Genomic DNA, 111284 nt, shown 5'->3' with positions numbered 1-111284 from the left:
AGACACTCAACAAAAGTAAATTGCAGACTAAGGAGCAGAAAACACTGTCAAGAAGAAGATCCTTTAGAACTCATAAAGAAAGATGAGAAAATGTTGGCTCTTCTTGCACAAAATCTTTCAAATTCCCACAAATGTACATCACGAGGCCTGTGCGAGGGGCAGGGGCATTTAAATCCGTCAACACGCTGTCATGACGTCCTCTTCCATGCACATGCATGTGAGGTCACGGATCTGTTGCATACTCAGCAGAAGCCAAGTTTGGTTTTGGAACGTGGATGACTACATAAAAAGATCAGCTTTAACAGAAAATCCAAATTGGGCATCTTGTCGTGTAGTTTAAACGTAGCCAAAGTGTAGTACTAGTACCACTAGTATTACGTGGGCTCCCTCTAGTGATCACTGAATTAAATGTTGCATAATGTTGCAGCTGTTTTTGTTGTTGTTTTTTATTCCAATACAGTTTATTAGGGTTACTTTAGCTTTACACGTCATACTCGTATCTAAAGTATATCGTAAATTCCAGTGAAATGATCAGGTCAATGTTTGACTGGTGTGCTTGGTTGCAAATTTTTTTACTTTTGAAAAAAATAAAGGTAATTTCACACTGAAGCAAAGAGCTCTCTCCTCATCAAAGCACAAGTATAAAATACCATCTCAAAGCATTGTATTCATTTTATTTGGCACTTGTGATTAATCTCAATTAATCAGAATTCAAAAGTGTGATTATCTGATTAAAAAGTAATTAATTGATAGCCATAGTTTAAATTTATTTACTATAACTCTGTGTACATAAATGTTTAAAGGTACAGGTTTTATTTAATGTTTGTTGCAGTACATTTTAATTAAAGCATTATTTAAATGCAGTTGTTTTTTTATTTTGTATATGTGAGGACAGCGTTAATGTTCAAATTGTGAATAGTGTGCCAATGGCTTACAATAATATTAAATGTAGGAATCAAACCACTAACGACTATGCCATTTTATTTTAAACTTAGCCATGGGGGCGATAACTGAAGAGTTATGAGCTTTTGTAGGTGGTACTTGTTGCAAAAAGTTTGAGAACCACTCGCCTATTCCCTCAGAATATCACGAATAAAGAATTTTAAAAAACTACAAAGGAAACACACTTCAAGTGAAATTAAGTGGTCAGTGCAATGTTGAACATGTGGCAAAACATCAAATGTCAATGAATTTCCATCCATTCATCATATGAACCACTTATCCTCACAAGGGTCACGGAAGTGCTGGAGCCAGCTATCTTTGGGCAGGAAGAGGGGTACACCCTAAACTGGTTGCCAGCCAATCATGGGGCACATAGAAACAAACGAGCATTTGAACTCACAATCACACCAAAGGGAAATTTAGAGCCTCCAATTATTAATTAATTTCCTCGTGGCTTTAAATACTTTTCAAAATGTCCGTCAGTACATTTTACATACAGTGCCACTACAGTGGAATTTCCATCAGCGATTTTCTCTTGCTGGATAATTTCCAACCACTGTGCCAACATTTATTTATTTATTTATTTATTTATTTATTTATTTGTTTGTTTGTTTGTTTGTCTGTTAAAAGGCTGGGAAACTGTGCCAAGCTCACGAAAGTAGCAAATACTGTCACGACCAAAAAAAAACTCATTTAGACTTCTGTCAATTAAGAAATGTTTCTGGTTGGGTGATGTGTCTGCCGTATGCACCACATACACTGATCAGTCGGGGCTCAGGCAGAACATTTTTCATGGAATGGCCAAAAACCAATTGAGAAACACTACATTGGTGGCACATGCGTAGTGGCCAAGCCGACAGGTGGAGTGGCCACGACCGGAGCTGAGGGTGGCTAGCTTTTTGTCTGGGGGGGCCACATCCACGCCTGACCACCTTGTTAGTGCCGCCGCTGCTTAATCAGCCACAGAAATTGAAAGTATCATTTGATGCCTTGGTAATGAATGTGTCCTACAGGAGTGACAGTAAAGGGTGGGGCAGAAATGACAATGTTTTTTTTTTTTAAACTTGCAAAATCATAATTGGTAGCTGAAAAGAAATCGTATTGATATTATTGCACCCAAGTACAAGCACTTCCTGGACAAGACACTTAACCTTGTCAAGGAATTAATGTGGTAAGATGTTTAGTGGTAGTCGGAGGGGGTCATAGGTACAGAATGGCAACCACGCTACTCTCAGACTGCTCTAGGGCAGCTGCGGTTACACAAGTAGCATCCCACCATCACTGGTGAATGAAAGCAGGGTAATGCATTTTTTATTATTAAATGGTATTTGACATTCGGTGGAGCAGCTGTAAAGCATTGGCCTCACAGTTCTGAGGTTGTGGGTTCAATCCTCACAGTTCCGGGGTTCCGTCTGTGTGGAGTTTACATGTTCTCCCCGTACCTGTGTGGGTTTTCTCCGGGCACACTAGGTTCCTCCAACATCCCAAAAAGCATGCAACATTAATTGGACACTTTAAATTACCCCTAGGTGTGATTGCGAGTGCGACTGTTGTCTGTCTCCATGTGCCCTGCAGTTGGATTGCAATCAGTCCAGGTTGTACCCTGCCTCCTTCCGGTTGACAGCTGGGATAGGTTCCAGGACCCCCATAACCCTTCTGAGGATAAACGACTAAGAAAATGGGTGGATGAATGGCTAGCCTTTGACATACTCATGTCCACGTCCATTGTCCAAGACACTTATCCTCACAAGGGCACATATCTAGAACATCACTGAGTAGCAATTGATCACCCGTGTGTACCAATACACCGTCAATGACTGCATTTGACATAATCATGTCTGGAAAACAACTTCCTTCATGTGGTGTTTTTCTTTCTGCATTTCTGAAAGCAAAATTGCCTTCCACTTTCTCAAATATTGCTCTCTTGATTTGGTCTTGTCTAATCTGCTCCAATGACCTCTGACTGTTACATTGAAATGATTACTTCTTTGTGCCTGAATTGTTACAAGTAGCATTATATATTGGCAGGAGTATTTGTTCACCTGCCTTGATTCAGATGTGAAATTAAGTGACATCCCATTCTCTTGAGGATTGATGAGGTTTACAAGACAGTGATGAGGCCAGCCATGATGTGTGGCTTGAAGACAATGACACTGAAGAGACAACAAGAGGCAGAGCTGGAGCTGGTGGGGATGAAGACGTTGAGGTCTGCTCTAGGAGTGAGCAGATTGGAAAAGATTAGGCCAGCAAAGGGACAGCTGAGGTTAGATGCTTTGGACACAAAATTAGTGATTAGACTTTTAAATGGGTAGAATGAGGATGGCGCTTCCAGGCAAAAAAAAAAAAAAAAGTAAGAGATCTACTGAGGAAGATAGGTGTTTGAGATGAGGATACAGCCGGATGGAAAACTGGTTACATCTAAGGAAAAGAAGATTCTTTCAGCTTGTCCCTTTCAGGATGGCCACAGCGCATATATAAGTCAGGTTTCTCAGGCTCCTCTTATAAAAACAAATATAAAATAAAAAATATTTTGTCGCCCTCTACTGTTCATATTGTAGACAAACACGCGAGTGAACAGCTGAACGTGTTTGAAATCGACATTATCAGCTGTTTTAATTCAGATGGGTAAAATAAAAAACGTTTTGTATGCTCGTCTGAAAATTGCCCTCCTCAACGTGTGGTTCTTTGGCGTTTCTACCGTTCGCTGCTGCTTTAACTTGTGTCACCCGTAAAATTTTGCCTGTAAAAAAAAAAGAAAATGATTATCGACTAAATATATACACAAATAAATAAATAAATAAATAGATACATTAATTAATATGAATAAAGTTTGCACTAAATCCACCCAGCAACCTCTCAAGTGTCGCCAGAGTGTGGCGCTCCTGTTTCCATGCAGGCGGTGCTCAACTGCTCACTTTGCACCTTGCCTCCCTCCAGCTTGGCTAGCCAAAGTCTCCACGCCCTCATGTAGTCACTAGCACCTGCTTCTCCTTTTTATATAGCCGCTTGGCACACGAGCGCACACATTTCTTTTTTCGTTCCCGAAATAACATCGGAAGCATTATTATTTGGGCGATTTCGGCTGCAACCAGTCGACCAGGACGCCCCCATCCCCGGTCACGCTTGTCCTCCCTCGGCCACTCGTCGGTTGAAGTCTCGACGGTTTCCGTTCCACGCTGTAAGTCCACCTGACTTGGTTGAGCTTATGTGGCTTTCTACACTCAAGCGCTGGTTGCGTGACGCGTTTTGAAGACGTCGCTTAGCTCCTTTGTTACCTCGTGAGCGAGCCTGAAGCAGTAGGCTTGACTTTACACTTGCAATAAAATGTTAATTTCGCCGATTTAAGCTCGGAAATGTAATAAGACGCCGCTCTCCCCTTAAAGAGCATCCGTGACTTAAACTAACAGCGAACGACAGTCATTGTGTCACGCCATTGTCACATGGAATAACCCTTGTAATCCACTTTGTTGCCTTCAGCTAGGTCCCACGGTTTAGAAAGCTTGTTAAAGTCTTCTCGGGCTTGTCAAACGTAGCCATATAGTGTATGCTCAGGTGAATTCTCAATGTTGGGTTCTATTACCCGGTCCTGTTCAGAAGAACACCAGTGATGCATACAGATATTTTCTTGTATGTAATTAACCTGCTTTTTTTTCTATTCATTTTGCTCCCCAGAATCTTAACATTGACGTGAATTATGTTGGAATGCTGCAGGATCTGACCTTTTATCACAAGAGGCAAGGCAGGCAAACCCCTGAACCTTACACTCTCTGATAGCCTGCTACTGTACGATGCCTTTGAGGCTAAAATGTCTCAAATGAAGCATGTTGTCATGAAAGACAAAGGCCAGGATGTTGGAACGAAGTTGGAGTGGAGTTACATTGAATGGGTGAGAAATGAAGTTGTCACTTCAGGTGTGGCGAATGCAGAGACACAAACAGATCGAGGCCCTTTTGAGCACAAGGGGTGCCAAACCAGCAACCCGGTGATAATGCACATCGATCTCACACGGACACACTCCAGACTAAGGCATTCAACCTTGCTAGATCGTGATGGCATGGTAGCACCTTTCTTCCAGTTCGACCGACAGGCTCCCGGCCGCATCTCAACCTCTCCCACCTTGAGGAGGATGAGGAGCACCAGGCGTCCAGCTTCGGTCTCCCAGGATTCCGCAAGGATGGGTATTACCAAGGAGGAGCCCTCCCCTGCAATTTTGTCATCGCCTTTACACAGAATAAAGTCTCCCCTCGCTACAAGCCCCCTCCTGTCTAGTGGCGAGGTCTGTCACGAGCAGCCACCAAGTTCATCCTGTGGCCGACAGAGAACCAGATCACATAGATCAAAGACCTTTGACAATGGTATTGCTTCCATGAAGCCAGAGTGTCGAAGTGCGCATCCTACTATTGTTAAAGATTTTGGCTTTCCTGATAGTGAATTACAGGTGAGCAGTGGTTTTTTTTTTGTATGTTTAAAAAATGGTGCAGCACCAGCCACTTTGTTAGGGTACTACATACCAGTACGCACTCTAGCCGTATGGTGCCAAATTTTATAGACAAATAAATGTTTTTTTTTTTTTTTTTTTTGGGGGAGGGGGGTATGTCTGGACAAAATCTGCATTCTTTCCTAAAAAGAAGAAATTATGAAATGTATAGTTATGCCCCTCGACACATAGTTGCCAGAAACTGTATATACAAATTTCACAATTGAGTCATTGTTCTGTAATAAGTAATGAACTTCAAATTGCTGATTCTGGTGGAGCCACTGCAGGTGAAATAATAATTTGGTGAAATGCAAGATGTACTTGGTTACATGGATTGCACAAATTTTGACAACTCAATTTAACCCATCACAGTAGTGACACTGGAGAAATGGGCATCGTTCCAGCACCTGTAGTTAAGTTGGGGTATTGCTTTGCCTTGCTGACAGAGGACATATTTTGTATAATTTCCTTTAATTGCTTGTGTAAATTTGTCTACCCACCCATCAAGTAAGCAAACTTTTTTTGAGCTAGCCATTTCTGTAAATGTCTGTGATTAGGATATTCTACATTTTGCATGGATACCTCCCCATGTGTTGTAGCTTTTCTGCTGCACCTAAACAAAAGCCATACTTGGCATTGGTATGCCCCCAGTTGAGGGGGCCTGGGTGTGCCGTGGTTTGTATGTGTGAGACAAGACCTCCCCTTAAAAATGCGGATTTTATTTCATATTACTGGTATTTCTTAAAAGTGGTTTAAAATGTGTTGTAATTCTTACTCCGTGAAGGTTATGATGAAATGTCACAGACATTTGCGAATTGGGTCAAAATTCTAAGAGGAAAAAATGCAGTTGGAGGGGGAGCACTACTCATTTACAATTCCTGCACATATCCGTATACCACAGGAGGGAATTGAACTCAAGGCCCTTAAATGTGAGGGCGCATTACACTGTGCGGTGCAGTCTGTTGTGGATTTTAATCCACAGCCAGTAAATTAAATTGTTAGACATTCCTTCCTTGTGGAAGTCCGATCAGGCTCATTCTTTGTTGCCCCCCTGGGGTGGTCATCCACAATGCAAGCTTTTGACAGCCAATGAATCAGCAGTTACATGGACTGACAGCTCAGAGCGAGCCCACTGCCCGGAGATGCCTGGGAAGTGCTCTGAGCCCTGGGCCGCCGTTCACGGCAGTCAGCAGTCACCCAATAATGGAGGGGTCACTGAGTGATAGGAGAAGATAATAGAAGATCTTTTCATCAGCTCCTGCTATTTAACAGAGCACATTCTCAATAGAGTACTGGCATTCTCCTCAGATATCGTGGGGCTTTTGAATCTGAGCGACCACTTAAAACACTGTTTCAAAGTTGAATGTCTTTGAAAGTGATATAATGGCAGCATTTGCTAGAAGAGCCCTCTGCATTGCCCATGGAATGCTGAGTGTACTCTAAAACAAAACTGTAGCATGGTTTTTACCTCTAGACTTTTTGTAGCTGTTAATTATTTAGGATTATGCTGGGAAAAAATTGACCTCAATAGATTTCTACAAAACCTTGTTTTGGCACATGAGCTAAGGAATACAAATAAATCATCAGATTTTTTTATTTACTTTTTAAGCCTCCCACAATTTTTTTAATGGCATATTAATGCCAATGACAACATTTAGGAATGTTAAGGATGTATAAAATGTTTATATACACATAGTTGGTGCTGATCCAATTTGGAGTTTGAAATTGGGCACTGACTGCATTTTGCTCTTTTTGCAGGAGAAGGACCATTGTCCTAATAGGTGAGTATTTTGTATGCTGAGTCAGCATCATCCCATACTCGATTTGACCTTTTGGGGGGAACATGTTAGAATATCAGGAATGTTTGAAGCTACCCTTCCTCTGTCCTATTGAATAGTCTCTAATTGTCACGATGAGCTGGTTCTGTTATGACTGGATGTCGGCACAAAAACATTATCCGCCCCACCTTGTTCTGGCACTTTGAGGGGGTTGCCTTATGTCACTGGGTCCCCGTGAACAAGGATGATGAGACCTGTTGTTTAAGGAACCCCATTGAGCAGTCTTTGTTGCTTGTGTCTTTTGTTAGTGGAGCACAGTTAAGTTTTGAGAGTCCCATGGTTATGTGTGGACTAGACAAAACCTCATTAATACTGTTTTCTGTTACTGCCACCCACACCCCACCTAATGGGCAACTGAGCTGTTCGCTGGCTGTATAATTAGGCAGCTATTGTCTCTTTAATTACACGCTGGCACCGCACTGCTTACAGTGGCCCAGCCTTGCAAAGGCATTGGCGGAGGTTGTTATGTTTCCGTGCATCATTATTTCCCTTGTTTGGCAAGGAACAAAGCACCCATTTTTCCAAGTACCCTCAGTGGACACAGTGGCGGCTTTCTGAGTGGCCACAAAGCAACAGCATGTCATTGTGAGGATGCTGCGGAATGAAGCGCACGCACACGCTCTGACCTGGTTTGCAGTGAGGGTTCGTGCCTCTTCTAATCTCGTTAGCCCTGTATCCTCCTCAGGTCCTGCCGCCCACTCGCTATTATCTCATTTAATGTTGACTCTGTATAACTTTACCTGAAAGATCAGTTTGCACTGTCATAGTTCAACAAGAGTGAATGCCACTAACTTATCCGACTGCATTGATTCCTGCCTGCAGGTGTCTGTGCTTGCTTGTCAAATGAGCTAGCTCAACTGTAGAAATGTAAATTCAGCTTATTGTGTGCTGTCAGGAAGAAAAGACCATTACTCCTTTGCATGTTGTATGTGACGTTCCTCTTTCTCTTGCTTCCTCTTATCGTTGATTATTTTACATTAAATTTGATTATTATCACTATCTTGAACTTGTAAGAGGAGCTCCTCTAGGAGTTTTACTTTCGTTAAGTGCATGATGGCTGAATAAGCTTGTTTACAGCACATTAAAAACTGTGATCTGCTTTCCCAAGTTCTTTTGCTCTGAACCTTTTGTCTATTAAGAAGTGAAACCTCAGAGTTGTCACTGGCCAACTGTCATGACATGTCAGGATGCAGCAAGTGAACCTTGAGGTATCCTAACAGCCCTCCCACCAGCAAGAAAACAAAAAACACGTTCTGCTATGCTTTGCAAATATAACTGTGTAAATGTAAAAATAGAGTCCATACTGAACCAACAGTATCCATCTTGGAACTTTGGCTTTCTATATGTGTGAAATTGAACATTAACTTTACAGCATGACTGAATGACAATTATATGTTTATGTTTACACTCTCCCTTAATTGCCACAGAGAATACATCAAAACACTTGAACAGTAGATGCATGAACTTTGCCTTGGGCTAAACGGAATACCTGTTACTCCGCAGCCACAACATGCCTCAGTAACTAACAGTGGAAGGCCACCAAGAGTATTAGAAGTGCCACAGAGCCGTGGCGTGGCTCTTTTAGCTCATATGGGGTGATACCTTTGACACTAAGCATTTCCGTCAAAAAGCCAGAAACATAGTACTTTGTTTTGCTAATTTTTCTCTACTCCACACATGTTGTAAATAGCCAATTTGCTGCACAGTGCAGATGGTATTTCACTGGCATTTCAAAAAGAGTGATTTCTGGAATTTATTTATTTCCTCCTGACGTACAGGAAATATCTCTATCAATGCTGTACTGCTTGGATAAATGTGACAAGACTAATCGAAAGGCATGAGCTAAGAAGCATTTTTGTGTTATGTAATTAGGTAAACGAGGACCTCATTTATTTTTTTCTGTCTACTTCAGTCTACAGGAAAGGAGGCGGAGCTCTGTAGTGGTCTGCTTACCTGGCTTGGATGTTTCACCTGGAGACCTGTTTGTATCTAATGGAGCAGCTGACATACTAAACAACATTTCTGGTAAATTTTCATCTTGTGCACTGTATATTGGCTCACCATCTGGGCAGAATGCCAGTGATAACTTTCACTTGACTGCTTTTGCACGAGATGGCATCCAAATATCTCTAGTCTTTATCTGCCAGGTTAGTGCATCAGTCTTTTGAAAATACTTGCTCCCTTTGTAATGATCGCTCTTTGATGCATTTTTGCAGACACAAAGAAGTCAAAATGGCCTTTTTCAAGGCGTAGCACAGTGAGTCATATTTATGTTATAAAGGCTGTTATTTACTGTATGCTTGTGTTAATGGTTTTTGATATTTTGTGTGTTGAGGTTTCAACATTGTTCTCAGACCCATTTCACTAAGCGGATTAATATGATTCCTCATCCCTTTTTTCAATTAGTTTGCCATTGGTGTACATGCCACTGTAAGACCTGAGCCAAATTGGTTAGTTAACATTTTGAGTATGAAAGACTGGGCTTGAATGCGCATGGGCGCATGCTAACACATTTTTTTGTTTGCGTAACACACACACACACACACACCCAATGATACCTTTTTAACTTTCAGACTAAAGGGAAGTCTCAAACAGGAACATCCGTATCTGCTATTGAAAGGTATCTCTCAACAGCAGAAATTCAGGACTGGAGGAACTCTGACCTTCAGAAATATAAGGTGAGAAACAGCCTCTGTCAGCAGCAACAGAAGCACCGTGATATTTGTTGTGTAAATACAGCTCCCTGTACTGCGAGCAATTTTGAAGTTCCTGTGTTATACAAGTTAAGATACGAAGACACCCAGATTTCTAATTTAATTTTCTAATTTCTAATCTCTTCAACGTGCCACTCTCAAATAACAAATTGTGCAAGAACCTGATTTTCTACACTGTAGCCATCCAACATATAAAAATAAATACACACTGCACATGCTTGAGTAGATCACCATGGTTGGAGGAACATCACGGAATCTCCCCCCCCCCCCCCCACACACACACACAAACAAAGGACAGAAAAGAAAATATGATTGACATCTCACTTTCATTTGTGGCTTTGTATTAATTTCTTGGTATGTGCTATATACACTTTGGTCGTTTTTGTGCAGGACTACACAATGGCAGAGTTCGTGCAGGACCAGTCCTCCCAGTGGAGCGCCACCTCTGAGCCTGTTGGCTTTAAAAGACAAGAGGCCATCTGGGAACTCTTCACGAGCGAGTGTGTTTACTTCCTGGATCAGCTCATGGTTCTCAAAGAGGTGATTTTCTCCCCTCAATGCCTTCTAATGTGTGTGCACACAGAAATATACACACAGCGCTACAAACAAACACACTAAACCCAAGCAAAACTCAACACCTGCTGCTTTGTTCCTTGCATATTCCTGATGAATGCCTGACTCAAAAGTCTTTTGGTTGTCTGTGCTTTAGAGTTTCAGATTACAAATAAGCACAACACTAGTATGTCTAAGCCGATTGTCTGACTCCTTTGTTGCATTCAGGTGTTTTTGGCTACACTCACAAACCTGCAGATGAGATCCTGTCTGGCTGATATTGACACCTGGAGGCTGTTTGCAAACCTCAGTGAGCTTTGCCTGGTGAGATTGAATGCAAACGCAGCAAGCGTTGAATAAATCATCCCAAATGTTGCATTATCCAACTGTAATGTGCAGTATAAATGGCAATGCTTTTATCTCAGCAACTATGCAAAACTAAATAAAAAAATAAACACAATACTCTTCTTGCTCACCTTAAAAACAACAAAAGATATGTCTAGAAGTGCTACAAAAACTAAAAGACGCAATACCCTGGTTTGTGTAAAAAAAAAAAAAAAAAAAAACACCCAAGGAATTTTTCTGGTAGACTGTGCTGCCCTGGTACGACATACAGATATTCCAATTGCATTCCAATCAGAATCTGGGTTAGAAAGCCAAATCGAAAAAGTATACTCCGTGTGAACACATCAATTGGAATAAATCTGAATTGAGTTTCATAGGGGTCGAAAAGTCTTGCAGCGGGTGAACTATGTATTTAACATGTCACCAATTTATTAAGTATATAAATTTAGTATTAAGTGAAAATTTCCCCAGACACCCCAAGTTATTCACACATGAGAAACATGAGTACAGAAAATAAACTCACAATTTAAGATGTGCAATAATGTGAAATGACACAGGGAAAAAGTATTGAAAATATTAAAATTAACTTTGTACAAAACCCTTTGTTTGCAATGGCCGTGTCAAGACTTTCTGTATGGAGAAAGTCTCATGCACTACTCTGATGTGATTTTGGCCCATTCTACACAAGCGTGCTTCAAATTTTGAAGGTTCCCTGAGCTTTTATGAATCTTGAGCTGCAGTTTTCTTTCCATAGATTTTCAATTGGGTTCAAGTCAGGTGATTGGCTGGGCCATTCAAGCATCTTTATTTTTTTGGAGGGAAAACCAATTGAGAATATCCTTGGCAGTATGTTTTGGATCATTATCCTGCTGAAATGTCCACCCTCATTTCATTTTCACCACTCTCTTAGATGCCAGCAGATTATTGTCAAGAACGTCTCCGTACATTTGCCCATTCATCCTTCCTTCAGTAATGTAAAGTTTACCAGTATCATTTACTGAAAAGCAGCCCCACAACGCCTAACTTAACTGTTGGTATGGTGTTTTTCGGGTGATGTGCAGTGCTATTTCTCCTAACCTGGCATGCATTATGGCATCCAAAGAGTTCATTTTTGCTCTTATCTGGCAGGCAGACGATATTCTGCCACTGTTTAACTTGCTTGTCCAAATGTTGTGTTCAGCAAACTTTAAATGAGCATTAACATTTTTTTTCCAGCGATGGGTTCTTGAGTGGTGAATGTTTGTACAGGACATGGCGGAAGAGTGCATTACTCACTCTTTTCCTTGAGACATGACCTGCTAATTCCAGGAGCTCATGTACAATAGATGCGCATACACAAAAATGTGGTGTACGATATTTTTCACGGCAAAGTTCAGATGTATCAAAAGTGGAATGTGTGGTGGGTCAAGCCAACTTCAGAACTGGCGTATGGACGTTTTTGCACCTGTTAATGCTTTAGCGACAGGTGATGCTTGGAACTTATCATACATCTGCACGTCAGGGAAACAAACAGGGGTGATGAACAATTAATGACCGGCAACATTTAATTTCAGTCATTTAATAGAGGCAAGCACTCAGAATTAATGTTAACGGGATAAGCCGAAAGAAACTTTATTTAATGAATCACCTATTTGTAAGGACACATGAATTGATCAAGGTTCAGTACATTCCAAGGACTTTTTGTCTCCATGCATGCAGCTGCAGCCTGGAGTTGCAGAGTAATTGCGTCAGAGACGCCAGGAATGGTGGATGAATCCTACGAGTCTGTGGCGCCACTGACGCCAGAGATGGTGAAGGAATCCCCTGAACATGTAGCGTGTGGCTAAAACGCCACTGATTTAAAAAGTCCTTTGAATTTACTTAATTTGAACTTGTACATCGGTAATGCATGATTACAATTTGTCATGAGGACTTTTACAGCTCTTTTTAAAAAGTAATTTCAACACATTTTAAATTACGTGCAACTAATGTGCATGTTCAAATTAAGTAAATTCAAAGGACTTTTTTTCAAGTGTGCATGTCCTATCCTGTGTATTAAAGTAATACATTGAGTAATCAAACAGAATCAAAGTTTTTCTATTTCAATTCAAAACATTTATGCAAGTACTTGAGATAATAAGGCTGAGTAGTATAGACTACTGGATGGACGCATTTGTCATGTTATAACAATACATTGTGTTTACCTTCGGATTAATCATTTAGCTCCATGTGAGCACAGCCACCCATGATTGCAGTGGCTCTCCTCGAATGGGGTTAGGCCCTCCTCGACGGTTCTTCCACCTTTTTTGGCCATGCTTTGCCGGTGGCCAGCTGTCCTCTGCTCGACATTCACCTTAATGTCTGACCACTTATTTATTTATTTTTTTGGGTCAGTGTGTGCGCTGTTCTGGCTCTATTGCGTTGACAGCCGCACACACGCCGTCTCATCCATTCCACTTGTGCCTGTTGTTAATGCTGGAGGAGAGCGAGCCAAAGAGGATTTTCTTTCGTACCTCCACCTCATTGAGCAACTTCACATTCAGAAAAAATCTTTCTTGGTTGACTTGCTCATTTCCCTTTTTTATCTTTCTTGGTTGCCTTGCTTATTTTCCTTTTTTTTTTTTCCCCTGATCATGTTGTGATTGGGATCTCAGTTGCAGGATTCATTTAAATATCACTTGGATATTTAAATGACAGCGTGGACAGGGACTGGTTAGCTATCGCCAGTGCTATCGTCATAGTCTGTTTCATAGTTTTTGATGATTGTTGGCTAGCTGCAACTACTTTTTCTCCATTATAATGATCTAAATGTTGCTCTCTACATTTCATCAGAACCAGCTTTAATGGCCAAGTGTGTAAAAAACACACAAGGAGCTATTTCATTAACTATTTCGTGTGCAAGACTCTCTCTGTACTTTACTCATTTTTTGAGGAGTACTTTTTACTTTTACTTGTAATATTGTCACAGTACTACTGCTTGAGTACAATATTTGGCTACTTCCCCCACCTCTGGAACGGACATCCTCTATTGCTCTTACGTTTTAAGCAACATTGTTGCTCCTCAGATAAGCCCGTTGGATTTGTTGCACCAGTCTATTGTATTTTTGCATTGAGTGATGCAGGTCGTGGCCCTGGTTGTGGTCTCAGGGGAACAGCAAAGCACACGTGACATCTGCAACAAAAGTTGATCCGCTAGTGCATCTTGTATTAATTAGGAAATATGTTGTACAATTATCCAATTTGTTTATAGTTATTAAATGTATTAAAGTGACAGAGTGATCTTAGAGATCATATCACAAAACAGACTGAACTAATTTCAAATTTAAAAATGACCAATAAAAACTGAAATATTGTACTTAATATTTTCCAGAAGGATGCGTTTGGGATTAGCCCATCAAATTAGGAATATGAAAAACAAAGTAAAACAGATGATGGTTTTAATCAGTTCTTTTCCAGAATGAGAGTGCTTAAAGAGGAGGATCCGATTCATGTGGCGCAGGTTGAAGCACGAATCAAGTGCAGTTGTAGATGGGCCTAAAGTTGGAGGCCAGAACAAAAAAAGGCAAAGAAATGAGGCAAATTTAATTTTAAATTTTGATATCAACATGTACTTGAGTGGTGTGAAGGTTTTCTGCATGACGAAAATTGTATTTTTGCCTTATTTTACTCTTCAGATTACTTTATAATAAAATCATTCTCGCTCGGGGCCTGGTGGATAACTCTTTTTTTGGGAGGGTGGGGTGAGGTGTCACCTGTCTGTTGTACCAAATTTTTATTTCTTGATTTTGGAGGGTGGGGTGAGGAGGATGTCACCTGTCTGTTCTATAAAATTTAATTTCTTGTCTTGTTCTTTATTTTAATGTATGGATTACTTGGGTTGCTCCCAACATCTGGTGAAATTTTCAGGTCGGTACCACCTTTGGAAGTATATTTCCAGAAATGATGACTGGTTAGTGCAAACCGAATTCCAATTAAGTTGGGATGTTGTGTTAAGCAAATAAACAAAATAGATTGATTTACAAACCGTGTTCAACCTATATTTAATTTAATACACTGCAAAGACAAGATATTTAATGTTTAAACTGATAAAGTTTCTTAGCAAATAATGATTAGCTTGTAATTCGATGGCTGCAACGCTTTATAAAAAAGCTGGGACTAGTTCATGTTTACGATTGTGTTATAATCACCTTTCAACAACATTTGATAAACATTTGGGAACTGAAGACACTAATATTTGAAGATTTGTAGGTAGAATTTTTTTTTTTCCCCATTCTCGCTTGATGTACAGCTTCAGCTGTTCAACAGTTTGGTGTTTCTGTTGTCATAATGTCATAATCACTTCATAATGCTTCCCACACATTTTCAGATGGGAGACAGGTCTGGACTGCAGGCAGGCCAGTCTTGTAACCGCACTCTTTTATGCTGTTGTAAAGTGTAGAATGTGGCTTGCCATTGTCTTGCTCAAATAAGCAGGGTTCTCCATGAAAAAGATGTTGCTTGGATGGCAGCATATGTTTCTCCAAAACAATTCGGGTACCTTTCTGCATTAATTGCTCCTTCAGAGATGTTAGTTATTCATGCCATTGGCACTAAAACAGCCCCATACCACAGAAGCTGGTTTTTGAACTTTGTGTCCATAACAATCCGTATGGGTCTTTGGCACGAAGGACACAAATTCGACAATTTCCAAAAACAATTTAAAGTGTGGGCTCGTTGGACCACATAGCAATTTTCCACTTTTCATCAGTCCTTCTTAGATGACCTTGGGATCAGAGAAGGTGGTGGTGTTTCTGGGTGTTGTTGCTAAATGGCTTTGGCTTTGCATAGGAGAGTTTTAAAGCAAAGGAAATTTATTTGTATAGCGCATTTCGTACACAAGGTAACTCTGTGCTTTACATAATTAAAAACATTAAAATACAGAACAAAATAAACATTTTGAAAAAGTACAATTAAAACAGCTTTTAGTGCAAGAAATATCACAGAAAAGTGGAAATAGTCTAAAATGCATGAGAAAAAATTGGATTTGAAAACACTCACACTTGGGGATGACGTGTTGGCAACCTATTCCATTTTTTTTTTTTCGGCAGCATAATAGGCAAATATTGCTTCACCATGTTTGCTTTGACCTCTGCACTCCATTATTACACTAGAGTGAGTCGATCTCAGAGCCCTACTGATTTATAGACCAGTAACAGAACTTTAAAATCTATTCTAAAACTGAGTAAGTACAGTGTAAAGACTTTAGAATTGGTGTTATATGCTCTGACCGCTTTGTTCTGGTCACAACCTGACCTGCAGCTGTTTTATGCTCTTTTTGGGGAGCCCAGTCAGATAACCATTACAATAGTCAAGTCTATTTGAGTTAAAAACATGGATGAGCTTCTACTGGTTTGCTTGACACATGCAAGCCTTCACTCTAGATAGTGTCTTGTGAAAGTATTCAGCTCCCTTGAACTTTTCAACCTTTCGCCACATTTCAGGCTTCAAACATAAAGGTATTAAATTAAATTTTTTTTTTGTCAAAGATCAACAACAAGTGGGACACAATCGTGAAGTGGAATGAAACTTTTACTTTTAACAAATAAGAACCTGAAAAGTGTGGTGTACAGTATTATTCGGCCCCCTTGCATTAATACATTGTAGCGCCACCTTTTGCTGCAAGTATAGCTCCAAGTCGCTTGGGGTTTGTCTCTACCAGTTTTGAACATCGAGAGACTGAAATTCTGGCCCATTCTTCCTTGCAAAACAGCTCGAGCTCAGTGAGGTTGGATTGAGTGCGCTTGTGAACAGCAGTCTTCAGCTCTGCTCACAGATTCTCGATTGGATTCGGGTCTAAACTTTGATATGGCCATTCTAACACCTGGATATGTTTGTGACCTATTCCTTTGTAGATTTGGCTTTATGTTTTGGATCATTGACCTGTTGGAAGATACATCTTCATCCCAGTCTCAGGTCTTTTGCAGTCTCTAGCGACTTTTCTTCCAGAATGGTCCTGTATTTGGCTCCATTCATCTTACCATCAATTTTAACCATCTTTCCCTCCTGAAGAAAAGCAAGCCCAAACCTTGAGGCTGGCACCACCATGTTTGACAGTGGGGATGGTGTGTTCACGGTGATAGCTGTGTTGGTTTTACGCCAAACATACCGTTTTGCATTGTGGCCATAAAAGTTAAATTTGGGTTTCATCTGATCAGAGCGCCTTCTTTCACATGTTTGGTGTGTCTCCCAGGTCAGGTCAAACTTTAAACAAGACTTTTTATGGATATCTTTGAGAAATGTCATTCTTTTTGCCAGTCTTCCATAAAGGCCAGATTTGTGCAGCATACGGCTGATTGTTGTCCTATGGACAGACTCTCCCACCTCAGCTGTAGATTTCTGCAGTTCATTCAGTGATCATGGGCCTCTTGGCTGCATCTCTGATCAGTCTTCTCCTTGTTTGAGGTGAAAGTTTAGCGTGACAGCCGGGTCTTGGTAGATTTGCAGTGGTCTTATACTCGTACTATTTCAATATGATTGCTTGCACAGTGCTCCTTGAGGTGTTAAAAGCTTGGAAAATCTTTTGTATCAAAATCCGGCTTTAAATTTCTCCACATTATCTCGGACCTGCCTGGCGTGTTCCTTGGTCTTCATGATGCTCTCTGCACTTTAAAGAGAACGCTGAGACACAGGTGGATTCTATTTATCATCATCAGTCAACATTGGATCATTCTGAGATCCTCACTGAACTTCTGCAGTGATTTTGCCCCACTGAAAGTAAAGGGGCCGAATAATATTGTACACCCCACTTTTCAGTTTTTTATTCGTTAAAAAATGATGAAATATCCAATAAATTTCGTTCCACTTCATAATTGTGTCCAACTTGTTGTTGATTCTTGACAAAAAATGAAAATTTCATGTCTGTGTTTAAAGCCTGAAATATAGCAAAAGTTTAAAGTTCAAAGGCCCCGAATACTTTCATAAGGCACTGTACATTCTTGAGATGGTAAAGGCAGTTTTAGTAATTGAAATGCTGTAACTGACAGTCAGGTCGGAACCTATTAGAACACCAAAGTTTCAGACTTGGTCTTGCCTTTTTAAAATGAGTCCAGGTATTTACGATTAATACTTTTTTTCCTTTATTGCCAAAAACAATGATCTGTTTTGTTGAGGTTTAGTTGAAGGAAATTTTGGCTCATCCAGTTATCTGCCTTAGACAGTGGCACAACACCTCAATTGAACTGTGGTCATCTGGAGACACTGCTACATCTTCATCTGTCATCTGCATAGCTATGATAGTCAAAACTAAAGTTCTGGAAAATTTGAGCGAAGGCTGGTACAGGCTGAACAGGAGGGGTCCAAGAATTAACCCTTGAAGGACCCCATATGTTCTAAGATGCACGTACGGATGTAGTTCCAAACTGTATTTACTGACATTGTTTTCCTGATGTGTTCCTGAGCCCATGTGCTGATGTCCTTTATACACTGTCAGTTTTTGATGCAGTACGGCCCGAGGGCTCGAAGGTCACAGGCATCCAGTGTTGGTTTTTGGCCTTGCTGTTTACATTCATTGAGTTCTCCAGATTCTTTTAAAGTTTTGGTGATGAGTTGGACAGTAAAAGATGAAATTCCTAAATTCCTTCCAATTGTCAGTGATGAAAGTCCTACGGATTTTCCCAGAATTCCGGATTTTCAAGTTTTTATGAAAATTCCTCTGGAAAATTGAGGAAAAATTGCCTAAAATTAATCTAGATATTAGTTGACGACATTGAACGAACGTGTTTGAGTTCGTTGTCTTGCTCTCGCGAGCGTAGCCATGTTGAGGCACTAACACGAGTAACAGTAACACCCCTCCCCTCGCATTCTCTCAAGACGCCACTTATTTTTTGTAGTCTTGACATTAATTTGTGTTTATTTCATGAACATTAACTAAACAAGCCTGCTCCAAAACAACCGGTATTCACCTGGAAACAGGACATGCAAGTTTACCATACTGAGCATGTACGGAAATTAGGCCGACAGCGCATGTTCAGAGCTGCTTCACGGACTGCGAGCGCATTTACATCGAAAGTCATCAACATCATGAGCCATGTCAAAAAACTGGGGTTCTCATTGGGTCAATCGTGAGCCAGTGTGATGGCGTCCACCCCACCCAAAAAAAAAGAAAAAAAAAAACAGACTATCATCCACCTCATCGCTTGATTCAGGTGTGGCCAATACGTCGAGTGCACGCACATAAAGGCGCGTTCTAGAGAGCCGGCCTATTTACGGTCAATGCGTGCTCCTAAACTTTCAGCATTTTCAAAACATTGCGTGTATAGATCGTTCATGTTTATTCCTTTACAGACCATTGCATTTGACTGTTCTTCAAATAAAGTTTGTCAGATGAAGAATTTTTATTGATGAAAAATTTTAAATACCGTTTTATATCATGTTCTACTAATATCAATTGAAATTGGAAATGATCATTTCTGAGTTTTACATTTTAGTTTTCTATTTTAGTTATGTATTTATTTTATTTTTAATCTACAGTTGTTATATTAATCCAGTAAATTATTTTAAGGCTATCACTAATCACACCCGCAACTTTATCAGCGAGCATGACTGACCACACCCATACGTTTTTTAAATGTGCGTGCGCGTGTGTGTGTGTGTGTGTGTGGTGTGTGTGTGTGTGTTGTGTGTGTGTGTGTGTGTGTGTGTGTGTGTGTGTGTGTTAAAGGCAACTCATTATACTATTAGTATTACTAGATCTATATTTTCGTGTATTTTCTACATCTAGACTATAATGTGGGGAAAAGGACAATTTTAGATGTCTTTTTACTGAATAGTTCACTGAATTAATTTGTCTTGAGATAAGATGGCATATTTTACTGACAAATGTGATTCTGTATTATCCAGTGGTAGGGGCATGGGGGACAAAAAAATCTGGGCTTGGCCCTTGGGGAATCTCTGACTATTTTTTTTTTTGGTCAGGACTTGGAAATTTTACTTTCAATTTTTGTCTGAATGTTGTTCACAGATATCGCCAGAATGCACCACAGCCATCCATTTTCTTCACACCTTCAGTGCTCACATTTGGATTTTCAGGAATTTTCACAAAAGTCCACTTTCATCTCTAAATTGTATGTTGAGAAACATTAATTGCTTAGGCAAAAACCCAGGCGTGGGGCGAGTTTGGTGAGGCCATGGAGCAGAACTTCAGGACGGCTTCGAGGAGATTCTGGTCCACCGTTCGGCATCTCAGGAGGGGGAAGCAGTGCACCGTCGACACTGTGTATAATGGGGACGGGGCACTGCTGACCTCAACTCGAGATGTTATGAGTGGGTGGGGAGAATACTTCGAAGACCTCCTCAATTACACCAAGACGCCTTCCCACTAGGAAGCTGAGTCTGGGTGTTCTGTTGCGGGCTACCCTATCTCTGGGGTTGAGGTCACCGAGGTGGTTAAAAAGCTCCTTGGTGGCAGCGCCCCAGTGGTGAATGAGATTCGCCCGGAGTTCCTAAAGACTCTGGATGTTGTGGGCCTGTCCTGGTTTATATGCCTCTGCAACATCGTGTGGACATTGGGGACAGTGCCTCTGAATTGGCAGACTGGCTTGTTAAAGAAGGCTGTTAAAGAAGGGTGACCGGAAGGTGTGTTCCAACTATATAGAGCGATCACACTCCTCAGCCTCGCCGGTAAGGTCTACTCAAGGGTACTGGAGAGGAGGGTCCGTCGCGAAGTCGAATCTCAGATTCAGGAGGAGCAATGTGGTTTTCCTCCTGGCTGTCGAACAGTGGACCAGCTCTACACCCTCGGCAGGGTCCTCGAGGGTGCATGGGAGTTCGCCCAACCAGTCTACATGTGTTTTGTGGACTTGGAGAAGGCATTCGACCGTGTCCCTTGGTGAGTCCTGTGGGGCGTTCTTTGGGAGTACGGAGTGCCAAACCCCATGATACGACCTGTTCTGTCCATGTACGACCACTGTCAAGAGTTTGGTCCACATTGGCGGCAATAAGTCGGACTCGTTTCCGATGAGAGTTGGACTCAGCCAAGGCCGCCCTTTGTCACCAATTTTGTTCATAACTTTTATGGACAGAATTTCTCGGCGCAGCTAAGGTGTAGAGGATGTCCGGTTTGGTGGCCTCAGCATCGCGTCTCTGCTCTTTGCAGATGATGTGGTTCTGTTGGCTTCATCAAGCCGTGATTTCCAGCTCTCACTGGAACGATTCGCAGCAGAGTGTGAAGCGGCTGGGATGAGAATCGGCACCTCCAAATCCAAGACTATGGTCCTCAGTCGGAAAAGGGTGGCGTGCCTTCTCGAGGTCGGGGATGAGATCCTGCCCCAAGTGGAGGAGTTCAAGAGACAAGAGACCCCGAGGATGACCTAGGACACACTGGAGAGACTATGTCTCTCGGCTGGCTTGGGAACGCCTCTGGATCCCTCCGGAATATCTGGAAGAAGTGGCTGGGGAAAGGGAAGTCTGGGTAGATACTGGATGGATGAATGGATGGATGTTCCACTATTTTCTCATGCTCTTGTTCACAAAGAGGTGAACCTCACACCACCTTTCCTTGTGAATGACAGCAATTCAGAGAAGCTCCTTTAATACCCAATCATGGCACCCACCCAGCATATGTTCACCTGTTGATGTTCCAAACACGCGTTTGATGAGCATTCTTCAACTTTGTCAGTCTTTCTTGGCACCTGTCCCAGCGTTTTGTCATGTCTTGCAGCCACAAAATTCCAATTTGATTATTTGCTGAAGATAATAATAATAATTTAGTTTGAACATAAAATATAATTTCTTCGTAGTGTATTCAATTAAATATAGGTTGAGCTTGATTTGCAAATCATTGTAATTTGCTTTCATTTAACACAATGTCCTAACTTCTTTCGAAATGCATTTGTACTTCAGCTGCTGAATATATATCATGCTACGTTGTACTATAGTATATCTGTAATACAGTAAGCAGTTGGATCTGAATAGTCGGGCTTCGTTCCATCAGCGCACATTCTGCCTCGACCAAAACTCGCAGTGACGTCGTTTACAGTTAAATATGGCAGCTTCCTACCAGTGCTGTTCTTTGATAGCGAGGTTGTTTTTAACCACTTGTAAGTTTTTATAAAGCTTTTGCTTTATAAAAATGGAATCACAAGCATGTGGGACAACTGACCTCCATCTTGATTAATCACTCACGTGATTTTCACATTGACCTCTGTATGTTGTCTGTAACATTGGTGTTCCATTTAAATGTACTACGTATGTATACACCAGATTGGAATAGATCTCAGATGAACACTTGACAAGAGATCTTCAATCAGAAATAATTTCAGTCAGAATAACAAAAAGTCTACATTTAAACCTGCTTATTGTCATGCAGGAGACACCTCTAGGTGGATGCCCGAGCACTTTGGCTTGGTCATTTATTAACCACTCATTTGCTGATTACGAAAGATTTTATTAGGTGTCTTGTGTGTGTGTGATGTGTTATATAGTGCGTAGTGACTGGACATGATTTTTTTCATTGCAGGTAAGCTTTGGTTTCCTTAACAACCTGCTGCACGTCATCAAGGACTCGTTGGATGTCACTGATAGTAACAGAGCCACTCTGCTGGAGCTGTTGAACAAAGTAAGACTCCAGTCCTCTTCACTTATTTCTAGAATTCTTACACATTAGGAAAACAAATCATTTCACGTGAATATTTGGATTTGATTCCTGGATGTACCGACCCTTTTTTTTTTTTTTTTTTTTTTTTTTAGGGAGGGAGCAAATAATTTTGATTTGGGCAGGCAGTCGAAGCAGCTAGACATGAATTAAAATGCCAACCTTGAGTCACAAATCAAAGAGGCTTGCAGTGTGAGTCATTGCTTCCCACAGGCCTCTTCCCAAACAATTTGATGTCATTCAAAACCATTAAATGCATTAGCCAAATGCATTATTTTACTTTGGATTAGTTGAGAACTTGACAGTGTGCTAGATAGTGACAGGCAGACAATGTTGAAGCATCCGATGGTGCGACAAAAATGTGGGCCAGCAGTTTATATGCAAATGCTCAGCTGGCATGAACAACAAAACATTACATGACTGATCAAAGAGTTGATTGGTAAAAAGCTTCACTCGCAAAGCAAAGGATAACAAATGTTTATACGGCACATTTCATACACAATTACATAATTAAAAGCATTTTTAAAAGAAAAAAAAAACAGCTTATGTTGACTCAAAACAAAGAGTGGAATAAATTTAAAACTGTATACAGTGCAAGAAATGTTAAACTGGAAGTGCTTTAAAAAGCATGAGATGTTTTTAACTTGGACTTAAAAACAATCACATTTGGGGGCTGACATCACTTATGTAGGCAGCTTATTCCATTTGTATGCACCATGATAGCTAAGTGCTCCTTCACCATGTTTTTTTGGACTCTGTGCTTTACTATTTGAGGTGGGTCTGTCGATCTCAGAGCCCTACTGGGTTTCTATTCATCATAATCATCACCAATTGCCAAGATATTGAGATTTTCCTCTGAAGTTGCCGTTTATCCTCATTTAATAAGGTTCTATGAAAGGCACGTTGAACAAGTAACCAAGTTTAGTTACAATGAGTACAGGTAGTTTTCAGCCCCCCCTTAAACTTTTTATATTGTTATTGTGCACATTATATATTGTTAAAATCATTTGTTCATCATTTTCCTCAATGTACACACACACAGCACTCCATATTTACGGAAAAACACTTTAATCTTATGATAAATTAATCTGCCTTGTATCTGGCTGATATGGTCTTGTCATCTGTTGTCAGACTTTCCAGGAGAGCATATGCCATTGCTTACAGAAGTACTGCCTCAATTACGCCACAGCTTTGCTTTATCTGGACAGCCTGAAGCCCAGAGAGGACTTTGGGTCTTATGTCAAGGTAGATAAGACCACTTTTTGTGTGTGTGTGTGTGTGTGTGTGTGTGTGTGTGTGTGTGTGTGTGTGTGTGTGGTGTGTGTGTGTGTGTGTGTGTGTGTGTGTGTGTGTGGTGTGTGTGTGTGTGAGTGAGTGTGTGTGTGTGTGTGTGAGACCATCAGAGCTAACAAATTTGCCCCTGGTATTAATTATTGTAATTGAAAAAGCTGGGGCACGGGAATGCACCTTGAAAAAGAAGGCTGAATGTGTACTTATTATATTACTAACTTTTGTCATCCATCGCCTCTTTGAACTGTTCTTAAAATATTTCTCCCCATCGCTGTAATCTGTAACAGTGGTGCGAGAGCAACAAGCAGTGCCGCAGGCTGCAACTGCGTGACCTGCTGGTGGCGCCATTGCAGAGGCTGACTCGCTACCCGCTGCTCCTACGGAACATCGCAAGGCGGTTCGACTCGGAGGAGGAAAGCAGGGATGCGCAGGCTGTAGCGGAGCAAGTGGACATGTCGATATGTGAGCACCCCCTCTTCCTCCACCTGGAACAAAAGACAAATGGGCTTGTCATTCGACAACGTGCACATTCTTGTCTTGCTCTATCTAGAAGGTGTTCACTGATCACCTCACGTGTCATGTCAGCATGCATTGACTCAACTGATTGTGACTCGAGGCCTGTAGGACCAAGTTCTTATATATCTGTGTGTGTGTGTTGAGACAAATTCCCTCACGCGTCAGAGGCTTCCCATAACTGTAAAGACATGCTAAATTGCTGGGGTGTGGCACTGACGATTTGTAAACCGGATTGGCTCTAATCTATCGGCAGGCTATTACACCTATGTGTGACAGACAAGTAAACATCCCAATCTGACATGTTGGAACATGCTGACATTTTGAAATGCTTCTAAATGGGACCAAAGTACAGTACAGTAGAACCTCTTAAAGTGAAATGAGTTTTATCTCTTCTGACTTGAGTAACAACAATAAGACAAATTTTAAGAATCACTTTGCTGATTCTTATATTTTGTAAGTGTAACTTCAACAAGTCACCATTGTTTTTGGTCTCAGTGCATTCTGGGTAGTGACATCAAGTGGGTAGGTGCCCGACGTCCGCAGTAGTTTTTAGCAGTAGCCGCACTAGCAACGCCTGACAGCGAGGTGTTGAATGCTCTTCAGCCATAAGTCTGAACGTGATCAGCAAAATGAGAAGAGAGAGGAAGAAAAAAGACATGAGGATGAAGTTGACGGCTGGGAAGAAACTCGAGTTGGGGATTTTCCGTAGTGTATTTGTAGCTGCGGCTTGCTGATGCTTACTGAGAGTATCACTTCTGTTTCATTTCTCCCGCTGCCAACGGTACTCTTATGTTTTGCCTGATGTTATGAATGAATTCAAGTAATAGAGTAAAGTTGTATGGATACCTTTTTTTTTTTTTTTACCTATTTTTCACTACTATCTCAGTGTCCGGTAGCGATGGTTTGTTTACAAACAGCTGCTGGTGCTAATGTTCGCTGATCATTGTACACTGTAAACACCTCCTGCCTTTTGCGTCATTTTGCATGACTTTCGCATGGCACGTGGCCATTTAGGCTCCTTGTGAGGAAAGATAGTTGGCACTGCATTGGATTTAAGCTGTCGTTTATAAGCAGACACACTTGTGAACTGAGGCCAATCAAAGGCTGTAGCTCTTTCACTGTGGATCTTTTAGCAGCTCTTCAGGCCACATCCTCCCACCATTTCCTCAACTTGTTTTGGGGAAAGTTCTGAATACTTTTTTTGTATTCCATCCTGATTGGAAATTCCATCCCAAACCGGCACAGTATAGCATTTTTAAGTTTTCCTGACGATAACCTGTACGCAAGTGGCGAGCTTAGCGCCACAGAGGGCAGCAACGTAACAATTTTACAACAGCCATTCTACTCATCATTCCCAGAATTGTTTGCGCACGCTAAACATGGCTTAAAGCAGTAATTTATAAACCTATACTATTGTATTTCAGGTGTAGTTGTAAAATTTAATGTATGTCATTTGTTTAAGAAGGAATGGGCTCTAACACATTTGGCAACAAGTGGCAAATGGGGCAGGGAATTGTATAAATTAAAAAGTCCAGTTTATGTAAAGTAGTTAATTTGGATGATAATGATCATTTCAAATTATCTATAAATGTTCATTGGTAACTTGAGATAGGAATCACTTGACTTTTACAAGTGCTTTGTGGTGGCAAAAAAGTCAAAGCAACTCACATCATACTTCATACACTTCATCAAAAGAAATATTTAATCAAAAAGGAGGTTTCAAGTTGTTTTTTAGAGTCAAACTTGGCATAAAATAGAAAATTATTCGTGCATGTTAAACAACGAAAGAATTTTGTGTTAAGGTCTGCTGTCTTAATGCTAACAAACAAACAACCAAACAAATGGGGGTCATTCTAATGGTAACACTTATCATCAACAGTCATTTTTTTGAGAACCCTTTAAGAAATGGACATTAGAACGCATATCAGAATCAGATTTAATGGCCAAGTGTGTAAAAAAACACAAGGAATTTTTCTCCAGCAGTCGGTGCTGCCATGGTACCACATGCAGAACAAAGAACAACATAGCAACATGAACAAAGAACAAGAGACATTTCTGTTTATAGGAGCTATTCCTTATAAGACATGCAAGATGTAAAGTGTGTTAATGTCAATTGTGCAACAGGAGCAGTTTAAAGTGATGAATTGTGCGGTCTACAAAATATAAAAAAATGTATCTATTAAAATAATAATAATGAGAAAAATATATATTACTAATACTGATTAGACTACATGGTGGATTAAAACGCATTAAGAGATAATTTAACATTACCCAACATTTGGACAAAAAATGACTATTAAAGCAACTTAATTGAGTGTTAGAATAGCAGAAGATGGAAGACTATTCTTTTTCGTTAGTGTGCAATACTGTGTTAGTCAACAGGGCCTCCCGATGGCCAAGGTGGGCGTTGACCACTGGGCACCCTGGATGGAACATTTTATCATGCGGCACCAACTGTTTAATGCTGTACATAGGGTTAGAATAGAATTCTTCTTTACACCAAACTGATAGGCTGGATCAGTATTGACTGATAATTACCGTTTTATACTAACCCGCTCAATGTCATTGATCGCCTCTGCAAACATTTAGTCTGCGTCACCACTGTATACAGTATATTTGGATCCAAAATCTAGTTTATTTTTAGCCAGGTCCTGTGTCTCTTGACACATTACTGTAAATATCTAACCTCCAATAGTATATATATATATATATATATATATATATATATATATATATATAAAGTTGGTCGTGTGGGACGGATAACACATCCCATACAACTGACAAATAATGCCGGGATCAGACTACGAGACAAATTTGGTCTTTCATGATTGCACTACGCCGGACAGCTGGAATCAAATCTTGTATTCCCATACTACCACATCCCATCTTTTACGATCCCTGGGCTTTATCTTGTCAACTCAGACGCAGTTGGCTACACTCGTTACCATGGTGATGACAACAATGGCTCAGGTCGTGTGGATTATAAGAACAAAATGGGGGGGGGGGGGGTTTGGATGTGTGCTGGTGGTCTCCGGTACTTAGGAGGGGACTTTAATTCAAGGATGGCTTGAGATAATGTTCATGTACTTTTACAGGCAGCAAAAGGTTATGTAGCATAGCAAGTTGTTCTAGCACTAATTTTGGATGTAAACATGCCAGCATTATGTCCTCTAAAGTTTTGGCACGTGTGTCAAGTAATTTAAGTAAGTACAGGAAGTTAGCAGCAATTATTTGTCATGTCTAATGCTGGTTTGAGATGACTGATTCGAATACATGACCAGAGTAGAGAATACTTTAAAGTGGGACTGTCATCCCTATAAACATTCTAAAATAGATATTGTAATAAAAAAACACATATAACAGTGTTCACTTCAATGTCTATACGGAAAAAAAAAGTGAGCAGAGAACGCGTCATACATACACAAGGTTGCGCAATTGAGTGTCCCTCGACATCCAAGTGGTCGCCATATTAGTCGCGTCCTCTGTCCTTGACGTCAGCGTCACTTCCGCCGTTGAAAACGCGCAGTGCCCGCTACTATGGAAGCCGAACAAGAGATATTCGGATTTTTCCGACACCCCATCTGACACCGAAGCTCTTTTCGAAAAGGACAACACCACACAACCGAGTGAAGTTACCGGGGCAACATTACACTATTGTTTGTATTCCTCAGGGCAATATTACACGATTGTTTCGAGTCATATTCAGATGATATCAGATCACGGCCAAACCGCATCCCGTCCGATCCACTTCCGGGGCGGAGATGAGCCATCGTGGCTCATCACAGCCGGCTGGTGTGGCTTATGACAGACCCGAGCGGTGCTGCTTTAGGGGGGTGTTCACAGTCCAGCGCTTTATGTGCGCACGCGACTGAGTAACGCATTCTCGGCTGGGTTCTTCAGAGCCGCCCCTGTCGCAAAGCCCGATGCGCAGCCTTCGCCGAATGCAGCACCTCAGCCAGTGTGGCTGAGTTTCGGCAGCCGTGGTGGCATATAAGGAGGAGGTGGAGCCGAGCTATGCTGCTTTTAGGGGTATGTTCAAAGTCCCCGCAGTACGCGATGAACACTATCGAGACGAGGCTGAGTGAGACATTGTTGGCAGGGCGACGCACACAACACATTTCATATGCGGATCTTTTGCTACATTATGAGAGAGACAGATTTCGTGGTCCGCCCCAAACTATTATTTATTTTTAGTAGCTGTATACACACCTACCTGTTATTTGGAACCCACGAAGCTCTCGTCCTCTGCACCTGTGCAATCCCTTTTTCACAACGAACAGGGTCCCTTTCAAACTTATGAAGGGTAATTCCATTCTCCTGCTTGTTCAAGCAATGTCCAGCAATGCATTGAGCTGGCATTTTGGCTAACACGAAGGAACAACGAGCTACCTTCCCGGAGGTAAAACTAATGGAAACAAACGAATCCACGAGGGGGCACTGCTGTCTTTTACGTCACTTCCTGCTTCTTCTCGAAAACAATCCCTGAGAGGATTTTCATGGCGGGAGTTACAAAAAGCTGTATACGTCAAAATCATGTTTTGTGGTGGAAAAAACACATGGGACCATATAGGCTATGGGGTTTTCATTAATAATATACCGAAAATCATCCGTTTGACGACACTTGACCTTTAAGGATACTCATTATACATTACACATGTATATACAGCATAATAGCAGTGAATGGGGAAAACCGGGAAAGCTTATTTGAGATGTTTTGGGTTAAGAACTTACACACGGAACAAATGAAACAATCTCAAAGCACTGCATTCTCAAACTTTCAGCGGTCTTAAAGCTTATAGTTTATTTTTCAAGTGAGTAAAAGTATTGGAACAGATGATGGACTTAGTGAATCGCATTTAATATTTGGTGGCATAACCCTTACTTCCAATAACTGTTGACTTCACCAGCCTGCTGCATTTTTAAATGCTTCCCAGGCCTTTACTGGAGCCTCTTTCAGGTTTTTTTTTGTTTCTCAGTGTGTCTTCCTTCAGTCTCCTCATTTGGAGGTTGAGGCATGCTCTCTTGGGTTAAGGTCAGGTGACTTGGCTGGTCTAATCACCCCATGAAGCCCTTTGTTGTGGTGGCAGTGTGATTTGAGTCAGTGTCTTGTTGCATGATGAAGGTTCTCCCAATTTAGTTTGGATCTGTTTTTCTCTAAAGTCCCAGACAAAATAGTTTTGTAGACTTCAGAATTTGTTCTGCTGCTACCACGAGTTACATCATCAGTAAAGATTAGATAGGCCGTTCCAGAAGCAGTCATGCGAGCCGAAGCCATGGTATTACCTCACCATGCTTCACAGATGATCTTGTGTGTGTTGGATCATAAGAATATGCTTTCTTTCTCCACACATTCTCCTTTCCATCACTTTGGTAGAGGTTAATCTTTCCCAAAAGTCTTTTTCGAACAATTGACTTTGACACCTTTACCCCTGCCCTGTGGAGTTTGGCAGTGTTGTCACGGACTATTGCCTTTGGGTGTTTCTTCACAGTACACACAATACTTCATCAACTGCTATTGCACATCCAATGTCTGTGCAATAGTTCTGATCAGTTTTTCCTCTTCTCTCAGCTTCAAAATTGTTTGCTTTTCTCCCATTTTGTGATTTAGATTTTCTCTGGTCTTCGTTTGCTTAACAGTTAAAACCCAAAGCCAAAAACAAGCACTATCCATTGTTTAAGCAAATGATCTAAAAGGCAACACCTGAGCACCCATCAGTCACATGTTCCAATACTTTTGCTCACTTCAAAAGTGGGTGGTTTCAAACAAAAGGTGCTGTCATGAGTTGAAAGAAATAGACTTGTCATACACAAGCTAAAATAGTGTTTTAATAGAAGGAAAGTGAGGAAAATAAGTTGACCTGATGATTAGTTTTTACATGGCAAACCGAACTAAAAAGGCCTCCAAAGACTGCTTTTGTGGAAACTCAGGGAAGCTTTGTTGGAACCAGACAGCCCTGTGGAATTTGAAAGGTTATTGTTGTGAAGAGTAACACTGTCCTTCTTTCAAGGTGACTTGGAGGGCAAGGTGAAATGGTTGGACAACTACCAGAAGGTCAAACAGCTGAGAGACACCCTGGTGTGGCTGCCAGTTTGGGAGCGCGACAAGCGGACCTTCATCCCCGAGGTCAGTGATGCACAGTTGGGTTTGTCTTATCGCATAATACATTTCCTCTGAAGTTTCCAAAAAAAAAAAAAAAAAAGTTAACTGGAAAAGCAGCCTTCTTGAGTCCGTCATAGTTCTTGGAAAGCTTAGACAGTATTAACCAAGTGGGACTTATTATGCAGGTAAGATGATCGAATCATGTTCTTATCAGGCTGTGGCAGCAGATGTTGCATCCCAGCTGTTAGAACTTCCTACAAAGAACTGAGATGTGAGTTTGTCAGGAAGTACCCTCCTCCAGCTGATTCTCTCCCTCCTCTTTCTTCAGACCGTCAAACATCTACTAAAAGCCGTGACCCTGGAGAATCTTATTTCTCACAGAAGCCTGCTGCATGAAGGCAAACTGATTCTCACAGGTCTGCCCGTTTATCGTTTACCACGTTTACTGTCAGTTTTCCAGCCGCTCTCACGCCACCTTCCATGGGTTGTCTCCCAGAGAACACCAAGCTCATAGACGTCTACCTGTTCCTTTTTGACGAGTTCCTGCTCATCACAAAGATAAAGAGAAGCAAGAAGGTGTGGAACCGCATATTCACAATAATAGATGTTTGCTTTGAAAAGGTATCATAGCTCCAAATGCTTATAATGGCTTAGTTTTATTGAGAATACTGGTCTATTTCATATCAACACAGGAGGGCAAATGGGTTCTTTTCCAGAAAGTGTTTATAGATGGGCATTTTTATTTTAGAAAATGTAATTTACTCTACTGCATTTACTGTACAAACTGGAAAAAGCTTTGAAAACCTTTTTTGTGAATCACTGATCTCATTTGAGGGAGTAAAGTGGGACCTTGATTCAAGTCGCCCATTTAGAACTTTTCACAGTTACCAGCCAGGGCTTGGTTGATTATTTGTTTTTTGCTTTATGCAGCGAGAAAAATTTTTTGTTTGACCCGCGAGCCACTGATACGCCGCCATTCAAGTGAAGTAAAAGTAAAATGGAGCAATGAAACTACTGTAAATCCCTTTTTCACGTGGCCAAGGAAAGCCACAGTCGCAGATTCCCTTTCAATCAAACCTTTATTTCATTCTTTAAAACACAAAGTGCAAAGGCTAATGATAATAGACTCAAAAACCAAATATCAGTGAGTTGGTACTTATAATACAAGTTTTAATACATAACATAGCTATTGGTTATTGGGTGCAAAGAAGTAGCATCATCAAGAACTGTTACCAACCCCCCCATGCCCCCTTTAGGAGACACTGGAACATTAAAACAAAAGAAAGGAACTAAAATATAAGTAAAATGAACTGACTACACCAGAAGACAGAAATGCAAAAATAAATACATAGAAAAAGATTTGTAGCATATGATAACCGTTAGTGTAAATAAAATGAAGGGTACTGAGAGACAAGAAGTGACCAATAAAACTTTGACATGTCCAGAAAGAAGTGCAGATGACTATTAAATACAAAACAACCGATGCGTAATCAATTCAAAGCAAGACTAAAAAGCCAAATGTTGAACCAGACATTTTGTCAAACATAAACAAAAAGAATTTATTTGAAAATGCTTAACGGGAAAAACCAAAAAGATTTTTGGGTGGCTGAAACTTAACTAATTGCAAGTCATTTCAATGAGCTCAGTCAGAGAACAAATTCTGCTTCACATCTGTGTTGCATGGACTCAACCAACATGCGTGTGAGCAGAGGTCAATTGGCCCGGAAGTGAACTCCTTGCGCATGGTGCAGAACCTGGAGCTGGATCAGCTGCTGAAGGAAGGATGCACCTTCACCGTTCTCGACCAGCCCGTCTCTCTGGACCGACTCCAACTCAGGAACATTGATCAGCTCAATGCATCAAGTAATTTACAAGATAGGCACCTGAAAGTGACGTGGACTTATAGAATGTTAATCCTTTTTTTCTTCTTTTTTTTCCGTAGCTTCAGGGCTGCCACATTCTTTTATAATTACCCACCAGAACCGCTACCAGCAGTGTATCGGTGCGTTTGTCCTGCAGGCTGCATCAGAGTCTTCCAAGGTAAATCGTTTCCATGAATTTGCGTTTTTCCACTGTGTCCATTTGGATGTACCAACGTGCACAAGTTTTGATGATGTGGTTTTGATCGACCTTTCCAGCTTAGCTTCACTTGTGCATGCACAGTAAATCTCTCGCGATATCAGGGTTCACGTAATCCCCAGATATTTTTGTCCAGTTAGTGGACTGATATTTCTCGTTTGGACATCTCTCGTAGTTGTATGATTTTAATGTGGCAGCAGTGAATCACGTCAGTTTTTGCTCGTTTTCTTTGCATACCTCAGAATAATCTAAAATCAGATATTTTGGTTCAGTCACCAAATTACTTGAGGAAACAAAGAAAACCACTGTTGAAAACACAAGCCACACTTTTTTAAGGAGTCACAGATGGCAACCTTAGTCTGACAGCTAGTTAATGCACACTCATAAAATTGACGGGAACAAATGCATGGAAAGAGCAACGTTTGGCTTGATATTCTACAACTACAGCACTGTCATTAAACATATCACTGCAATGAATTCTGGGTTTCTGCAATGCTTTGAGATCTCTCCGTTGCCAGGACCGTTAGTGTGGAGAAAAAAAACAGGCCAAATGTTGAAGGCAGGAAATCATCTGTCAACACCATGTTATGGTGGAATTTGGGGGCTGCGAATCCAGCACCCATTTCTTTCCTTTCATATCCTGAATTTTCCTTCGTAACTAGAAAGAAAATTTTTCCGAGGAGGTGTTTCGTAACCTAAATTTTTCATTACTAGAGACTTTCTTAAGTCGAGGCACCACTGTATTTCATGTATGAAACTAATACATATATACAGTGAAGAAAATAAGTATTTGAACACTCTGCTATATTGCAAGATCTCCCACTTAGAAATCATGGAGGGGTCTGACATTTTTCACCATAGGTGCATCTGCACTGTGAGTTGTTTAATTTTTTTTATTTTATTCTATTTATTTATTTAGACCCTAGTATGAAGAACAATAGACAGTCAATTGACAGGAACTTTTTTTTTTTTCTTAAGAACTCAGTTGTGCTAGAATGCAGTCTTCTACTATTTAAAGCAGCTGGAGTGCTCCTTAGAGTGATAGTCCATTGCAGTGACAATTGTGCAAATTGTGCAAGGTGTGTTCAAGGAGTCTATGCAGTTGAAAGTGACGAGTCGTGCGATACTCCATCATTTATGTAATGCTAACGCTGGTTTATATGTGTGTAAATGTTTATTTATATACATACACACATTCACCACTCACAGCTACATATGATAATATAGTTAACCCCCATAGTTAAACTCATTGTATATCCATATTTTTTTGTATCGTTATTCTGATGCTCTAAAACTTGACTGTCATTTGTTTCATTCCCTCTTTTGTGCCATCATACAAAAAGAAAAAGTACAATCACTATTTAGGCCCAATCTGATATGACTATACTTGCATGCAATTTTTGTTTTCGCAGAGAGCGTGGCTGTCTCAGATAGAGGCGGCTGTGTCAGTCCTCCTGAAGCGAGACTCTCAGCAGGCGCGAGTGACCAACACCTCACTGTGGTTGGAGTCGTCCCAGATCTGACCATTTTGCTTGCGCGAGACCGTCGGCATACACTTCTGTCCCCATGTCGTCCATAATGACACTAGCACTAACGTATACAGTACTGCACGGTGAACTGCTGCTGGAGTAGTTTATTTGTAGCTTTGCTCAGGTAGTACCTTGTTTCTCTTCTCACGCTGCCTGTGTATGTGAGCATCACACCAGAATGAATTTGCTTGATTTTATTAGGATTCATAACAGTGACAAGAATGATTACAAAATGTGTCAACATCAATGTGAACCTGCTGATATAAATCTTGTCACTGGAGCAACAGATCCGAAAATAAAATCGAACTTGACTGGAGAGCCTGGTCTGACTTTTAGTGTGGATGATTCTCTCCCCCTTTGTAATGTTTTATGTAGAACGTAATCAGATGTATATATATAACCATTTTTTTTCTCAATTAAAACAAAAATCCATTGGTCCAGGTTCATTGTTAGTGGTTAAAAAAAGTTTTTAAATTACTCATCTGGGCCTCAAATTTTTAATATTACAATCTTGCATACATATATTCACTACATGTGCATCTTGCTCACACAATGTATGATGGAGTCTGCTAGGATGAAGAGCAGATTTTGTAAGACAGTGGTGAGGCCGGCCATTACGTACGGATTAGAGACGGCGGCACTGAAGAAACGACAGGAAGCAGAAGTGGAGGTGGCAGAAATGAAGATGCTGAGATTCTCCCTTGGTATGAACAGGTTTGATAGGATTAGTAATGAGCTCATTAGAGGGGACAGTCAAAGTTGGATGTTTTGGAGACAAGGTTTGAGCGAGTAGACTTCGATGGTTTGGACATGGCGAGAGAGTGAGGATATTGGTAGAAGGGTGCTAAGGATGGAGCTGACGGGCAAAAGAGCGAGGTTGATGGATGTTGTGAGGGAAGACATGAGGGCAGTTGGTTTTAGAGACGAAAATGTAGGATATAGGCTTGGATGGAAAAAGATGACATGCTGTGGCGACCCCAAACGAGACAAGCCGAAAGGAAAAGAAGGGCAGTCTAAGCTTATGCTGCAAGATGGACTCTATTCATTTAGATTTAGATATTTATGTCTCACAAGAAGGGTTCTAGATACAATGCTAGTTCAAAGACTGTGGACACATTCGCAAATGATGAATACTTGGTCATTGCAATGAATTAGAAAATTATCAAGTCCACTAGGATGACAAATTTTTATCTTGCCACTGTTCCTCACCTTTACCAAATAAACCAGTCCGACCACCCTGCGACTGACTAGCCACCAGTTCGGGGTGTCGTCTGACTTTCACCAAACTTAGCTGGGATAGGCTCCGGGACTCCTGTGACGCTTGGAAAATGGCATCCAGTTGAAGCCATGAGTTTACATATACATTTGCAAAAACACCTTTTTTTTTTGTCTGTCTGAAGTCAGATCAGACTCCTTTTTAAGATCAGTCAGGATAACTAAACTGATATAATTTTGCTGAATGCCACAATGAGAGAGAATTTCTCGAGGATTTTATATTATTTGCATTAAGGTAAAAAAAAAATTACATTTCCTTTGTGGGTTCCTATCCCACTGGGGCCTCCACTCCCTGAGAAGGGTTGCGTCAGGAAGGGCATCCGGCGTAAAAATTGTGCTAAACATATGTGCGTTCATCTGAGATGACACGCTGTGGCGACCCCGAAAGGGACAAGCCGAAAGAAAGTATCAAGTAGCATTTTCTTAGAACTGCATTATTTGGGTCAAACATTTTGAGTAACTTTCCACAAGCTTGGTGGAATCCTGCCCCATTCTTTATTTTTGTGTCCGTGTTCTGTTCAACCGTGAGATCAAGCAGAATGGAGAATCTGCATCCCTTTTATACCGGAACTGTTTTACTGAGTTACAGCGGAGTTTCTGCGCTTCCTCTGTGAATCTTCATATTTCATCTGAAGATTTATTGACTGTCAATGTCGGATCAGTTGAACAGACATGAATTTCTAGAGGCGCGAGAGAGACAAAAAACACAGCACTAACTGTAAACAGAATGACAAAAGTAAATCATTCCATATCTCCAACAAAGAAACATTAAATATGGATGTTGCAAAAGACTGTAGCGCTACACCCTGTGAAGGAAGGACAGGACAAGGACAGGAGCGCAACCATGCTGACAAGGATCCTGAACCCATTTGTACAACTGGAATGTGCTGGGAATGACTGATTGAGAATACAAGTAGGGGGATACATAACCACGTTGTGTGTACATATGAGGTACAGTATTTGTTGCAATAAATGAATACTCCCAGACCCAGTGAAAGAATCCCAGGGGTGTGTGCCTACGGACACATGCAAGTAAATACACAATATTGTGCATGCAAAACAACTGACATAAAAGTCCAATAATTGCTGTGTTCACAACACTGAAGTGAATGACCTCACCCAACTTATCAAGGACGGAAATCGGGACCAGGGGTCCACCTGAGAGCAACTCTGGAGACAGGGTAGTCTGCGGTCCCCCCCAAGGCATCCTGACAATTGGCCACCAGGCAGTGGCCCCAGGGACCCAATATTACCCCCCCTCCAGCGAGCCCACCACCTCCACCATCCACTGACCTGACAAGAGAATGATGACAGGAACGCAGGGAGCAGCCAAAGGGCCATGAGAATGGAGTCCCGATGCCAAGCAAAGCCAGCATCGGGAGCACCGTCATGCCCAAAATACTCCTGACAGAACTGGCGTAACTGAGTCAGGATTGTCAGTTGCCTTGCTCTCACACACCTTTTCAGATCTGCCCCCAAATTTTCCATGGGACTCAGATACGTGATTTGTGATTGCCACTCCAAGACATTAGCTTTGTTATCTACAAGCTATTTTTTAACCATTTTAGCAGTATCCTTAGGGTCACTGTCCATTTGGAAGTCCCGTTTATGCCCACGTTTTAGCTTCCTGGCTGACGTCTTGACATATCGCCTTAATATCTCCATGTAACATTTTCTTCACGACGGCGTCTATTTTATGAACAGCTTCAGTTCCTGCTGCAGCAAAACAGGCCCACAACATGATGCTGCCATCTCCATGCTTCACAGTTGGTATGGTGTTCTCAGGTCCTTCCCCCTTTTTCCTCCAGATGCAACGTTGGTCATTATGGCCAAACAGCTCTACTTTAGTTTCATCAGACCAATTGACATGTCTCCCGAATTCAAGATCGTTGTCTTGGTGTCTTTTTTTAATGTGCTTCATTCTGGGTGAATGGCCTTTCATCCCATGTTAGTAGAGGACTTGTTTCACTGTACGTTAATGACACATTAAGCTAACTTTCACTTGCGGGTGCGCGAGGGCCTATCCCAGTCATCTTTGGCTGAGTGGTGGGGTACACCCGGAACCAATTGCAGGACATATACAAACAACCATTTGTACTCAACATTAAAACCTACGGGCAATTTAGAGTCTTCAATAAACCTATCATGCATGTTTTTTTCCCCACAATATTTGAAATCATTTAGAGACAGCAATTTTCATTCGATAGGGTTATATTTGTCTGATATTTACATTTGTTTGATGACCTTAAAGTGGTGAACCTATGTAAAAATATCATTTGAGAAGGGGGGCCAATACTTTTTCTAAGCACCGTCGTTACAGCCCTCTTCAGTACTTAGACACTTTGAAGAACTTACTTGTGACAACTGGTCTCATAAATTATATGAACAAGGATTTGAATTCTTACAGGCATGTGAGACAAGACAAACAAAAATAAAGGCAGGTCATTTCTTCCCAACTTAAGACAACAGAGCAACAACGTGCAAAAAGGGACACACACAACCCCGCCAATAGTTTGTTGAGAAACTCATAAAAAAAAAAAAAAATCATCATCATGCAGGCACATTTAATGACTGCATAACCATTTGGGGGGAGCACCACCTTTTAAAAGATAACAACAACAAAGCGAAATGTGGCACAATAAACAATTGTCATCCATTTCATGCAGTGCTGCCTAAAGGATAAACTTATGAATGAAAATACTGAAATGGACCCCCCCCCCACATTCTTTGGTCATGAGATACAATAATGTCAAAAAATACACACAACTGACAAACACACACACAGGCTGCCACACAAAGGCAACAGTTTGGAGTAACTGATCTGTTGTCAACTTCAAGAGATGCGCAAAAATGAACTGATTCGTGGTGAATGTCTTCCAAGTGAATGTTCTTGAACGGGTGTGTACTTTAACCTTTGACTTTCAAAGAGCTAAATCAACATACATCAAAAATGACCTAAACGCTATATGCTAGGCAGATGTAGGCAATATGTTGAAATAAAAATATATATTTGTTGATTGTTTTTTTTGTCCTCATTTTTAAAACAAAATGTTTACTTGCATTTACATTTTCTGGGGCAGCTGTGCTTTTCAACATATTGACTATTACAAAAACAACTTGCCCAGCAACACCTTTGAGGTCCCGTCGACTTTTTTATCAGCGTTTTTATAAAAGCACAACACTGCAGATGATGAGAACTTCAAGCCACGGGAGGCATTTACTTGCTTGCATCACCACCTCGCGATCGTTCACAGAATGAGCAAAGGCACAAAAACAAGTACACACAATTCCAATTGCTCCCACGCCACCACGTGACCGCGAAGCCTCTAGTTGAAAAGTCCCCGTTTCTTTCGCCACACGCCCGCAATGGGGGTCTCTCCTTTTTACTGCACGTCTTACATGAAAAAGACATTTGATTTTCCCTTGACAGCCAACTCAGCCTTGGAGCTCCTCAAAGCACGTCTCACACACCCGCACAGGTTTTTTGGACGATGGCGTCAGGGCGTTCCTCGACGAACACTCGGCGCAGAAAATGTTGCCGCAGTGTCTGCAGTGGTGCTGCAGAAACAGGAACATGACATAAACAAATGAGTTGAGAAAAGGCCTTTACAGGCTCATGGATTCATTCAGCTTGATGTTTATCGTTGAAGTTGAAGTCTGAGCTGGTGTACAACCAGCATTGTGATAAGCGATCACATATTTTGGCCAATTAGTAAAATGAGAGTTGAAAATATTGGAAAAAGCTCTCACTTGGGATGCAGTACACTACAAACTGAAACTACACCAAAAAAACATGTTTAAATATTTCTCTGACAGTCAATCAAATTGAATATATTCGTTCAGGATGTGGCGATAGCCTAGCACTTCCTTTCAGACAGAGTACACAAAGTCACACTTAAGTACTCGCTGTTACTAAGTACGAATACATCTTGTAATTTGGATTAAAATGTGCTTCATTGTATTTGAAAAAAATATTGTTCAAATACACAACATTTCTTGACAAAAGTGTCACTCCGATATGAGTGAGTAACAATTTGACATCAGTGACATTTTAACATCCACCTTCATGTTTTTCCCGACAGTGTGGACACATTTCACTCAAATGTAGCCTGTAGCATGAGGCAGTACAGTGGTGTGAAAAATTTTATGACCCCTTCCTGATTACTTTTTTTTTTTTTCTTTTTCTCTTTTTTTTTGCATGTTAGTCACTAAAGTTTTCATTTTGTTTTTCTTAAGCCATTCAGAGGTGGATTTCCTGCTGTCTTTTGGATCATTGTCATGCTACAGGACCAAAGTTTGTTTCAAAATTGATGTCACACAGAGATAGCCGAGGTTCTCTGGGATTTTTTTTTTTTTTTTTTTTTTGGACTTGGAGGGGGCAGAATTCATGGTTTCAGTTATCCAGGTCTATAAGCAGATAAACATCCCCAGACCGTCACATGAGCACCACCATGTTTTACTGTTGGTATGATGTTCATTTTCTGGAACCTAGACCTTCCAAAATGTTTCACCTTTGTCTTGTCAGACCACAGAGTATTTTGCCAAGTCATGGGGGATCAAGACGTGTTCTGCTCTGGTGTTCTTTTTGCTCAGCAGTGGTTTTCATCTTTGGAAATACAGGCCATTTTTGCCCAGTCTCTTTTGTCATGGACACTGACCTTAAAGCCCAAGGGTCTTCACTATAAACATTCTAAAATAGATATTGTAAAAAAAATACATAACATGATTCATTTCAGTGTCTATACGAAAAAATAAATATGAGCGAGGAGCGTGTCATCCATCCGCTAAATTGCGGAAGTGTCATTTGACATCCAAGTGGTCGCCATATTGGCTACTATTATCTACTGCCCGTGATGTCACCCCGGACATTTGCCATTGAAAACTTGCGGAGGAGCCTACTCTGGGAGACGAACACACCCCTTCAGACACAGAAGCTCTTTTCGAAGATGAGAACATCTCACAACCGAATGAAGTGACAGGGGCAATATTAACCTATTGTTTCGTGCCATATTTAGATGGTATGCAATCACGGCCAAGCCATCTCCCCGTCTGAGCCACCTCCGCACGGCAGTGATAAAAAAAACGCTGCCCGCGAGCAACGACGACACTGCGGCCAAACTGGCTCCCCGTCCGCGAGCGATGACGATGCCACGACCAAACCGCCTCCCCGTCTGATCAACTTCGCTCGGCCTTGTCGACAAGACTGGTGGCGATCCACAAGGCCTGCGGAGGCCGTCCTTCAGCGGCTGCTGCACAGAAGCCTTCTGATGCACACATCGACACATTTAGCACCCCTGACTTACGGATTACGCCCCCCTCTCTAACTATTGTTTTTTTTAGTAGCTGTATACACACCTACCTGTCCTTTGGAACCCACAAAGCTCTCCTCCTTTGCACCTGTGCCCCCCCCCACGGCCACCGGTGTCTAGGCACCCCTGAAGTAGTTACATAACTTGGCAACGGTCCTCCTGAGTACGCTACATAATGTCATACATGCTGTCAGGGAATCTGTTGTTAGTTAGAAGTGATCCGCATATCATCTAAATATGGATCAAAACGATAGGGTAATATTGCCCCGGTCACATCACCTGATTGTGAGATGTTGTCTTTGAAAAGAGCTTCCGTTCTACAAGGGACGTCAGAAAATCCGAAAATCTCTGTTGTTTGTCTCCCATAGCAGGTGGAACAGCGCGTTCTGAATGGCGACTGTCCCGGTGTGACATCTGTAAATGACGTTGCAGGCAATATGGCTGCCACTGGGATGTCGAGTGAGACTTCCACAACTTTGTGCATGAACGACACGTTCTCTCCTCATTTTTTTTCGTATAGACATTGAAGTGAATAGTATTATATGTAATTTTCAGAACAATATTAATTTTAAAATGTATATAGGGATGTCGGAAGACTTAACTGTGTCAAGGGAGGCCTGCATTTGTTTGGATGTTACCTCTTTGATGAGTTACCACTGCGGTCTTTGAGTAATTTTGGCCGACCAGCAACTCCTGGAAACTTTCACCACTGTTCAATGTTTTTGCCATTTGTGGATAACGGCTCTCACTATGGTTTGCTGGAGTCCCAAAGCTTTAGAAGTGGCTTTCTAACCTTATCCATCCTGAGCGATGCCAACTACTTTATTTCTAATTTGTTCCTGAATTGCTTTGGATCTCAGTAAGTCTAGCTTTTGAGGATCTTTTTTTTTACTTGACTTTGTCAGACACGTCCTATTTAAGTAATTTCTCGATTGAAAACCTATGTGGCAGTAGGTGTGGCTGGAGAAATTGAACTCATTTATGCTTTAACAGGGGACCAATCATTATTTCACAAAGTGCCATGCTGGTTTAGATTTTTTTCTCCCTTAAACTGCATTTTGTGTTTACTTGTGTTGTCTTGACTAATATTGTTTGATGATGGGAAATTGAAGTGTGACAGCCCAAAAAATAAGAAAACCGGAAAGGTGCAAACATTTTTCTGTACCACGCAGGTGTTGTGGTATCACTGTCTCAGTGGAGGATTATTAATATAAAGTATTTTCACTAGAATTTATGCCGGTTTAATCGGTGAATCAGCCAATGATTGGCTGATCGCCTGATCAGTTTTAATGTCCTAATTTGCAGGGCCGATCAACGACCGCAAAAGACATTTACTCCGCGTCACTGTCATGCACACTATTGAATCCAAAAGCTAGTTTATTTTTATATAGTAGTATTTATATAGTTTTTCCTCCATGTCTTTTTAGGCAGTACTGTAAATATCTGGCAGCCAATAAAGTTATTTTGAAAAAAACGTCGGCGGCATGGAAGAGACAAGACAACGGTGACCGATGACACAATGCGCTGTCAGACTACTGCAATAAAATTTATATTCTAATAGTACCACAACCCGTTTTTTTACGATCATTGGGCTTTATCTTGTCAACTCAAATGCCACAGGATACAATCGTTACCTAGGGGATGACAACATGAGTGGATTGCGCCGACTGTATTATAAGAAGAAAAAAGATGCTGGTGGTCACCGGTGCTCGGGACAGGAGAGGACGTTCGTGTAGGGTTTGTTTGAGGTACCTTCACATAGTTTTAATGTGATACGGCACGCAAGCCATCGACAATACGTTACGTAGCCCAGAAAGCCAGTGCTACCTTCTGCTCGTAGTTGTGTGTAAACATGCTGCCGTCCCGTTGAATACATGATGTGACCAGAGCTGCGAATTTCAACAATTATGGAGCCAAGGCACATACTTTAAAAGAGAAAAATCCCACAGTGCACCATCAAACAAAATGTTTCAAAAAGAGGATACATTAATTGCTGTATGTACTTACTCCCATGTAATAAAAGACCATCAATTTGTTCTGTCAATATGCCTCACTAGCATAAATAGATGAACAATGACTTGTTTTTTTTTTTTTTTTTAAACATTGATCGGCCCCAAAAATCCTGATCATGTAAAGCCGAATTTCCAGCCGTACAGTGGTTAGGTTAGGTTATGGTTAGGTTAGGCTGGCTGAGATATGCAGACTATTGCATTGCTAAAAGAAATATAATGAAGGCCTTCAGGGTTTCCTGAACCTCCTCCTTACCTTCCTGACAGTGACAGAAAAGCCTTTCCCACACGCCATGCAGTTCTGCACCTCATGATCCTCGGCCCACTTCCTGGTGAGACTCTGGGACTGCTTAATCTTCATAACCAAACACAGAAGATATAAAGACGGGCAATATTTTTTCTGTTCCATTTTCTATTAAATGTGCCACATGATTAGAGATCTGGGGCCTGCCACTGACTTGGAGGGACTGGTTCTCTCGGCCCAGTTCTTGCATGGCTGCCGTCGTGTCATCAACTTTCCGCCTCAGCTCCACAACTTTGGCCTGGAGCTTCTCAATTTCTCCTTCGCCTTTCACACACCTTCATTTAGACACACAAAAATAAGGATTGAAACAGCTGACTGCCAAGCGTTTTACAAGTCTCGGTTTCCGAGACATGAGAAATGTCAACCATTGAAATTATTTGCATGTAAGTGTGAGAATATGACAAATGACACAAGAAGGCTGCAGTACTTTGTGTTTTTCATTAAATTGTTGAAAAATTTATGGTCCATGAGTGTTTCATATGAAGAAAATTTTCTGCATCTCTGACTCTAGTACCACATTAGTTTTGCGTTCCATCCAAAGTGAAGAACCTAAGTAGTGAGTTTGATATGAACTTTTGGTTGGCACACCAAACTCAAAAGTCTGGTAGTCCAAAAAAAAAAAAAAGCAGCTGATGACCTCAATCAGACATTCATATTTTTAATTTGTTAGTTACGCAAGACAGAAAACGAATGGGTTTCTGACTGATTTGAATAAGTTTGTACCAGATAAACAAATGTGAATTCAAGTGGACACCACATGACCACACCTTTCCAAAAGCGCACGTCTCTCATCCTGGTTGTGTTGTACGGTGGCCTCCAGCACAGCGACCTCGCCCCTCAACTCGTCCGTCTGCTTGTCGAGCTCAGAGACCCGTCGCTGGCTGCCCTGCCACTCTCTTTTCAGCGTGGCTACGTTTTCATTTAGCGCCGTCACCTGGACGCTTAGTCTTGCCTCCGCTTCCTCGCCACGCTTCACCTGCTCTTCTTTGGCTCGCCTTTCGGACGTCTACAAAAAAAAAGAATAAAAAACAACTTCCACTCCTCCCGTAAGTCTACTACAGAGTTATCCCACTGTGTTGTAGTTAATAGTTCCTACCCCCGGCAGTATCACAGATTCTATTGTATGCAGTGCAGTATATGCAGATTTTATTATATGCAGTGTTACAAACAAGAAGAGTGGCCACTTTATGTTTGATAAAGTAAAGTGTAACCTCGATTTAACAGATATGGGAAGCAGCAGTGTGGAGTGTTAACCTAGCAAAGTATTACTATTATGCTGTCTCTTCCTACTCTAAATTATCTTCTAATTCTTAATGCTGAACACTTGGGCCCCTAACCAGGCTACAATTAAGAAGTTCCCACGGTACAATGTCTTGTTGACTTCTGTGGGCATTCTAAAATGACCACAAAAAGTGCAAGCCGAAAGTAGAAGACAAGATGCCAATTAGTCTCATTTAAGATGGTTACATGTGTTATGATGGCCCAATTTGGTACAATCTTGATGACAAGTATGTTTTAAGATGGTATCCTCCAGCAAAGACTCGATATACAGTGAAGAAAATAAGTATTTGAACACCCTGCTATATTGCAAGTTCTCCCACTTAGAAATCATGGAGGGGTCTGAAATTGTCATCGTAGGTGCATGTCTAACTGGGAGAGAGATAATCTAAAAAGCAAAATCCAGAAATCACAATGTATTATTCTTTTTAATGATTTATTTTTGTGATACAACTGGAAATAAGTATTTGAACACCTGTCTATCAGCAAGAATTGTGATCCTCAAAGACCTGTTAGTCCCCCTTTAAAAGTCCACCTCCACTCCATGTATTATCCTGAATCAGATGCACCTGTGTGAGGTCGTTAGCTGCATAAAGACACGAGTCCACCCCATACAATCAGTAAGACTCAAACTTGCAACATGGCCAAGACCAAAGAGCTGTCCAAAGACATTAGAGACAAAATTGTACAACTCCACACGGCTGGAAAGAGCTACGAAGTAATTGCCAAGCAGCTTGGTGAAAAAAGGTCCACTGTTGGAGCAATCATTAGTAAATGGAAGAAGCTAAACATGACGGTCAATCTCAATCGGAGTGGAGCCCCATGCAGGATATCACCTCGTGGGGTGTCAATGATGCTTAGGATCATTGACACCCCACGAGGTGATATCAGGTGATCCTTAGGATCATTGACACCCGACGAGGAGATATCAGGTGAGGAGTCAGCCCCAAGATCTACTTCTCAAGCATCTTGCCTCTCGCTATCGACGGGGGTGGTGCGGGGTGGGTTGGGGGGTATACGTTTACGAATAACCAATGATGAAATAGAATGACACAAAGATCTACCCACTACAAAAATACAAAACACATTTATTTTAAAGTATATTGAGGATTCTTTATGTGTAAATGTATTTGTGTGCCTTGCATAACCGCATGAGCCAATATTACACAACATAATTAACTAAACATTTTTTGGAACTATCTGAGTTCACGTTGATGATCACTAAAGGCCATACGAATGAAAATGCACATTTGGGCACACACTCACGTAAGTACATTCATCCAACTGCAGTGAGAAACAGTTCCGATGTCCTTCCACACGTCAGCCATGGCTTCGCAGAGCCTTGTAACTGTACTCCTTTACAGCTGCGGAGCTTTTTTGAAGATAATATTTCCGCCTTATTTTTAAAAGATCGGAACAATGAGTCAGCTATGCATCATTTACCATCTCTCAGTCTTGGAAGGACTTCTTGTTATTAACGATGTTATGAACACAGAACGATCCTTCGGTGGCGGCTTTTACTGTTGAACTATATTGTGTGAAAAGTAACTTCTGTGCGCCCAATTGGGATTTTAGTACGTTCACTTTTCTCATTCTCAGCTTGCTTTTCAGCGGAATGTCGGTGTTGTATCTTCCATAAACGTTTCTAAAATCCCACTCCACATTTCACTACACCGGCATATGAGGCAAACGCACTTCGAGAATGGCATCGTTAAAAAGTTGGTCGCCTCCCATTCCTTATGAAAGTGATACGTTTTTGTCTTTTTTACTGCAGCATCCATATTCATGTTTGTTGAGATTTCTTAAACGAGAGCTTAAAATAGGGGGGACCTCACTGACAGTGTGTTTTCCTGTACTGTCGTTGTTTGCACATGCACGGTGAGCTAAAGTTTAAAAAAAAAAAAAACTGCTGATGTCTTATTTTCCCCCCTTTCTTTTTTTTTTTCTCGGCAAGCCGTTGCGATCGATCGACGCATTGAGCACCCCCGGGGAGACAAAACTATATAAGTGCATTTACCACTTCCCAAAACATTTGGGAATCATGAAGAATTTGTTTTTTTATGTAGTTGTTTTTTGGGGCAAAAGTAAGACTAGCCTTTGTTATTTTTTGTCAGCCGTGGTTTTCGCCTCAGAACTCTGCCTTGGATGCTATTTTTGCCCTGTCTCTTCCTTGCAGTTGTGCCATGAACACTGACATTAACTGAAGGAAGGGAGGTCTACAGTTCTTTATAAGCGGTCCTGAGTTCCTTTGTGGCCTCTTGCATGAGTCATATCTGTTCTCTTGGGGTCATCTTTGTTGGCTGGCCACTCCTGGGAAGGTTCGCCACTGGCCTGTTTTCTCCATGTGAGGATAATGGCTCTTCCTATGGTTCACTGCTCTCCTAATACTTTGGAAATGGCTTTTGTAACCAACTCTTTCCAGACTGATAAATACCAAATGCTTTAGGTATTGAATGTTTTGGAATTTCTTTAGATCATGTCATTTTGTTGCAGCTTTTTTAAAAGATCTTTTTAATGACTTGATTTTGTTGTGAGAGATTCTGTTTAAGTGATTTCTTGACTGAACAGGTCTGGAGATAATCAGGCTTGGGATTGATCAACAACTAGTTGGGTCTGCACAACAATTCATGATTTAAGAAGGGGTGGCAGTTTTTCCTTTCAGAGGAGCAGGTAACTGAATATTTTTAAAAACAAGTAAGTTAAGTTGACTTGGGTTATATTTGTCTGTAATTTCCAATACTCCACTACTCTTTCATTGCACTGTAAACAGTCTCTATAACGGATTTACATGTATTGCCAGTGGATTTGGGAGACATCCCCTCTGATAAAACGGGGATCACAATATTAAAAAATGTGCTGGGAATTATTTATTCGCTGGGCCTACCAACTGATTTTCGAGAGCCTTGGTTTTGGTGAGAAGCTGCTCCTCTCTTTGGCTCTTGCTGTTCCTGGTGGTCTGGTGCTCTTTCTGTTCCCGATCAAAGGCCTCTTGTGCAACCTCCACCTGGCCCTGCAGCTCCAGTTTCTGCTGGATCAACAGCTGCTTGGCTTCCTGCAGCTCTCGTAGCTCCTGCAAGCAACACATGCAACAACAATATGAGGGATTTGCACATGTTCATAGCTGTTGATGGGGTCACTCGCTACTCTCTGATCCAGCAGCTTGAGGCTGGCTTTATACTACAGGTTTAAGTAGCCAATTCCAGTGCTGTCATTTGAACTATGTAATGCAATTCCAACCTTAGATATATTTCATGACATCTTGTGCAGCCGAAAAAAAAACCCACAAGACTGTTGTTTTACCCATATATTGAAAGAGTGATGCTTCAAATATTTCTACGGTTTTCCTAAATGATGAGATGATTGTAAGAATGTAACATAAGGCCTTGTCAGAAGAAGCCCTTGCAAGGAAATGACCTTGTTAGTTGTCTCTGCTAGTGTTTTCATCTCTGCAGTCAGTCTGGCGTTGGTCTTTTCCAGGATACTGTTGGTTTTCTTTAGGTCCTCTATTTTGGTCCTCTCTTTCTCCAGGTCCATCTTAACGATACCCTGAATGAGCAAAATCAAGTAGAGGTAATACAATGCTTTTGAGCATAAAATTCTGGTCTTTGATGTTTCTGTATTACAGTCACAGCAAACATATATTAACATATGTATCACATTAAAAATTAATTAATGAAAACTAAATATGTTTGTTAAAGTTGGGAAGTCAGGATTCGGGTGGTTCAGGTGAATGGGATACATATTAACGCCGCCATATAAAATCAAATGCTACTTTTCTGTCTGGAAGCAGAAGGGCGTGCTTTACTGGGATTCAGCAGTCCATCATAGTGTAATGGCACGTACATTGGAGCCATTAATATTAGAGCAGGGCATGTCCAGCCTAGAAACTATGTGGAACTTCTTCTTCTTTTCCTTTCGGCATGTCCCGTTAGGGGTCGCCACGGCGTGTCATCTTTTTCCATCTAAGCCTATCTCATGCATCTTCGTCTCTATCTCATAACTAGAAACTATGTGTAACTCCAAATAATGTGTGTGACGTTAAAAAACGGTTTGCTCTTGATTTAAAAAAATGCTACATCACTGCCCTCTGCTGACTTTGCTTAATAAGGCACATTTGATACCGTAATAACAATATAGTACTGTATAAGTCTCCAGTAGCACGAAAATATTTATAAAACATGAAAACAGATTTTTTAGAATTATTACACTTTTGGCAGTGAAGGAACAACATTTCTCAATGTACAATTACAAGGAATTTAGTGATTTTATCATTTACTATCCATTATATTATATACAGTTTCAGATAATCTGGAGGACACTGCACATAAGATGCAAAGAAGAAGGCCAATATTAAACATGCAAAGAAGTAGCTCAACATTAAATGTCGGGAACACTTTCGAAAACAATTGTCAGTTAACAAAGCTCGTTGTTACATCTTACAAACACAAGTTAAAATTCTACCATACAAAGTGAAAGCCATTTATCTACAACAGACAATTTGGATTGCCGGAAAAATCATCAGTAGTCCTCTACCCACCCTTAAGGAATTTCACGCTCCCCGATGAAGAGAGTTAAGAGTATGGAAAATCTTGTTGGACCCTTCACATCCTTGTCATCAGTCTTTCAGCTCCACCCCTCAGATAGGCGGTAGTGAACAATGTAAACACAACCCAGCAGACATTCCAACAGCTTCTAACATAACTCTTTCCATTAAATTGCTAGAGGCAAATTGACTCTGTAGTGTGTTTTTATGTCTTATTATTTCCTGTCAAAATGGCTGTCTATCGTAATATTACAGTGGCTCCAACTACTGGAGACAAATTCTTTGTGTTTCTTTTCATACTTGGCAATAAAGAGGACTCTGATTATGATATATCAACAACACCCAGAAAGGCCACCAGCTATCTGGGCACAAGCTCATCTGAGAAGGACTGCCGCAAAGTGGGAAAGTGTGTTGTGGTGTAAGGAATCCCCATTCCTAATTGTTTTTGGAAATCATGGACCAACCAAATTGTTATCAGGGTTAAGTTCAAAAGTCAGCATCAGCAGTCATGGCACGGGGGTGTGTTAGTACTCATGTCATGGATGACTAACACATCAGAGTGAAGGGATCATTTATGCTAAAATGTACAGGTTTGGTAGCAAAATGTGCGACATATCCATCCAAGCAACCTCTTTTTCAGAGATGTATCTGCTTTTTTCAGCAAGACAATGCCAAGCCATATTCTGAATGCGTTACAAAAGTATAGCTTCATAATAAGAGTCTTAGTACTAGACTGGCCTGCCAGCAGTTCAGAGCTTTCTCAAGAATGGGAAAGAATGGCACCAACAAAGCTTCAACAATCAAAGTTCTCAGTTCCCAAATGCTTTATGAAGGTTGTTAAAATATGATGTGATGTAACCCATGGGTTAAAAAAAAAGAAAAAAAAATGCCCGCCTGACATCAAGAAAGCAAATTTAAAATGAGGGAATATTTGCCCACCCCCACCCCTGCCCCCCCCCCAAAAAAAAACCATAATATATATATATATAAATAAAACATTCTGTTTACATTTTACACAATATACCAACAATGCCGTTCGAATTTGGGTTCATATTTGTTTGTAGAGCAACTTTCATTTGTCGAATGTCTCACCTGTTGCTTCTTGAGATCTTTCAATGAATTCTCCTGCTGCTGGAGTCTCTGATCTCGACTACCTAACTCCTGTTCCAGAGAACTCCGGCTCTTTTTTAGCTCTTGGATCTGATTCTCTGAGACAGTCCGATAGGTCTGGTTAGCTGCCAGCTCCTCCTGGTTCAAATGTAGCTTGTCCTCTGATACCTACAAGTCAGTAAATACCACATTATTTACTTGGTTGAAAGTAATGTATGATATTATTTTACGTGATTACACCATTTGTGCATAGAATTTTTATTTTTGGTGTCCAACAAAAAGCTTCTGGATTTTTAAAATTAGTTAAGTCCTTCCTTCATTCATGGTCTTATTTTTTCCATGTTTTCGGTCAAAGTCTACAGTACATAATAATTAATGATTTGTAGTGATGTCACTCAATGTGATTACATGTCATTTGTTAACACGGCAACTCTACAAGATGTAACCTCTTCAGCTGGAGAAAAATTATGAAATGTTTGATTTCATGCCTGATATACAAAACTCACTGTAGCGTGGCCTTGAGTTTTTGTTTTGGCATGCAAAACATCCTAGTTAACTATCCCCTAATGTCATCACATTCTTTTTTTAAATTCATGCTTTGCTTGTTCTCAAAAATGCTAGCGAATACTTCAAGATACTCATACAAGAACATAGAATAAATGAACAGTCATTTAAATTGAGGGATCGGATTTGTGATTGGTTATGTTGTTTTTTTTTTAAGTCCCCAGATCAGTCCCAAAACTCCTGATCCTATAAAGGCTAATTCTAATGACTGTTAGTAGTATATTTATTAAAATGTGTTGTTAGTGTTTGTGAGGCCCTTTTATATAATAAAGGTGGAATCATGAAGAAAACCACAATCACAGTTTCTCACTCTTGCAGTGGAGAAAAAAAACGTAATGAGCCCTGAAATGCTGCTATCCTGAATTCAGCGCTTCAGTACTAGAAAGCGATTGGACTGGAGCCATCAGAGCTAGCATCCTATTGAAATTCATTGATAGAACAATTTTGTCAAAAACAAGCCTACAAATATTCTGATTAATCTAGGTCATTTCATTCTGAGGACATTGAATCAATTGGAACTAGAAGATGCTTTCCTTATCATCCAAGCAGGCTTCATGAGTTCATGCAACAAGCCAAAGTTAGCAGTCACTGCTATTTGACGGGTAAGCATGCGCCTGTGCGCCATTGCACTCGCAAATCTGCAGTCGAGCACCAAAAATCGTGCATAAACTTAGTTCCACATAGAAATACATTGATATTGAAAGACGTCACTAATTTTGTGTAGTCTTGACCAATGTTCCCTCTAAGCTGCGCCATTGCACAATTACGCACTTGTCACACACTCTCAGCGCACATGAAAACCGATCCAGCGCAGTGACGTCTTTGTTTCTTTTTTTTTTAAACAGCTCATGGTCTCTAACAACGAGCTGCTGCTCAGCCTACTTCTACTTCCTAGTTTTTCGGACACTCATAATTACAAACAGAACACACATCCGCAACTTTATATCTACGAGCAAGACTGGTGGACCAAACCAGTAACTTTATATCTGTGGGCATGAGTGACCACACCACTACATTTTTCAAATGTGAGTGACTGATCCACACCACGTAATGTAGGTCAGGAACATTGCGGGACAATTACTGTAATATGTAATACGTATAACATAACACGTTAAAAAATAATTCTACACACTGTTCAATTGCCAAAAATCATCAGTACTTAATAAACCCAACCATTAACAAATATTGATTTTTTTTCCTTTTGTAAATCAACCTTGAATTGTGAACACAGCTGCAGCCTGAAGCTGCAACTAGTGACTTAGAATGTGTTGACACCGGACGCACGGAGAACTTTCGCCACTGCAGCTTGGCATCCAAGGGGCGTAATAAAATAGCATGCCCCAAAGCATCACCCCCCCCCCACCTCCTTATTTTAAACTATATAGTGTTTATTTCATCAAATTTATGAACATTTTGTCTTGGTGGCCAGGCACCATGCTCTTTGCTGACCGGTAATGTATGACACTGGATTTTTTACATCCCAATATCCAGAATAATCAGTGTTACGGCCATAAGGAGTCAGCGTTCGAAATATGGATGTTCCGCAAAGATTGGCAGCTCTGTTGTGTTCAAAACTAAACTTGTGGCAATGTTTTCAGAGCTGTGATTTTTGTTTTTGTAATGTAGAGATAAAACCGACAACTAATAATGCTGGTCATAATGACTTCAACTGGTAATGTAGATTCTGTTTCACCTTTAGTTTGAGATGGGCAGAACAGTTGAGTGCATGTGTTAATGTATCTAAACCTACTTTGAGGTCTTGACGGAGTGCTGAAAGCTCAGACTCTTTGCCATACAAGTCAGATTGGAGCTTTGTGAGGCTTTCGTGACTTTGCTCCAAGGCCTTCTGTAGCTCCGCTGTCTGGGTCTTCTCAGAAGCCAGCTGCTGGCTAACTTCTATTACCTGCTCTTTTAGCTGACGCTCTTCCTCCAGCTGCAGGAGACAACCAATAGTTCATTAAGACTCAGATGATTACTCCTGCAACCTGGTGACGTTGATGGCTCTCATACTGAAGGTATCATACTTACTTTCCTCACACTGACTTTCTGTAACTCTGCAACTTGTCCATTCAGCTTCTTTATCTCTTCCTCATAGCGTCCACTGGCATTCTTAGATTGCATCTCCAGCTTCCCCATCTTTTGATCCTTCTCCCTCAGCAAATCCTGAGTCTTTGAGTTCTGCTGTTCCAATGATGCCAACTGCACTTTCAGCTTCTTCTCTACCTGAAATTTGGGAAAAGACAAAAAGTTCTTCCACTACTGTATTAAAAAAATATTCTTTGACCACACGTACCCGGATATTTTTGTCCATGCGTATTTTGCCGTGCTAAACAGCGCTTTTGAAAAAAATTTAACCGCAGTGGAAACTTTCGAACTGTCTCTGCAGTTTGCATGTAGACTCAGGCTTCCACAAACAATTTTGATAGTTGATTGTTTCACCAATTAGTTGACTAAAGTTAAAAAAAAAAAAAAAAAAAAAACTCTTAAATTCACTTTGCTTACACGTATTGGGAAACTGCATTTTCTTGCTTTCAAATATTTTTAGTGAGGCAAATTCATACAAAAATATTTTTCTTGTTTAAAGTTGGCATTTATCTATCTATATGTATAGATGGATTGATAAACAGCTACAATGCCGCAAAAAAGTACCCCCCCCCCTATTGTTCTTAGAATTGCACACTAAATACTTTGGTAAAAGTAGTAAGCGTTTTCAGGAAAATGGGTTTGAGTTAGATTGAAGTCACAATTATTGCTGTTCAAGTCCATTTCGAGGTGCACGTCTTACAAAATTTCATTATGTCGACTTTTAAGTCATCACATTAATGACTCGAGTCCAAGTCGTGTGACTACATACAAAATTCAATGCCGAAGTTTACATATATTGTAAAAAAATTTGAAAAAAAAATAATAATTTTTTGTTTCCGTTTGAAGTCAAATCAGACTAACCCTCTCCTGTTTCAGGTCAATGAGGAGCACCAAAATAATTTAATTTTAATAAATGCTACAATATTGAAAGAATTTCTCAGAGAATTTCATATTGTTTTCTTCAGGGTCTAAAGTTTACATACATTTCTTTATTTTTTCCTTTGAACAGCATGACTAGGGTCAAATAATTTGGGGTAACCATCTACAGGTTTCTATCAGTACTCCGATGAAATCTGGACCTATTCTTCCTGACCGAACTGGGGTAACAGAGTCAGGATTATCGGTTGCCTTGGTCGCACACGCAGATCTGCCCACAAATTTTTCATGGGATTCAGATCAGGACTTGATGGCCACTCCAGGACATTGACTTTGTTATCCATGAGCCACTTTTTTTTTGCAACCATTTTTCAGGGTCAATGTCCATTTGGGAAGACAAATTTGCACCAAAGTTTTAGCTTCCTGGCTGATGTTGCCTTAATATCTCCATATAATGTTCTTCATGATGTCTAGTTTAAATTCGTAATTGCTGATAAAAATCTTCTCAAAACACCAATAAATGAGAGAGGATTAACATCACATTTTCAAGCTATAGTACATATGACATGACCTATTAATTACATTGTTAATCCAAACCACTGGAATTCCCCTTTAACCGGATGACCACTACAAATACCTGGATAGGATAACACTTTTTGTGCATGTGCATCACAACTACCAGCCATTAGAAATAAGAAGTACAAGCAGGAGGAATGGAGAGAAACAGTTAAAAATAAAAATAATATTTCCGGCTGGCGGTAGCCTGGAGCAGCTGTAGAACGTTGGCCTGAGTTCTGAAGATTGGGATTCAAATCCCGGCCCCGCCTGAGTGCAGTTTGCATGTTCTCCCCGTGCCTGTATGGGTTTCCTCTATTTACCTCAACAGATCGCAAAAACATGCATTAATTGGAGACTCTAAATTGCCCCTAGGTGTGATTGTGAGTGTGACTGTTGTCTATTTCCATGTGCCCTGCGAGTGGTTGGCAACAAGATCAGGGTGTACCCTGCCTCCTGCCCATTGACAGCTGGGATAGGCTATATCACTCCCGCGACCCTCGTGAGAAAAAGGTGCTCAGAAAATTGATGGATGGAGAACCTTCTCAGCTATTAGATTGTCAACGTTTCTGATCATTTACATTGGTGTGATTAGTTGACTAATCGTGATAGCCCTAGCATAGATTGAGAAAATAAAGCTTTCAGACTCGGGTCATCATGCAAACACGTCAGAAAATGCACAAAAATTCACCTTGTTTCCCCTAGCATTTTCATTCACCAAAATGCACTTACCAACAAATTTGTTTTCATGTGGACATCGTCTTTTTAAGCCCTACTGTGCATGGACATAGTGTGAACCACTGCTTAATGCAGTGGATACATACCAACAGGCAATAAAGGTAAAATCTGCAAGACTCTAAACTTTGACAGTTTCACCTGTCCCACAAACACATAAACTTATTTAAAATACATTTTAAACATGGTCAAAATGCCTGAATTGCTGCAACCCTCATTCAGCACGTAGAAGGAAATTACAGTTAATGAGTAAGCCATAAAAATTAATTAAACATAATTGCTTGAATAATCTGCTATATAGCGGGCCGCAAACAATACAACTGTAATATAAGGTATGAAACACTGCAGAACTGTTTTACCCTGCAGAAAGAAAGATATGTATTTTTTGTTTTCAGCACTTACGTCTCTCATCTGCTCCAATTGTTGTTTTGATTCCATGATTGCCTTGCTGAAGCTCTCATTATTGGTCTGAAGCTCCCCTCTTGCTTTTTCATAAGACTGTTCCTACAAATTGAAGACACACATATGTCACTTGTAGGAAGGAATAAGCTAGAGATTTTCTTAAAATGGTGACTGATTGGAACCATCCTAAACTCCTTATGTGGCTGTTATTGTTGTTATTCCTGCCATCTCACCTATATTAAAGGTCCCTTTCTATCATTATCTTTCTATTCAATTGTGATAATCTTTTATATTTTTATCTGGTTCGCACAATGATTTTAGTTGGAAATGGCAAAAATGTCCGGTATCAATCCATTCAAGTTGGTCTTTCCAGCCTGGCATTACAGTGTTGTGTGTGTGTGTATTTTTATTCTTTATTTTCCTTTCATACTTTTATATTACTATGATACGGAATTCTGGAATGTTCCGAGGAGTGCCTAAATAAGAAGACCGAGAAGGGCCCTCAACAGAGCTTCTTACCACCATTCTTTGGACAAGTAGACAAGTACGCACACAGCATTCTGCCTTTCATTCCTGGACATTTCTTGACTTGGAATGTTCGCTGAAAAGAACATTTGCCTGGTTGTTCAACTCTGGTGACTATTCATGGCTTGGCTCAACTACTCGGTCTTTGAATTTCTATTCTGCGTTAGTTTTACTATTTTAGTGTTGTGTTGTTGTGTGTGTGATTAAATTATCTTGAACGCAATACAACTGCTTTGTCACATTTTGATGGTTAGAGCAAAGGGATTTTAGTCTAAATTCACACGTAACAAAATTGCGGGCTCGTCCGGGATCGAATTCATTTGACTTTTGAGACATCCGTTTAAAAGGGTAATTTTTTTTTTTTGCATATTTGCAACTTAAACTGTGAAGCCAGCAAAATGGAGTTTACACTTGAGCACTTTATTAGGTCCCCTACGCCTGAATCAGTCTGTGATTTACGCAAGTCTGAGCTTATGCATGTTGCTAGTCATTTCCGACTTGATGCGAAGCCTGCTATGAGAAAATTAAAATTTTGAAAATTGTTCTGAGTCATTACATTGATGAGAAGATTTTTGTTTCTGATGTTTTGGCATTGGTAAAAGAGGAACCTTCAGACGTTTTTTGAATTAAAGAAAGTGGAATTACAACTTCAGATTCAAAGAGAGATGAAAGAAAGACAGAAATTAAAAAATGGAATTTGATAAAGAGATTGAACTTAAGAAATCAGTTAGTTCTTCATCTTTTAATATTACACGGTATGCCACAATGGTCCCTCCTTTCAATGAGAAAGAAGTTGATAAATACTTCCTCTGCTTTGAGAAATTTGCTGAAAATCTCAAGTGGCCTAAAGAGTCATGGACTATGGTCTTGCAAATAGTCTTAAAGGGAAAAGCTCAGGATGCATATTCGGCCTTTTCTGTCAAGCAAAGTTCTGATTATCATTTTGTCAAAAAGACCCTACTGGAAGCTTATGAGTTAGTGCCAAGTTCTTTTCATTTTCCCAGCAATTCCAAGTTGTTTTTGCCTAAAGGACTTTTTGTCGGGAAAGATTGCTTATCATACAGGGTCAAGTGGTGATAAGGCAGGTTCAAGTTCTACTGACAAGCAGTAACATTCTTCTTCCAAACCCAAGTCTTCTAGTGACTCTGGTCCTGTCTGTGCTTATTGTAAGACGCCTGGTTGCTTGATTTCTGCTTGCAAGAAGCTCAAGTACAAAAATCAGTCCACTAGTTCCCCAAATGTGTACGCACCTCAGCCTTCCTTGCCAGGTGGTTCTGAGGAGGGTGTTGTTTCTGACAATAAACTTTCAGATTCTGAAGTTCCGTAGAAGTTTTTGCCTTTTATTCACACTGGTTCAGTTTCACTTATGGGAAATAATTCTACCCCAAGGCCCGTTACTATTCTGAGGGACACTGGAGCTATTCAATCTCTGGTTTTGAGGGATGTTTTGCCTTATTCTGCAGTCTTCAGCTAACTCAGATGTTTTTCTTGAGGGTATAAGTGGCAGTTCTCTGGCTACTTTACATTTCATGAATTTGACCTCAGATCTGGTTTCTGACACCATCGAGGTTGGTGTTATTGACTCTCTTGTAGTTCTGGGTGTTGATTTGTTGATCGGCATCGATCTTATGGGGGCACAAGTTGGCGCTAATCCTATTGTCACTGTTTCTCGGGAGTGTTCGCCCAATACAGAGCAATTAGAGTATGACGTTCCGGGTATTTTTACGTCTTATGCAGTGACTCCTTCGATGTCAAAAGACATTTTTTTCCAAGACTTCTTTGCTGAATGATTCCATTAGTGATTTATCAGATACATTCATGGTTCATTCTGTAACCTCAGAGATTGATGACTTATCTACAAAATCCTCAGGTCCTACTGATGAGTCAGAAAATTTGTTAAAGAACAAACAACTCAGATGTATTGCAACAACACTTTCCTCCCCAGTTACTGATTGTGCAGTTGATGATGATGCAAGCATCAAAGACAATGTTGATGTTGTTAGCGATGTCAAGTTGGATGATATGATTGATAATGCTTCACCAAGATTGTGCAATTCTGATGTGTTAGCTCACCTTGATGAGAAATTGACAATTGTCAGCTGGCCAGAAACCTAAAATGTCTCAATTGCTTTTTGAGTTTTCTCACCTGTTTCCAGATATGCCTGATCGGACATGGCTAGGTAGTCAAGAGATAGATGTGAGTGATGCGTGCCTGTGAAACAACACCCATATCGAATGAATCCTGCTAAAAGCGAGATTCTGCAGAAGGAGGTGCAGTACATGCTGGACAATGACATTATTGAAACCAGTGACAGTCCATGGAGTTTACCTAATGTACTTGTGCCCAAGAGTGGTGGTGGTTGGCGCTGCTGCGCTAACATGAAAACTGTCAATGCACTGTCACGAACTGACTTCTACCCTCTGCCGAGAGTGGATGATTGCATTGATCATGTCAGTCAAGCTACATACGTGAGTAAGTTTGACCTTCTGAAGGGCTTCTGGGAGGTACCGCTCAGGGATCGTGGAAAGATTGCAGTATTTGCTACACCTGATGGACTGTATCAATACAAGGTGATGCCGTTCATCTTAAAGAATGCCCCAGCAATGTTCCAAAGGCTTGTCAACAGCATGACATCGGGTCTGGAAGGTGTCAAAGCCTACATGGATGATGTCATTGTTTACGCCACGGAATGGGATGTTCACCTGAAGAGGATTCGGGAGTTCTTTGACAGACTGTCGATAGGGAAACTGAAACTGTTTGGAAAGGCCAAGTTGAATTCTTGGGGCATCTTGAAGGGCACAGCCTGGTACAACCAGTTGGTGCTAAGGTGGAGGCTATCGTTTCCCATTTCCACAGTGTCAGAAGGAGCTCATGAGATTCCTGGGCATGACGGGCTATTACAGGAATTTTTCCTGAAAACAGACATGTTTCCACTTATCAACCTTTTGGGAAAAAGTTAGATTTTGGTGGGATGGCAGTTGTCAAGGGTCAAAGCCATATTCATTAATTCTCCAGTGTTACAGGTAACAAACTTTGAGAAAGCATTTCAATTGCAAATTGATGCAAGTGATGTAGGTGCAGGTGGTGTATTGATGCAAGAAGATGACTCGATTCTTGATCATCCAGTGTGCTACTTTTCCCAAAAGTTTGATAAACACCAAAGAAATTATTTGACCACTGAAAAGGAGACTCTGAGTCATTTATTGGATTTGCAGCATTTTGATGTGTACTTAGGTACTACAACATTTCCAATTGAAGTCTTTACTAATCACAATCCCTTAACTTTTCTTCACAAAATGAAGAACAAAAATCAGAGATTTATGAGGTAGAGTTTGAGTATCCAAGGATTCAATCTTGTGATCAAGAAAATTAAAGGTCGAGAATGTTTGAGCTGATGCACTTTCCATAGTGTAAAGTTGTGTTTGATACTTCTGTTGAATTATTCTGTTTTCGTTTTTTTATTTTCTGTTTATTCTATTTTCTATTCTGTTTTGTCATGTTTTGTGTTGCTTAGTTATATTAGAACAGAAAGTTTCTCTGTAACTTTCTTTCCTTAAGGGGGAGATTGTTATGTGTGTGTGTGTATTTTTATTCTTTATTTTCCTTTTATACTTTTATGTTACTATGATGCTATTCTTTTGTGATGCGGAATTCTGGAATGTTCTGAGGAGGGCCTATATAAGAAGACCAAGAAGGACCGTCAACGGAGCTTCTTACCACCATTCTTTGGACAAGTAGACAAGTACGCACCACACTGCATTCTGCCTTTCATTCCTGGACATTTATGGCCATTTGTTGACTTGGAATATTCGATGGAAAGAACATTTGCCTGGTTGTTCAACTCTGATGACTATACATAGCTTGGCTCAACTACTCGGTCTTTGAACTTCTATTCTGTTAGTTTTGTTATTTTTGTGTTGTGTTGTTGTTTGTGTGTGTGTGTGTGTGATGAAATTATCTTAAATGCAATACAACTGCTATGTCATATTTTGCTGGTTTGAGCAAAGGAATTTTAGTCTAAATTCACACGTAACATAAGAGATATAAGATATAAGAACTTCAACAATACTCGGACTCTATTTGCTGTGGTTGACAAGCTCAAAACCCCCTGAAACAGATAGCTTCAGAACTCTTAACAGGTGATAAATGCAACCAGTCTGCCTGCTATTTTAATGAAAAAAAAATCCCATCAGGTAAAATATCAGCACGAATAAGAAAAATTACAAAATTGTACTACATCTGAAGCCACACTGGGAAAACTCCATTACCATCATCAAAATTTGATACAGTTGACCAAAAAACTGTAGAGAAAATGGTTCAACATCTAAAACCATCAACGAGCTGTCTTGACTCAATACCATCTGACTTTTTCAAAACTATAATGACGTCAGTGCTAGTTGGTTTGCAGCAAATAATCAATTTCCCACTTCAGTCTAGCGAGTTTCCTAAAGCTCTAAGTAGCTGCTGTTAGACCTTTTCTAAAAAAAAAGTGCTGAGTGTTTCCATGTCAGCAAGCTATTGACCGATCTTGAATCTCCCTTTTATAGCCAAGATTGTTGAGAAAGTTATTTTTAGTCAACTGAGCAATTTCTTGAATTTAAATTGAGATGTTACGAATTTCAGTTAGGTTTCCAAAGTCAGCACAGTACAGAATCTGCTCTTATCAAAGTGCTAAATGATATAAGGTTGAATACAAACTCAGGAAAGGTGTCAATTTTGGTCTTGTTGGATCTCAGTGTGGCTTTTTGATAATGTAGATCATAATATACTGTTTTATGGGTAGGACTAAATGGTTCATGTCCTACCTGGAGGAAAGGAGTTACTTTATAACCATTGGAAGATGTATTATGTAGGACTAGGTGTTAATATTCCCCTGGAGGCCCCGTAGCTCAGTGATTAGAGCACTGGTTTGGTAAACCAGGGGTTGTGGGTTTGTATCCCACTGGGGCCTCCACTCCCTGAGAAGGGTTGCGTCAGGAAGGGCATTCGGCGTAAAAATTGAGATGACACGCTGTGGCGACCCCGAAAGGGACAAGCCGAAAAAAACTTACTAGGTGTTAATATCCCTCTATTCGTGCATATTTTAGGCTCCGATGAGGCTCAGTGGGATGTTCAATTAAGTGACAACCCCCTGTGGGTTATCAAGTGGGATTCCTTCCGTCATATAGTGTTTCGCTGATAGGCCCGCAACACTCTTGAGAGGATTCAGCAGTGAATCCCAGTGTCCCAGGTTCACCGCCTAGGTGCCATCAGTTCTCTTGAAGGCCCAATTTGGGTCTTTTCTCTTTATCCACAGTCACTGGCTAGCCTTTTCCGCCACCTTGGAGAGATCTCTGACTGCCTGCTGATGGGCCTTCCCTTCTCTCTGAGTAGCCTGGATGTTGAGGAGGCTATAAACCCTCTGCAGTCTACTTCCACCGGGCATACCTCTGCTCTTCGGCCTTGCCGTTGCATTTCGGCCACAAGTCCTGCATACCTCAGCATCTTCCGCTCATACGCCTCATCGACTTCCCCCTCCTACGATGCTGTGAACTTGATTATGTAGACGAGCTTAAGAGAGGCAGACCAAAGCACCAGATCTTGTTGTCGGGTGGTAGTTGCAATCCCAGCTGGAAAGCAGAGCTTCTTGACCAGGTCTGCCAGCAGCTTCCGCCCTCAAGTGCTAAATCTCAATATATCGCAATGACCTATGGGATCCCTCAAAGGTCCTTTCTTGGGCTCCTCAAGATCAGCCTGCAGATTCTACTCTTGGGTCAAATTTTTCTGAACAAGAATTTTGACTATCGTAGCTATGCAGAAGCAGTTATATTTAGCAGATAACTACAGTTCAATCGAGGTGTTGTGTCACTGTCTAAAACAGATAAATAAATGGATGAGCCAAAATTTTCCTTAAACTAAACCACAACAAAACTGAGGTAAATGTTTTTGGCAATTAAGAAAAGAGGTTAGGCTGCTATTAGTAAATACCTGGACTCACTATCTTTTAAAATCCAAAGATCAAGTCCAAAACCTTAGTGTTCTCATATATATATATATATATATATATATATATATATATATATATATATATATATATATATTCCGACTTGACTTTCAACAGTCAGAACAAAGAGGTCAGAGCATATGACTCCAATTCTCAAGTCTTTACACTGGCTCCTGTCAGCTTTAGACGAGATTTTAAAGTTCTGCTATTGGTCTGTAAATCACTAAATGGTTTAGGTCCTGAACACATGAAAGAAATGCTTATGGAATACAAACCCAGTTGGCTCTGAGATCAACTGACTCAGGTCTAATAATTGAGTGGAGAGTCCAAAGCAAACATGGTGAAGCAACATTTAGCCATGATGCTGCAAAAAAAAAAAAAAGGAATAAGTTCTAAACAGAGGTGATGTCAGCCCCAAGCGGGAATTTTTTTTAATCCACGTTAAAAACTTTTGTCCTCATGCGTTTTAGAGGAGTTTTACTTTTCAATATTTCTTGCACTTTATGCTGTTTTTATTGTATGTTATTTTCCTTTTCTTCCCCCATTTCAAATGTTTTATTTCTTTGTATTTAAATGCTTTGACTCACGTAAAGCACATTGAGTTACCTTGTGTATGAAATGCACTGAACAAATTGGCATTTGCATTTAGAAGAGGACCTTTAAATACCAACCAAAAGTGGCCATTTAATACTTGAACCTCCTGATCAAATTCCATTTCACAGAAACAATAATACCTCAAACTCTGGTGTGTTTTTAAGATATGCTACATATGGAATTACATGAATGAAAAGTGGGGGAACGAAAATATTTGGCACTCTGGACAGTTGGGAGGTATCATGCCGGATGCCTACATCTTGCATCTATCAGTGACCTCTTTTACACAATCGTGAATGTTCCCTTTGGGGTGTTCCTTTATATGTTTGTGAAAAGCTATAATAAACTAACCAGAACTGACCTTTTTCTCCAAGGCTGCCTTGTGATTCTTCCTCTCAATATCCACTTGACTCTGACATTCTTTTAGGGCCTTTTGAGTCTTCCCAAGACTCTCCTGAATTGAGACCAGCTCTTTCTTTTGAGTGTCTTTCTCCTGTTGAGCCTTAAATAATTCTGCAAGGAGGCTCTGTGCTTTCTTGTCCAACTCTGCATGCTGAGCCTTCAGTTCTTGGGTCACCTTGACGAGACTTAGATCAAGGGTAGCTTTGTCTTGCTCACAGCACTCCAACTGTTTCTGGGTTTCACTCAAAGAATAGGTCTTTGTCTTTATTTCCTCTTGAAGAGTCGCATTCCTAAATGGAGCAACATACTGTTGTTAAAATTAAAATGACAAAAATTATCCAGGTTGAATGTGGAGCTGCTCAATTATTTTTTTGATCATATACCATCTTCATCATCGTGTTGTGCACATACAACAGTCACATCACAAAGGTCCAGACGATGTCGAGGAAAAAGAACATGCACTGCACGCATCAGTTTAAACAATCACAAGCATACTTTCAATAGTACTAGGATATGGTGATAGGAAACGTTAAACTTGAAAGATTAGCACTGACATGCTGGCATTCTGTCGATTCATACTCTTGCACAAGTGACCGCGGTCCACCCATATGAACCCTGAATGTTGCCTGCCCCGGAAAAAAAAAAGGTTGATTCAAGACAAGGCAGTCTTAGTTTATATAGCCCAGCATTATAAGTTTTACGGTAGTGACAATCACTAATCATACGTGAATTCAGCCAAATCCTTCAGCCAATCAAATCTCCAGCTCGGGCCAAAATCACTGACTGCGCACAAACCAGAGACAAGAAGAAACTTAGCAGGGGAGAGAGAGAAAGAAGTTGAGTAGAAAGATCAGAAAATGACAAATAAAGTAAGACAACATCTGGAACAAATGGAACAGGAAGAGTAATTTTTGCTTGTACTTCTCAGAGGGACGTTTCCACTGGGAGCCCTAACTAAAAGTGCATCTAAAATGCCATAATATTAAGTAGCAAAGCAAAGGTTTTGAAAAACATAACCTCAAACGGTACTGATGTTGGCATTTATGTAATTAATGTCCAATTGTTTGACACATCGTTGTGTCAAAAGACCAAAAGGAAAATAATTTTTTCTAAAGTTAAGCACTTTATTTCAACATGTAGAATTCTCTTTTGATTTATTGCTCTGAATTCTTAAACACAGCCCTATTGTTATTTAGTAAATGAGACAAGTTGTGTTTTTATGTTTGACAACCTGGGCAAATTTTGTAAGATGTGTACAAGTCTTAAAAGAAAAAAAACTTCAGGCAAAATATTTTGTTTTTAATGGGATTGAAATTAAACAGTAAGGCAGTTAAAACATTGACCTCTACAACTCTACATGAGAAAAGTATGTGAGACCCCAAGGAATGCAGGGATGTCAGATTAATAGGATATAACAATAATTATCGAGTTTGAAATTGCCCCAAAGTTAAGGTAGGGAGGAGTCATTTGTTCAGTTTCTCAGATTGACTGGTATGACGGTCAGTATATGATGAAACAATTTATTGAAAATTATTTTGTGGAGTCCCTCATTATGGCTCCACGAACACAGGGGGTAAGGGACCTCAGTTTGAAAACCACTCAATGACCAAACAATTAATCCATTTTCATTCTCACCCTGCTTTTTCATTGTCCAGCAAAACCTGCAGCTCCTTAGCTTTTTGTTTGACCTCAGAAGCCTCTTTATGCAGATTCTTCACTTCTTGCTGTGTCTGATCTCTTGCAACCTGCACCTCCACAACCTGTGTCTCCAGTTTCTGAGACATGAGCACATTAGTATCAATGATTCTTCACATCTATTTGAGAGCAGAATGCTTATACATTTGGACGTGACACCAACCTTATTGAGCCCTTCCAACTTCTCTCCATGCTGCTCTGAGAGCACAAGTTTGTCCTTGTATTCCTTCAGAAAGGCTTCCAGCTGACTGTACTGTTCCTGCTTCTCCTTTAGCCTCTGTGTTTGCTCCTCCACTTTCTTCTGAACTTTATTCAGCTCCTACATAGTACAGCATTTGTAAAACACATAACTACATTTTTATAACTTTCCAAAACCCTACAGTCCACTCCAAAAGCATTGAGATGGTAAGCATTAGGATGGTAAGACTGTGCTACCCTTGGTTCAAGTTCTTCAGAGCTTTAATTTTATCACTATGCAGAGGACATCTAGCAGTGTCTCCAGATGACCACAGTTCAATTGAGGTGTTGTGTCATGGTTTAAAATAAATAACTGGATGAGCTAAAATTTTACACAACACCACAGATATTTTTTGAGGGCCAATAAGGAAAAGAAGATTGCTGTTAGTAAACACCTGGGTTCACTAGCTTTACAAACCAAAGACCAAGGTCGAAACCTAGGCGTTCTAATAGATTCCAAATTGACTTTCAATCATTCACATCAAATCAAATACAAACTGCCTCAAAAGACTATATCCAGAGAGAAGGCGTGCATATGTCAAGCAGACCAGGAGAGGCTCATCCACGTTTTTATTTCAAGTAGACTTGACTATTGTAATGGTTTGACTGGACTCTCCATAAAGAGTATTAAACAGCTGCAGCTCATTCAGAATGCTGCTGGTCAGAAAAAAAACGTCATAGAATATCACTATTACTACAATACAATTCTAAAGTCGTTACGCTGGCTTCCAGTCAGCTTTCGAATCGATTTTAGAGTTATGCTACTAGTCAATAAAATTACTAAATTGTTTAGGTCCTGAATACATTAAATAAATGCTAATAGACTATTAACTCAGTAGGCCGTTGAGACAGACAGAATAAGGCCAAATACTGTAGTTAAGCACAGAGTCACAAAGAAAACAGTTAAGCAGCATTTAGCTGTTAAGATGCACACAAATGGAATAAGTAGGCAACATAAATGATATTACCCCTTACTGTGACTTTTTCTTTATGCTTTTTACAGTAATTTAATTTTTTAACAATTTATTGCACTACAGAATGTTCTGCTTTTATTTATTTCCCCCATTGTAAATGTTTATCAGATGCTTTTTTTTCTTTGTTTTTATATCATTTAAATCATGTAAAGCATGCTAACGTACCCAGTGTATTAAATGTGCTGTATGAATAAACTTGCTTTGCTTTTGTTGTTGGCTTTGGTTTTCAGTTGTGAAAACTGCATTTTCTGTTGAGCAAACATGAAGACCAGAGCACTGTCTATGGGAGAAACCCAAAAGACAAGCATTTTGAATCGTATTTTAAAGCTGATAGAAGAGGCAAAATCAATCAGAACTACTGCACATAGGGCATTGCCAATAAAACAATTTTCAATGTGTTGAAAAAGAAAAACTATTGGGGCACTGAGCCAGAAAGATCGAACAAGTCGGCCAAGAGTATTAGCAGCAGTTGAAGACAGAAACATTGGGAGAACTGCGAAGAAATACCCAAAGACAACAGTAAGTGACATCACTGCCAAAGGGCAAGGGGTGAAGGTATCACAAACCACAGATCGAAGAAGAGTTTGAGAGAATAAATACTGCGTACAAGCCATACCACAAGATGCCGAGCACTCATAAGCAAAAAGAATCAGAAGACCAGAATGGATTTTGCAAAGACATGCAGAGATGAGCCACAAAAGGTTTTGGAATAAAGTTTTATGGACTGATGAGACGAAGATTAACCTTTTCTGAAAGTAATGGAAAAGCTAAAGTATGGAGGGGAAAAAAGGGTCTGCTTAGGATCCAAAATCCTGGACCCACGGTTGCTTCTTGAACAGGCTCACTAGTCTTTATTGATGATGTAACTTATGATGGTGGCAGCAGAATGGATTCTGAAGCCTACAAAACTATTTTGTCTGGCAATTTACAGAAAATCCATCCAAACTTAATCAGGAGAAGCTTCCCTATGCAATAAGACAATGACCCAAAACACAGTACCAACAGAACAAAGGGCTTCATTGGGGGGAAAAGTGGAATGTTTTAGATTGGGCAAGTAAGTCGCAGGACCTTAACCCAATAGAGCCTGTATTTTATCTCCTGAAGAGGTAACTGAAAGGAGAAGCCCCCAGAAACAAACAAGAACTGAAAGAGGTTGTAGTCAAAACCTGGAAAAGGATTTCAAATGCAGAATGCAAGAGTCTGGTGAAGTCAATGAGTCAGAGGCTTGATGCAGTCATTGCAAGTAAGGCTTATGCCTGCTAAACAATAAATGTTATTCATACTTGTTACAATATTTTTGCGACTTGAAAAATGGGTGGCTTCAAACAAAAGGTGCTCTGTCCAGAGTTGTTTAACACATCTAGATGTAGATACCAAAAATTAAAGCTGCAATTCAGACCTTTTGTCGCATCTTCATCTTTTGATCAAAAACCGAAATGTCTTCAGTACACAACAATTATAGAATTGACCTTTTGGAGTGGACTGTAACAAAAGAACAAATTTGAAAACCACTGACGCTAACAAGCCACCTGCTGCTTGTCCTGCAGTGCATGTTGGGCAGACTCTAGGTTGTTCTCCAGGTTGGCTTTTTGTGCAGCTTTGGCTGCCTCTGTAGACAGCAACATCTCTGTTTTTGCCTTCAGCTGGTGGAAAACAGATAACAATGGGACTCTCTAGAACAGATCTGACTGCCCTTCAAAGGGTATCATTACCAACAGTTACCTGAGAGTCCAGCTGGGTCACCTTCTCCTTGATGTCTGCAAGTTGAGCAGTGAGCTCAGAAACAGAAGTTTCCAAGGTGTGGGCCCGGTCCTGGGATGAACGCACAAGAGTTTTCTGCTCCTGAACCTGTTTATGTAGATTGTCCTGAGCTTGCTTGTTGCTCTCTGATTGATTCTTCAGTTTTTCTATCAACTGGGTGACCTTCATATTGAGAGAAGAAGAAAATGTTAAATATAATGTATATATAACTTCAGATTCAGACATTATTACGCATACGCTAAAAATATTATATATTATTATAAATTATACATGATACATATACTGTATACATGTACTTTACATATGTCCTCATTGGGGTCGAGGGTGAGCTGGATGGAGCCTATCCCAGCTGTAAACTGGTACCTATTCCATCTGATTTTGAATGAGAGATGTGGTACACCCTGGACTTGTCACCAGCCAATCGGAGGGCACGCAGGAGCAAACAATCAAACAACAATTCCAAGAGTCTTCAATTAACCTAACGTGCATCTTTTAAAAGCATGGGAAGAAACCAAAGTACCTGGAGAAGCAATTACAGTGAGAACATGAACACTCCACACAGACAGGCCAGGGCCACAATTTGAACCCCCCTCTTTGTTAAACACTGCTCAACAAGCTCAGGTTTTGTTGCAGGTGATTGTAATTTGGAAGCGTGGCTAACATGGGCAAAGTTAGCATTGCAACATCCTGTTTCAATTTAGCTCATTCTTAATGGCTGAAATTATTTTGTGACTTTGGTTAAATTATAAATAACGATTGGCATGAAAAGGCTACACTGCAGGGACCTGTGGCAGATCACAACTCCTTTTGGATGGGGCACAGTAAGTAATTTGGAGGGACAGCGTGTCCTGCATATTTCCCCCCATGATCCCAACACCGGCTAGTAACAAAAACTATCGATCATTTCCCATTTCCCATCAGTTGCAGTTCTTCTACAAGTCAGGTTTTACTATGGCTGGCATTGGCTAGGACAGTACAGTATGTAGTTTCCTCAGGACATTATGGTCATTTCCAGTAGCCGCTTTTAATTTCCTTGTAACAAGAAAACAAACGGCAACAATGGCAACCGTGGAAGAATGTCTGGACCTAAATACCTGATGATACATTTAATCATGCTGCAAAATCCATCAAGAAGGTGGGGGCGTAGGTGGTATTTGGAGCCGGGAGGAACCTCGTCAATGCATGTGACTATAAAAGGGAATTACGATTGATGAGCCCCGCAGCTTTTCCTGCGCAAGCAACTTTTTTTGATGTGCACAGCAGGCTACACAGAGGTGCTGCACAGGGCAATGCGTAAGTCCTGTGATGCAATCCACGTATTGTCAACCGCAAGAGTATAAAGTGACCTTTAGACTTGCTGCAGAACCCAAGTGGGCTTCTACTTGATGTCAAACTGATGGCTGAAAATTCCCATCTGGATTTTCTGTTTAAGAGCAGATTACATGGTTCCATCAACCACAGCAAGTTGCCGAGGTCACGATGGACCTCACCAGCCCCAGACCATCACACTACCACCACGTTTGACTGTCAGTATGATGTACATTTTGTGAAATGCTGCTTAATTTATGCCAAACGCTGAGAGAATGTCAGTTCTAACTCACCTGTTCCTGTAATGTGTGGTTTTTCTCTTTTAGTTGATTAAGCAAAGCAGTCTCTCCCTCTCCAGCCTGAATCTTAGCACACATATCTTCTCTCTCAGATTCCAGCTGGCTCACAATGTCTTTACTTTTCTGCAGTAGAGCCTCTAGATTTTGGATCTTCTGGTCCTTATCACCAATCTGCCGTAATACCTGCTCCAAGTCATTCTATGGCAATAAGACAAAGACCAATGTGTACCAAGGAGGTATTCTGAAGCAAATTGGAAAGTAATAGAAAGCAGCTCAAAGCAACAGTTTGATGGCACTCATTTGAACGGTGGCATCTAATTTTTATAATTAACACCTGCATAGAAACCAAGGACTTTAATGTGTAAAAATAAAGAAATGTGTAACCTCATGGTAAAGCTGAAGGTTAAACCAAAATCTTTGGTTGTTGTTAGGTGTACCTGGGACTCGCGGAGTTTGCCGTTGGTGTTCTGCTGCAGTGCTTGTAGCTCCTGGTGCTGCAGCTTGGCTTTCTCCAACTGGTGCTGTAGGTCTGTGTTCTTACTGGCATTTTCCTTCATCTACAAAAGAGAACATTTAACAGTGCCTGTGATCATTAAATTGAATTTTACATCACTCATCCAACTATTCATTTTTTAATTTTTTTCTGTCCTCTCGTTTATATCTCAATACTGAATGTTTTTTTTTCCCAATAAACACAAGATAACTTACAATGGCATATAGTAAAATGTGTACATTGGAGCACCTAACACAATGTTATTTTATGATCTACAGTATCCACCCTCTGTGTTGACATGAATTCAGAGTTAGCGTCAACATAGGTTCCATCTCATGTCTACCTGTTCTTCAGCACGTGAGAGTTTAAGCTGCAGGTCAGCTGCTTGCTGCTCTTTGTCTTTCAGTTTCTCCCCAGAGAGCTGCCTCTGTTCTTTCAGACGACCTTGGAGCTCACCAACTTGTCTCTCTGCCTCCAAAAGTTTTGCATGCAGCTAGTCAGAACACAGGGAGAACAGTGATGATTACATCAGAGAAGATATTTAATTAAGTCTGTATTTCCATGCTTTGGAAACTTGATGCAATGCACTGCTTTGCTAAGCAATTTTTGATCCAACATCTTGGAAACACATCCCAAATCCAACCTCTATATGCCACGATGCAAAGAAATTAATCTTGATAGGTTGGATTTACCTGACTGATTTCAGTCTGCTGCTGAGCACCTTGGCTGTCCTTCTCTTCCCTCTGCTGTTCCCACTGTTTCCTCTCAACTTTCAGTTCAGCATGCTTCACCTCAAGGTCTGTAATCTCACCCTTCAATTTAGCCACTTCTTCAGCTTTCTCTCCAAGATCCACATTAGCTTTCTGCAGGGACGCTTCTGCTCCAGTGGCTCGGGTCTGCAGCTCCAGGATTTCCTGCTCTTTCTGTCTCAAGCTATGTTGGCTTGCCTTTTTGGCAGTTTTCTCTGTCTTTAGTTGCTCCTCCAGCTGCTTGTAATGGTTTTCCTTGCGTCCAAGCTTTTCAGAAAGACTCTGGCGGAAGATAGGAGACACAAAAAACAGATAACATAATTGAAATAGGAATGGCAATTCCCATTTGGAAAAAAAAAGACGAGCAAAATATAAATGCATATTTAAAAAAAATATGAGTATTCAGGTGGAATGGAATCCACCTGCCATCCACCAACTATGAGACAGAGATCTGGGTGAAAAAAGAAAGAAAAAAAGGGACCTTTTTTGGTATTCTGAACACTTAATTTTCTGGGAATTATTGCTAGAATCCACCTTTGTATCTGGCAGTTATGTGGTCAGTAAGTTATTGAATAAAAAAAAATGCTTATTTCACTCAAACATAATCAGAAAAACTGATAATTCTACAATGATCTCAATAGTTTCTAAAGCTATATTTTTTCCATTTACATTCCATAGCGCGTATTTGTTCCAGGGTCACAAAAAAGTTGCTGCTGGCTATGGGTGAAAGCCTACACACTTGACTGGTTGTCAGTCAATCACTGGACAGATGTAGAGTGTCAAATACACACACACAGTCACTGAGTACAATTCAATTCAACACTGCCTGCATGGATGTTATCTGTGTGTATCACTTCACTGTCAATGATCAGTATTATTACCAGTATGTTAACTTTCAAATAAATGTGAATAGTAGGCAAAGACAACAGAAATAAACATAAAATACAGTTTTAAATGGCTTTTATTATTAAGAGAAAAAAAATTCTATACCGACATGGCCATGTATGAAAAAGTGTCTGTCCCCTGAACCTAATAACCTTTTTGGGCCAACCTTAGCAGAAGCACCTGCAGTTAAGTGTTTGCGATAACTTACACTAAGTCTTTTACATTGCTGTGGAGTGATTTTAGCCCACTAATCTTCGCAGAATTATTGTAATTCAGACACATTGGAGGGGTTTTGAGCATGAACTGGCTTTTTAAGGTCAACTCAATAGGATTTAGGCCAGGACATTGAGTAGGCCACTCCAAAGTGTCAATTTTGTTTTTCTTCAGCTATTCGAGGTGGACTTGCTGTTGCGTTTTGGATCATTATTGTGTTGCATAACGCAAGTTTGTTTCATCTTGAGGTCAGGAACAGCTTGCTAGACATTCTCCATCATTATAGCTGGTTAGCATATTACCTGGTTTTGCTGTTGCACATTATTCAGGTCACTCTGCAGCTGGTGGATCTGTTGTGTATAGACAGCCGCTTCCTGTGGACCCTTCTCCAACTCTGCATTCAGTTGTGAAACAGTCATCTGAGAGAAAAGATGGAGAACTCAATTAAACCCTTTCTGCACCACAAAAGGATCAGGACTTCATGGTGTTAAATAAAAATAAAATAATGGAAAACCAACCAGATGTTCTTGTTGTTGTAATGGAAATAAATGGGAAAGGCATCGTGGAAAGAAAAGAATTTCACAAACACACAACTCAAAACGGTCTTTACCTCCAGTTTACGAATCTTGAGGAAAGAATGAGAGTTGGTGAGGGGTGCGGTATGTGGCGGCAGAAGAAGAAGGGACAGGAAAAAAGACAAAGATAAGCCACAATAAAATACTCAACACCAACAGTCTATAGCCCAAACAGGAGAGGAGACCAAATTAACTACAACTCAGTAATCAGGTCATTAATGTCTCCAACAAGTGTATTTACAGTACAAGTGAGATACACTGTGGTTGTGAACATGCACTGTTATAAATATTTGTACAGCATTCCCTCGTTTAACGCAGGTGTTTTATATATGTGTGTGTGCGCCTGCGTAGGTTCACTCCAGTTTACTCCCACATTCCTAAAACATGTAACATTAATTGGACACTCTAAATTGCCCCTAGGTGTGATTGTGAGTGCACCTGTTTGTCTCAATGTGCCCTGCGATTGGCTGGCAACCAGTTCAGGGTTTTACCCTGCCTCCTGCCCGTTGACAAATGGGATAGGCTCCAGCACTCCCGAGAACCTCGTGATGGTAAGCGGTGAAGAAAATAAATGGTCGGAGATATATATATATATATATATATATATATATATATATATATATATATATATACACACACACACATACACACATTACTGTATTTTTTGTTTCACTTTTTTACATTGTATTTTTTTTGTTTTCAAAGTTTTTTTCGATTTCTGATACAATGCCTTGTGAAAGTATTCGGGCCCCTTGAACTTTTGAACCTTTCGCCACATTTCAGGCTTCAAATAAAGATATAAAATTAAAATTTGTTGTCAAGAGTCAACAACAAGTGGGACACAATCGTGAAGTGGAACGAAATTCATTGGATATATTAAACTTTTTTCATAAACAGATCGGTGCAGCGTTTGCAGTGATGCGGACTTTGTATCGGTCCGTTGCGGTAAAGAGGGAGCTAAGTCGAAAGGTGAAGCTCTCAATTTACCAGTCGATCTACGTTTCTACCCTCAGCTATGGGCAAAAGCTGTGGGTCGTGATAGAAAAGAAGAGATCCTGGATACAACATCCTTAGTGACTAAATCCTCCCATTTCACTGAAAAACTGAAACTCATAAGTCAAGGTACCACAAGAGAGATATGTTCGCCACTAGAAATGTTCAGTGAGTGGCAAAAACAGGTCTTCTGTAAATGCGACAGAAACTCAAAAGACAAATAGGGTGCAACTAGTTATGTTGCAAATTTACTGGACGCTGTTACGTGAAATAATAACAGAGCAGATAGTATCCTGATCTCACCTCTGAGGTAGTGAACTTAGCCTGCAACTGCTCATAGTGGCTCCTGAGGCGCTCTGACTCCTCCTCTCTCTCACGAGTCATGCTATCCATTAGGGTCTGCACCTGCACAAGCTCCTTCTGCAGTACCTCAACATCCTCCACTCCCGGACGTTGCAGCTAGAAGACAGAACAGAGGCACTTAGTGTCGCCAGAATACAGCATTCCCCCATTATACTACAGTTCATTGTTCACATTCCTGCTGTAATGCTGATTTTTTTTTTTTTTAGAAAATTTACCCTGGGTTTCTGCAGTTTACAGATTGGTTTCTATTTACAATTGCACGCCTTTAGTGTAGTCCCCGTAATGAAGCCCGGATAAATGCAGAGGGTTGCGTCAGGAAGGGCATCCGGCGTAAAAACTGTGCCAAACAAATATGAGCGTTCATCTAAAGAATCCCATACCGGATCGGTCGTGGCCCGGGTTAACAACGCCCGCCCCCGGCACTGCTAACCTGCAGGGCGTCGGTGGAAATTAAACTACTGTGGGTCGAAGACAAAGAAGAGGAGGAAACCGGATCCAGCGTCAGAAGAAAAAGAGGAATGCACAGAGCCTACAACTGAGTGTAGGGACTTTGAATGTTGGGACTATGACAGGAAAAGCTCAGGAATTGGTTGACATGATGATTAGGAGAAAGGTTGATATTCTGTGCATCCAAGAGAGGAGGTGGAAAGGTAGTAAGGCTAGAGGTTTAGGAGCAGGGTTTAAAATTATTCTACCACGGAGTAGATGGGAAGAGAAATGGAGTAGGGGTTATTTTAAAGGAAAAGCCTGCTAAGAATGTCTTTGAGGTGAAAAGAGTATCAGATCGAGTGATGAGACTAAAATTTGAAATTGAGGGTGTTATGTATAATGTGGTTAGCGGCTATGCCCCACAGGTAGGATGTGACCTAGAGTTGAAAGAGAAATTCTGGAAGGAACTAGATGAAGTAGTTCTGAGCATCCCACACAGCGAGAGAGTTGTGATTGGTGCAGATTGTAATGGACATATTGGTAAAGGAAACAGGGGCGATAAAGAAGTGATGGGTAAGTACGGCATCCAGGAAAGGAACTTTGAGGGACAGATGGTGGTGGACTTTGCAAAAAGGATGGAGATGGCTGTAGTGAACACTTATTTTCAGAAGAGGGAGGAACATATAGTGACCTACAAGTGCGGAGATGGAAGCACGCAGGTGGATTATATTTTGTGCAGACGATGTAATCTGAAGGAGGTTACTGACTAAAGTAGTGGTAGGGGAGAGTGTATCTCGACAGCACAGGATGGTAGTGTGTAGGATGACTATGGTGGTGGGTAGGAAGATTAAGAAGACAAAGGTAGAGCAGAGAACCAGGTGGTGGAAGCTGAGAAAGGAAGAATGTTGTGCGGCCTTTCGGAAAGAGGTGAGACAGGCTCTCGATGGACATCGGAATCTCCCGGAAGACTGGACTACGACAGCCAAGGTAATCAGAGAGACAGGCAGGAGAGTACTTGGTGTGTCTTCTGGTAGGAAAGGGTAGAAGGAGACTTGGTGGTGGAACCCCAAAATACCGCGAGTCATCCAAGGAAAGAGATTAGCGAAGAAGTGGGAAACAGAGGACTAAGGAGAGGTGAAAGGAGTACATTGAGATGTGACGTAGGGCAAAGGTAGAGGTGGCAAAGGCTAAACAAGAGGCATATGAAGACATGTACACCAGGTTGGACACGAAAGAAGGAGAAAAGGATCTCTACAGGTTGGCCAGACAGAGGGATAGAGATGAGAAGGATGTGCAGCAGGTAAGGGGAGATTAAAGATAGAGATGGAAATGTGTTGACTGGTGCCAGTAGTGTGCTAAATAGATGGAAAGAATACTTTGAGAAGTTGATGAATGAAGAAAATGAGAGAGAAGGAAGAGTTGAAGAGGCAAGTGTGAAGGACCAGGAAGTGGCAATGATTACTAAGGGGGAAGTCAGAAAGGCACTACAAAGGATGAAAAATGGAAAGGCAGTTGGTTCTGATGACATACTGGTGGAGGTATGGAAGCAATTTGGAGAGATGGCTGTGGAGTTTTTGACCAACTTATTCAACAGAATACTAGCGGGCAAAAAGATGCCTGAAGAATGGAGGAAAAGTGTTCTAGTTTCCATTTTTAAGAACAAAGGGGATGTTCAGAGCTGTGGGAACTATAGAGGAATAAAGTTGATGAGCCACACAATGAAGTTATGGGAAAGAGTAGTGGAGGCTAGACTCAGGACAGAAGTAAGTATCTGCGAGCAACAGTATGGTTTCATGCCTAGAAAGAGTACCATAGAGGCATTATTTGCCTTGAGGATGCTCGTGGAAAAGTACAGAGAAGGTCAGAAGGAGCTACATTGTGTCTGTGTGGATCTAGAGAAAGCCTATGACAGAGTACCAAGAGAGGAACTGTGGTACTGCATGCGGAGGTCTGGTGTGGGAAAGAAGTATGTTAAAATAGTACAGGACATGTATGATGGCAGCAGAACAATGGTGAGGTGTGCCTTAGGTGTGACAGAGGAATTTAAGGTGGAGGTGGGACTGCATCAGGGTTCAGCTCTGAGCCCCTTCCTGTTTGCGGTGGTAATGGACAGGCTGACAGATGAGGTTAGACTGGAATCCCCTTGGACCATGTTGTTCGCAGATGATATTGTGATATGCAGTGAAAGTAGGGAGCATGCAGAGGAACAATTAGAAAGATGGAGACATGCACTGGAAAGGAGAGGAATGAAGATTAGCCGAAGTAAAACAGAATATATGTGCGTGAATGAGAAAAGTGAAGGGGGAAGAGTGAGGCTACAGGGAGAAGAGATAGCGAGTGTGGACGATTCAAATACTTAGGGTCAACAATCCAGAACAATGGTGAGTGTGGTAAGTAAGTCAAGAAACGGGTCCAAGCAGGTTGGAACAGCTGGCGAAAGGTGTCTGGTGTGTTATGTGACAGAAGAGTCTCTGCTAGGATGAAGGGCAAAGTTTACAAAACAGTGGTGAGGCCATGATGTACGGATTAGAGACGGTGGCACTGAAGAAACAACAGGAAGCAGAACTGGAGGTGGCAGAAATGAAGATGTTGAGGTTCTCGCTCGGAGTGTGCAGGTTGGATAGGATTAGAAATGAGCTCATTAGAGGGACAGCCAAAGTTGGATGTTTTGCTGACAAGGTTCGAGAGAGCAGACTTCGATGGTTTGGACATGTTCAGAGGCGAGAGAGTGAGTATATTGATGGTAGGGTGCTGAGGATGGAGCTGCCAGGCAAAAGGGTGAGAGGAAGACAAAGAGAAGGTTTATGGATGTGGTGAGGGAAGACATGAGGGCAGTTGGGGTAAGAGAGGAAGATGCAGGAGATAGGCTAAGATGGCAAAAGATGACATGCTGTGGCGACCCCTAACGGGACAAGCCGAAAGGAAAAGAAGAAGAAGAAGTGTAGTCCCCCGTGGTGCCACAACAACCCAGGCACCACTGAGGTTGACGGTAAGCGATGTATTATGATTAACAAAAAAAAAAAGAAGCACAAATAGTCCCTATTGAGATCCAGTGATAGAGCACAGCAGAGGAAAAATATGCTTGAATATTGTTGTACACTCTCTCGTTTATATGAGATTTTAATCCACATGCGTTAAGATAGCAGTCGTTTGAAGCTTTACAATGACGGGAATATCTGATAGGGATACACAATAACTACCCAACTATCACCCCAATACATGAGGAGAACATCACAACTTTAGTGGAAACTCGAGATAAAAATGACATTGAAAGCAACTGACAGACTGAAATGGTGTGTGACGGAGACTTTTTGAGGGTCTTCAACGCCGATTCTGAAGATGACGAGTGGTTTCAGTGAACAGGAGAATGAATAAAAACAATGACTTTTCTGTTCTGTTTGAGCCATTTTACTGCAGTGTTAGTCACTGTTTGGAAACAAGGTATGTATATCAACATTTACTAAGTCTTTCTGTGTGAAAATCTAATTTCACAACCGGTACATATCCCCGGCATATGGTCTGACGTGCCTCTTGTATGGAAGAAAGGGGTGGGGGTCGGGGGGAGCTATACAAAGTGAACCAGTGTGTGCTGTAGTCCAGAAAATACAGTATATACTTTAAGTAGGGCTCACCGCTTCAGCTTACATTAGTTTGAGGGTCCAAACCTGGCCTGGAAATCTGAAGAGTCCAGATACTGTATGCATCAATAAAATTATATCATTATCATTATTGGCTTGGTGAAATAGCAAGTTATCAGATATCGGTATAAAAAAAAAAAAAAGATATTGTGCATCCCTAATACCTATGCTAATTTCCCTTAGTCTTAACTGTTTAGCATTATATGTGACCATTAACTAGTGGACGTTGGTTATACAAAATGGGTTGAACTTTTTGTTATTTGAATATACAATATTTCACTCTATACTACTTTATATTTAAGTTTTACAGTAAACATCAACTGGGAGTGACATAAAAACTCTGAAAATAGCAACCTTTGCCTCTGATTTGGAAAATTGTGAGTGAGAATAGGCATTAAGGCAAAACTGTTTTAATGAGCTTAATTGTTTTTTAAAATGTGTTTAAGGAGTATGGGAGTACTACAATTATTATAATGTCTTAAAACAGTATGGTCTGTCTCTTTTGCATATTTTTACCTATTACCAGTGGGTCTGGAATGTATCCCTACAGTTATAGTACAGAAGGTCATCAGTACACGATATCCCGAGAACAAAAACATTTCAGGGTTACTAACTGTGTGCATTTTAAGAATAAGTTAATTCTTAAGAATATTTTAATTTTCTGACTAAATTCCATTTTGGTGATATTTGAAATATGATCACAGTTGTCCTTCATCATTTTAGCTCATGTGTTTTAGGACTACAGTATTGAGAAGTGACACCAAAAGAAACCTAATGTATGTTGTACCAGTTCAGTCTGAAGTCTCTCATTGTCTTTCTTCTCTTGCTGCAGCAGTTCTGTTAGATTGGAGACCTTCTGGTCAGCAGCTTCCCTGATACTCCTCTCTTCATCGTAGCGGGACTTTATATCTAATGGATGTAACAAGACCATGTTAAATACATACATTTTATCATGATGTAGTATCAAATATAGGGGGGGGGGGGGGAGAAATCAAAAGAATGACGTGAGCATCTTTGGAATGCCAGTCCCAACCCCACACTAACCTACTATCTCTGTGGCCAGCTGGGCAGCCTTTTGCTCAAACAAATCTTTCATCTGCTTGATGTTGAACTTTTCTGTCACTGATTCATTTAATTTCTTTTCTAGTTCAGAGGAGGGGAGAAACACACATTAGTGGCATTGTTATCATCTTGCCTATTCATACATGTGGAAGTTGTGCAACCATCACCTGAATCCTCTGAGCTCATCTGTCCATCATTCTGTGTGGGATTAAGGGGAAAACAGTGTGACACTATACCGCATGAAAAAGCATCACTACTGTAATGTTTATGACAAACTACTCCAACATTTCTAATCAGTGAAGCCACTTTTTATTCAAGTTAAAACATCTTGAAGGAATTACTTGCTTAAGGTGTCCTTGGACTTTGTCTAATTCTTTTTTCAGCTCCCCAGAGAACCATCTTTCTTCCTAAAGAAATCATCAAAAATCAAAGAACATTTGAATGAGTAACAATTACTGCACAGTATATCTCAACAAACAGTCCAAGAAAATGAGCATACCTTTAACGATGTATGAAGGTCCTGAACCTCCTGTCGCAACATTGTGAGATCTTCCCTAAAATGAAGAGGGGATTAATTTTTGTTTATAATTACTGCTTGTCATAATTATAGTGCAATAAATATCAAACTGGCCAGCAATTATTTAGTGATTAGCCAAGGTAACACCCTGAAATTTAGCCCCAAGTCAAATGGAATAGGGTCCAGCTTCCCAGTGAACCTGCACAGCCTAATTGGTAGGGATGGACATGACAATCGATAAATTAATTGTTAAAGGAGGAATTCGTTAAAAATACTAGGAATGGGAGCACACATTAAAAGTTAGTAGATGACGGTTCAGTGTTTCTTTTAATTCCAAAACTATCCACAGATTTCCCCTAGAGACATCTCTAAATTGGAAAAGTATTATCGAAATTCCTCTCTCGCTCAGTCATTCCAATGACCTCGGCTGGAAAACTGAAAGCCAATCCGCATTTGCCACATCTGGAGTGCTTCCTGTTCTGACCCCCCATTGCTCGTGGATACGTTTCACCGGACAGAGAACGTCCACTATCTGGCATTTTGTGGCCGATTTTTGTGTAAATAATTACAAATAACAATGTACAATGTTCAACCCTATGCGTTTGAAACAGAATACACACAGGCGGAACTTTACGTGTTGGAGAGGGGGTGTGACGATGACGACGAACCATAACAACAGTCGAAAAATATGGACCTTGGACAGCTTCCAGACAAGCTTGCTTCGAAAGACTGGTGTTCATGTTCTCTTTGTGACCTAATGCCAACTGTGGCGGAATGCCAGTGTTGTCGTGAGATTGAAAAGGTTGAACAAAAAAAAAAAATGGAGCGTATTGGAATAAACTTGGATCACGATGAACATGTCTGCATAACTTCCTCAGATAGACACGAAGTTGTTCGGACGAAGACGTGTTCTATATCAATTTACTTGTGATTCATGACAGTTTGATGAAAGGACCACTTGTACATGCAGTGGAAAATCGGTGAGTACACATTTTTAACGGTCTTGGAATGCTATGTCAATGCTATGTGACTGCCATGTCCAAAATTTATCAAAAATGCGAGCTTATTTTCCAAGTATGGCGTAGGACTATCTAGTGGTTTACTTATATCTAGAATATAAAAATAAAAAAAACAACTTGGGACTTCCCTAAAGTGATTACATGTATACATCCATTCATCCATCCATTTTCTTTGCCGCTTATCCTCACAAGGGTCACAGGGAGTGCTGGAGCCTATTCCAGCTGTCAACGGGCAGGAGGCGGGGTACATGCTGAACTGGTTTCCATCCAATCGCAGGGCACATAGAGACGAACAGCCACAAAAACAATAACACCTAGGGGCAATTTAGAGTGTCCAATTAATGTTGCGAGTTTTTTGGATGTGGGAGGAAACCGGAGTGCCCGGAGAAAACTTACGCAGGCACGGGGAAAATATGCAAACTCCACACAGGCGGGTCCAGGATTGAACTGTGAGGGCAACGCTTTACCAGCTTAGCCACCGTGCCGCCCATGTATATATCCATCCATTAATTTTCTTAGTCGCTTATCCGCACGAGGGTCAACCAAGCAATGTTTTGTAAATTCAAAAACTAAGTTGGGGCATTCTTAAGTCAAGGTACCACTGTATTAGTTTAATTTCTTCAATTGTCAAGGAAAGAAATATACCCAAACACCCACTCATAATAAGTGGTACAGAAATAAATGAGTAAATATAAATCCTACCTGGTGGGCGCCATATGAGCAGGAAGTTCTCCAGTGTCATGGAACAGCTCATAATGCTTGAACAAGTCTTCTGCTGAGTTGTGGGACTTCATGCATTGAGGACAGATGAAGCCCTCAACACAAATGGAGACAAGTGAAATGTTGTAGCTCAGCGTAAAACGAAGGGGATAAGAAAAACAAAAACAAAAACAAAAAAAAGCAAACATCACAACAAATTACCCAGATACCTCAGAGGTTTGATCATGGTTAACGTCTGCGGTGGGCTCCTCTGACTCTGCATTCTGGGAGCCTCCTTTCCCAGGAGTCTGGAAAGCAAAACAAATACAGGGTTCAAGAGAGTGACCAAAGTTTTCATATTCATACATACTCATCTTTTTCAGCTTGTGAAATAAAAAAGTAATCCTGTCCCACTTGTGCAAGTACTATTTTAATGGGTGAAAGTCACCTTTTTTTCCACAGCTATCTTCTACTCAAAATAAGATGACTCATCATACAAAATACATTTATATGGAGGAGTTAACACATACACTAAAATATTTTTTAAACTTATGTCAATCATATAGTAAAATGGGCGGCATGGTGCCACAGCTGTAAAGCGTTGGCCTCACAGTTCTCCCAATGCCTGCGTGGGTTTTCTCCGGGCACTCAGATTTCCTCTCACATCCACAAAACATTCATTAATTGGGGACTCTAAATTGCCCCTAGGTGTGATTGTGAGTGTGACTGTTGTCTGTTTCTATGTGCCCTGCGATTGGCTGGCAACCAGTTCAGGGTGTACCCTACCTGCTGCCTATTGACAGTTGGGATAGGCTCCAGCACTCCCGCGACCCTTTTGAAGATAAGCGGCTAAGAAATGAATGGATATAGTAAAATGTAAATGTAACCTACAGTACAAGTTAACTACAATAATAAATAATACAATACAATAAAAAATAAATAAATGCATTCCTAGCCTTCTAAATAGTAGTGCAGGGTATTGAGATAAGGATGTGGATTTAGAGATCCAACATGCTGCACAGGTTTAAAAGTTGGACCCTTGAAGTCTTGACTTATTTGTTATGCATTTTAACTCAATTTATTGTCAGGTTACATGTATTATGTATGAGGTTCTTTCTCAGTGTATGCTACTCTTTGTTCAGGTTTTATTGCCTCGATAGTATAAATACAGTGAATGATACATTTGGGAAATGAAACCAACTATTTGAAGTCAAATGGAATACGGGAGGAAGCGTGCTCGAGTGGAAGAGCAAGATCTAAACAACGAGATGAAAGTGTAGTATCTCATCAGCAACCTAATAAGGTTAGAGCACAGTGATATATTCTCACAGGCATCATCACACATCACGAAAAACCATATTCATTGATAGCGTTGAATGACGTAGTTATACAAATGATCTTGTAATGGGTACGTGCTGGAACATTGGCCAAGATCTAATCCGTGTAGAAGTGTCACAGAGCAGAGAGGGGTCACCACCTTGCAGCGCAACTGAAGAAGTAGTAGTTTCAATTACGACATATGCCCATTAACCACCACCATAACAACAAAAAAATCCTTCAATTGATAGATGAGTAAACTCAGTATCTATGTCAGCACTTGGAACCTTGACCCCATAGGACGATTTGAAGCGTGGAAAGGAGGTGTAACTGCTTCATTACACACCCATTACTCATTTCAAAGATTAACCAGAACCACACCGTCTGACTTCATAACAAAGACAAAACAAATAATAATATAAATATTACAGATAGCAAAATACCAGTTCCTACTTTTCTTTTACTGTTGTCAAGTATCTTGCCCAAAGTAAGCTAGGACATATTCTAGCCCACCTATGAGCCGAAACCTTTTAAATGGAATTGAGTATAACAGGAACCATTTAGGAAGCCAAATGTAGGGCGATGTTGCCTCGTGGTTAATGAGATGAGATTTCAGTGAAGGAGAAAACAATGTATTCGCACTCTCACTCAAGACACCGTTATATGCTGCAATAAATTAGACGTATTCAATCTTCTTCGCAGGGTAATTGAGATTGAAATAGGTAGTCAAACCAATGTAGCATCGGTTAGTTTGGGCTAGCACCAATTAGCATTTGAGGAATGGTCGATGAATCAACCCAGCACTATTGCAAACGGAAACCATTACAATATGTGGATCTGTTGACCACCTATGTTTTCTGTTGATTTCCTTCATTCAGGACAACCCGCGGACGTTGTCACGCTGCCGAATTAGTGTTGTGTTGGAGTATGTATGTCCATACATTACTGAATAAAGTAGCCTCCGTCAATTTGAACGGGTTAGCATCTAAAGCTAACTTTGCCAAACTACCACAAGGAGCGCTTGATAACTTGACCGCGACCAGCGGGATCTGTTGGTTTTCGCCAATGTGCGTAAATCGTTGGATGAAACCCATTACCCCGCCCATCCGAAAGCAGTTTTTAATTAAAACGTACAGCCCCAGAAGAAACCCGAAAAGGACGGGCCTACGTATGACACAAAAAAATGAAAATATTAGGACCATACAAACGTAATATAAACAAATTATTGCCAAAGAAGCTTACCATTTGTAATATCCGTCTGAGCATGACCTTGTTGGCGTTTGTCCGGACACGAAGCCGAATCGGTTTCTCAGAAGGAAAGTTCACGTCGCTATACCACAAACACCTGACCAAAAGCAGGCAGCAACAGGGAAGGGGCGGGGTCTTGGGAAGGATGATGGCTCGTCTCAAAAGAACACCGCAAGTAATGCGCGGTGGCAATTCAACACTCATTTGATTTCTGTTGGATTGTTCCTGGAGATTAGCAATACCCGTTTTCTCGTGATCAAGATTTTATTTCAATGAATACGAAAAACGATCCGTTTTGTTGACCAAAACAATGTCACTTTCCACATGTTGCCCGCAAGGTAATTGTTCATGGCAGCATCGTAAGGGTTTTGATTCTCCAGGAAAATTGTAGAAATAAAAGCTAAAATAAATACATAAAATTCTGTTGTAAGTTCAAGGTTCCCTGCATTCAAATTAGAAAGCTCCAAAATACCAAATATTACGTGCAACTCACATTTGGGAGTTTTAATGTAGTTTGAAAAATCTTTCAAGATATTGCGAATGAGGTCTTGGAAATCATTCAGAATCAGATGAATAAATAAGGAAAAGGGCGGTGGGGGTGAGGGGTAGTGTTCCAAAGATTTGAGAAAATCTTATAGTCAAGTCACACTCAATTAATATCGTTTTGTGAGATGAATTTTCGAATTTGTATCATCTACATCTGTTTCTGGAATTGTGATGAATGCTTCTTTTACATTTCAACATGAAGCCTGTTTTGTCTAGAAAACGTATACTAAAATTTAGGTTTAAACGTTCATTTTTGGAGACAGACTGTACACAGTTGAATTTGTATTTTTGTTAGACTGTTCCAGATTACTACTGTCACGATTAAGATTTAATCAATAACTATGTTGATGACCAATAAATGGGTCAGAGGAATTACTTAAATTAAAATTATCCAATTAATCTGCATCCAGCCTCTCAACAGTAAATACTGTATTCTTAGATTTCTGTAGTCCTTCATAAAAGCAGATTTATTACAGTGGTCAACAATAAATTTGTCTTAATTTTTTTTGCTGATTCAGGACAATTTTGATGCACTGAATCCAAATACCACACTTGTTTTGCTCAACCAGGTCAACCTTTTGAACTATGGGCACATCCATCCATCAATTTTCTTTGCCGCTTATCCTCACGAGGGTCACAGGGAGCACTGGAGCCTATCCCAGCTGTCAATGGTACACCCTGAACTGGTTGCCAGCCAATCGCAGGGCACATGGAGACAAACAGTCACACCGAGGGGCAATTTAGCATCCAATTAATGTTTCATGTTTTTGGAACGTTGGAGGAAACCGGCATACTCGGAGAAAACCTATGCAGGCATGGTGAGAACACGCAATCTCCACACAGGCAGGGCCAGGATCGAACCCGGGCCCTTAGAACTGTGTACTAGCTGAGCCACCGTGCCTCCCACTATGAGCACATATTTTTGTTTACATGTACAGGTACTTTCTCTTTAGACGTTCGAATAAACAGAGATCGATTACCTGTTTTTTTTTTTTTTTTTTAAATAATGACATCATTTACAGGTACTTGTATCAGTGTCTCCTACTTAACTTACAGTAAGCAAAGTTTGTAACCTTTCAGAACTAAAATGTTAACAACTTGCATAAAACATTGACCTGAACAAAAGGAACAGATGACATTTTCAGATTCAGTAATGAAAAATTGTCCTAAATCAGTTGGACGAAAAAAAAAACGGGCAACTTAGAAACTCAATTGTAACACAGTGCTTTGTGTTTGGTTAAACATTTGGAAACATCTGCTTTTACTTTGGATAACAATGATCAACATTGTTGCTTATATTGTGTGACATATTACACATCAAACCAGAAACTGAATCATAATCAATTTATGGATGAAAAAATACATAGTACATTTAAAAAATTAAAATTGTTCATTTTAAGCCTCAGGATGAATATTGGTATGCAGTTGAATCTGAAGCAGCCTCTGGCGTGTTCATCAAACTAGTAGCCCTGCCCATTAATAAGTACCTACAGCATACAGTAACGTTAATTTTGCCAAAGGTTGGAGAGTACATCGTTTCCTCTTGTGTGATATTGATAAATTGTTCAAAATGATTTTGTAATCACCTTTACTGCACAATAACTTAATTATTTCACAGAATATTAAATAGAATTGATTCCACAAATATTCAAGTGATAATTCAGATGTGATTCTAGTGTAAATACTGACAATTTAATTGAGTGCTGTTTACATGTGAAGCAATTATGTCTACACAGACTTTGCCTTTAGCTCGCTCTTACATGAGGTAGTATTGATTTACTCTGCACCTTTACAGTCATAGCACTTCACATTGTATATTATTCTTTTAAGCACAAGATAAACTCCTTAATGATTTTTAACCAAGGCGCTTTGAGATGCAGCACTTCTCAGGTACTGGCCGCCAGGAGATCAAGCAAACGCTGGCTGTAACAACAATCACATACTGTGACTAATAATCAGTAATAGAAATGTCCTGTAAGGGGCAGACAAAACTCTAAAAATAAGAAAGCAGCAGTAAAGGTACACACATTTGCTCAGCCACTTACTTGGTGATAATTACTATAAAATACACATTCAACTACAACTATTATTGGAAAACATTTTGGCACTCTCAAAGCCCACTTGAAAATGATTTTTAAATCAATATCATGGGAGTCCGTAGTTCATAGTTTACAACTGTGCAAGTAAAGTAGGTAACTGTGTTTCAGATAAATCCATCTTGGAGTCCTACAAGAATCTCTCATCGGTTGACAAGATCCGAGGTTTGTGTGGCATTAACAACACAAAGAGGAGTCTTGTTGTCCATCACTTGTGAGCCCAGTCGGTTGCCATTACTTGGGTGACACGCCACTCTGCGGGTGGAGCTCCGGGTGTTCTTGAATCGGTGCAGGTATTCAGCATGAACAGGCCTGTGGCTCTGCAGCACCCGAATGGCTTCGTCAACCTTGAACCATTTACGTTTTCTTCCTGCATACAAGATCAGAGAATAGAAGGTACATTGTAAGCGTGCTGCTCTAAACTGACCGATCAGTGAAGGTGGCTAAACTGTCAAGTTTTGATTTTGTTGTTCTGTGTTTACAATGCATGGCAAGCAGCACGAGTTGTAGTTCAGTCTCACACCCTTTCATTGAGACTGCTCATTCATCCAAATTCCTGGCATGTGAGAAGAGAATTTATGGAGCATAAGTCCAATCTGAATAGACAGTATGGTGTAGTTAAACGTATTAAAAAAAAAAAAAAACAGCTCAGAGAAGTATTCTTTGAACCATGACTGTGTATACAGGTTTTGGTATATGGCTCTAATAGTCTTGCTTCTTCTCAACTCATCTTTAAGCTTATCAAGATCTCCTACATATTATATTATTATCTTTATTTTCAACTCAAACAATAGTCCATAAGCAACCAAATTGTCGAGCAACAAGCAAAAGGTGTCACACCAAAATATAACTAAACACAGACTGTTGTCCAAAAATCATATTTATATGCAACAACAGGAAATAGTATGCATACCTATATTGACAGAATCCTCCCAGTCCTCCAGTATCTCTGTGACAATGAGGATATAGACATATGTCCTATGCTTTCTGTCTTGGTTGTGCTGTAAAGTTTTAAAAACATTATATTAATGTGGTATACAAACATGTTTACTGTTCTGTTTCTTTGATAGACACAAGAGGAACACAACAATCCAGAAACAAAAGACACTAAAGACAAAGAATGTAAGCAAGGTAACCAGTTAAGCGGATGTAGAGCCATTTTGTGTATTAACTAATATCCTTTTTGTTTGTGTTGATTCAGCATTTTCCATGACAGTTTTAAGGGTTTACCTCAAAAATTCCCAGAAGTCTTCCAAGCTTCCCCTTAACTCCAGCCTGTACTTACAAGAACCAAAACACATTTGACATACAAATCACCAATAAATGCATTGGAATTTAAAAGACTACCGATTGGATATTGGATGAGCTATCATTTTCTTTACTGCTGGACCACATTAGAGTCAAGGGTACAGTAACTGGAGCCTATTCTAGCCAGCTTCAGAAAAGAGGCCTGATAATTCTCATACTGTACTGGTTGTTAAGTTAATCATAGGGCACATTGCAACGCTCACGGTCCTAATATTTCAGTATCGCTAAAAAACAAGGTGTACAAGAACCCCATGGGTGTAAACAATTACAATATCTATTAATGTCTATTTTCTAGCTTTTTTTTTTTTAATGGTACTATATTATGGTACAACTAGTGGTCTATTACTGGTTTATAACCAAATGAGGACAATTATGAGGAATATTTATGATGATGAAAGTGATCTAAACTGAGACTGGCATTAAAAAAAAAAAAAAACTTTTGGGGGACACATACCAAAAAAATACATTGGATTCTCCTAGTTTCCCCAGTGTCATGATATAATGATACCATGCCATCTTCAAATGACACAACAGAGATGAACAAGAAGGATGAACAACAAGACCATTGATTATGTACAGTTTCACAACAAGTCAGCATGGTGGTTTACATTGTGTGAAAAATTCAGTTGAGATAGTTTTGGACTGATGGTATTGAAGCACATAAACTGAATATTTTGTAATGTGTGGATGATGCTCAAGAAAGCTTAATGAGATAGCGTTTTGTCATAATCTTTCCTGTTTTTGTTTGGTGGTGCATATCACGCACTCCAAGGGATCAAGAAATTGTTTGGCAAGCTGAACCCCTGAGTAGCATTTTAAATCAGGCCTCAAAAGTTGCCATCATCAGTTTGGAGGGAAGAGGGTATCACTGTGTCCTCTTTCTGTAAGTCATACTAAGCGCTCTATTTTAGTAAATGGCAAATATGCACAACACTGCAAAAAGTGTCTGTACCATAATTTTCGTGGAAACCTCATTACATGTTTGCCAATTTGGCAGACTGGTCAGGAACAAGCTGGGCGTTCTGGCACAGTGAAGGTCTGTCCTCTGACGTGTGCCCAGCGCAATGTCAATTTGGTGGCAGAGGGTCAGTCTAAAATGACGCCAGCTGAGATCATGTCTAATTTTTGGTGCAAGGGAGACTTCTGACCTCATGTGATTTTGATCAGGGAACAGAAAGATATACAGAACATTCTGAAAGTATTTGGCCCCCTTGAACTTTTCAACCTTTCACCACATTTCAGGCTTCAAACAAAGATATAAAATGTTTTTTTTTTTTTTTTTTGTCAAGAATCAACAACAAGTGGGACACAATCGTGAAGTGGAACGAAATTTAATGGATGTTTTGAACTTTTTTTAACAAATAAAAACCTGAAAAGTGGGGCGTGCAATATTATGCCCCCTTGCATTAATACTTTGAAGCGCCACTTTTCCTGCAATTACAGCTGCAAGTTGCTTGGCGTATGGCTCTATCAGTTTTGGAGGGTTTTTTTTTTTTTTTTTCAGTCAACAGTGGATCATTCAGAGATCCTCACTGAACGTCTGGAGTGAGTTTGTGGCACTGAAAGTAAATGGGCCGATTAATATTGCACGCCCCACTTTTCAATTTATTTGTTAAAAAGGCTAAAATATCCGATAAATTTCATTCCACTTCATGATTGTGTCACACTTGAAGCCTGAAATGTGGCAAATGGTTGAAAAGTTTAAAGGTGCCGAATACTTTCACAAGGAATTGCAAATAACAAGCTCTGAAATGTATTGTGGATGCCATACTATAGGAATAATTGTGATCATAATTATCATACATTTGCTTCCAATAAAGAAATGCTTTGCTCTGCCCTTGATAATGTGGCAGCCTCCTAGCAGGAGATGGCAAGAACAAAAACATCTAATCATCAGAACTGTTAGAACTGCTGCCTGTTAAAGAAATGATGACCACACATGTATTCAGCAATCCTCCATACATGCACACGCACATGAACAAACATGTACACCTTGTTTCAAACCGTTTTGCTTGTCGTCTCCTTTTTGTAACATCCATGTAAATAAGGGGCGTCTTAAAACTAAATAAATAGAGGTGCTGAGGAGAGGATAATCAGAGAGTGCAGTGGTGAATTGTACGAGACAGTTCCTCTCCTCTCTCCTTGCGAGACTTAAACTGGTGTCTTTGCTTCCTTTTTTGTCCTGTTTAATGAATGTCTGATTGGTGAACCTGACACATACATACAGTTTTCCATTCATAAAAATGTGAACAATGGGCATCAAATCCTCTTAATCAATTAATTGAATGAATTATTATGATTGTTCCATTTTTATAATCATCCCATTGCTGGCATGCAGCTCTTTGCAGGGGAGGGGGGGGTTGGGCATGAGGTCCGCGGCCATATTTTAAGTCGTGAGCAATTATAATTAGCTTATTATAGGGGTACCCACTCACATTATCTATTGCCTCACGCACAGTGACAATACACCAGTCAAGCACAGATTGCTAAATTTATACATTTACCACACAGAAATGTTTCCCTGCAAGAGTCATTGCACCACATTTAATGGGAATGAGAGGAGCCACTTTGACTGGTGGGGAATGAAATTGGCTGTTTTCACGCCAACAGTGGTGCAGACAACCCATTTTTAAATACACGTCTGGGAAATTAACAAAATCTGGTGTAATCCACCACCACAAAAATATTTATGATACTCATAAAAACAGAACGCTTCAGGTTTACCATCTAACTGACAATCACAAAACAGGAAAGTGTGAAAAGCACATTTTACATAACATATGAATAAAGCTACAACTGCTCAAAAAGGTCAGTTAAAATTCTGTTATAACATACAACTATTTAAGAGAAATAGTTTTTGGCATTTGACATTATGTCAGTAAGTAAAAGAACAGATTTGTATATTTCCATCAATCCTATCCTAACTTAAGTCAAAACGGAAAATAAAATTGCTCCAATCATTCTTCAATGAGGGACAACACAATAACCTAACAGCTTGAAATGAAAGGATGACTACATTAGAATTATAAGTCATAACAATTATACAGTATGTATCCAAGTTAAGGAAAACTCTATATCAGTGTACTGAAATATGATTTGAGTTGGAGGCTTTTTAAGTTGTTGGTTTGAAGCTCCTCTATATTCAGACATGTCTGGTCATGGGCACAGGATGGAGTAACCAGAGAGGCATCCTGAATGTTACAGCCATGCTTCAAGGTTGTCAACACGTTACAATCCAAGCCCGAACCTCACAACATAAACCAAACAATCAGTATGTAGCCAAATGAGCCACTTTTTTAGGAAACCACAAAGCAACACTGGAAATGACATGTCTTAACATTCACCTGAATTGACCTTGTTGCTCATGTTAATATTCAAGATCTTTTGTATGTACAGTACACGCCATGGATTCCAATTATTATTAGTCTTATGTACACGTAATACACATTTGAAATAATGATAATGATATGATAGATATATGATAATGATGTGATAGTCAATATATACGTTTGACTCTTCAAGTGGTTACTATTAGTATGATCACATTTTAATCCAGGATCTCAAAATTACACCGGTGTGATTTGATTGAAAAATTGCTTGACGCAGCTATTGCTAGTTCATGCAACCTACAGTACATTCTATTGCTGAACAATTTTTTAAAACAAGGACAATGTAAAAAAAAAAACAACCACAGTATAATTCACTGAAAACTTTTACAAGTTTAAAAATAGTGGTGTCGTGTTACTCTTGACTCGACTTAAGAGTTTACTGAGACAGGAGCAGTGATTCAGCCGTCGTTCAGCTGTTTTTGTTTTGTTTTATTTACTTATTTATTTATTTTGCTTTAACTTGCAAGCGTAGGTTGAGATATGAGCACTGTATCGTAGCAGTAAACTCAACTTAATTCACAATAAGAAGTATTGTACATTGGCACAGAGTTAAATCTAACAATGAGAGCAATTTCATCGTTATTAATCAAGTGTTTACATTCACAACACGTTTACGGAGACAGGAGCAGTGATTCGTTGTTCAGCTGTTTTTTTCCATTTATTTTTGAATGAAGCGGCCATCCGTTTGTCTGTCTTATAGTGCCTCCTAGTGGCAAAGGTGGGTACACCAGAAGGAGCAGCACAATGGTCATATAATTGATCCAGTATGACCAATAAAAAAAGTTTGATTCTTTTTAATCCTATTAAATTATGTAATTTTTGTATGTTTTCATATGCTCCAATATTATCGAGTGTGACTTTTCCTAATATACACGTTACAATCCTTTTGTTTGTTTGTTTGTTTTTGGAGAAGCATTGGAACAATTTAATAGCATTTTCTTTCATTTCAATGGAAAAAGATGATTTGAAAGTGTTTTGAGTCCCAAGTTATGGTCATGGAACAAATTAAATGCACATCTCAAGGCACCACTGTATAATTAGCATCCTAAATGAATTGAGCAATAACTAAAGTTAAAAGAGTTCAAACAAGCTAGTACATTGGATTTTAAATTACTTTTGAAAATTGAAGTTTTGTTGAGCTTACTGGCTTTACTGATATAATGTAAAATTGCCAAGCAAAATACGAGCATACTATATCAAAAAATACTGAGCAACGCAAGATGTATGGGTCTGTTGGTGATATCAAACTCATTTTAGTTTAGAGTCACATTCACTTCAATTTGATGTCCTTTGGGTTGGACAAGTATAATTGTGCCCTAAAACGTTATAAATAGTTCCCAATTTGTCCCCATTATTTTGGTGCAAACAATTACAAGTAGGCCACAAAAAACATGAGCTTCAAGAAAATCAAACTCCTTTGCCTGAAGCTGTTGACTGACATTTTCCAATATCAGTGTCTTGAAATATTTCTACAGAAGGTGTTGATACGAACAGAACTTTATTCTTCACAGTCCAAAGTTGGCACAGCATTTTATCTGGGCTTACTTTGCTCCTGAAACTTTGCATCATTTAGCCTTTATACTTTCAGTATCAGTTGTCAAACAGTGAGTAGATTCCTATTTTAGAATGTCATTTAAGTAGTTAATGGTCATTGCATCCTTCTGTTAGCAACCAAAAGTTACTTTGACTGAAAAACAGCATTGAATCTATTCTCTGTACCAGTCGTCGGCAACCTCTGGCTCTTCGAGGGACCCCAATATCATTACCCTCTACAAAAACAAAGGGGAGCGCAATGGCTGTAACAACGACAGAGACATCTCCCTACTCAGAACTCTTGGCCAAGTCTTTGCTCGGGTTATCCTCGCCCGCTACAGAGACTCTGATCATGTCTACCCAGAGTTGAAGTGTGGTTTTTGAGCCGAACGGTCAACGGTAGACATGGTCTTCTCGCTCCATCAACTCCAGGAAAAATGCAGAGAATAGCAGATGGACCAGCATATCGCTTTCATAGACCTTACTCAGGCATTTGACCTCATCAGCAGAGAAGGCCCACCAAACCCACCAAGACTTCAGAGCATGATTGTGTCCTTTCACACAGACATGAAAGGCGTTGTACAGTTCAACGGCAGCATTTCTGAGCCCTTTAGAATCCATAGCAAAGTCAAGCAAGGTTGCGTCCTTGCTCCCACCCTCTTCGGGATTTTCTACGCATTGACCCAGAAGCATGCCTTGCACCTCAACATAAGGCATCTACCTGCATACTTGGTTTTATGGCAGGGTTTTCAATCTTTCCTGTCTCACAGCCAAGACCAAGGTTCACAAAGTGCTCATCAAAGACATGCTGTTCGCTCATGAGGCTGCTATAGTAACCCACATTCAGCGTGATCTTCAGTCCCTGATCGGTCATTTCTCCCAGGCCTGCAAGAACTTCGGAATAACAATCAGTCTAAAGAAGACCAAACGTCCTAAGACAAGGCCCCGAGATACCACCGTCTGTTGTTATAGATGAGTACAAGTTCGATGTGTCCATGAGTTCATTACCTCGGCTAAACCATCACAGACAACCTCTCCTTAGATGTGGAAATCAACAAGAAGATCGGGAAGGCAGCCATGACATTTGCTCGCCTCACGTAACATCTGTGGGAAAACCCCACACTGTCGGTCAAGATCAAGATGGTGGTGTACCATGCTTGCGTCATCAGCATGCTGCTCTGTGGCAGCGAGACATGGACAATGTACGCCAGGTGAGAGAGAAAACTGCACGTTTCACACGCGCAGCCTCTGCTGCATCCTGGGAATCTCCTGGAAGGACAAAGTGACCAGTGCCACGGTCCTGTCTCACAGCGGTCTACCCAGCATGTACAATCTGCTTTGACAGCACCGACTCAGATGGCTAGGCCACGTCCACCAAATGCAAGATGGCCGCATCCCCAAAGAAAAGCGAGCTGGTTGCTGGGGCGAGAGCTACAGGACAATCGTAGCTGCACTACCGCGACGTTATCAAGAGGCACCTGTAGGCCATCAACATGAACCCAGAGACCTGTGAGAGCCTGGAAGGCGACACTCAAAGTGGAGAGAGGCTCTGACTTGGCACTTCAAAATGGGCAAATAAAGGCTGATTGAGGTGACTGCGGAGAAGCGAGCCTGTAGAAAGGAGCACAGCAATTCAAGAAGACCAGCACCATCATTCACGTGAGCCCTATGGCAAAGAGACTGTCATTCACGCATAGGTCTTCATAGCCACAGATGACACTGCTGCTATAGTAACCCACATTCAGCGTGATCTTCAGTCCCTGATCGGTCATTTCTCCCAGGCCTGCAAGAACTTCGGAATAACAATCAGTCTAAAGAAGACCAAACGTCCTAAGACAAGGCCCCGAGATACCACCGTCTGTTGTTATAGATGAGTACAAGTTCGATGTGGTCCATGAGTTCATTATCTCAGCTAAACCATCACAGACAACCTCTCCTTAGATGTGGAAATCAACAAGAGGATCGGGAAGGCAGCCATGACATTTGCTCGCCTCACGTAACATCTGTGGGAAAACCCCACACTGTCGGTCAAGATCAAGATGGTGGTGTCATCTGTGCACTACCGCGACGTTATCAAGAGGCACCTGTAGGCCATCAACATGAACCCAGAGACCTGTGAGAGCCTGGAAGGCGACACTCAAAGTGGAGAGAGGCTCTGACTTGGCACTTCAAAATGGGCAAATAAAGGCTGATTGAGGTGACTGCGGAGAAGCGAGCCTGTAGAAAGGAGCACAGCAATTCAAGAAGACCAGCACCATCATTCACATGAGCCCTATGGCAAAGAGACTGTCACTCACGCATAGGTCTTCATAGCCACAGATGACACTGCTGCTATAGTAACCCACATTCAGCGTGATCTTCAGTCCCTGATCTGTTTTTATTTATATTCAAGACAATTTTCTAACTTCATTGGAATTGGGTTTGTAAAAAAAAAAAAAAAAAAAAAAAAAAAAAAAAGATATGTGCCCTATGATTTCTTGGTAATCAATATGGGATGGACTCTCCCTCAAGTGGGATAGGCTATTTCACCTGAGAGACGAAACAGGATAGAGTAAGTGGTATAGTAAATGGCTGTTTTCAAGCAAAAAGTTCTCTTTACAGTTATCAGAATTATAGCACAATGATATTACTAGCGGCAGATTGTACTTACTGAAGATGATGACCTCACCTCCTCATAAATCTCTCTAACAGCTGCCCCGCAGGGCTCCTCATCAGGCTCCACGCCTCCCCCTGGCACAATCCATTGGTCTGGATGACGGCTGCTGCTCACCAGTAGCACCTATATGTGAGAGAAGACTTTTCAGTTCTTTTCAGAAGAATGGACTGGCTGATTTCATACAAAGTGTTAAGTACATAGAACATGTTAAAAAAAAAAAAAAGTAAAAAATAATCAATACTCGAATAGCCAGCATGACTCAATGTGTATTCACTTGAAATAAAGAAAAAGCACAGAAAATACAAAGTACATAAATATAAAGTACAAATACAGCACCCCATTTTCAATCTTTTATCAGTGTGAGTGCTTTAAATTAAATCTTAAAATAACTTGGAAGTTAGTGGATTTAGAATAGAATTTCTTTTAAAATCCAAATCCCAATCCTACAAAAAAAATAATAAAACCACAAACTCTGGGATTAATCCAGATTCTAAGAAAATTTAATTACATGTTCCAATTCCCTTTCCAAAACAGTTTTTGGTTTTGAATTACCTATTTTCAATAACAGATTCAATCCATTAGTCAAAATCTGATCACACTGACTTATCCTGTGGCGTCATGATGGGACTATTTGGCAGCAACAAACAATAAGTGCAATAATTCAGTCATTAGTAATGGTAAACATGACATAACCGCACCCACCACATGTGTTGCAATCCTCCCAACAGCAGTGCCGGTTGGGTAAATAGTATGATAGATAAACATCATGACGGACTCATTTCACAACTTTTGATCATAGAAAGGGGCGGGGGGGCTGCTTGGTGGAAACAGCAATAAGAAAAAAAAAAGAAGTCAGCAAACCCAACCAAACAATTGAAAAGCAAAGGAAAGGAAAAGTGACAAGTGCCTTGCTCTAACAAGCTTTTGGGCTGTGAGAGCCATAAATGCCAAATATTTTAAAATGTAATTTCAAAAGAGCCCTACAATATTTTAATTACAGTACAACCTTGGTTCTCGACCACAATTTGTTCCAGAAGCCGATTCAAGAAGCGATTTGTTCGAAATCCAAATCAATATTTCCCATTACAATTGATACAAAAAGAAATAATGCGTTACAAGCCTAAAGAATGGGCTTTTTAAAGCATTTTTTAAATCTTTTCCTGACAATCTTCTTCTTCTTCCTTTCCTTTCAGCTTTTCCCGTTAGGGGTCGCCACAGCGTGTCATCTTTTTCCATCGGAGCCTATCTCCTGCATCTTCCTCTCTAACCCCAACTGCCATCATGTCTTCCCTCACAACATCCATCAACCTTCTCTTTTGTCTTCCTCTCGCTCTTTTCCCTGACAGCTTCATCCTCAGCACCATTCTACCAATATACTCACTCTCTTGCCTCTGAACATGTCCAAACCATCAAAGTCTGCTCTCTTGAACCTTGTCTCCAAAACATCTAACTTTTGCTGTCCCTCTAATGCGCTAATTTCTAATCCTATCCAACCTGCTCACTCTGAGCGAGACCCTTAACATCTTCATTTCTGCTACCTCCAGTTCTGCTTCCTGTTGTTTCTTCAGTGCCACCGTCTCTAATCCGTACATCATGGCCGGCCTCATCACTGTTTTGTAAACTTTGCCCTTCATTCAAGCAGAGACTCTTCTGTCACATAACACACCAGACACCTTCCGCCAGCTGTTCCAACCTGCTTGGACCAGTTTCTTCACTTCTTTACCACACTCACTATTGCTCTGGATTGTTGACCCTAAATATTTGAAGTTGTCCACCCGTGCGACCTCTTCTCCCTGTAGCCTCACTCTTCCCCCTCCACATCTCTCATTCACGCAAATCTGTTTTACTTTGGCTAATCTTCATTCCTCTCCTTTCCAGTGCATGTCTCCATCTTTGTAATTGTTCCTCTGCCTGCTCCCGGCTTTCACTGCATATCACAATATCATGGTCCAAGGGGATTCCAGTCTAACCTCGTCTGTCAGCCTATCCACTACTACTGCAAACAGGAAGGGGCTCAGAACTGATCCCTGATGCAGTCGCACCTCCAACTTAAATTCTTCTGACACACCAACGGCACACCTCACCATTGTTCTGCTGCCCTCATACATTTCCTTTACTATTCCAACATATTTCTCCGCAACACCAGACTTACGCATGCATTACCACAGTTCCTCTCTTGGTACTCTGTCATAGGCTTTCTCCAGATCCACAAAGACACAATGTAGCGCCTTCTGACCTTCTCTGTACTTTTCCACTAGCATCCTCAAGGCAAATAATGCATCTGTGGTACTCTTTCTCGGCATGAATCCATACTGTTGCTCGCAGATACTTCTGTCCTGAGTCTAGCCTCCTCTACTCTTTCCCATAACTTCATTATGTGGATCATCAACTTCATTCCTCTATAATTCCCACAGCTCTGAACATCGCCTTTGTTCTTAAAAATGGGAACTAGAACACTTTTCCTCCATTGTTCAGGCATCTTTTCGCCCGCTCGTATTCTGTTGAATAAGTTGGTCAAAAAGTCCACAGCCATCTCTCCAAATTGCTTCCATACCTCCACTGGTATGTCATCAGGACCAACCACCTTTCCATTTTTCATCCTTTGTAGTGCCTTTCTAACTTCCCCCTTACTAATCATTGCCACTTCTTGGTCCTTCACACTTGCCTCTTCTACTCTTCCTTCTCTCTCTCATTTTCTTCCTTCATCAACTTCTCGAAGTATTATCTCCATCTATTTAGCACACACCAGTCAACACATTTCCATCTCTATCCTTAATCACCCTTACCTGCTGCACATCCTTCTCATCTCTGTCCCTCTGTCTGGCCAACCTGTAGAGATCCTTTTGTTTCTTTCGTGTCCAACCTGGTGTACATGTCATCAAATGCCTCTTGTTTAGCCTTTGCCACCTCTACCTTTGCCCTACATCGCATCTCAATGTACTCCTTTCGCGTCTCCTCAGTGTCCCACTTCTTCGCTGATCTCTTTCCTTGTATGACTTCCTGTATTTTGGGGTTCCACCACCAAGTTTCCTTCTCCCCTTTCCTACCAGAAGACACACCAATTACTCTCCTGCCTGTCTCTCTGATCACCTTGGCTGTCGTAGTCCAGTCTTCCAGGAGCTTCTGCTGCTTCTGCAAGAGCATTTCTCACCTCTTTCCGGAAGGCCGCACAACATTCTTCCTTTCTCAACTTCCACCACATGGTTCTCTGTTCAACCTTTGTCTTCTTCATCTTCCTAGCCACCACCAGAGTCATCCTACACACCACCATCCTATGCTGTCGAGCTACACTCTCCCAAACCACTACTTTACAGTCAGTAACCTCCTTCACATTACATCGTCTGCACAAAATATAATCCACCTGTGTACTTCTACCTCTGCTCTTGTAGGTCACTATATGTTCCTCCCTCTTCTGGAAATAAGTGTTTTCTATAGCCATCTCCATCCACCACCATCTGTCCCTCAAAGTTCCTTTCTTGGATGCCGTACTTACCCATCACTTCTTCATCGCCCCTGTTTCCTTTACCAATATGTCCATTACAATCTGCACCAATCACAATTCTCTCTCTGTCTGGGATGCTCAGAACTTCATCTTGTTCCTTCCAGAATTTCTCTTTCAACTCTAGGTCACATCCTACCTGTGGGGCATAGCCGCTTACCACATTATACATAACACCCTCAATTTCAAATTTTAGTCTCATCACTCGATCAGATACTCTTTTCACGTCCAAGACATTCTTAGGCAGCTCTTCTTTTAAAATAATAATAATAAATGAACTGCATAATCAAAATACATTTATAATTGAAATACTTTATATCGTGAAATAATTGAAGAAATATTTATTTTTTTGCTTAAATGTATGCTTTAGTAGTAGAGTAGGCCAGGCTGGGAGTGCATTGCCATATCTGTAGCAACTCGGCCCCTGGCCTTCTAAAATTTCTTTTTTATTTTAAAAAAAAAAGTGCAGAATAACTTTAAACAAGCAATAATGAAGGGGTAAAAAGCAAAGAAAAATTGCAGTACAGCGAGACATGGACATCGTACGGCAGGCAAGACAGGAAACTGCACGTTTCACAAGCGCAGCCTCCACTGCATCCTGAGAATCTCCTGGAAGGACAAATTGACCAACGCCAAGGTTTTACAAAAACATTAACTCGTAACTCAAGTTAATAAAATCTTTGAAACAAAATAAAAAAGCAGAAATGCTCATGGAACAGAGCATTATTAAAGGTCTAATCCAGAGGAAATGTATTTTTTGTCTATCATGCAAATGTAGCCAAAATTTCATTAAAAAAAAAAAAAATTCTCAACACAACAGAAATGAAATAAATTAGCGCCAAAGTGCACATTTCCTTTGTAATCCGAATTACTCCAATGTCCGTTTCAAACCGAGGCTCTGTTGAAGCTGCTTCCGTGTGACGTCACGCCTAGACAACCCCAGTAAAGACTATGGCTTCCTACACAGACAATCATATGCGCTGCGAGTGGGATCTCAAGGAGATGGACAGCAGTGATGAAGAAGATTTTATAGAACGTGTAAATGCTACTAGCTTCTTGTGCACGCATAAGAGATCACAAGGGTTTCCGAGGCAATGAGTGTTTATTCAACTCAGAGGACATGGAACACAGTGAGCGGCTACACAGACTGCCGCAGGTAGATAAGATAGATAAGGGACCCAACCCATAACATCTACGAGAGGTGAATGCCCCTACTCAACAGAGTGACAAACAACCAGTAATCTACAGAATGCTTTGTGGAAGAGATAGGAACTGAAGGGGAGGAATTTTCTTATTCTTCACATGTTTGAAAAACATCCCATGCAGGTCTAATACAACCAAATATGTTTGAACCAGAGTTGACAAACGTAACACAAGGACAGCATTCGGCGAAACCAGACGAAGTTGACATGGAACTTCGCACCCAAAACACAGACTGGTAGGTGCCCAAGAAATCTACGTACACCTTATTGACGAAATAATCTAATTTAAACACGTTTAAACATCTCATGCTGCTTGCACACAACAATGAGTCGTTTGTTGTTGTTGTACTATCGACAGAGTCGGTGTAAAACAAAAATCTAAACCTTCGGTAATGTTCTGCGTTTAAAGATTCAGCCTGTATTTTAAATAATGCACCTAACACTTGAGAACACACACCGCCGTAGTCGAATTTCAGGAAGACCTCAGCGTCAACAGCACACTAACTTTATACAGTGTCCAAATTTTGTCACTTACTAAATATCACATAGATACGGATATTAGCTGACATATATATATATATATATATATTATATATATATATATATATATATATATATATATATATATAATATATATATATATATCTGTATTGGTATTCTACTTGCAGTTGGATTGTTTAAAACAAGGTAGGCACTTGCTACCCGAGCCAAGTGAACGCTGTACCGGGTTTTCAAAGCAGTCCTCCATGAAATGCTTGGAACATATTACTGTCCACTTTGATTTGTAAGTCCAATGCACACACTTTACGAACCTGGTCCATAACCAGCCTATCCGTTCATGTTTTGGCCATTCATGTAAGATGACTCTGTCAGCATTTGACATAGTACAGCCATATGTAACACAAGTCCTCATTATCGTTGCTAGCTTTTTCACTCTCTGGCTAAATGTTGTCGTGACGTGACGTCACATTCCGGAGAGTACCGGAACTTGCCGAATCAAAGTGACATTTCGAACAATATCTTGAGACCGACTTTGACATTAATTAAGGCTGCATGATACACAGTAACAACACACGTCGTGGGTCAGCTGGTCGGCCCGCGTGCATTATGTTATTTCCAGGTTTTTTCGGGGGCGTTGCAATTCACAATAACAAAGCGCATTGTGGGTCAGCTGGTTGAGCCACGCGCGTTATGTTATTTTCGGCTTTTTCCGGGGGCGTTCGAGTACTGTATTTTCATTTGAAATCAGAAGCAAAAAAAAAATTAAAAAAAAAAAAAAATCTCTAAATTTTCGTTCAAAATCCGATTTGTTCAAGAACGGGGACGTTCGAGAACTGAATATTCACTGTACAAGTGTATTTGCCATTTATGTAGGACCAACACTTTTACAGTAAGTCTCTGAATTCTTTTAAATAACACTTTTATGATGTTACTAACCAGTGATGACAAAAGTACTTCTTACCATTAGTGCAACTTCTGGTGCTGCATGGTTTTGCTGATGGGTTCATAGTCTGTTTCATACTTCGTTAGAGTAATCGTCATGCCGTCGTTTAGACTTCCATCCGTTAAGCATGAATGTAATTCAATTTGATTTGCCATCATGATGGTACGATGGTGTACAGTTCTTGCCGAAAAAGCCATGTCTTTTTTTTTTCGTTTGATTATCTTGTCTTTATGCGAAAAGTTGTCAAAAAATGTATTGGCAACATCAAGAACGAATGCTTTGGCATACTCCCCGAAAGTGAATGGCTTTCTGTTTCTCACAATTGCTAAAGCATCAGCAAAGCTATCTGATTTCACTTTGTTAGGTCCAAACACGGACTTTAATGAAGTGGCGCTTTATGTTTGAGCCTGCCACAGCAAACTACGGCAAACCCACTAGGACAAACTGTCTCTGCCTCATTTACGTTGGCTACGCGACAGAAATGACATGTACAGTATGTAGTTATAAGGGCCCTGCGAGCCATATACAACAATCAAACAAGCCATAGGGTCTCGACTCCTGCTCTAACACATCCAACAATAGATGCTTTACATTCAACAGCATGTGTCTATACTTGGAATGGTTGGGTCAGGTGATATTTGAAGACTACTATATTAACATTGATAATCATCTAAGGAAAGTGTATTACGATCTCATAAGATTTGTTTTCATCATACAAGACATCGAATCGATTTATTGCATGGAACACCATCATAGATATTTATCTTCAAATACAGTTTCAGTCAGACTAATCATGAAAGAAACGTCTTCCAAAAGCATGTAAACATATTGTCTGACAATAGTTTTACAGACCTATGCACATGGCATTCAAACACTTGCTCAGAATGCAGACAGTTGTATGTCTCCACGCGTGCACAGTACAGACTCAGTCAACAGGCTTTTCTAAAAGCCCTAGATCAGCAGTTGTCTCTGTGTGAAAACAAGAGCGCTAACCAGAGGAGGTTAACGACCCCAGCAGATAGCTTGTCAATAATGAAAACAGCACATGGTCCTTGTTAGTGTCTTGTGCAATTAGGTCACACTAGGTGTGTGTAAAAACACTCAAATAGAGGCACTTCAGGACAGTTCATGGGTGAGAATGGAAACTTCTTTCCTTCTGGGAAAGTATATTGGTATATTTAGAGCCAATCTCCTCTACTCGATAAACACTGTCTTTCCTGCACTGGTAGTTAATACTGTATCTTTCTAGAAACTTTAGCAGAGCAGAGGAGGAGTCTGGTGGCAAAAACAGTATGTCTTAAAGCTGAATCTGAGGTCATGCAGTAGCGTGCCACACGCATGGGTCATGTGAAATCCATACTCTGTCTTGTGGGTGCCATTAATTCTATCCAGTCTCAGCATATTTTGTGAATATTGGCACTTATTCCATAGTTGTGGACTTACAAATGATGTATGGAGAAGAAAAATCCCACTAAAATATCCATCCACTCATTTTCTGAGTCGTTTAATCCTCACAAGCGTCGCAGGAGTGCTAGAACCAATCCCAGCTGTCATCGGGCAGGAGGCGAGGTACACCCTGAACTGGTTTCCAACCAATCGCAAGGCACACAGAGACAGACAACAGTCGCACTCACAATCACACCAAGGGGCAATTTAGAGTCTCCATTTTATGCATGTTTTGGGTATGTGGGAGGAAACTGGAGCATTTCTTCAGCTCAATGTTTTATTGGTTGTATTACAAATGCCTGTAAGACGTTTGAAAAGCGTTCCTATGGATGACAGAGGCATTACTCTAGTGTGCGGGATGGATGGTATTGTGTCACACAGGCAGACAGATCAGCCTGGGTGGCTCTCACAGCATCTGACGAGGATCTCCCGGCCAAAAGGTCAATGTCCTGATATTTTTTAGTTGACGGACGTTCAGTAGAGAAGAAGAAACACAATTTACAACCCCCAAGAAAAATAAATAGCTAGCCGATCGTTCTGAGAGTTGCAGAGATTGAGGTGGGTATAAGTAGAGATGTGCACATAAATTTTGGTGACAATTGATCACAGTTTTCACATTCCGTAAGAGTCACTGGCTGCCTGGGCTGGAAATAAAAAAAGGAATCAGCTGTTGCAGGCCCTTATGATAAGCCATTGAAGCTAAAGTATTTTCTTAAAATATAAATAACGTATGATTCTTGAAACACATGGACTTTCCGGTGAGAGATGCTGTCAAGCAGAAGAAGGATTCTGTGAGCTATGGAAAAATGGAATGAAAGATCGACAGGGGGATTGGTGCAGTGTCTGCAGTGATGCAGACTTTGTATTGGTCCGTTGTGGTGAAGAAAGAGATAAGCCAAAAGGCAAAGCAATTATATACCAGTCGCTCTACGTTCCTACCCTCACTGATGGTCACAAGCTGTAGGTCGTGACAGAAAGGACAAGATCCCGGATACATGCATCTGAAATGAGCTTCCTACACAGGGTGTCAGGGCTCTCCCTTAGAGATGGTGAGAAGCTCGGTCATCTGGAAGGAGCTCAGAGTAGAGCTGCTGTTCTTCCGCATTGAGAGGAGCCAGATGAGGTGGCAGGGACATCCATTTGGGATGATGATTCCCCCCCCCCGGTGAGGTGTTGCGGGCACGACCCAGGATACGCTGGAGAGACGACATCCTTCAACTTGCCCAGAAAGGCCTTGGGATCTCCTCGGAAGAGCTGGAGGAAGCGGCTGGGGAGAGGGAAGTGTGAACTTCATTGCTAAAGGTCCTGCCACCGCAACACCACCTCGACTCCGTAGTAGTAGAAGTAAATGGATGGATGGATGGAAGTTGTTAAACAGGGTGCCCCCATGTCATTTGAAAAGAACAAGGACTACCTTGTACGAAACAATGAGAAAACGTGATTTTAGTGGAAGTCCACTAAATTCAAGTGACCTACGACACTTTTTGATCATTTGTCCGCTGCCCTAAACCATGACAGATATGCTTGGGAATGGCTATCAACCTGGTATGCAGACAGGTCTTCACCACAAATAGTGTGTTGCGTGCAATCAAAGAAGTCACAAGAACACATTGTTGTACAGTATAGCGTATGACTTCTTCCTGCACTACAATCAGCAATAATCAAAGTGATTTAATCAAATGACAACACAAGACATGGTGAAGAAGAGTACAATTCAATGAGGAAAATTGTGGAGCGATTGACAGCATCGGGACCCATGAAAGCAGATCTGCAAAGGGGGCGATAGTAAGAGCCTGCGCCTTGTTTCTAAAAATTGCAGCTCATAGGTCACTTGGTGTTTAGCAGACTGTGTAACATTCAACACTACCCCACACACCCACCACCACTCCCACGTCTCAAGAGCTGCTCAGATGTCAGATAGGACACATCCACTCCGCAGAATTTTCAGTGATTAAATGAACATTAAAGTCAGTAATTATTTATTAACATCTTGTGTGGAATGACTTTTGCTGGACACTTAAAAGCCTACCGGTTGGTCGGTATGGTTGACAAGGCCAGTTGGAAACAAAATAACCCACTATTTCTCTCTCAGGGCTGCTATGAGAAGAACACTTACTGGTCAATCCATTAAGTATATCTGCTTAAGATCCTGTGATATAATAAATCTCAAATTTATATGAAAACGCAAAAATCATGCTCAGTCTTAATTTGGAAAATTTGAGTGGGAAATGAAGTAACCGTGTCAAGAATTATGCAGGGTCTTAGGATTTCCTTTGACAACACTCATTCCACTAAAAGGACCACAAGTACATTTCAAACCATATGCTACTTGACTGGGGTGGGGGGGGCAAATAAATAAACAAGATAAAAGAAAAAGAAACGCAGTCGACTCACGACAAGTCTCACCTCGTCTTCGGAGTCGTTTCTGAAACACAAGCACGCCGCTCGTCTTTTGAATCCTTCGCAGTCATACGTCCTGGTCTGGTTGGGTTTAAACTTCATCATCTAAAATCTCCTAAATTTGGCAAAACGCAGCAAAATATATGTCATAGGTCGGTAGTACACGCGGTGCGCTTCAGTCGTCCGAGAAGCGAGAAGAAAGTAGCATCGTCGCAATTCCAAAGTGTGGATTTGTTTCATTCATCTCGCGTCTTTTCCTCATCCGCTTACAGCCGCGTCTGGACATGAAGTGTGGTTCAGGTGTCACGCTAACCCCAAAATTCACTCCTGAAGTTTGCAAACTTTTTTTTTACCCTTACGCTCGAGGTAAGAGCATAGACCAAAAAAAACCCCTTTCGTTACGATTATGCAGTACGTCAAAAAGTCGGCCATTTTGGCTGTGGCAGATCCTGTTGCTGAAAATGCAATGACCGTTTACTTCATAAATCCCACGTGGACAAATTACACAAAGTAAATAACATTTTCTTTATACCTTGGAAACAAATAGTCATAATATATGTTAACTTCGAACCAGATTAATTGAAATCTTTATTCTGCATATATTTGGAAAAAACAGCATCAACACATCCGTATTTTGAAATATTTTCATACATATATATGCAACATTGTTACTGTGATATTCATATCATTATTATTAATATTGTGGAGTTTGCATATTCTCTCCGTGCCTGTGTGGGTTTTCTCTGGGCATTCCAGTTTCCTCCCACATCCCAATATCGTGGAACATTAATTGGACATTCTGAATTGAACCCTAGGTGTGATTGTGAGTGTGACTGTCTGTCTCTATGTGCCCTGCGATTGGCTGGCAACCAGTTCAGGGTGTCCTCCCCAATGACAACTGCGGTTGACTCTAGCACTCCCTAGACCCTTGTGAGGATAAGCGGCTAAGAAAATGGCTGGATGGATGGATGAACTACAAAAACAGAGCCTGATTGTCAAAAAAAAGCAGAACACAAGGAGAGGAAATGGACAAGAGGAACTTTGATGATAGCTGGGATAGGCTCCAGCACTCCCACGACCCTCGTGAGGATAAGCAGCTCAGAAAATGGATGGAATTAATACTTATACAGTATATATATATCATAGTTTAGCTTTTTATATTATTATTTGAACCATAATTTCAAACCTGTTATGCATATCAAAGAATTGACTAAAGCACCTTGACCTTGAGATATACACACACACATAATGCACACACATTCAGTGCTACCAGAAATCATTCATACCCATTCACTTTTTCCACATTTTGCTATTTCTTATATTAAAGTTTATTTGAGTAAAGTTTAAAAAAAAGTACTAAATATCCCATAGTGACAAGGTAAAAAAAAAAAAAAAAAAAAAACGTTTTCAGGCACTTCATTGAAAATGTACACAAAAAAGGTGCATAAGTCTTCACACCCTTGGTTTAATATTTTGTTGAAACTATCAAACCAGTCCTTTGTTATCTTGGCTATGTGCTCTGTGTACTTTGCTGTGTTCAAAGGTGAATCATTCCTCTAGTCTGAGTTTCAGAGCAATCTGGAGCAATTTACCCTCTGTCCGGACTAGTCTCCCAATTCCTGCAGTTTAAAAACAGTCTCACAGGATGATGCTGCCACCACTATGCTTCACAGTATGGGTAATTTTAGCCATCTAATGAGCAGTGCCTCTTCTTCTGGCTCAGAAAAGGGAAGGATAGATAATTTGCCACAAGAAAAACTCTGGGCTGAAAATGTCAAATGTATCGATATGTCACACCCAGCAAGAAATCACATGAGTTAAATAATTTTATACCAACCTAAAAGCGGACCCAGCTGCATCTATCCTGAATGAAGACCTTGGAAACGGTATTAGTTCACTTAAGGTTGGAAAAGCTTGTGGTCTGGAAATTTTTTTTTGTTGAAATGCTAAAAGCAGGAGGCAACAAACTTAAGATACCGAATTTTCCGCACGATAAGGCGCACTGCATTATAAGACGCACTTTCAATGTATGGCCTATTTAAAAAAATAATAATAATATATAAGGTGCACCATATTATAAGCCGCATAGAATAGACACTAGAGTAGAGGCTGAGGTTACAATATGCATCCATTAGATGGAGCTGCACTAAAGGCTCAAAATTGATAGATATATAAGGCGCAGCACCATTGGCTTTTGAGAAAATTAAAGGCTTTTAAGTGTGGTTTATAGTGCGGAAAATATGGTACTTGTAAAACTATTTTAATGTTGCTTGGAGTTGCAAGAAATTCTGACAACATGGAACATGGATGCCATCAACAACTACACCTATATTTAAGTGAGTAAGTAATAATGGAAATACAACCACTGAAGCTGAACGCCACATGAAGCTTGCCTGACAGGCTTATGGAAAGCTTTGTGTTATATCGAACAACAACATTAGCATGAAAAGAAGAGTTTTAGATTAATTAATTTTACCAGTCATCTCTTATGGTACTGAAACTTGAACTCAGAATGCTAAATGTATTAAAAGTGTATTAAAGTATTAAAGTGTCACCCAAAGGAATGGCAAATGTTAAAAAAATGAGCATTTGCAACGAGAAAATGCAGCAGCTGCAAGTTACAAACTTCAAAAATAAATAAATAAAAGCTTTGAATGGAAATGGGTCAGCCACGTTGCCCTAAGTGCTGACAAAAGTTGACGATAGAAACTATTAAATGGATACCACCGGGCACAAAGCGGCCATGACGAAGTCCTCAAAGTAGATGGACACACTCCTGAACACACTGGCAATGGACAGAAAATGGCTGATGATGATATAGCGCAGCACAAAAGTATTTGGTCAGCCACCATTTGTGCAAGCTGAGCGAGGGCTGTCATTTTCATCATAGAATTACCTCACCTGCGAAACAAAATGAGGGTGGAAAAAAAGCCAGAAAATCACCTTGTCTGACTTTAAAAGAATTTAATAGAAAATTATGGTGGAAAATGAGAATTTGGTCATTAACAAATGCTCACCTCTACAGTGTTCCCTTGTTTAATGTGGGGTTACGTTCCAAAAAATACCTATGTTAAGTGAAATCCGTGAAGTAGAAGTTGATTTTGTTCCCATTTTTAATTATTTTATTCATTCATTATACATTTTTTTTAATTTAAAGAATTCTTTTCATTGACAGTGTACAATTTTGTTTACAGGATTTTTCATTTCCAGTATGTTTTTCCCCCATTTCTTATATGTTTCAATTTTGCTACTAAATTATTTAAAAATCATAACGTAATTTCCTGGATTTTTTTTCTTCTCATTTTGTGTCATAGGTAAGGTATACCTATGATAAACGTGACAGGCCTCTCTCATCGTTTTAAGTAGGTGAACTTTCACAATCAGTGGCTGCCTAAATATTTCTTTTTTGCCCCCAGGGTGACACGCATGCACACACAGTATAGAAAAATCATATAGTAAATCAAACCCCATATTCACCATCTCTAGAAACTAGAATACAATTAAGATAGAAGATATTGTAAAGGAATTTTGCAAAAACATGCCCTCTGTGAAAATTTTTTTTAAAAATCTTTATAATGTATGAGTACTAACATGGACTTTTCTACCATATTCTCATTTATTGAGCTGCAACTGTATACGATTCAATGTGTTCTATCAATTTAACTACAAAAAATTTAGCACATAATAGAAATCAGGGATCTGAGGTCCCAGGTTCAATCCCAACCCTCCCAGTGTGGCGTTTGCATGTTAACCCCGTGCCTGCGTGGGTTTCCTCCCACATCCCAAAAACATGCAACATGAATTGGACACTCTAAATTGCCCTTGGGTGTGAAACAATTACAATCACAATGATGTTTCTCAAATGTTCCGATATGTGACCAGCGATTTATTGATCAGTCCAAAATGAACTCTGTTGCTTGCTCAGTGTACATGTTCATGTGTTAGGATTTACTACAAACCCAATTCCGATTAAGTTGGGACGTTGTGTGAAACATAAAAACGCAATACAATGATTTGCAAGTCATGTTCAGCCTATATTTAATTTAATACACAAAGAAAAGATATTTAATGTTCAAACTGATACTTTGTTTTTAGAAAATAATTTTATGGCTGCAACAGTCACTCACATTTGAAAAATGTACGGGTGTGATCAGTCATGCCTGCAGATATAAAGCTGTGGGTGTGTGTTCTGTTTGTAATTATGAGTGTACCCCTTTAAGAGTATATCAATAGTAATATCAATGCATTTCTACTCGTAACAAATTTTACTAGTGTGATTTTTTGTGCTCGACTGTGCAGATTTGCAAATGCGATGGCACGGGGGCGCATATGCACCCATCAAATCAGTGACTGCTGCAATACATTCCAAAAAAGTTTGGACAGGTGGCAAAAACGACTAAGAAAGTTGAGGAATGGTTATCAACTTTATCAACAATCATGGTTTTGAACATACCACAAGTTGCACCCCATTTTCCAAACCACTTATTCACACATGGGTCGTGGGAGTGCTGGACCCAATCCCAGCTAACCTTAGGTGGAACGCAGTCTGAGCCCTGAACTGGTCGGCAGTCAGTCACAGAGCACATAGACAACGTCATTGAGGGGGGGATTGATCCCATGCTGCCTGCACCCAAATCAGCTATGTGTGTACCACTACACCATGTGTAACATGTACAGCCCACAAGTGAACAGGCTTAAATTGGGAGCAGGTGTGTGCCATGATTGGGTGTAAAAGGAGCTTCCTAATTTGCTCAGTCATTTACAAGCAAAGACAAGGTGAGGTTCATCACTTTGTGAAAAAAATGGCATAGTCGAAAAGTTTAAAGGCGATGTTCCTCAATGTACAATTTCATTGAATTTAGGGAATTCATCAACTATGGTCCAAATCATTATCAAAAGGTTCAGAGAATCTGGAGAAAATCACTGCATGTACAGTGAAGAAAACTAGTATTTGAACACCCTGCTATATTGCAAGTTCTCCCACTTAGAAATCATGGTGGGGTCTGAATTTTCATTATAGGTGCATGTCCACTGTGAGAGAGATAACCCAAAAATAAAAATCCAGAATCACAATTTATGAATTTTTAACGATTTATTTGTGTGATAAAGCTGCAAATAAGTATTTGAACACCTGTCTACCAGCTTGAATTCTGACCCTCAAAGACCTGTTAGTCCGCCTTTAAAAGTCCCCCTCCACTCCATGTATTATCCTGAATCAGATGCACCTGTGTGAGGTCCTTAGCTGCATAAAGACACCTGTCCACCCCGTACAAATCAGTAAGACTCAAACTTTTAACATGGCCAAGACCAAAGAACTATCCAAAGACACTAGAGACAAAATTGTACAAATCCACATGGCTGGAAAGGGCTGCAAAGGGCTACGGAGAACTTGCCAAGCAGCTTGGTGAAAAAAGGTCCACTGTTGGAGCAATCATTAGAAAATGGAAGAAGCTAAACATGATGGTCAATCTCAATCAGAGTGGAGCCTTATGCAAGATATCACCTCGTGTGGTCTCAATGATCCTTAGAAAGGTGAGAAATCAGCCAAGGACTACACGACAGGACTTAGTCAATGACCTGAAAAGAGCTGGGACCACCGTTTCCAAGGTGACTGTTGGTAATACACTAAGATGTCATGGTTTAAAATCATGCATGGCACGGAAACTTTCCCCTGCTTAAACCAGCACATGTCAAGGCCCGTCTTAAGTTTGCCAATGACCATTTGGATGATACGGGTGAGTCATGGGAGAACGTTTTGTGGTCAGATGAGACCAAAATGGAACTTTTTGGTCATAACTCGACTAACCATGTTTGGAGGAAAACGAATGATGAGTTCCATCCCAAGAATACCATCCCTACTGTGAACCATGGGGGTGGTACCATCATGTTTTGGGGGCGTTTTTCTGCACATGGGACAGGATGACTCCAGTTTATTAAGGAGAGGATGACCGCGGTTATGTATTGTGAGATTTTGAGGAACAACCTCTTTCCCTCAGTCAGAGCACTGAAGATGGGCTGAGACTGGATCTTTCAACATGACAATGACCCGAAGCACACAGCTAGGAAAACCAAGGAGTGGCTCCGTAAGAAACATATCAAGGTTCTGGCATGGCCTAGCCCGTCTCCAGACCCAAAATCTTTGGAGGGAGCTGAAACTCTGTTTCTCAGCGACAGCCCAGAAATCCGTCTATCTAGAGAAGATTTAAGTAGAGGAGTGGGCCAAAATCCCTCATTCAGTGTGTGCAAACCTGGTGAACAACTACAGGAAATGCTTGACCTCTGTAATTGCAAACTAAGGCCACTGTACCAAATATTAAGATTGGTTTTCTCAGGTGTTCAAATACTTATCGGCAGTCGTTATTACACAAAAAGTAAGTTTCTTTCAGCTTGTCCTTTTCGGGGTCGCCACAGGGTGTCATCTCAGATGAATGCACATATGTTTGGCAAAATTTTTACACCGGATGCCCTTCCTGACGCAACCCTTTTCAGGGAGTGGAGGCCCCAGTGGGATATGATCCCAAAACCGCTGGTTTTACCAAACCAGAGCTCTAACCACTGAGCTACAGGGCCTGCAGCCGTATTATACAAATAAATCATTTAAAAAAAATCATACATTGTGATTTCTGGATTTTTCTTTTTAGATTATCTCTTTCACAGTGGACATGCACTTAGCTCGTCTCCAGACCCAAAATCTTTGGAGGGAGCTGAAACTGTTTCTCAGCAACAGCCCAGAAACCTGTCTAATTTAGAG

General features: G+C 40.5%; 3 protein-coding genes across 6 annotated transcripts; 1 reads left to right on the top strand and 2 right to left on the bottom strand.

The window, feature by feature from the left end:
* Window positions 1-3805: 3805 nt before the first annotated feature.
* On the top strand, window positions 3806-34306 carry plekhg7 (pleckstrin homology domain containing, family G (with RhoGef domain) member 7). The gene is made up of 17 exons (XM_061821585.1): window positions 3806-4120; window positions 4615-5380; window positions 7178-7200; window positions 9170-9282; window positions 9474-9514; window positions 9831-9935; window positions 10362-10511; window positions 10752-10847; window positions 22342-22440; window positions 23608-23721; window positions 24054-24228; window positions 30291-30406; window positions 30711-30798; window positions 30879-30958; window positions 32092-32245; window positions 32325-32422; window positions 33874-34306. Exons 2-17 carry the CDS (start codon window positions 4748-4750, stop codon window positions 33982-33984), a joined length of 2196 nt encoding a protein of 731 aa, XP_061677569.1. The 5' UTR covers window positions 3806-4120; window positions 4615-4747; the 3' UTR covers window positions 33985-34306.
* Window positions 34307-37458: 3152 nt separating this feature from the next.
* On the bottom strand, window positions 37459-83175 carry eea1 (early endosome antigen 1). Of its 3 annotated transcripts, none has more exons than XM_061821581.1 (30): window positions 83009-83175; window positions 80680-80757; window positions 80453-80565; window positions 78714-78768; window positions 78556-78621; window positions 78382-78412; window positions 78197-78295; window positions 77940-78061; window positions 73026-73181; window positions 71765-71779; window positions 71457-71573; window positions 70000-70338; window positions 69651-69800; window positions 69252-69371; window positions 68809-69012; window positions 67169-67369; window positions 66976-67089; window positions 64399-64554; window positions 64176-64315; window positions 62500-62830; window positions 55036-55137; window positions 52411-52605; window positions 52133-52315; window positions 49801-49986; window positions 47580-47711; window positions 47050-47235; window positions 43655-43893; window positions 43042-43162; window positions 42840-42938; window positions 37459-38823 (listed from the first exon to the last, which is right to left on the bottom strand). In XM_061821581.1, the coding sequence occupies exons 1-30, from the start codon at window positions 83030-83032 to the stop codon at window positions 38701-38703; spliced, it is 4197 nt and encodes a 1398-aa protein (XP_061677565.1). In that variant the 5' UTR covers window positions 83033-83175; the 3' UTR covers window positions 37459-38700. The 3 variants fall into 3 exon arrangements, with proteins under 3 accessions (XP_061677565.1, XP_061677567.1, XP_061677566.1); XM_061821583.1 differs by lacking the exon at window positions 83009-83175 and adding an exon at window positions 82615-82695; XM_061821582.1 differs by lacking the exon at window positions 71765-71779.
* A 1715-nt stretch (window positions 83176-84890) lies between these two features.
* On the bottom strand, window positions 84891-104916 carry nudt4a (nudix (nucleoside diphosphate linked moiety X)-type motif 4a). Of its 2 annotated transcripts, XM_061823026.1 has the most exons (5): window positions 104540-104915; window positions 94555-94665; window positions 86887-86931; window positions 86570-86657; window positions 84891-86026 (listed from the first exon to the last, which is right to left on the bottom strand). In XM_061823026.1, exons 1-5 carry the CDS (start codon window positions 104636-104638, stop codon window positions 85800-85802), a joined length of 570 nt encoding a protein of 189 aa, XP_061679010.1. In that variant the 5' UTR covers window positions 104639-104915; the 3' UTR covers window positions 84891-85799. The 2 variants fall into 2 exon arrangements, with proteins under 2 accessions (XP_061679010.1, XP_061679011.1); XM_061823027.1 differs by lacking the exon at window positions 86887-86931 and having other exon boundaries at window positions 104540-104916.
* Window positions 104917-111284: the final 6368 nt, after the last annotated feature.

This window comes from Syngnathoides biaculeatus, chromosome 6 (assembly GCF_019802595.1).
Source record: "Syngnathoides biaculeatus isolate LvHL_M chromosome 6, ASM1980259v1, whole genome shotgun sequence".
NCBI classification, from domain to species: Eukaryota; Metazoa; Chordata; class Actinopteri; order Syngnathiformes; family Syngnathidae; genus Syngnathoides; species Syngnathoides biaculeatus.
Note: the sequence above shows the minus strand (reverse complement) of the source record. Positions and strands in the feature narration are given on the sequence as shown.

What these genes read in the sequence shown, in the direction of transcription:
- plekhg7 (XM_061821585.1), top strand. Translation starts at nt 4,748, where the DNA reads ATGTCTCAAATGAAGCATGTTGTCATGAAAGACAAAGGCCAGGATGTT. An exon ending in AGCTCATGGTTCTCAAAGAG is followed by an intron (nt 10,512 to 10,751) that starts GTGATTTTCTCC and finishes TGTTGCATTCAG; the next exon opens with GTGTTTTTGGCTACACTCAC. An exon ending in TGATCAGCTCAATGCATCAA is followed by an intron (nt 32,246 to 32,324) that starts GTAATTTACAAG and finishes TTTTTTCCGTAG; the next exon opens with CTTCAGGGCTGCCACATTCT.
- eea1 (XM_061821581.1), bottom strand. Translation starts at nt 83,032, where the DNA reads ATGCTCAGACGGATATTACAAATG. An exon ending in ACCATGATCAAACCTCTGAG is followed by an intron (nt 80,566 to 80,679) that starts GTATCTGGGTAA and finishes ATTTGTGTTGAG; the next exon opens with GGCTTCATCTGTCCTCAATG. An exon ending in AGAAAGTCAGTGTGAGGAAA is followed by an intron (nt 52,316 to 52,410) that starts GTAAGTATGATA and finishes TGTCTCCTGCAG; the next exon opens with CTGGAGGAAGAGCGTCAGCT.
- nudt4a (XM_061823026.1), bottom strand. Translation starts at nt 104,638, where the DNA reads ATGATGAAGTTTAAACCCAACCAGACCAGGACGTATGACTGCGAAGGA. An exon ending in GAAACGACTCCGAAGACGAG is followed by an intron (nt 94,666 to 104,539) that starts GTGAGACTTGTC and finishes TCTCACATATAG; the next exon opens with GTGCTACTGGTGAGCAGCAG. An exon ending in TTAGAGAGATTTATGAGGAG is followed by an intron (nt 86,932 to 94,554) that starts GTGAGGTCATCA and finishes TTGTAAGTACAG; the next exon opens with GCTGGAGTTAAGGGGAAGCT.